At 44.6% G+C, this 144179-nt stretch overlaps 4 protein-coding genes across 4 annotated transcripts in view; 3 read left to right on the plus strand and 1 right to left on the minus strand.

The window, feature by feature from the left end:
• Nucleotides 1–42990: 42990 nt before the first annotated feature.
• On the minus strand, nt 42991–44681 carry fam43a (family with sequence similarity 43 member A). Its single transcript, XM_080544615.1, has one exon. It carries the CDS (start codon nt 44585–44587, stop codon nt 43541–43543), a length of 1047 nt encoding a protein of 348 aa, XP_080400741.1. The 5' UTR covers nt 44588–44681; the 3' UTR covers nt 42991–43540.
• A 970-nt stretch (nt 44682–45651) lies between these two features.
• lsg1 (large 60S subunit nuclear export GTPase 1) lies at nt 45652–51293 on the plus strand. Its single transcript, XM_080533160.1, has 14 exons — nt 45652–45851; nt 46350–46476; nt 46584–46704; nt 46937–47023; nt 47130–47216; nt 47342–47402; nt 47619–47795; nt 48330–48737; nt 48891–48992; nt 49093–49235; nt 49566–49690; nt 49874–49953; nt 50097–50270; nt 50618–51293. Exons 1-14 carry the CDS (start codon nt 45762–45764, stop codon nt 50798–50800), a joined length of 1965 nt encoding a protein of 654 aa, XP_080389286.1. The 5' UTR covers nt 45652–45761; the 3' UTR covers nt 50801–51293.
• An 18480-nt stretch (nt 51294–69773) lies between these two features.
• On the plus strand, nt 69774–102531 carry atp13a3 (ATPase 13A3). The gene is made up of 33 exons (XM_080534203.1): nt 69774–69840; nt 79766–79858; nt 80173–80346; nt 80510–80689; nt 80930–81000; nt 81159–81242; nt 82242–82311; nt 82880–83014; nt 83360–83432; nt 83806–83937; nt 84099–84284; nt 84481–84638; nt 84791–84979; nt 85095–85156; nt 88345–88495; nt 88598–88717; nt 88822–88839; nt 89156–89309; nt 89767–89887; nt 90186–90310; nt 90879–91039; nt 91649–91777; nt 91874–91953; nt 92081–92123; nt 92286–92395; nt 92566–92662; nt 92911–92983; nt 93209–93386; nt 93595–93770; nt 96554–96642; nt 96871–96951; nt 97749–97841; nt 98780–102531. The coding sequence occupies exons 2-33, from the start codon at nt 79805–79807 to the stop codon at nt 98984–98986; spliced, it is 3774 nt and encodes a 1257-aa protein (XP_080390329.1). The 5' UTR covers nt 69774–69840; nt 79766–79804; the 3' UTR covers nt 98987–102531.
• Nucleotides 102532–121681: 19150 nt separating this feature from the next.
• The window catches only part of opa1 (OPA1 mitochondrial dynamin like GTPase), a 42439-nt gene continuing 19941 nt past the window's right edge, over nt 121682–144179 (plus strand). The window contains exons 1-21 of the mRNA XM_080537757.1: nt 121682–121791; nt 122570–122891; nt 123762–123858; nt 124885–124992; nt 125833–125880; nt 127309–127394; nt 129561–129770; nt 132900–132953; nt 133063–133167; nt 133329–133415; nt 133555–133668; nt 134014–134094; nt 134513–134587; nt 134744–134815; nt 135062–135161; nt 135323–135453; nt 137795–137867; nt 137961–138033; nt 138417–138532; nt 140042–140106; nt 140271–140347. Coding sequence (XP_080393883.1) covers nt 121763–121791; nt 122570–122891; nt 123762–123858; nt 124885–124992; nt 125833–125880; nt 127309–127394; nt 129561–129770; nt 132900–132953; nt 133063–133167; nt 133329–133415; nt 133555–133668; nt 134014–134094; nt 134513–134587; nt 134744–134815; nt 135062–135161; nt 135323–135453; nt 137795–137867; nt 137961–138033; nt 138417–138532; nt 140042–140106; nt 140271–140347 — 2123 coding nt within the window. The 5' untranslated portion in view covers nt 121682–121762. The remainder of the gene's footprint in view (nt 121792–122569; nt 122892–123761; nt 123859–124884; nt 124993–125832; nt 125881–127308; nt 127395–129560; nt 129771–132899; nt 132954–133062; nt 133168–133328; nt 133416–133554; nt 133669–134013; nt 134095–134512; nt 134588–134743; nt 134816–135061; nt 135162–135322; nt 135454–137794; nt 137868–137960; nt 138034–138416; nt 138533–140041; nt 140107–140270; nt 140348–144179) is intronic.

Genomic DNA, 144179 nt, shown 5'->3' on the forward strand with positions numbered 1-144179 from the left:
AGATCCGGATATGGCTGGGGCACACACGGGGAGCGACATATTGGGCGGCCGCTCCCGAGGGCGGGTATAGGAGTATTTCCGGACAAGGATCCGTCGCGCAACACCGCCCCCTAGGTGCCGGAATAACGGTGCTGGGCTCGAGGAGCCAGTCAGCTAGTCTGCCTGGCGGCCTCCTCTGGGACTGCCGGCCACGGGGTCGTGCGGCGGATCCTATGCAATAGGCAGGGGATAATTGGATGCTAGGTTGGGTTCAATTGGCTACCAAATTGGGTGAAAAGGGGATAAAATCTGAAAAATAAATTTAAAAGCGACATAACCTATGTTATGAAATGATTATGAAATGATATACATTTGGAGCTACATTCTCAGCTACTTACTGAGAAAACTCATACATTTTCATCATGAGACTTACACTGTCAAGTTTTGCTGTCGATTGGATCGTGTGTGTGTCTGCATGTGTGTGTGCATGCGCTTGTTGCGTGGGCTCCTTCCATCTTTACACTCATCCTACTTGAATGATCTTGCAGTGTGTAGTATGTTGGGGTTTTTCACGGTTGAAGTGTACACTGGACAGCATGCTCCTCTCTGCTTTCTCGCTCAGTGAAAGAGACGGCATGCTCCTCTCTCCCACAACCGTACAATTACTAGCTTCCCCTTTCCTGCAGACAGTTTTAGAATATGAATCATCCCGTTCTCTTTTTTTACTTCCTGTCTCCACTCCTGTACAGTAAAGTCTGTCTGGATTACAATGAAAAGGAACATTTGTGACACGTTACACTTTGTATACAACGGTCAATTGTGACAATAGGGAAGTACACAATTCCAGACCATGCCAGCCCATTACTATCTCCAGTAAGTGAGTGATGTGCAAGCTGTTTTAGCTCAAACTCTTCTCCATGAGGACACCAGTCTGTGGATGTTTTGACCACTGGGAGGTGGTAGTGGGATGTCCTCTACTCTCTGGCTGTGGCACAGATACGGCTATCTGGTATGGAAGACTCTTGGCTACAGTGTCAGACAAACAGAAGGGAACATCCAGGCCGATACAGTACATACAGAGCTGGTACCGTACACATGTTGCTTGTATGTCTTGGATGATTTCCTGGGGTTGACATGAAATGAAAGGATACTGACACTGAGTATGATTGTGGGTGTGAAAGGGAGGTATAGGCATAAACAGTATGGCAGAGGCCCCCTCCCCCCTCACACATGCGCACACACACACACACACACACACCCAAGCACACACGCATACTCACACGCACATTCACTTCTATGGAATCCACAGAACAGAGGTTACAGCATTATTAGCACTATTCCTAATGGAAGCCTGTGTGAATGGATGGAGGGGAATGAGTGCCGTGTGTTTTACTCTCCAGACTAGGTGGGCATTTATTGATAGCAACTACTGGGTGGATTTGATCCAGACTTATGTAAGTCATTCAACAGGCTATGGGTCTCTGAGATGTTTGCTGCCTTTTATGAGGTAACAGATGTTACGCTTTAATAGCTGCCAGTCTCCACAGCCGTTTTTTTATCTTGCCTCTTGGAGGTTGTGTGGGAACGGTAAGGCATGGCTGCCTTTGTCTGGTAACTCTATCACGGTTAATCCCTGGGTCTCTCTGAGCTCCGGCCTAGCTGTGGGCACCACTCCACTTTAGCCCCTCAAAACCCCTCAGAGAGCTCATATCACACCAGAGCAGACTCAGCCAAACCAGGGTCACCCTATCCCCTCCAACCCCCCTCCCTCCCTCTCTCTTTCAGGCACTCACAGATCCCAAAGTCAATGTTCTTTTTGAGGTCAATATGCTATTTCTTCGATAAAGGCTTAAATAAGCTCAAATGAGTCTTTTTGAAGTGGCCGATGAGAGGGGGCCTTCAGGAGAGACCAAAGGAAGAAGCTGAGAGGATGGGTCATAGGGATGAAGTATCTCCGCAGCTCTGTCTCAGGACTGGACTGGTTCCTCTGATAGAGTCAGCCTCTGAACTGACTCACCTCTATGCCTTTGGAGTTGATTTGAGTTCATTAATTAACTAGCGTCTTTGGCTACATTAAATCCCAGACTAGATAATAAATGCATTGGTGCATTGTAGGGTACTTTTGGTTTTATCACCAAGGCAATGGAGGGTTGGGCATGCAACCCTCCTCTCTCCCTCCCTCCCTCCCTCCCTCCCTCCCTCCCTCCCTCCCTCTCAGCCTCCCTCCTCTCATTCATGATATGTTATGCAGGTTGTTGTTCTTCGGCGTATGGGTTGTTGTTTCCTCTCCACTCCACCAGGCTCGGGGCTGAGGGGCTACCCTTTCAGGTTGTTGTGGTCTTGTGTTACTGTTTGACTTGTGTGTGTTATGGAGAACCATGAAGGAATGTTTATGAATTCATTTATGAGTATGAGAGTTTGCTTAATTAATTATGTGTTTGTGTGTACGTACTTGCGTGCATGCATGTGTGTATGTGTGCGTGCGTGCGTATACTGTATGTGTGCATGTGAATTCTGTGTGTGTGTGTGTGGTTGTGAGTGTTTGTGAGTGTTTTGATTAACGGCTTTCCTGGCTGGCAGGTATTCCTATCCTTCAAATATTTATGAGAGGTTGTTCTCTCTTATTTATAGGCAGGAGGCTGAAAGCACTGGAGCCATTCTTCACAGGCTGTTCTGCTGTGGCATAGGGAGAGAGGGAGAGAGAAAGAGAGAGAGAGAGAGAGAGAGCATCCCTGGGCTGTCTTGCATTAAGGCACCTGGCAAAGGTATCACTAGAGATACGTGACAGATACGTGACAGCCCCAAACCAAACCCCTGAGAAGGTCGCCTGATGAAGTTAAACATTCCCAGAGAAAGAAATCCCTGAAGCAGGATTCCTCCGACGGAGCATAAAAAGCATATTGTCCGAATATCGTCTTGTTTTGTTTTGAGTGAAGAGCCCCTAACCGCCAGATGAGGGGGATCTTTGATCCCCTTTCCCCTTTGATGTGTTTTGGGTTTCCCATGGTACACCCCGGTATCTCTGACTTGCTCATGGAACAAGTGCAACATGTTCTCAACCCTGAGTCTCTAGAACAAGGCAGCCTCTTCTAATCTATTACACACTTCTCATAATCTTTGATGGTGTCGATGTCCTTTGTTCAGTTTGCGAAGTAGTCGGTGAGAAAGAGAGACGTTTCAGATGGGTGGTTATCCCAGTGTGTTTGGCAGCTCTGTGTTTCTGAGGAATGCTTGGCTGCAGTTTGGGTTATATCATGTAACAAAGGGGCATTTACATTACATTTTAAATTTACATTTTAGACATTTTAGCAGACACCTTTATCCAAAGCAACTTACAACAAGTACATTTGTCTAAGTAAGTGAATCATTTATGTATCAGTCATCATAAGAATAACTTAATCTATGCTAGGACCAGGGGGCCATTGGCTGTCACAATGTTAGAAGAAGGAAGAATTATTTTTCTTCTTTTTTAATTTATTTTTTTGCTTTTTTAATTTACAGTAGAGTAAACTGTACAGGTGGGTAGTGGGGATGAAGAGGTCTTTAGGAGGGACAGTCAAGATGTAGCCTGAAGAGATGGAGGTCTTCAGTATAGGGTGGAAGATATATAGTGACTCTGCAGTCCTGACAGCAGTGAGAAGCTCGTTCCACCAGCGGAGGTGTGTCACACACACACAATCCAATCTACAGTGAAAAGCTGTGACCGAATAGCGGGACAGCTGCATCCACGTAGAGGTGGAAGACCAGTGCCAGATGGCCAGCCCAGGTGGAAGAGCTCAGTGATCGGGCAGGGGTTGAGGTAGGGGTTGAGGCAGGGGTTGAGGCTGACCATTGCTTGCGAGTAGGGAGGGGCTGTTCCCTTTGCCGCCCAGTAGGCGCACACCACGGTCTTGAATCAGAATCAGAATCAGAATCAGAATCAGAAGACTTTATTGCCATGACATGTAAACATGTTTGGGACAGTGGAGTACGGTTTACAGCAGGACAGGTGCAAGACAGGACAAGACAGTGCAACCAACATCATAGTGCAAGAGTCATAAATAATATAAATATAAGAAGTGCAAAGAGTGTTTTGATTAACGGCTGTTAGAAGAAGAAAGGATTTTTGGATGGGGCCATTGGCTGTCACAATGTTAGAAGAAGGAAGAATTATTTTTCTTTCTTTTTTTTAAAACTTTTTTTATTTACAGTAGAGTAAACTGTACAGGGGGTAGTGGGGATGAAGAGGTCTTTAGGAGGGACAGTCAAGATGTAGCCTGAAGAGATGGGTCTTCAGTATATGGTGGTATATGTTGATGCAAGCTGCTACCAGGAGCCAGTGAAGGCGCCGAAGGAGAGGGCTGACATTGGAGTATTTGGGGGAGATTTAACAACAGACGGGCGGCAGCATTCAGGATGAGCTGCAGTGTGGGAGATTTCACACGTGTTCCCATCATGCATCATCCTCAGAAACAGATGCACCTCATTGTGCTGATGTCTCTCTCACCACAACATCTGCACTCTAATCTGCAAAGCCCTTCTCTCGCCATCAAGGAAATCCCATTAGTATACTCACTGATCACCTTGCCTATGATGACCAAACCCCCCCTACCCAGAACGGAATGTACTTGATGTTGGTAGTGTAATCCTAAATGATAAGGGACGATCCCTTTTCAGAAACGTGTGGACATCTTCCCATTATGTCTAAGGAATTAAGAATTATTGGGTTATTTGTAATACTTTTCCCATTTTTTAATTTACTTTATATACCGAATGACAACTTTCCACTACATGATCTTCTAATCCATAGGAAGAACATCTTTGGTTTCTATTCTATCCTTACCCAGGCACTTGATGACTGCACCGCCCATTGTCTGATTGCTTCTGATTTCAATCTTTGATATTATGAGGGATGAGGGATGACATGAGTGATTACAGTATACAAACAGTCATTTTTCGGGTTAGTTATTTTATTCAATTTCATTCAGTGTAATGGATATTGTTCATTGTATTCATGCTTGCATGCACTTGAAGCAGCTGCAGCAGACCACATGTTTCTATTATTTCTAGGCAGGTTCAAAATCCTCAAAGAACAGCTAACCAAATATCTTAGGCATAAATGCCTACAGGCCTATAGGTAGCTCATTAAGTGCATGCTTGCGGTGATGGTCGTCTTGTTGTTGTGCCGCTGAGCTTAATAACACTCAATCCCCATCATGCTATTGTTGATTCAGCATGTTGATTTTATACCCTTGCTTTAATCTGGCCACCCTTGGCATCGTTCTTGCTAACAGCACCCTGCCAAGGGAACAAATGTAAACACTGACAAGTGTGGCGTGGGCATCCGTCTTCTCCGCTTCATCCACGAGCCGCTGCTGGGGCGTACACAGGAGCCACTTTCGCCCCTCTCTGAGAGAGGACACGAACATGACGAATGGAGGGGAGTGCTGAGAGGCCCCAGATGGCCCTCTGTAATTATGTATATGGGTCAGCCATGCATCAATACCATTGCCATGCTCCATATTTAGCTGGAGCCCCTCTATTGTTCCTGTCAACAAAGAGAACAGCCATCTAAGGGCTTTGCTAGACAGCAGAGCCAACGGTGAGGCTTTGGCAAAGTCCTCTGTTAAGTTAGGAGAAGAGGTGACCATTAGCGGAAATTATGTCATCCTCCATTGTTCACGAAGGTTTTTCCTCTTGCTGTTCGCCATGCGGGAGACCTCAGCAGGGCTTAATTGGGCCGCAGCATCACCTCATTTAGAGAGGATGAATACTGTGTCTAATTATTGTCTCTTTATCCCACGTATTTTCACCCTGATGAATTTGCATAAACATGCAGCTTAATTATGAACACAAGAAATAAAAGGATGCAAAATTACAGTCAGAGGTCAGGGTGACCCAACCCGAGATGGAAAATGGACATCCTCCAGGTTTGTCTATAATTGAACAATGCCTTCCAAATCAGCAATGCCTTCCAAATCAGCAACAGCATAATCAACAGCAACAACAATACCCCCCAAAAAGAACCTATCCAATTGGATAATTGGTGTTGATGTTGTTGTTGATTTGGAAGGCATTGCATGGGTTCCATTATGGACCAACTGGAATGATGTCCATTTTCCATCTCGGGTTGATACCCTAACCACAACCTAATAATGATCATCATGACAGGCTACATAACCGATCATACCCAAAGCTGGCCTCTGCTTTAGGTATGTTCTGTTGTGTAACTTGACAGAGGGGGTCAGTATAGGAGGATGTTGTTGCACACATTATTTGTCAATATGGTTTTGGAAAGAGCTAAAGATAGTATAGCCATACCATCATTATCATCAGAAAGCGAGATAAAAATTAAACAACAGTGTGCTAGCGTTACACAAATTGTTAGCCTGTTAGTATCACACAACACGCACGCCTGGCATTGTTTTCTTTTTTAAAACATCTAAACAGTATTCTTATCTTTAGCCTAGCATGATGACAATGTGCTGTCACTACGCCCTTGTATTATAATAAACAATCATTCCCTAATGGAAGACATTTCAAGGATTTTCCCTCCTTGGCAGAAATATCCCCATTGTCCTCCCACTCATAACATCTGAGCTGTAAAATATTGTTATCAGATAAGTACATACGCTTGTTGAATCCTCTTTTCTTATATGGGGAGTTCTTTTTTTCCTTCCCTAAGTGGTATCAAGCCTCTCCTGGAATCCATGTTAGGTTGTTGGTGTGCTCAGTTCATGGAACAGAACAGCGAGGTGTGTGTGGTTTTGTTAACTGAGTAATATGTGACAGCAGCTGGTGAAACCGGGAACAAGTCGGCAGCCGATCAAAGACTTTTATTCTGGAAAAATGTCAATAAATTAAAGTGTTGTTGAAAATCAATGACACACTTGCTAGTCAACTAACACAGCTGGTTTTGGGAGCCTGCTAACAATGTAGTGTTATAGTTAACTAGGTTAGTAGTGGGGATTACTCACCGAATCCATTGCAATTGCAATATTTTGGCTTGACTAGCGAGGGTGTCATTGATTTTCAACAACGTGGAAATGTATTTAAAATGTTCAGAATAAAAGTCGGAACAATTTGATTGGTTGCTGACTTGTTCCCGGTGTCACCAGCTGCCGTCACATAATGGTAGGAGTAAGTCATCTTATAGTTGTGGTTTGACTACAGAGTCCCTATAGTAGTCCCTATAGTACAGGTAGGTCACCGGCCAATGTCTGTGAATGGCAATGTAACGTTATTAACATCCCTGCATAGGGCCAAGCTGTTGGATGATTGGTACTGTTTGTACTATGTGATGTGATGACATCAACGGGATGATCCCACCTTGTTTTCTTGGTGTGTGCCTCCATAGCCAGTAACATCTCCCTGTTAGCCCTGCATCCGGCCCAATGTTATAAAACAGCTTAATCTGCCACAGGAGGTTAGAGGAGCTAACAATATCGTAAGGCGCTGGCTGTGCTCAATGCGGCTAGGTAGCTCATTAAAAGCATTTCATTGTACTGTTTTACTGCTGTATACTGTGGCATATGATAAATACACTTAGATTTTATTTTATTTTAAATGTTTCTCTGACTGGGGGGTTTTGGTGGCTGACTGCAGGCGGTGGTGAGTTGAAGCTGATGAATACTACACAGCAAATAGTTTCTTGTCTAGATATAGCTCACCTCACACACAGTGAGCAGTCACCATGAGTAGTCGCTTCTATCAGTGCACGGGCGCAACGGCGAGGATTATACCACATTTTCTTCTGTTCCTTCTATGGATTACGGATTTGTACATCAAATCACCACAGAACTTGCATCTTATGGAGAAGGAGTCAAACTTTGTTGGAAAAGGTGAGACACATAGCGACTTTTATCTCCACGCCACGAAGAAATGTTTGGGCTTCGGAGCAACAATCATTCACACGACGCTGACTGCGGACCGGACGAGAAGAAACAAACCCCCGACAGGTAGAATGGACAGAAGAACCGTGATATGGCTCTATCTACTGCTCTCGGGAGACATCCAGCTAAATCCCGGACCAGTCGCAACCAGGCGGGCTTCACGTTTAGCCAGACAACAACTATATCTTTCCCAGGCAAATGCTACGAGCATAAACATTGACGCCATTGTCGACAAACCGGTTAGTTTGCCGGCAACAGCAGACATCCAGGATTCAGACGTGGCTAGCAAAACAATGGGTAGATATGCTAATAACATTACCCCCCCACCTATCTTCCACCAACTAGCCAGGGAACACAGAGGCCTCCCCCACCCGGTGACGAACCCCCCCCCACCACCCGGTGACGAACACAGAGGCCTCACCCACCCGGTGACGAACCCCCCCCTCCCCCCTCCCTCCCCCACCCGACGACGACCCCCCCCTTCTCCACCCGGAGACTCTACGACGAAACCGTTGAACAATGGGCGCCCCCCCCCACCCCCCAATCCTCAACGTGACGATGACCAAAATGGTGGTGACTATTTCCAAGTCAAAGACATAAACTCTCTATTTGGTCACAGCAGTAAGGGCCTGCATATTGTTCACCTTAATGTGAACAGTCTTGTGCCTAAACTGGACCAAATCAGAGAAATGTTCCATGACAGCAAGGTTCATATTTTGAGCTTCTCTGAGACCAAGTTTGATGAATCCATCAAAGACCCAGAGATTGAAATAGTTAACTACACAGTCATCAGAAACGACAGGAACAGGTATGGGGGTGGTGTCTGCATGTACATTCACAACGATATTATCTTTAACACCCGTGATGACCTGAATCATGACAAATTAGAATCTGTTTGGGTTGAAATTATCTTTAACAAAGCAAAACCGGTGCTGGTTGGTTCTATCTACAGACCTCCCGATCAGAGTGATTTCTATGATATTCTTGAGGGGTGCTTGGATGACGTTGACTGTGTGGAAAAGATTCTTATTGGAGATTTGAACACGGACATGCTCAGAAATGAAGCATCCGTTTTCAAATCCTTCACTAGGTTTTCTGAATTACACGGTCTCCGTCAACAAATTACCAAACCCACTAGGGTGTGTATTTCTACTCAAACCACCATAGATCTCATTCTAACATCGGATGAGTCCAAAATCTCCAAGAGTGGGGTTATTGTATGTGGGCTAAGTGATCATTACATGATCTTTTGCACTCGTAAAAAACAAAAACCCAAGGCTGGCGGTCATAAAACTATAACCACTAGATCCCTTAAATCCTATTCTAGTGAGGCCTTAAACCATAAACTGGAGAATCAAGACTGGTTTGATGAACTAAAATGCACACAGGTTGAAGAGGCATGGCTAGGTTTCAAAACCAAATTCCTAAATATTATTGACAGTATAGCCCCCATGAGAACCACCAGGGTTAAAACCCGATCGGAACCATGGATGAATTCGGACATTCTAAATGCTATGAAAGTCAGAGACCTAAAATGCTCTGAAGTTCAAAAATGCAAATCAAAATTAGTGAAACACTTAAACGAAGATCACAAAACCCACTTTGAGAAAATTAAAAAACAATGCAACAAACTATGCAATCAGGTAATTACCATGACCAAATCTGCTAAGAAAGAATACCTCGATAACAAAATCGAAGAAAACTTAAACAAACCACGTGACCTTTGGAAGCTACTTAATAGCCAACTAGGTTGCAGTCAAAAACTCAAAACCAGGTCTACAAACATCAGCATCAAATCTGGTGATTCTCTCCTTACAGACAAGCTGGATGTGGCTAAGTGCTTAAACACTTTCTTTACAACCATAGCCACTAAATTAGTTAACAATCTACCACCCCACTCAGGGCGTTATGGTGTAGAGCACATCCGTGAGTTCTACAATAAACTGGGTGTACGCAATGATGATTTTAAACTCTCCATGGTGTCAAACGATGAGGTGTTTAAAAAGCTAGGCGCTCTACACTCAGAAAAGGCCACGGGCCATGACAATATTCCAGCCAGATTTCTAAAAGACTCAGCTGCCTCCATTACCCCAATCATCACCCACATAATAAACCTCTCCATCAAACAGGGACACGTCCCCCTTGACTTTAAAATAGCAAGGGTAACCCCACTGTATAAAAAAGGAAGCAAATTAGACCCAGGCAACTACCGACCTGTTTCTATTCTTAATTCCATCTCGAAACTTATGGAAAAAATAGTTTATGAACAGGTCGATAGGTACCTTACCGAAAAAAAGCTGATGTATGAATTTCAATCAGGATTCAGAACATCCCATTCCACTGACACATGCCTTCTCTATTTGAACGACCACATCAACCATGAGGTGGACTCGGGCAAGTACTGCGGCATGGTCATGCTGGACCTCCAGAAGGCCTTCGACACAGTAGATCACCACATATTGTTAGATAAACTGAAAGCAATTGGGTTCGATAGAACATCGGTGAGCTGGATGCAATCCTACTTAGAGGGGAGGGAACAGGTGGTTAGTGTGAACGGAACACTGTCCCCCCCCCTCCCAGTGACCTGCGGCGTTCCACAAGGAAGCATTTTGGGACCTTTACTGTTCCTAATATATGTGAATGACATGTCATCAGCATGTGATTGCAATTTGTTCCTGTTCGCGGATGACTCGGCTCTGCTGGTCTCTGACAGGGACATATTGCAGGTGGAAAAAGCGCTAAGCACTGAACTGAGTAGAATCTGCATCTGGCTAGCTGACAATAAACTATCAATACACCTAGGTAAAACTGAAACCATCCTATACGGATCCCCATCTAAACTCAGAAAGGCTGAAAATTTTAAAATAAAAGTGGGTAACATTAATATCACAAGAAAAGAGGATATTACATACCTGGGCTCCATCTTAGAGGCAAATCTTTCCGGAGATAAAATGGCAGCAAAAGTAATCAAAAAAGTGAACCATAGAACTAGATTCTTGTACAGGATATCCTCACTTGTCAGTAAAAACACACTGAGGACCCTAACAGGAGCTCTCATTCAATGTCACTTCGACTATGCCGTAACATCATGGTACTATAGAACCACAAAGGCCCATAAAACAAGACTCCAGACAGCCCAAAATAAACTGGTTAGGCTTCTGCTAGGCCTCAACCCTAGGACACATCTAACCGCTGCTCATTTTTTGAGCCTTGATTGGCTACGAGTAGTTGACAGAGTGCAGCAGCTTGCACTGGGCCTGGTCTTCAAGATACGCTACACCACAAAGACACCCAAGTACCTGTCAACATACTTCCAAAAAGTGAACAACGTCCACACATACAACACCAGAGGAAGCTCCACGAACCACGTTCAACCGCGTTGCACCACAAACAAGGGGTTAAACTCGTTTGCAAACTATGCAGTAAAAATGTGGAACGCCCTTCCTATAATCTTAAAGGAGTGCAAAACACTGCCCACCTTCAAAACCACTCTCAAAAAACATTTACAGGAGGCTGCAATCCGTAACTGGACCCTCTAAATCAAAAATCAGATTAAAAGACCCGAACTACCCACTGTACATACTTTGTGTTTTGTCCCCCGCCCCCACCTGTGGTGTATGTCCCCACCTGTCCTACCCGCTGTACATACCTTATGTTTTGTTGTATTGTTCTTCCCATGATGGATGTGTGTTTATCTTGTAGATAGTAATAGTTATTTGTCTGTATTATCTTGTAGATAGTACTAGCTTTTTTGTCTGTCTTACATGTAACGATGAATTGAGAATCAAGGACCCCAATTGAAATAAGCCAGTGGCTTTCTTGGGTTTTTATCCTGTTAGTTGACCTTGTATGTAATATGTACTTTCATGTACCTACTTCTGCAAATCTTCTAATAAAGTTTTCAATCAATCAATCAAACCTGTAGTGCTCCGGCCTTGAGATTACATTTCCTGAGTGATAGTGTTTACAAAAGTGGGGCAGGTTGAAAATTAGAGAGAGAGAGAGAGAGAGAGAGAGAGAGAGAGAGAGAGAGAGAGAGAGAGAGAGAGAGAGAGAGAGAGAGAGAGAGAGAGAGAGAGAGAGAGAGAGAGAACCTAAACTGAGGAAGTATGGTGAGTTTCAGATTGCTTCTGCTCATGGTTTGATACAGTACATGACTTGTAAACAAACGTACGTTTTAGGACGTGTTCAAAAGCAAGGACTAGTGTGTGATCATCTAATTATGTGTAGTTATGTGTTTTTAGCATGTTGATGTTCTATCAGCATGTTATGGTGTGCTAAACATGCAGTTGGATGTTCAAAGCGATGTTCCTTTAGCACTAGCCTACTAGCAGCTGTTTTGCATGTGTTTTGATGAGAGCGTGTTTCTCCGCTATTTGGTTTGAGGTGGACCAACATTCAAATAAGCATATCTTCTTCAGATCTATTTTCAGATTTCAATGAATGACACAATCATTTGAAAGCTTACAATCTGCACTTTACTCACTCTTTACTCATAAACTGAAAAATGACATTGCCCTACTTGAGGAGTTTTTAACCAGACCCTGTCACATTTATGAATATGTATTAAATAGAAGAGAAATAACACAGTGTTGTCTTATTTACAGTATGTGTTTATGTGGCTCAGCACCTCTGAGACAGAAAATCTGGCTAAAATGAAAGATTGATGTTTTAAATGGTAAATGGACTGACTTATATAGCGCCTTATTCCAAAGCACTTTACAATGGCCTCTCATTCACCCATTCACACACGCATTCACACACTAATGGCGGCAAGGCGCAGTGTCTTGCCCAAGGACACCTCTACATGTGGCCATCCGGGGTTCAAACTGCGGACTGCTCTACCTGCTCTACCTCCTGCGCCACAGCCTCCCCACAATGTTTTATGCATCTATCTACAGTACTGTGCCCCACTTTATGAGGAAGGATCCCTGAATTTTGCAAGATGATGCAACTGTGCATCAACAACTATACTCCCAACACCTCCGCTTACTGTACTCAGAACCTTTGTCTAGGCTGATGGTTTAGTGTGTTCATAGATCAGCCTGTCATCTATTGTAACTAGCCAGATAGAGAAGTACCATTCTGGAATGTTAAGAATAAGAACTTGTGAGCTTAGCTCGTGATAAGGTTCTATCTCTGTTTCGGGTAGTTCAGAGATATTGAGCGTCAAAGTTTTTACATTCCATTACGTTTTGTGAGATGGAACCTTTGTATTTTATTAATTACTAACTCAAAAATGTCAACATTTTAAAAATAACACCACACAGGCATTAATAAACACCTAATGGATCAGATTATGTAAAAAACTCAATTTTGACAAAAATGGAGATAGAACCTTAGAATTCTAACGTCACAAACTTGATATTTGTTTGTTGTTTGTGTCTATCATCTTCTCTGCACTTTTTTGCACATGCAGATGCTGTTTTACTGTTTTACTGTTCAGCAAGCTGGGTTATTTAAAATGCATCGAGAGAGGCCAACATAACACACACTTAAACTAATGAGCTCCCAATAGATAATTATTACTGCTGAAAACTTAACCCTCCCAACTCTGTCTCTGTCTCTGTCTCTCTCTCTCTGTCTCTGTCTCTCTCTCTCTCTCTCTCTCTCTCTCTCTCTCTCTCTCTCTCTCTCTCTCTCTCTCTGTCTCTCTCTCTCTCTCCCGCACACACACACACACACACACACACACACACACACACACACACACACACACACACACACACACACACACAGCTCCGACATGCTCTCACCCAAGCGGCCATATTTAAATAACGGAAAACCCATAATTGTGGAAACCTATAAATGGGTTGGTTTGTTTATTATCCTTTTCACGCCATATGATATGTTATTTGTCTTATGAAAATTAGGTTCATATATTTTGGTTTTAAAGACATGAATGTTAAACTTAACGAAAGACCTGGCTGGGATAGCTGAGTAGACCATCAACATAGCCCAAATGGATGTTCCCTGATGTATTTATACCCCTAAGCACCATTTTCTGTTGACACAAAAGTCACATTAGATCTCAAGCCGGGGCTTATTTCTCACTGTGAGGTAGTCGTGATAACAACCTGAGGTTGTCCTTGCTCTCTGAATGAGTCACTATTAATCAACATCACCACCTGTCCTCATTACCTCTGCAAGAAGGGCAGCAGCACCAGCTCCAGGTTTTCCCACCAACACTTCTGTTGTATTCCTTACCTCCCTCCCTCAGCTTCCATCCAGTTATTGTTGCTGTGTGTTTGTCACCTGCATTTGTGATATGTTTTCCCTGTCTTCTGCTGTATCCTTCCTTAGATATCTCTCTCTCTCTCTCTTTCTCTCTCTCTCTCTCCCGTTCTCCATGTGCACTTTTGTAAAAACGTTATCACGTTTACTTCATGGCCATGTAGCTGCCTGGCTGTTAGTGTACAGGTGATAAACAACCAGTTTCGACTGAACTAAACATAGCAAGTCGTGCTCTCTGAAAGATCAAACTGTAGATTCAAGCAATCTTGGAGCAATGAGCCATATTAAATTGATGGTAATTTCCTCCTCTGTATATATCTTGATATATATATATATATATATATATATATATATATATATATATCTTGAGTGGTATTGTTGCCTCATATGTAACCAGAGTTCTGAAGTTGTAACCATGCATTTATTTGCTTGTTTTTATGTTTATATGTTATATTATATTTATCATTTTCTCTCTCAATGTGGGTCATACACTTCCTCAGAAACATTGGTAATGTCAAAGTTTGATGTGTGTATTTCCATTCTGACACCCAACCCTTTTAAAGTTTGACCTTTCAAAGGTCACCTCGGGTTTGTATTCCGTGTGCAGTCTGTGTCTGATCGAGAGTCATTACTCCTGTTATTAATGTGACACAAATGGTTCATGAATCAATACCTGTGCTCAGAGGGGAAGGGAGGAGGACACTGTAATGGTGTCACCATCAGAGGCGTCATGAAGAGCCCGTTCATCACCGCAGGGAGACGTTCTAGGTCACTTCAGTGTCCGCCAGAAAGGACTGGACGTGGTTGTGAAGATAGGGGCAGAGAGGGGCTGTGAAGATAAGAGGATGAGACACTGAGCATGGGAGCTGAACCCAAGGAAGTGCTCAGATTAACTACAACACCACTAACCCTAACTCTAACCCACATCATTATGAAGCTGTCTTAATAGACACTATTGGTTAGTTTGAAATCTCAGTATCCTGTGTACATACTGTATATGTAAATATCATAATGACTGAAGGATGTTTTGTGACCTGAACTGGATATAAATGAGCTGGTAGATGATGTCACCCTTTTCCTTCCTTTCTGTAGTTATCAGGGAGGTCAAAGCAGAATGTGTATGCCCTACTTGTTCCTGTGTCAGCTGTGTGTTTCTCAAGCCTAGCCCCTGTGTGACCTACTCCGTTCATCCCGGTCGGAGGCTTTAGCGACCTTCCGTCAGTAAAGATTAAAAGTAACATCACACATGTTGATTGGAACTCAGCTTGCCTCAATTTCCCATAATTGAGACCTGTTCTATAGCTCAGAATATGAAACCTACACTACAGTAAGACCAACCATTTCCATTTTCCCCATTCTGAGAATTCTTAGCTTTTAGCAAACTACTGTTCTGCAACACACACTTCTCTGTATTCTAATGGAAAAATTCCCAAATAATTTTCCGTTATCAATCAGGGTACTAAATTGCTCCTCCTTTTCTGCTGAGATTGGGGTGTCTGCCACAGGGCGGGTGAAATCCTCTCCGATCACGTCCCCCTAACCCTCCACCTGAGATACACAGTACTGTATTTCCCAATTCATTAGGTTCATGTGATATGCCACTTAGAGGGCCAGACAGCCTGGGTCCCACTGATAGCACTAAGCTGCACTTACCCTGCAGAGCTCTGCCTCATGTCGACTTCTCTCTCAGTGTCCTGCAGAGTTGGAGAGAATGTGGGGTCCATACAGAGAGGAGATATGCTGCTCTATATAAGGAGCCTTTAGTGGACCTTTGAAATGCCTGATCAAGGTGTGGGCTTGCGATTCAAAGGATGCTTAGTTCATTTTAAAGAGGTGAACCGAGGTTGTTTGAACCTCCCCACTGATCCAAGTGGTCCAGATTTAAAGACCCATGTCTTTAGGTTGCACCTGGGCTCCTCCTGCTCCTCAGATTTCTCCATTACTTTACCTAAGACCCTATTGTACATTACCTGAACCTAAAAATATATAAAAAAACAAACAAACCTAACAACTTCCTTTCTCTACCACTGTGACTGCCAATGGCACTTATCTGCGGTGTTACTTACATTTTACTTACTTTATGTACTTATTGTAAGTCGCTTTGGATAAAAAGCGAAAATAACTTCAATGTGAATGTAAATGTAGATCTAACTTTTCTGTACTCTACAACATGATTATCCTAACTTTGTGTTAAAGCAGTGCGATATACTGTATGTTGTGGGACAACAGATATATGTTTGTATGGCCTAAACACAGTGTGCAGTACAGTATAAATAGATTTCCCCATTCTGCTCTAGTTCAGTCATACCTAGTGTTTTTCTCAACTCTCTTTCCCATGTGATTTTTTTTTATATGCTTAGGCACAGGGCACCTGCCAGATGTTGCTCTGGCTGGCTGTGTTATCCCTCTGCAACCCACTTTCATCACAACTCGCAGTTCGCAAACGTTGTGCTGCAATGCCATTAGTTAACTATCTGACACGTGCAAATGCCATCAGCCATATCGAATATGAATGCTGTCTCACTGCATAAGTCTCTAAAGGTCTTCTGATGGATGCCAGCAGAAATTAAATGCCACCATCCTCATCTACCTTCATAACTATAACCTAATTCACATTCAGCCATGTGAAGAACATACTTCCTTATACTACTGTATTTCAGAGCACTTTTGAATTAATAGCTTGTTAATGGAATGGAATGGAATGGAATGGAATGGACTTTATTTTTCATTGCTACAGTACAGGTACCAAACAACGACATTTAGGAGGGGTGGCTCCCCTGGTGTTAGGAAAGGGGGAAAAAAAAAAAAAAAAAAAAAAATCAATGGGATGTGGGATGTGCTCTTTGTTTTGCAATGCCACAACAATGATTGAGTGACCTTCCACCTTCTTCGTGATAAATGCAATGTCCAGAATGGAGCTCAGTCTAATCTGTGAAGCATAATGGGGCCCCATGCGTTTTACTGTGTTGCAGTTCATTAACAATGAACAATGTTCCTTACAATATCTGGCAACCTTTGGTAAATGCCGGTGAACTGTGTTTTACTATGATGCACACTCTATCTCTTTCACAAGTCGATGTATCCGTCATAGCCGCCTTCACCATGTAAACAACCGTGAGGGGTGGTGGGGGGTGTAGATAAGACTCCTGTTTCTTAACCATCCACATTTTGAATCCTGAGCCGCAGTAGGACTAAATCTGCCAACACACAAGCATAGAGAGGATGGATGTTCCATAGCAGCAGAGTCGAGCTCCGTCAGCCTCCTTTAACTAAAGCAGTATTTCTTTTTTATGTGCTGGGTCACCTTGCCTGTGTGAGATCACAGAGAAGTGGATCACAGATACTGGCTTCAACAAGAACAGTACACCCTAGTCGTTCATCATGAGACAAACTCTTTTTCTATAGAATCCCATTCCTGTACAAGGCGACCTGCGTCTATATTATCCCTGGACAAGAGGGTAGTTAGTTAAGGCCAATGCACACGGTGTGGGATTTTGTCGCACTGCGAAATTAGATTCCATTGTTTTGAATGAGACAATGCACACGGCGTGCGATGCGATATTGTCGCACGACAACATTCGATTCTCAATTCACACCACCGAGGTCAACAACACGGCCCATCTCATATGGGATTACAAGACACCTATATTACATAGTAATAATAACAATCGAGCATGTAGGCACAATATGCCCAGTTGTATCTTGTAGAAATTGTGGAAGCAAGGCAAGCAATATTGGTAGAGCCTATAGTAATCAGCCTGCCTGGTCCGACTTCGGTGGTGTGAATTGAGAATCGAATGTTGTCGTGCGACAAAATCGCACACCGTGTGCATTGGCCTTAAGACACACTCTTTATGAAGAATCTGATAAAATAATCTAGGAATCACACAGCTTTATTTGCTGAAAGGCTTTAGCAGAAAAGGTATACATATTGGTGGCGGTAGTGGTTTATTTGGGTCATATACTGTAGATCATCTGGATTTTCTAGCCTGTAGAATCACACTGACATACAGTACTGTGCACTTGACTGGAACATGTGAGGTAATTAGAGAAGAGTTTGTTCGAAAGAGAGAGATAGACATATGTGACACGGTCTGGTGAAAAGGTCCGCATGTCGGCTATTCTCAAGTCGCGCAAAATGACAAAAAAGCTTCTTTAAAAAAATACGTGATTTCCGTTTTTTGCATATTACGAAAGTGTTGAAGTGCCCACTCGATATAACAAACAACAGTTTTAGGATCACTAAATACTTATAACTTGTGAGATTCACTGTACCGTCTGCTGTAGACTACTGGGTAAGTGATACTTACGTTTTAGGACGTGTTCAAAAACAAGGACTGTGTGACCATCTAGTCTAATTATGTGTAGTTATGTGTTTTTAGCAGGTTGATGTTCTATCAGCATGTTGTGACGTGCTAAACATGCAGTTAGATAGTTCATAGCGATTTTAGCTACTACCTACAGCTATTCTGCGTGTGTTTTGATTCAGAGCGAGTTTCTTCGGTATTTGATTTGAGGTGTACCAACATTCAAATAAGCATACCTTCAACTATTTTCAGATTTCAAACATATAATTGGAAAGCTTACAATGCACTTTCATAATAACGGAAAAATTACCTTGCCCTACTTGAGGACTTTTTCACCAGATCCTGTCACATATACAGTTTAGAGAGAGAGAGAGAGAGAGAGAGAGAGAGAGAGAGAGAGAGAGAGAGAGAGAGAGAGAGAGAGAGAGAGAGAGAGAGGTATCCTGACTGACAGTAGACTGATGAAAGTAAACAAGGAGTTCATGGGTTTCATAGGTTTTCCCACAGCTACAGTTAATGAATGAATGCATGAGTATCTCTGGTGGAATGGAATGTTTACTGGGTCAGGGAGGCTGTGTGGAGGGACACACGAATGGCACTGCCACACTGACATTCATCATTTGATAAATATAATCATAATAATCACATGCTGCGATCAAAGCAAGGCGCTGCTTTCTCTCCAACGAGCTGAAGTAAAAATCTTAATTTATTCCTTAACTCTGGCATCTAGACTCACTCTCTTTCCGACAGATAACATGACAGTTGATAAGAATGAAAGAAAATAAACACACTGAAGATCAGAGTGCTTTTATGGCTCTGACAATGGTTTGTTCTCCTGGAAGTCGAAAAGCCTAACCTTTGCTGCCTACGCAGCTGTCTGTGAATGATACTGTAGGGTATATGGCATTTCTTTAGATGCACACATGATGATCGATCTTCATTCAATAGATAAGGCAGATAAGGTATGTAGGACATGGGGAGGGGTTTCCGGAATTACATGACAAGACTATTTGTAATGGTCAGGTTGCATACCAACCTCCTCATAGGCTTCCTTTTAAAGTCGTCCTTCATTTGGCTATAGTACACTCAAGCTACTGCATAGAGAGCAATGAATACTATTCATCAGCTCAGCAAAGTTAGCCAAGTAATCAAGATCAATGGCCTAGAATGATCAATAAAGAGGCCCTAAGTCAAGTAATCTTGATCTGTCAACGTTAACATCCAAGGGCTTATTCAAGGGCTGGTGAAAATTAATTAGTCAACAATACCAATATATTTTTTGTATAGCAATAGCTTGGGTCATAGCCAGGGTGATGCAGTGGTGATGTTGAGTGTTGCAGTGCAGGCGATGCATTTGTCATTAGAAACAGACCTTGGAATTAGATTAGGACAGGGAAATGCTCATCAGAGGCAAACCCCTTGGTGATTGGCTCCCGTGGTGGTGTAGATTCAATAACATAAGCCCTGTGGGGAACAATTTACGCCATTACTATAATGTCATTGAGGCAAAGGTGTAGAGAGAAAATAGACATCACTGTTAATTGGGGCAACCCTAGTCTGTTTCAACAGGTGCAGACACTGACCGTAGTGTGAACTCTGGGTATTGATGTTTCGCTTCCGGCTAGGAAAGTATAACTAATATACACACGTAGACAAAACTAATATACACACGCAGACATAACTAATATACACACGTAGACAAAACTAATATACACACGCAGACATAACTAACATACACACGCAGACATAACTAATATACACACGTAGACATAACTAATATACACACAGACATAACTAATATACACATGTAGACATAACTAATATACACACGCAGACATAACTAATATACACACGCAGACATAACTAATATACACACATAGACAAAACTAATATACACATGTAGACATAACTAATATACACACGCAGACATAACTAATATACACACATAGACAAAAGTAATATACACACGTAGATAAAAGTAATCTACACACATAGACAAAACTAATATACACACGTAGATAAAAGTAATATACACACATAGACAAAACTAATATATATATGTAGATGAAACTAATATACACATGTAGACAAAACTAAATGCAGAACACCACAAATGTACTATAACACACTGTTACACACAACAATACAGTACATGATAGGATTGTATCATTTGATGAACACACAGTTCACAGTCATATGTGACACGTTCTAATGCTTTCATCCTCATATTGGGATCCGATGTAATGATCAGACTTTTCTTTCGAAAAATGTGAATACATTTCCACGTTGTTGAAAATCAATGACACATCGCTAGTCATCTAAGACAGCTTGTTTTGTGAGCCTGGTAAAAATGTAGTGTTGTAGTTAACTAGGTAGCAGTGGGGATTACTCACCGAATCCATTGCATTGCAGTATTTTGGCTTGACTAGCGAGTTTGTGTTGTGATTCTACAACTACGTTGAAACGTAGTTCTGTGTTTCAAAAGAAAAGTCAGAACATTTTGATTGGTTGCCGATATGAGGACCAAAGCATTAGAACGTGTCACATATGGTGTCCATTAACAGCACAGATTGCAGAGCACATTTTCGACGAAATATTGTAAGATTGTAAATGTCTAATGATACCCTGCGTAGTCAGAGGGTTCAAAAGTACAGACTACAAGCGTTTGCCAGTCTCTGTCTGACAAATTAGCAAGATTTCCTCATGTCAACTAGCATTTACCTTCAGCAAGACACTTCTCAGAACAGTGGGACAGGGAAGATCAAATACATGGATACTGTATCATACATAATTCTTTAGATGTTGAGCCATGGGGCAAAACATCTTCAGGCATGGAGTATGTTCCATGAGAAATAATTCCATATCAGAGAGAGGGACCCATCACTCTGAGAGGGGAACTGGAAAAGACAAATTCGGTGAGTCATTCCCTTTAACAATCTGTGGGCGGAAAGTACAGTATGTGCTGCTGACCCTGTCCCCACAGATGTTTCCTCTGACTGTGGTTGTTGTTCTCTCTCAACACCCTGGGGTCCCTCTACTCCACTTCGGATGGGTGATGTTATGTCGGCCATGTTGTCCTTAGCACAGGAGCACAATGGAAATAAATTGGTCGGACTATTTCGGTTCTATTCTTGGTCGTTTTGTAGCTGTTGGTGGTGTAGCACATATCCATGGGAACACATGTGAATGATACTGTATACAGTATATGTTATGCTATGCTACTGTGTGTGTATGTAAGTAGCAAGATGAACTAAACTAAATAGATTACGAGTGCTCTAATTAAAAACGTCAGGCCTCTGAATCAGAGGGTGGTCTTATGCTAACTCAGCTGGGTGCCCATACCCTCTCCTGCTGGGGCTGATGCTTTTTCAGCACAACAGGGAACCCTGGGAGAGAAGCAGAGATGCAAGCATGGGCTCATATACAGTAGGATGTTCATGAACGCCATTGCAAAGTATACTGGGACACAGAGATGTTAAGACATGAATTTAGCATTGGTCCTTTATTGCTCTCCCTTCCCCTTTATTGGCTCCCCTCCCTCTATATACAGTACTTACCAATCTTTCATCCTCTCCTCTCACCCCTTTCTTCCCTATTGGTTGGCGCCAAGTAGGGCAGGTGTATCAGGGATCTTGTTGTTCGCCTCTCCTGTGTATGAGTGTGTGATTGAGTGTGAGTGGTGATGAGGCGATGGGAGCTCTCTCTCTCTCTCCCGTGCGTCGTCCTCAGACAGCACACATAATATGTCTCCCTACTACAGTAATGAGGATGGATGTCCAAGTACATGCATGAGATGGGAAGCTCCTCCAACATTTACCCCCACCACCACGCACACCTGTCTCCAGTGGTGGTGAAATTAACCAACGGTGGGTATTTATAGAGCTCATGAATTATTTCTCTGCCCTGAAGCACTTTGAGGGGGGAGGCAGCAGGGATGTCTAAACATAGGGCAACCCCCGACTTTTGAGTAATGAGATGGTCTCATTCCAGGCCTGATTAGAAATCGGGGCCACTAGAAGCAGTTTGGCTCATTTGAATATGCCGTGTTGGTAGCGGTTCTGAATATTGATGTCTCCAGGGGTGGAAGAATATTTTCAAAAAGGGACCTCCCTTGGGTTGCTATGTAAATGTCAACTGTGCTGCTGGATTTAAAGTTGTAGATCCGATTCAGTGCGAGCGCTGCGTATGCATGCCTGTCCGTGACAATCAAAGCATTACAGTTTTACAACTCACTGCAATTAATGCAATATTTGGATTTGTTGCTGTTGGATTTGTTTGTTGTTGACTAAATGTCTATTGCAAGATTTGATGGAGTGCTGACAGAGCACAGCAGTTCTCTGAAGGCCATATTGGGGTTCAGCTCTAGACATGCTGAGGGAAGCCAGTGGGTGATAGAGCTGTTCTACTCTCCATACCCTATGATTGCAGGGCTATGACTGCATAGTGAAACGTCGGAGTAGAGTAACTCGCCCCAAGCGGGTCTTGAACAGGTATAATACAGGTACTATTGTATTCATAACACAACGTATGGGCTGGATCCGTATTGACTTGCCGTTCGGTTCGCATGCGGACCGTGGTCCAGACTTTGAGAAGCCCTGACATAGACCATCAACACCAACATACCTACCAGCAGGTAGCTCACCTGCATACCTGTACAAGTGACTATTCACTGATACAAACACTTAGGCAACCATTTATATAGATATTTCAATCAAAAATGAGCAGTTGGTATCGATATGCTTTGTGTGTATAACATCTTTTACCGTACCTCCATATCAAGTTCAAGCCAAATACCTGCAATTGTGTTAAGACGATTGATGGAACTTGAAAAGACGTTTAGATAATTATAGCCCAATGTCTCAGAGCTGTTCCTATTTTAAGGCTGTCTTTATATGCTGTCTGTTTCTTTTCTGTAAGATGAAAGAGGTAGACATTTTTCACTTGTGTTCCTGCATGTTGGGCACAGTTAGGGTTCCAGACCTCCAGTTGTTTCCTGCAGTGTCCTGGCTATTTCTGTTCCTCTCTGTTTCCACCGTTTATCTCTGGGTTTCTTTACACAGCTGTGTGTTTGAATTTAAGGCCACAAAATAAGTGACTGAATTAAGATGTGAGCATCTTCATTATGTTCTGTTTCATGTAAACACTGTCAGGGGATCTTGGTATAGTAAGTCCACAACAGATGTTTTTAGAGTGCTCTGACCTTAACTTAGGTCTTAACCCAATAGCTTTGTAGGCTATAAAACTGGGGCATGAACTTTAAACTGGATCGACAGGACTTTCTTGCTGGGTGGATTGCCATTTTGTGAAACAAAAGTATGGTGAACTGGATGGGTTAAACACGCTCGTAATGCGTTTCCCAAGAGGCCTCTGGATATCGGTTTGGATTTAATAGTGCCCTCTGGAGTGATCCGTGGTTCAGCACAATACAGAACCGTTCAGTGCTTCCCTTCCCTTCTCTTAGCCTCTATCTCAGATGAGCTGAGTTATGTCACGCCCTCTAATTCCGCCTAGTCTGGGCTTTAACCCCGCCTAGGCACTAATGGTTCAGAGGTTCCAGAACAGGAACGGGAATGGGCACGCTTCCTTGGCGGTGTGAAAGCCCTATGTTTGTGTATGTCAAGGCGTGGCCCAGGCTCCAGCAATCCAGTCTCATCATCTCCACCTGCTTGGTCTTCACACCTGTGGTTCATCAGCTCATCTACTCGCAGAAGTAAACTCCGGCTTCCCATCCACTCATTGCCAGATTGTTTGTTGTTCTTCCATGGTCTTGAGTTTACAGTACATCATCTCTACGGAGGAGGTCTGTGTTTGGACTGTGTTTCCTTATGCCAAAAATGTGTTCTCCGGGATAGAACAGGCCATTAGAATTCTGATGCAGTGGCCTAAAACAGGCAGGTTGGATACAGTGTACAGAGAGGGTTCGTCCCTGGCGGCTATGAGCTCAAACAATCGTAAAAACCATCTGCCCCCTCACTATCAGTTTATCACCTGCAGTGACCACCATCACAGACTCTACATGCTGTATTGTTAACTCTGGTCCGTGAGGTGATGAACAATTGTTGATTTGTGACTGTTTGTGTGCGTATGTAAGTGGTTGGTGTGTGTGTGTGTGTGTGTGTGTGTGTGTGTGTGTGTGTGTGTATTAGGTAGAGAGAGAAAAAGAGAGGGGGAGAGAGAGAGAGAAAGAGAGAGAGAGGGAGAAATGTATGGACGTAATCAAACAGAAAAACACATCAGAAAACATGTTAGATGCAGTTACACCAGAAGGATTGCACCTTCTGGTTAGACAGTATGTACTGTACATCTGTCAAGGTGGCAGTCAAAATAAGTGGGAAGGTGTGTCCTCTGCACCCTGTGTCACCTGTATGGCTGCCAAAGACAGATGAATCAGCGAGTCATCCAGGAAGCTGTCAGGTTTGGTGTCACCGTGTCGGTGAGAGTAGATGAGCTACCAGTCAACCACTCTCAGAGACAGTAAAACTGGTTTAGTTAGTATAGGGTCTGCAAGGCCTTCTGGCTGATTGTCAGAAAACTCACACTTTACTAATACTACCCTTATGACTCTTAAAGACAGGATGATCAAATACGCTGCGTTAGAGATTAACTTAAGCATAATACTGTGTCTGCCACAGGCTTACCTGGTGTTTTGATTCAATACTGGGAAAATGGGCTTGTTGTTTAATGGCCTAGTGGACAAAGTGCTCAAATCTAAAGTCGTTCGTTTGAGTGATTCTTGTAATATGACCTTCCCCTCACTCTCTTGATGGTATTATTATTAGATTAGATTTGTCCCACACAATGTTTCTTACAACACCGACAAGAAAGAGTTCGGCCTGCAGGGTGTGTGTGTGTGTGTGTGTGTGTGTGTGTGTGTGTGTGTGTGTGCGTGCGTGCGTGCGTGCGTGCGTGCGTGCGTGCGTGCGTGCGTGCGAGTGTGTGTGTGTGTGTGTGTGTGTGTGTGTGCATGCATGCGTGTGTGCCTATTGTGTCTATGCAGCCTTCCCAGTAATAACACATTTTGTCTGAAATCTAAAATTGACTAAGACCTACAAGAGAATCAGGCAAGAATAACTGAAACACAAATGAGTTAACAGAAAACAAACTGATCATGTTCTACGAAGACGTCAGTGTTTCTGTTTATTGTTGGTGTGGGGGAAATGTATCCCCTTGTGCATTACACACAGTGTTGTTGTTCTATTTCCCCTGCACAGGTAAGTGATACTTGTGAGCCTTGGGGACATTTATTAGTGTAACACACTTCATCTTAAACTTTGGGGCGGCTGTGGCTCAGCTGGTAGTACCGGCGTCTAATGATCAGCTAAAGGTCGGCAGATTGGTGGTTCGAACCCCGGCTGGCCATGTGTCGAAGTGTCCTTGAGCGAGGCACTGAACGCCCAATTGCTCCAGGGTCGCCTTCTATGGCTCTGACCCCTGACCTCTGACCCCTGGCCTGGAGCAGAAAGACATTTCATTGACTCTGTGCAACAATGACAACGGTTGAATGTTCTTCTTCTTAAAATCCCTATTTGTGCTACAAGGTCAAGTTTTAGTATTACGTCACATTATACAAGTATAACATTTACATTTACATTTTGGACATTTAGCAGACGCTTTATTCCAAAGCGATTTACAACCGATGAGGTTGAGGGTCAGAGGGGTAGAACGGTACCCCTAACCCCCCTCAAAACGGTTTCTTTTAGAAAGGTAAAATACCTTTTTCCTCACATGAGCTTTCTTACTGTGTATGAAAGCAGGCCACACGGTTGGATTATTATTTGTTAGAAGACTATTGTATTGTATGTATTGTACAGGCAAGGTTGTAACAACAAGACAGCAACATTTATTTTATGCAGTTCAATGATTGGCCTGTGGGAGATATCAGAACCTGCTTGCTTACACTATGTGGTCTAATCAGTGATACAATGTACTGGAAAACCTTGATGGGAAATTAACTCTGAGTATACATAAGTCTCATCTCAGTGTAAGTGGTTTATGGCAATACTGACAGGCCTCATCTGGGTCTTATGATATAATCCAAGTCTTAATCTCAGTGAGGATGGAGCCTTCAACTGGATCAGGGTAGGGGGGGTAATGGGGGAGGGTAATCTGCAATCCCTGTGAACTATGACCCCCACATTACCTCCCACTCTTTCCACACTGCAATCACTCACACACACACACACACACACACACACACACACACGCTCACACACACACACACACACACACACACACACACACACACACACAAACACACACACATACACACACACACACACACACACACACACACACACACACACACACACACACACGCTCACACACACACACACACACACACACACACACACACACACACACACACACACACACACACACACACACACACGCTCACACACACACACACGCTCACACACACACACACACACACACAGACACACAAGTGGGGGTATGGAGGGGGTCTTTGTGAGATCTCAGGAATGCAGCATTAGCTAGGCAGCTGCAGCGCCTGTGTTGCTAGCGTGTTGCTTAGTTCGGGAAGTAAACATCCGGCTGCCTGAGTGAGGCAGATGGCACCGTAACGTAGTTAACAGTTACTTAACACCCTGTCAAATAGCTCACACTTTTGTGACTGGCCATAATGTAGTGTGTAGCCTATAACACTGACGTTTACAAGTATACAGTAGACAAACATATTTATGCAGTAGATAAAAACTAGCATTTACATTTACATTACATTTTGGGCATTTTAGCAGATGCCTTTATCCAAATCTAATTACAACAACATTTGAGTAAGTGAATCATCTATCCATCAGTCATAGCAAACATGTGTCTATGCTCGGGCCATTGGCCATTGCCAGTCATAATGCTAGGAAGTTTCTTTTTCTTTTTGACATTTACAGTAGAGAAACTGTACAGTTGGGTAGAGGGGATGTAGAGATCTCAGGTGAGGCAGTTAAGGTGTAACCTGAAGAGATGAGTCTTCAGTCTACGGCAGAAGATGGCGAGTGTCTCTACAGTCCTGACAGAAGTGGGAAGCTCGTTCCACCAGCGAGGCGCCAGGACTAGCACAACTGCTGCCTCCATGCTGACGGTGCAATATAAGATGGCAGGACAGGTCAGGGCAGGTTAAATGACTGTTTAACTGACAGACAGTATGCTGCCAATGTGAACACATCCAGCATGGTTGGCATTGATGACACCATCACCTCAGAGTCAGCCAGTGGTCATCCACAGTTACTGCAGTTTGGTTTTCTATTCACTATTCACTATATGTTAGTGTGTGTGTGTATGTGTGTGTGTGTGTGTGTGTGTGTGTGTGTGTGTGCGTAATGTAATGCCTGTACTTAAACACATCCCTCACTAGTAGACAGTAGACCACCCGCCTCACCTCATCCCACTGGCTCCAGACTCTATCGTCGGCCAAGTCGGGTCCCTGAAATAGCCTCCGCCGCCTCTTGGCTTCCAGGAGTGTTAGTTTAGTCCCCAGGAACACTTCCTCAGCCCAATGACCTAATCAACAGAGATAGTGGCGTGTTCAGGACAGGAGCCAGGTCAGGACAGGGTGGGCTGCTGGGGAAGTGTGTGGGTGTGTCTGTGTGGGTGCGTGTGTGGGTGTGGGTGTGTGTGTCTGTGTGTCTGTGGGTAATATGTGTGTGCATGTGTGTGTGTTATGAACTCATTACACAGGGGATAAAAGCATCCCATTTGATATAGCTACTCTTTGGAGGGTGTATAAATCCATATAAATAAAACAGAGGAATGTTTTGTCCCAATGTTCATGCTGCTATCCACCCTGTAATGTTTCTTCAATTGGTGGAGCTCTAACAGTGATAACTCAGGACGTTAAAGCCCTGTCTGTCTGGGACAGGCAGCATGGGATCCTATTGAAGAGGGAAACCAATGCTCAGGCTTTGTATGTATTGATCAACCTACCTGTGTGCTGTGCATACTCATCCTTGAGTTAATTGTGTGAGAGAGGGCGACTGCTTGTCTTTATACAGGTATATTAATTAGCTTTAGATTAGATTATTGTGTAAGCAAATGAATGAACATGCCATTCAAATGGCTCAGGACAGAGAAAGAAGAGAAAGTGCATACTGTAGTTGAAAAGTGTCACGATATCAGTGTCATAGTGTGTAAACCATCATGTCACATGTTTCAGGTTTGAAACGTCTGAGATAGTTCTGAGAATCATTCTTAAGGATACCTGATGAACAATCCCCCCTGTGTTTGAGTGGAGGTCTGTTGCTCTGTCTCATCTGTGGTGTTAAGTAGGGTTGAGGTGGATCAGGGGGGCGTGAGAACCAAGACGAGCTTTCTCTTTCACACCGTTGGACAAGTGTTCAAGCTTTTGAAGTGGGTTAAGAGTTGTGCAATCTCACAGATCTCAACTGACATTGAGTGTTCTGACTCTGCCTTCATGATGATATGATATGATATGATATGATATGAAAGCTTTATTTCGAACATGTGAAAAATGTAAAATAGCAAAGACAAAATCAAAAAGAAAATAGCTATAACAACAACAACAACAAAAACAGGAAAAAAATAAACACTTTTAACTTAACATGTTCGAAAAGGAGTAGGAAGAAGCATAAGTTTATTTAATCCTACTCCTTCTCCAATACTCAGAGATTAATAATTAATAATCTACAGTTAACTTCAATATTAATATAATATTTTTTTAAATTAAATCATATTTACCAACAATAGAAAACAAATAATGTAAATAAACAAATAATCCGTGAAAACACCTGGTGACTGTCAAAGCCCTTCTTCCTCCTCGTACCTGCTGAAAACCATGTTTTTATACCGCTTTTTGAACTGGGTCTTGCTTGGACACCACTTTAGCTCCACACTCAATCCGTTCCACAGCTTCACTCCACATATAGAAATACAAAAACTTAATATAATAATATAATATATTATATATATTATTATATATATTAATATATTAATATAAACAAAAATATGATACATGTCTACTCCTCCTTCTCCTTCAACGTGTCTGGGAGAGTGAATGGGAGAGAGAAGAAGAGAGAGAGAGAGAGAGAGAGAGAGAGAGAGAGAGAGAGAGAGAGAGAGAGAGAGAGAGAGAGAGAGAGAGAGAGAGAGAGAGAGAGACATCGAAAGACAAAAAACGTTGTGGTGGCTGAAGTGATTGATTCATATGTTTACTGTAAGGATTTATGTGGTCAGATATGTAGAGGCCAATTCAATTAATACAATTCAGCTGTATTATTTATAGAAGTTCAGAAAAATAAAATGGCATAAGCCAGTTCTCTATAATATATGGATATGGGTTGATGGAAAATTAAATACATTTTTTAAAATATTCCTTTATGGATGCCTTTCTCTCTTTATTATGACTAAAAAAGGAGGACAACATAAAAAAAAAGTGGACAACAGCTCCTGTCCAATGTCCTCCAATACTGTTGACTCTCTCTTTGTGCCTAGTTCAAAAAAATCACAGAAGCACTTGTTGTAATTTGGTTAATCATTTTGCTGTCCCATTGTTAAATCTGTACTGCAAATATTTTTGTACACAGTGCCCATAAATGAAACACAGTGTGTTTTTCTTTTTAAAAATCAGATTAGCATCATGCCACTTCCCTGCACAACATTTCGAGTGTCGGCTGTGCTCGTCTTGGGCTGCAGGAGGTCCTCATGTCCTCCCCTCGCCCCCCCCCCCCCCCTTCCCATCTCCTCTGAACACCCCCCCACCCCCAACTCTCCTGTTCTGTTTCCTGTTTACAGTGCTGTGGTTTGCCAGTTATTTTAAGCTGACTGAGGTACAAAACAGTTCATCCTAACAATAGAGAAAATCTAGGGTTGAGAAGAGAGATAGAGTATGTGAGCTGAAAATATGGAAACATTCTTACATCAAGAGGCTTGGTTTAAACCACACTTTGTTCTAGTGATGCTTATAACAAGGAACAGCTGTTATATAAAGAATGGTTGTGTTTTCATTTAGTGCCATCAATGTCAAAAACAACTTTCTTTCCCTGTAAATGGTCCTAGGTCAGAGGTGGAGAAGGGGGGGATGGAAAGTGTCGGCCATAAATCAGGCAGCACACTCAGAGGGGTCTGTCCTGGCCCATGTTCCATCCGCCATGACGCCTGTTTATCTTTCACATTTCCTGTGTCTGTACTGTGCTGTGCACGTGCCCGTGTGGACTGAATTTCTCCCCCCATAAATCCATGTCACTCAAAGACACACAGACACAGACATAGACACACACACGCGCACACACACACACACACACACACACACACACACACACACACACACACACAGGGATGGAGGCTGTATGTACTGAAAGAGTTCAGATGCACCACTGGCCTATTTTTAGCACCAACCTACGCCATGTTTATGTTTATGTTTTGGTGGTGTGCCCAGACACGTGTTACTGAGAGGTTATACTCCTATTTGCAAATAAGGGAGTCTGTGGTCTGTGGTTATTACAGACGGGGAACCGTTGCATGAAAGATGATCAGTCTGTATCCTTGTTGAGAGTGCAAATTGTCCCACCCAAATTGCCTCTCCACACATACAAAGGCAACAGGGTCCACGCTAACCTTATTAGAAACAATAACCTCCAGAGACAACAGCAGTCCCAGCGGGCTGCGGCACATTCCCCGTCGAGCTGAATCTTTTATCAGAACGTTGTTGTTGTTTTTAGGTTAATTCAGGTTAATACATATAAAGCACTTGTCCCAGCTCCCGTCCTGACCCATTTTCCCTCTCTCTCTCTCTCTCTCTCTCTCTCTCTCTCTCTCTCTCTCTCTCTCTCTCTCTCTCTCTCTCTCTCTCTCTCTCTCTCTCTTTCTCTCTCTCTCTCTCTCTCTTTCTCTCTCTCTCTGTCTTTTCCTCAGGCACACGCAGGCCCCCTTGGGGAAGGGAAATGAGGGGGGGGGGGAGAGAAGGGGTACAGGGCCTTAGGCAAGCAGGAGAGTACTGCAGGATTTTGTGGTTATTTTTGAAATACTGAGAAAGTATGAGAGAGTGTGGATTAAGGTCAGCCCCTGGAAGCCTGGCCAAAGCCAGCATGAGGTTTTCTTTTTCTATTTATGTAGTTATGATGTACAGGGAACAACCCAATGGCTGGTATTAAGCCTGTCGGAGGTGACTTAAGGAGAGTACTCATGGGCTATCAAGTCAAGTCAAGAGTCAAGAGTCACTTTATTGTCCCATCACTGGGAAATTTGTATTGGGCTTACACCCCACAGCAGCCAACAAAGAGCAACAGACAATACAGGATATTAGCACACAAACAGAAGGCGGACCTGATTAAAACAAGAGTGGAAATAAAATGATAGCAAGATAAGTTACATTCATCTGGTGCAGTTTAAAAGTTTAACAGAAACGGGAATAAAAGAATTTTTAAATCTATTTAATCTAGCGCGAGGGACTCTGAACCTCCTCCCAGAGGGCAGCAGTTCATACTCTGCATGTAGGACATGGGAGGGATTCATGAGAATTCTACTAGCCTGTCTGAGAGTAGCCTGTTCAAAAATAGACTGCAGGGATGAGTGGTCTTTCACCCCTATGATCTTCCATGCAGTCTGTATCAGTCGGACCAGTTTGGACCTTAGTTTTACAGATAGGTTACCAAACCAAGATGTAATGCCGTATCTGATGAGACTCTCTAAGACAGACTGGTAGAAAAGTAGCATAAATTTTGGGTCAACACCATGAACTCTAAGGCGGCGTAGGAAGTGTAGACGTTGTTGTAATCTGCTACACAGGCTGTCTACATGAGTGCTCCAGGTGAGTGAGTTATCAATGAAAACCCCAAGATATTTGTAGGAGGCGACCTGAGAGATGGATTGTTTGTGGATGACCACAGGCCTGTGGTCCCCAACACCTCTGGGGTCGAACACCATCTCCTCAGTTTTCTTAACATTTAAAACCAGGCAGTTGGCATCACACCATTTAACAAACCTCTGGATTTCAGAATAATAGTCATTTAGGTCACTGTCCTTTTTTATTAAAGCAAGGATGGCAGTGTCATCGGAAAATGTTATGATGCGGTTGCTAGGGTAGGTGCTTCTGCACTCGTTTGTGTATAAAGTAAAGAGCACAGGGGAACTGACTATACCCAGAGTTCTGTATGTACTACAGTATATCCATGTGTAAATCACTCCAGGTCATATGTGTATCACTCTCAGTGCATACAATCTTTTTTTTTTTTACGGTAGCAGTGTTACTGAGAAATTGTGATGTGACCACATTTTTGGTCTCCTGTTTATCCTGTTTTTCCATACCTCCTCTCCCTCCCTCTATAACAGAACTCTGCTACTGTGTGACGGCTATCAGTAGCCTGGTTGTCTGTCTATGTTTGTGTCTGTAGTAGTGTCTGTTCTGGTTGTCTGTGTCTGTGTGTGTGTGTGTGTGTGTGTGTGTGTGTGTGTTTGTGTGTGTCTCTTTAAAACATAAATAGGAGATGAGTCCAGTCCAGGGGATCCACCCCCCCCCTTGATAATTGGGAAATCATCCAGCCAATCAACACCAGCCAATCATCAGAACACCAACCAATCATCAGAGGCCACACCATTCAAAAGACCCTGAAAGAAAACCAGCAGCAGCTGTGTGATCCCATCACACAGTTCCCACCATTTTGTATCATGCCATGCTGGTGGTTTAGTTTGTTAGGTGTTTCTTTGTTTAGTGATATTGTTAGTACTTTGTTAGAGATCATTTGATTATAATTTTGTTGATACTTTGAGTTTTGTAATCTAATAGTCACTTTATACTTTAAGGAAATTACACAGTTTGTTTTTGTTTGTTATTTTAAAACCAGCCTCGGGATGTGTTTATTGTTTCTTTTGTTTTGAGGCATTTGTTTGTTTGTCACATTCTGTTTTCATTCATTGCTATAAGACTTTTTAATCTGTCATGGCCAAATAAATATCTTTACTTTACTCATACCAACTGTAATTTGTTACTTCTTCACCCTAGAGAACTAGAACGTAACATACTGACACATACACACACACACACACACACACACACACACAGCACTGTATGATTCGACTGCTGTCTCCATACCAGGAGTTCATATACAGGCAAATGTAGCTTAGCATTCTAGAAATTAGCATGATGCTGGCATTCTGGGGCATCGCCATAGTGATGAGCCATGGTGATAGCATAGTGTGGGAGAAAGAAGTTGAGCTGCCCAGAGCAAGACATCACCTCTCTTTGTCTCTTCAATCTCTTGCTCCCTCTCTCCATCCTCTCTGTCTCTTTCATTCTTTTCACTCCTTCTCTTTCTTTCTCTCTTTCTCCCTTCACACCCTCCTCAGCTATGGTAGGAATGTCAAGGCCAATGGAGGGGCAGCTATCAGAGGAATTCCAAGCGTGTTTAAATCATGTTTAGTCAAAAACATGTGGGCAGGTTACTGATGGGACAACCTTTGGGATTCAACCTTTCACCCTCAGCCTGGCCTCATCTTATTAGATGATTTCACATTCTGCCACATCTCTCTCTCTCTCTCTCTCTCTCTCTCTCTCTCTCTCTCTCTCTCTCTCTCTCTCTCTCTCTCTCTCTCTCTCTCTATCTCAATCTACTGTATTTGGGACTATGCAAATAAAGTTTCTCTTTCTCTCTCTCCCTCTCTCTCTCTCTCTCTCTTTCACTCACACACAGCTCCAAAGTAACCCATTTATTCACAATCAACTGTAAGTGAAGGGTTCCTCAGCCAGTGAATGTAGTACCTGACCTGATAATAAAAGCCTAATTCATATGATGTTTGGACCTATACTGCATACGTTCACGGACAAATATGTTCTTCATAAGTAGAGCAATGTTCTGCTATATAATTCAGCTTGTTTCCCACATGTATCAGGAGCCTGTGTGTGTGTGTGTGTGTGTGTGTGTGTGTGTGTGTGTGCGTGCGTGCGTGCGTGCGTGCGTGCGTGCGTGCGTGCGTGCGTGCGTGCGTGCGCGTGTGCGTGTGTGTGTGTTCCTGAGAGGTGTCTCTTCAGAACATGTTCTACCTGTAATTCAACATTGCAATAATATCATATACTGATTTGATGATCTGCAGACATAGACTCCCATATGCACACACGCACGCACACACACGCACACATACAGAAACACATACACTGAAACACACACACTCTGAAACCAGTTAATTTTGTGCTTAGGAGGCTTCCAGCAGCGGTTCCAGCGTTAAGGAACAGTATGTGTTGCTATGTCTCCCATCTGATGGATGAGCCTGCTCAGATGACAGATGCAGGTCATAGAGCGACTAATAGTACTAAATGTACTTTAGAGTACTGTATACGTGTGTGTGTGTGTGTGTGTGTGTGTGTGTGTGTGTGCGTGCGTGCGTGTGTGTGTGTGCCTATTGTGTCTATGCAGCCTTCCCAATAACAAATAATTTTACCTGAAATCTGAAATGTTGACTAAGACCTACATGAGAATCAGGCAAGAATAATGTTTGCGCGCACGCGTGTGTGTATGTGTGTGTGTGTGTGTGTGTCAAAAGCCATAACAAGAATTTCATTATTATCATGTGTGCAGTCAGACCTTTTGCACACATATCTATTTCATCTCTGAGAGAGAAACAATCTTAAGCATCATTGGTAGATCCATACCATGCTTTCACTCTCAGCTCCTGCTTCATGTTGATTTCATAGAAATGTAATGTCATAATAATTTAATTGGTGTCTACGCAAGCCAATTCTCTGGCTCATTACTCATACCTGTGAGAAAGCAAAACAAGAGGCCAACCAAGTTCTACTTCGGCCATGTATCTGTCATCGTTCTTGATAAGACTCTTCTTGAGAACAAAGGTTGTTTTGTGTGTGTGTGTGTGTGTGTGTGTGTGTGTGTGTGTGTGTGTGTGTGTGTGTGTGTGTGCAGTCTATGTCTGTGTGTAAGCAATCAGAGTACTGTCTGTGTGCTGCACGCTATATTTGAATAACCCGTTCTGGCCGAGTCACACTCCATTGCATATCATGACGTCTGTTATTCTGCAGAAGTACAATGATACACTTTTGGAGATTTGGGCCTACCCAGGGGGGTATTCCATCAACGTTGCTAAAGGAAAATCCAGTCTTATTTTGATAAGTCTTGCAAGAGTTATCAAAATAAGCCACTCTATTGACACTCACTATTGTCACTGGAAATAGTCATTGGAGGAAGGTCCAGCATTGATTATAATGTTTCCTTTCCCTGTGATTTCCATGTGATCACGTTATGTGTTTTGTATATGTATTGTTTGGAAATGTGTCTTCAGCCTATCACACAGGTTTATGTAAATGAGTGATTTTAAAGCAGGGCTGTTGAAGAATTCTGGGAATAGAATATGGTGGCGTAGGTTTGTGTGTCTGATATTCCTGTCCAGGACTGTTTATGCTAGTTTGCAAACTGCATGTGAGTACTACAGTGGAGGCTGGTGGAGGTAGACATTGGAGAATGGGTTCAGTGTAATGCCTGGAATGGAGTAAGGAATGGAGTAAGGAATGGTATCAATGGTATCAAAAACAGAGGCTTGTTACACCTCTATAGATTTGGAAGGGTGTACACAAGAACACAAAGCTAAACAAAAAAATGCCAGAAATACAGAAGCCCCAGAATGTATACTACTTGTTCATTCAAGAAAACGTCCAGTATTCTATCGGCTAGGAGACCTCACACATTAAATCTAGAGGCAGCCTGTAGTGGGGAAGAGATTACAGTAAACAGTCCACCATTAGATAGCATTGTAAGTCAAATAGAACCCAACTCTCCAGGGGCCACTGCCCTCTGTAAAGAGGATTTTAAGAGGCTTTGAGTGGGTAGGCACCATCTGTTTCCACCTCCACCATTGCCTGCTTTGGACAGGCTCCTCTGGGTATGGACTGTAGACTGGTGCACCTACAGGGAGATTAGCCACTATAGAACAAAGGGTTAAACCATGTCGAACCAGTTGCTATTCTATTCTATTCTGTTCTGTTCTGTTTTGAATTATTCTGTACTATTCTACAGATTATGCTTGTCAGTGACTAGATTTATATGAGGGAACACATGGTTTAACCTCACACCAATGAATGTTGTTTATATGATGTACTGTATATCATCCATGATAAGTACTCTCTCTCTCTCTGGTTTGGATAGGATGGGTTAACATTCTTCACATACTGTGGCTACGGTATCTTCTCCTCTCTTGATGACCCTGAGGGACTCAACTGAGTTGATCAAAACATTGTCCTCACCAGTCTCCCGTGTACGTCTCTCAGATGCTGGTGATCTGATACAGCATCCACTGCATTAGGCAACGCAACCTAGAGTTTAGTTTCTCACTGGTCTATTTCTCAGGATTATTATTCTCAGCCTTCATGCCGACCAGACCAGAGGGAATAAACATTGTTGGCATATCTGTGAACAAAAGACCCGGTTTGTTTACATTCCCGTCTCAGACAATGCTCCTGGCTCATGGCTCCTGTGGCAGGCCTGCAGGGATCTGCACAGCACTGACTGTGCACAGTGTTCTAGCCTCTTCATGTGACATCCACACTCTTTAGTCCGAATGCAGCCATGTGTTGTATCCTGGTATTTGCTCTGATTGAGGTAACCGAATGGTGAAAAGGACAAGTAGGCCACGTTCAACGAAACCCACAATGCAGTATAATGAGGTTGTTGCCGCGATGCGTTACAGTGCATTTTTTATAAAGTTGTGTAATTATGTCCACAAAGCTAAAATAAACATCTTCTGAGCACAGAACAGTTGTCATTCTGTCCACTATTAGAGACGTCTTCCCATATACTGTAGGTACGTTGGTGGAGAAACAGCATTCTCTGAGTTTGTTTGCGTCCAGCCACTTCTACCAGAGCAGAGAGAGGAGCTGTCAATAAGGTTCCAGATGGATGCAGATTGATGACACGTTACTAAAAGTGGCACTGATCGAATCTCCTCCCCAGTGCTCTAAAGGCCCCCTCACCCCCCCCGCACAGCACATATCCATCTGTCAATACTGTGCCGCGTGGTGACTGTCAGCATGCCCTCCACGGCAGTGATCTGTATATGCAATAATAGATTATAGCCACAAACAGTTGCACGTGTTTGATACCATTCCTCAATCCATTCCGTGAATTACATTGAGCCCATCCTGGAGTTCTATACCTCCTTTGCTGTGTGCAGGGTGCCACTATTCCATTCCACCATTGCTCTCCTCCATCCTCCTGGTGACAGTTGGGGTTGAGAATTTCGGGGGTTGGCAAAGACAGCCTCACACAGTGTTGGGCAGTCCTCTGTCCACCTAACGATCATCTCACCTTAATCTGGGAGGAGAGAAATGGAGAGAAAAACACATATAAAAGAAGAGAAAAACACATCCAAGAGAGAAACAAAAGAGAAGTGCTGTGTAGCTCTATGCAAGAAAGAGCAGTCTGGATACTACTGCCTACTTTTCTCCATTTATTCCATGTATAATATATATTATATATTGTAGAGTTGTAGAGTTTTGAAAGACCCTAGTTCCTATTTGCATTTCCAAAACAAAAGGAATGTCCGTTTCCTTACATCATAGGTATCTCAAAAAGGTAGGATAGGGAGAATAACTCGTTTTGAGTCTATCAGTAGCAGACCCTGCATCTCCAACTGAGGAAGTGTTTGTATTCGTCCCACGTTGACACTATTTCACTGTCTGCCATCTTGAGACCCCAGTAGCACCACCATGTCTCTCCTCAGATGATGAAGCTAACACTCAGCCCCCCCTGGGAGGACTGAGGAACTGAAGTGTTGATCGCTGCATCTGGTTCCTGTCCTTACCAGGAACATGGGGAAATAGACTGCAGGAATTTCATCTGAGGCAGTATTCGAATCATTTGAACGATATCATCTAGAGTCCTGTAAGTACTGTAATACGATAACATACTGTATGAATTGTACTGTATGACTCTCATTGGGTCCACTATTTACACATGAATGAACAGGTAGAATTTGGGGGAGATTGATATGCCCCTATAGCCCCCACATAATCACACAATATCTGCTGATAAGTATCTTATTACAAAAATGAAAGACCTAGTGGCCGGATTCCATTTTCTTATGGAATCTCCCATGCCATACAGACAGGCCATCTATCAGTCGAGTCTGTCCCGTGATTTTCCCTGTTCTCCCGTTATTATTCCATTTCCTCCTGGCAAAACGGAAGGCCAGAAATAACCTCTGAAATCTATGGCTCTCTAGGGGGAAAACCTTTTGTGTCAGGAACACTGGAAAACAAGAGCATTCTATGGCTCAGGCGCTCTACTGTTTCACAGTGGCCTAGGGAAAACAATGAGAAAGAATTGTGTCTGAGAGCACTGGTGAACAAATAGTATCGAGAGTTAAGTTATGTTTGAGATGTAATATATACTACATCACTAATGGAAGTAAATGTTGATGTTGCTAAAATCACTTACTTCTTGCATCTTTAATTTCATAATTGTATGTTATTTTACTTTCTTTCTTTTTTTTTTACATTCGGCCACGTAGGTTGAAACACTGATGTGTCTGTTCTCTATCTCAACCAAAATAACAAAAACTTGTTTTTTTTTAAGCCTTCAGCACTTGGAGGAGAGATGCAGCGGATAACACATTTCTTTAACTGTGCTGACATCAAAGTGACTGTACGGCGTCACGAATAGTCACACATATACACACACACACACACACACACACACTCCTGGAGGACAGCTGTCAAACCAATGAGTGGCACCAGAGAGCCTCTCTCTCACACACACACGCACACACACACACACACGCACACACACACACACACACACACACACACACACACACACACACACACACACATACACACACACACACACACACAGAGCATATCTCCCAGAGCATATCTTCACTGAAACAGCCTGGGAATGTCACAGGGAGTGTCAGATTAGATTGCCTTTGTCTTGTCTTTGACACCTGCCATGTCACCTGCCATGGGCCCAGATGTTACATGCCAGAGAAAGCTGTCACAGGCATATGGAAAACACTTGAGTCAGTGCAACCCAATCTAACCTCTATTTCAACCGACTGTAGCCTACTGTGCTCTTTTAAATGTGCTAATAGCAGTCTTTGGCTGAGAAACTCCAAGCAGGATAAAATGGTGATTACTGGAATTGAACGTGGATTAATTATACACCTCCACATTCTAAATCAGAGACTATGTTTCTGGGTCATAACTGGAATGTTATTTCTGCCTCTGGCACTGCTTGCTATTGTGGGGTGTTTGAGCATCTACTTGCATTTGTTTTTATGGAGCATGCTAAAACACATTCATTTATGCTACTATTTGTGTGCTTGTGTGTTGTTTTCGCCACCATATTTGTTGTGTGGTTGTTGCTATCAAACAGAGGGTCAATGCCCTCCTAATTGTGACCCAGGCCAGTGTTGTGTCTGGTTGCTGTTGATGTAACCAGACCCTAACCTAAAAGGCTGTACTGTTCCAAGCACCTCCATGCATTATTGAATTCCATGGTTGAAAAACAAGCCTATCTCTACTTCTGGTGCAAATCCAGCACTGTTATGGCCTAGAGCAGTGTTCTGCAAATAGATCATTAGTCTACTCTGGTTATTCCCTAGGTGGTGTTCATCTTTTAAATTACACATTTGTTTTTCAAACACAAACTGCATTCATCATAATGTTTGAAATCCAAATGAGGGAAAACTCACTTTAAACAGAGAGAGGAGCTAAAAGGTGACTTCAACCACTGCAGTTCACTTTGTATGCACAGATAAAGGAATCTTCTAAATGAATCCAAGGTCAATATAAATGGTTTCGGAAGACGGGTGTTAAGAGTAAGATGGTACGATGGTAGATGTATGTTCTACACAAGCCCTTACATGTTCACATGTTTTCTGTTGCAGCATGAGTGCTATTTACCTCCTGTTGAGTCATGCCATACAGTGAGTAGGTTAAGCAAACCTGTTTGTTCACGGAGAAATTGCACATGACATGTTAATGCCAAAAAAGCATTCAGCAGGAGAGACAATACGTTTGACTCTCTCCCCAGGTCATTTGAATTAACACGTGTTTACATGCACAGATGCACTCAGTGTCAACATACAGTGTACTGTATCAAGTGATTTATCACACATCACACACATCACACACACACACACACACACACACACACACACACACACACACACACACACATACACACGTACCAAGATCTTGATAGGTTATTATAGCCTGTAAATACAGATTTCAAATCTCCTGTGTTGGCATTCTGGGAGAATATAGGTCATGGCTGCAAGAGGGTGAAAAGTAAGTGAAAGTTAATCATCTCTAAATAGTAGTCTTCTGGACTGTTTCTATGTCTGTGTATGTGGTTTATAGCTCTAGTTTGCAGTTGTCCACTAATAGCACATCCTGTTGGTTTCTTTGTGGTGGGGGCATGGTTTGACGATGTCATACTGTCTGTGGTATAATTGTACAGGAGGCTGCAGATGGGGCACCACCTTGTGAGGGGGAACTGTGTGGGTTCAGGTTCATGCACACTGGTTCTATTTCCGTCCTACTGTAAGGTTTCCATCCACTGCAACTTGAAAGAAAGCAGAGCAACAGAGCGTCGGTTTGGAGTTTTGTGTTACTGTGTCATTGTGAGCGCCGTGGAAATCAATGCATAATGAAAAGCAGCTTTTTATAGAACCCTGTCTATGCAATCATTGGCCCGAAACCATTGGCTACAGCCACGTTGGAAGTCGTCCATGCTATTGATAGAGACTTGGACATGGTCTGGACAATTTTGATGCTGAGTGTTGCTGCGAAAAGGCTGTGTTTTTTATTAGAAAACACAACGCATGTGTTTTCTAGTCACTAAACAGGGAACAAGCTCACCTTTCTCCCCTCATCTCTAATTCAGTCCCACGCAGCGGCTTTAGCTAGCCTAGCGACCATCCCTGAAGCAGCATCCCTGCATGCAATACGGGGGGCTCTGGGATAACACACTGGCAGACAGACTGAGACCAATGCTGGGCTGTAGCAAATTGCACAACCCCTGACTAGAATACTAATGGCAACATCAATACGGTACTCCCAGACAGCTACGGCAGGAGTAGGGACTCTTTCTCAGCTCCTCATGATGAAATATGATTTAGAAAACACAACATGTCTGGTCGACTGACAGCTCTGAAAGAGCAGTGCTGCTGTGGGCCAGGGTGGCACAGTGTTATTACCATATGACAGGAGCTGTATACAGCATGTGGCATTTGTGTGGGCCTGTTGCTACGCAGGTTTGGGTATGCGTGGGGGAAAGTAGCAGTGACAGTCCTTCTACTTACAGAGAAGCTGTAAAAGTGGCAGTGCAGCGGATGTCTGGCTGTGAAGGTTGATACTGTAGCCGCGTCTGTGATCATTATTCACACATGTCATTTAGCCTTGGTCCTCATTATGTTAAACAACACAAGGCTACTGCAGACTACATATATCAAATCTGACATGCTGGCATTTGAACTATGTGATTAGTCCGATTCAATGAAAGTTTGATTAATGGTGTATACCTTATTACATCCTTATTGAATAATAATCCAAGTTAACAAAGTAACAACTATAAAAAGGCCCTCATGATCTCACTTATTTGATATAACTAGCTAACAAAATCACAAAACGTCATCCCATCCCCTATCCTCCACATGTTGTGGTGCATCCAGATGCCCTTTGGTTGGCTTGGTGCCCTTACGGTTGTGTGACTGGCTGCAACACACATTTCCTACAAAACCCATTTGGATGAATCCTGTGGCTATCATAAACAGCCCAGGAGCTAGAATACAATGGTTTACAGGTGTTGGTTGCAGTGTGATTTGGAAAAAAACGATTCTACCAAATGTGTACGGTAAAGCCCTACCAAAATAGTGTGACCAAAAATAATGAGTAAGCATTATGTTCAGAATGAATGAAAAAGAGTAATGTTCCACTTCTGTGACAGCACATCATATAAAGCCTGTATATCTGAAACCACTGTAGGCTGATACAAACTTGAACTATGCATAGGCCTAATTCATTAGATTCCCATTTCCTGTGCTGAGAAGCTAGTAGGCCTGCTGTATCCTATGTGATCTTAAGATATTTCTCCCTCATGCCAAACGCAAACAGCATGATTTGCCACCCAATGAATTGTATTCTAAGAAGACATTTCATGCCTTGTACATTAGACAACAACACTAGTGCATACACATGTTAACCTAACTTAGAATGTGCTTCGCTCATAGTCTACATGTCTCTTTCCAATTCGCAGTGTGCATAGAAATAATCATCCGTTAGAATCTGACCTGATATTGGAGGAGAATTCTGAGGTTGAAATCAAATTATTTCCTTGGATGCACTGAGTGGAACATATTTTCCGAGGGCTGGACCTCTTCACATGACATGAGTGTATAAACTAGTAACAGTATATCATGCCTGATTATGATTTTTGTTTGTTTTTATTGTCATTTTTCGAGGTTCACAGAAACAAACCACATCTTCTTCTTTAAAAAATAACGAATATTTGTATACACATAATGCATTTACTATGTACATTTTAATACATTAGGGTATTTTTTTCTTTTGCACAGCAAAGATATGACATTTATGTTTATGAGAACATAGAGGAGACGATGTACATAATTCAATGTAATGCTCGACTGAATTCCACAACAGTGCAAAAAAAGAACAGGAAAGCCTCCTGAAAGAAGAGTGAATGACTTCTCATTCAACCCATTGAGCCAATAAGGAAACGTGCATTCAAAATGGAATGTTACATAATTCTGGACAATATTGTTGAAGAAAAGTGGCATTTCCATGAGGAAACAAGTTGGGTAAAAAACAAGCTCTAAAACAAATGTTTTAAATGAAAGAGTTGGGAATCAGAGAGGTATAGCCTGCACCATTGTCCTGATGCGCAGAGCGCGTTAACGGGTCCTGTCGTCTCCAGAACGGACATGCATGATGCCTCTGTGATCACCTCCCCCCAAAATATCTTAAATAAACGGTGTGTCTTTCAAGTTGTGCATGTTTCGTCCAGAATCGTTGTAACATACAGTCTTTACTGTATCCTTTCAAGTTGGTGAGGAGGAGGCACAATACTACAGGCATTACACTCTCCTTAAAATTGACAGCACAACAAAATAAAGTCAGAAATTGTTTTCAATACATGCAGGAAAAATGCATGGACTTATTCAACCGATTTCCTGCATTTTCCCCTCCTCGAATCCGTTAGAAATCGAGACGGGCTCCTGGTTGCTTTCTATGGAGGACTCGCTGCCCGTACTCTCCCCAGAGAGTAGCCGGGTAACTCTAAGGTCCGCTTTTAGTGTTTGCACGTCATTGCCTATGCTCATCTCTCCAAGGTCGTTGATAATCTGCGACAGCTCCTGTTTACTACCGTTGCCCACACCATCCTCCTCCGTGTCCAGGATGTCCTCGCACTCAAAGTGCATCGCCTTCTCCTCCTTCTCCTCCCCGACCAAGTCCTCTGTGATGGAGCCCAGTTTCGGCGCGCTCCTGCTGCGCTCCACCGGGGGCTTGTAATAACACTGTCCGTTCAGAAGCTTCCTCAGAGGGACCAGGGGGATCGTTTGCTCCCCTATGAACTGTTGTTGCTGATGCCTGGCGTCGTCTCTTCGCTTTAGTCTTTTGAACTCAGCCAGAGCCGTCGCCGAAGTCTGGTACAAGAGGAGCGCCATGGCCTTCGCCTTCTCCGGCTTGGACACGAGCACGGCGTGGCACCGCAGCATGACCGCCTTGTGTTTCATCTCGTGTCGGTATATCCAAGCGAACATCTTGGGTAGTCTGGGGTCGGCCACGCAGTAGGTTATCCGGTGCAGTAAGTACAAGTGTCCCGGTCTCCTCGCCTTGTCGTCCACATGCACCATCCGGATGCCCTGGGAGCTGATGGTCAGTTTCATCTTGGTCCCGTTCTTGCCCATTTCGCTCTTGCCCCAGATCTTGCTCACGGCCACGTCCGTGCACCCTTCTCCCTTCGACTGGATGGTGGTGGCGTTGCCCAGATAGAGGACCGTGTACGTCGGGTCCTCGCTGGTGATTTTGACCTTTTTCCTTTTGGACTTGAACATACTGCCCACCCTGTTCAGAGCGCTCTCCGGGCAAGACTTGGCGAAGGAGGTCAGCGCAGAGTAGTTCAAACTCACGGCATAACCCTGCTTCTGTTTCGACTGTTTATCTTCCTCTATCAGGTCGAACTTGTTCTTCTTCCAAGGCAGCATTATATGGTCGTGTCCTGAACGGACCAATACAATTGACAACTGTAATTAGTTTTATTGCTCCTAAGTGTTATCTTCGTATTATCGTTTTTCCATAAATAAGCTAGTCCACAATAACAAATGGCGAGGTGACCGTGTACTTCGTTTGTTCATCCTCTGAAGTGCCGCTCTCCATCTCTCTTATCCTAGCGCACACAGGTGGAGCAGCGATGTGAGTCTGCTGAGAGAAGCGTCGTCTACAGTGGATATATACTGGGTGAAACCATTCCGTTGTGTCTGAGGGGGGACGTCTACAGTGGATATATACTGGGCGAAACCATCTCGTTGTGTCTGAGGGGGACGTAGAGGGAGGGATGGAATAGACCAAAGCCAAATATCTCTCCCTGGAGGACGCAGTTTTTCTCAGTGTGCACTTGACTTGACTAGGTTGAACATAGGAAGTAAAAGAAAGGAATAATATAGAGTAAAAAATAAATTCTCTTTTTCTATGCGATCTATAAATTGAAACTTTAGCATTTGCCTTCAATTCTTCCATTTCTATGGAGGACATACATTTCGTCATATCAATTAAGGAAAGAAAAAACAGAAACACACTGGGAAAACAGAACTGTTACAATGCAAGTAGTATTAAGAATAATGATGCTTTACTGACAGATTTACAATAACAAAGTAAAACTGGTTTGCTGTTGTTCTCCTATATCCTGAACAATTGTTTCATGCTGCCATCTGTCGGCGATAGCAGTGATGCGGCTGCATAACGTGTCCGTACTCCACGAGCATAGGGGAACTCTCTTTGGTGGCTTATATTTCACTGAATGCATATTTCAGTGTTGCACACAGCTTTAGGAACGTACCAAAAACATTACTGGGCACATTTTTATACGCGATTTTAACAGTGATATATAGATATAGATATATACAATTGTTCAATAACAGCCAAAATAAATTGTATAATGATATTCAAATAAAGAATAACTATTCTAAACGACTAAGCTTTTCTCTCTTTTTTTTTTTACAGAAATTCTGGTACGTTCCGCTTCACTTCCGGTTCTCTAGCGACAACAACTTTCACACATGGCGACGGGGCGCCGTAACTGTGCTGTTTAACTTGTTGTCCTTTTAAGTTCACAGCACGTGCAGCTTTGTGGAGTTTGACAACCTTAAACTCACACCAACAATGAGTAAGAAGAAGTCTGGTGGAGTGGGAAGAGCGCTGGTCAAGGACAGACTCAACGCAAGTCGAGGGAAGAAGAGGGGCGATTCTTGGGTATGAATCATCATGGCTATATCCCAAAATCAGAGAAGTGTTTTTAATTTTGTGGTGATTGATTTCTGGCACTCATACAGTGGCGGACTCAGGCTGTTTGAAGGGCAGGGGGGGGCGAAAAGAAAAAAAGGGCACCTACTGCACAACATGGGACCCCATCTGTGCACATGGTCAAGTTTAGACCATTGGAAGGGCAGCCAATACGGCACATCCTCTAATTTTACCACTCAAAAGGGCACTTTAGTGCGACGTTTTTCAACTGTGGGGGCACATGGTCAAGTTTAGACCATTGGAGGGGCACCAATAGGGCACGTCCTCTCATTTTCGCCACTCAAAAGGGCATTTTTGCCACTCAAAAGGGCATTTTTGCCACTCAAAAGGGCACTTAAGAGAGACGTTTTTCAACCGTGGGGGCACCAGGAGAGGCGGTCGCCCCCCTTGAGTCCGCCAGTGCACTCATATATCATATATTGAAGGTTAATTCGATTTAATTTCCAGCTCCACACCAGTGAACTGAACGATGGCTACGATTGGGGTCGCCTCAACCTCTGTTCAGTCACCGAACAGAGCTCCATGGATGACTTCCTTGCCACTGCGGAGATGGCAGGGACAGAGTTTATTGCAGGTAGATAATATTCCTCCGTCATGGTTAGTGATGCGAGATATAAAGACACATCATCTACCAGCATGCCTCGAGTTATGTTGTTAAATTAACATCATATGTTTTCTCAGAGAAGCTCAACATCAAATTCGTGCCAGCGGCAGCTCGTGCAGGCTCACTCTCAACAGAGGAGACCTCAGCGCTGAAGAAGCTCCAAGAGGAGAATATGAAAGCCCTTAGAATTCCACGTCGGTAAGCATAATAGTTTCTTTCAGATAAGCTGTCTTGTCTAACCATCCCTACATGTCTTGTTCTTTGCAGTGAACTAGGCTGATGTTTCCGTATCAATCTTCATAACAGATAAAAACAAATGAGACATTGATTGGCATTAGCTTTTTAATGTGATAGATATTGATGTGATAGATATCGATGTGATAGATATCGATGTGCTATTGCAGTATCTTTTTTTGCCTCCACATTAAAGGCCCCAATGGGATGAGAACACCAGCTCAGAAGCCCTTCAGCAAGCAGAGAGGGATAGCTTCCTAGAATGGAGACGAAGTCTTGCGGTGTATGTAACCCAACCCTTTGATTGAATCTAAATCCTAGTGCACATAGTATTTCTACAGTGTGTGTAATCTGTCACCTAATGTGTGTCTGTTCTTTTGGTCTGAAAGGCTGGAAGAAGAACATAAATTAATTCTCACCCCATTTGAGAGGAATTTGGATTTCTGGAGACAGCTTTGGAGAGTCATTGAGAGGAGGTAGGAAGCAGAGCGTGGTCATATCTGAGTGTCAGTTCTTTTCTCCGTTTGAAAATAAGGATGTTGATTTGTGAATAATTTTCCCTTGTGTGACAGTGGTAACGTTTTGAATTCTTCCTTCTCAGTGACGTTGTTATTCAGATTGTTGATGGCAGGAACCCTTTGCTGTTTCGTTGCCCTGACCTGGTAAGTAAGATGACCTCCACTAAGGTTGTCAACTAAAAATGCTTGAAATATTTCAAACGTCATTGATATTTTCATCATCTGAAGATAACGCAAGTCATTTGTTGTGGATGTGGGGCTACAGTACTAGGGTGGGATTGACAATTTGCCCTACAGAACTGATGGCTGGGGAAACCCTGGTGTAGGCCAATTTCACTAATTTTTTCCTGGTGTTTTTAGGAGTGCTATGTGAAGGAGGTGTCCCAGTACAAGGTGAACATGATACTGGTCAACAAAGCAGACCTGCTGACCCGGGAGCAGCGGCGGGTCTGGGCCAGACACTTTCAGAAAGAGGGTCTGCAGGCTGTGTTCTGGTCTGCTCTAGCAGAGAACGAAAGGTTGGAGGCAGAGGAGAAGGTAAGGAGTCAGTCTGTTTTGGTTAAGGGAAAGCAGTTTGCTTATTGTTTGGATGCACACACACACAGGAGGATGAATTACCAATAAGATGAAAGTCCTCATGTGATGAAACAGTGTTGTTTGTCTCTCAAATAAATAAGAAATAAAAATTAGTGTTGTTCCGATACCGATACTAGTATCGGCATGGCCACCGATACGCACAAAAATGCTGGTATCGGTATCGGCGAGTACTTTACAAAAACTTTACGAGTTTTACAAAGGTTTTGAGCAGTGCCAGACTAAGTGTTAGCAATAATTTTACATCGAGGTGAGTATGCGGCTCAAAAAACATGTTTTTTCAAACGCCGTGGTATCGGATCGGTACTCGGTATCGGCAAGTACTGCACGGTCAGGTATCGGTATCGGTATCGGGATCAAAAAATGGTATCGGAACAACACTAATAAAAATGAAGGTATTTTATTTTCCATGGAATAATGAACTGACTACTCAATTTGCTTTGTGTGATGTCCCCATCCTCAACCCTGATCCTATAGGGAACGGAACTGGAGGACCAGGAGGACGAACAGCAAGACGAACAGAGTGACGAAGGCATGCCAGACAATGCAGAAGACGAGGGCATGCCAGACAATGATGTTTCAATACAAAAAAGAGGAAGAGGGGACGTGGATGATGATGATGATGATGATGAAGAGGGGGAGGAGGAGGAGGAGGACAGGGAGAGCGGCATGGAGGAAGAGCAGCAGAGAGGGAAGCAGTTTAAAGCCTGTGTAGAAGAGGAGGACACAGACAGCAGCTCATCTGATGAAGAGGAGGGTATAGACTCCACTGGTTCTACCTTCCACAACTCGAGTCGTTTGCTGCAGAAAGACGAGCTGCTGTCGGTGTTTAAGTCAGCCCACTCTGGGCCTAAGCTTAAAGAGGGTCAGATCACCGTGGGACTGGTGAGTAAGGCTACACACTGATCCACACACTGGTTATCACTACATCCATGCTGTCAACACCAGCTCATGTTAGAGGAATGATTATCACATTCTTGTTTCATGGGTATTTATTTGGGATATCGCAACCAATTCTTATTGATGTCGTCTCAACAGGTTGGTTATCCTAATGTGGGCAAAAGTTCCACCATCAACACCATTATGAGAAATAAAAAGGTGTCGGTTTCAGTCACACCTGGGCACACCAAGCACTTCCAGGTAAAGGGCACACCCAGCACTTCCTGATCTACCAGGTGAGAAAATTCCTCATTTTGTAATGGTATTAGGAGGGCTAACCTTTGATGCCTGTGTGTTCCAGACGCTGTTTGTGGAGCCAGGCCTTTGTCTGTGTGATTGTCCCGGCCTTGTCATGCCCTCCTTTGTGTCCACTAAAGCTGAGATGATCTGTTGTGGGATCCTGCCCATCGACCAGATGAGAGACTGCGTGCCGGCTATCTCTCTCATATCCTTCACTTTACCACCCCTCTGCACTACTCTGCTGCCTCATCACTTACGCCCAGTTGGTGTTGAACAGTTGAATCAAACGGAGCTTTACAACTTCCTTTGTTATGATTAATACCTTCTAATTGTCATACCTTCATATTGTCTAAGTAGCAACCTTCTTAAATTGATAATTTATTCATTTTCTCTTTTCCTTGCTGTGTAATTGTTATATTTATCTGTAAAAACTGAATGGGAAATGAAGATCACAATAATGTATTGCTCAGGTAAATTAGTTTTCAGATAGTTGATTTGCTGTTCAGTGTGGTTGAGCCCTTAACAGGCTGGTTACGTGTGTCAGACAATCCCTCGTGACGTGTTGGAAGGAACCTATGGTATCAACATCATCCGCCCACGAGAGGACGAGGATCCAGACCGTGTACCCACCTATGAGGAGCTGCTAATGGCCTACGGATGTAAGACCACAGGCTTACAGCACTGTGCAGTGCAGAACAGTAGAATACCAGGGAGACATAGCCCAAAACCTGAGGAAAATTGAGGGTCTCATGTTCAAATCTGACCCATGACACCAGAGGAACTCAACATAGTAATGAAGTTACAGCAAATCACGAACACTGTTATTTTCTCTTCTTTCTCAGACATGAGGGGCTTCATGAACGCACACGGCCAGCCCGACGGGTCACGATCAGCCCGCTACATCCTCAAGGATTACGTCTGTGTAGGTTCACCGTCTACATTTCCTCTGTGTATTTCTGTGCTGTACATATAAGCCTGTGAATCTGAGCAGTGTTGTTATCAAATGTGTTAGGTAGCTTGTCTGTTCAGCCACTCTAACATGTTGTTGTTTCTGACCACCTCCAGGGGAAGCTCCTGTATTGCCACCCTCCTCCCAACTACAACAGTGAAGACTTCCAGCCCCAGCATAGAAAGTTCCAGTACGACGAGACAGACGGTGAGGACCCCAGCAAGACAGCAGGCAAACGCCGGAACATCAGGAGGATCGAGAATATGGTCGACAAGAACTTCTTTCATCAGGTAAAGCATCTCTGAGGAAGTCTAGGATGGCAAGTAAATATTTTTTGATGCTGTTTCAAATGTGGAAAATAGATATTTATTGTCATGGTCATACAAACTGATTGTAGCTCCTTGACTTAAGAGAGGAGCATTCAGGGGGCGCTTAGGTGGCGTAGCGGGTTAAGCGTTGACCATGTAACCGCAGGGTCCCCGGTTCGATTCCGGTCGGGGACATATCCTGCATGTCATCCCTCCTCTCTCACCCATCCTTCCTGTCAAATCTCTACCATCTCTGTCACACCAAAAAAAAAAAAAAAAGAGAGGAGCATTCTGATATTGACCCAGTTGTTATGCCATCTTTGTTGCAGAATAATGTGCGGGCGCTCACCAAAGGGGTCCAGCATTTCATGGGTTACAAGCCAGGGAACGGCCCTGTAGGCAACCCTGAGACCCCTGGCTCCAAGCCCCCTGTAGGCAAGCCCTGGAAGAAACACGGCAACAGGAACAAGAAGGAGAAAGTGCGCAGGCTCACTGGGCACTTAGATGCCTGATGAATCTATGAACTGCTTGAAATCACTGATAATATGGAGTGGAATAGAGTATTAAACACCAAGGGCAATTCTACAGTAATGAGTACTTTTGTGTTTTGTGCCTTGATGGTCTTCATTAACCTCCATTATGCAGTATGGTGAATCTGGAATAGGTTGTCTTTTGATATAAAGACTAAAGTTTTTTTTTACCAAGGTGCTGTGCATTGTCTCAACAGTACCATACAGACGTCATCAAGCAGTGCAGTACATTCCACTATTTTATATTATTATCATGTGGTCGTTTTTGTGTTGTGCAACCAATCTCACAAAACGTATCAAACATGGTGAATTATCCAGATTACATTGATTTGTAAGGAGGTCATTCAAATTTTAATACAGCTTCTGCGTCTCTGTTTTTAAAAAAAAATAAGAAGAAAGGAAACATACAAGACTACTGTGTTTAATAGACGATAATTAGTTGGCATCACTAACTGGACAGTCTTGTAATCTGTTTATATACAGTTGTGGATGAATGTCTTTGAAATAAGGCAACAACACGTAACTTAAATAAATGGTGATATATTTGAGTGTATTTGTGTAAATCGTTATTTGCCATGGTTTATCATTATTTATCTTAATTTGTAATGCTCACCACACCTAGAGGTTATTATATTAGACCTATTACATTAACAGTAGCCAAATATAAAGTTAAATAATAAGAATAACTTATTTGTATAGCGCTTATCCTGCAAACGTTGTAAAAAATATATTATATATACAGGTGCTGGTCATATAATTAGAATATCATCAAAAAGTTGATTTATTTCAGTAATTCCATTCAAAAAGTGAAACTTGTATAATGTATACATTCATTCCACACAGACTGATATATTTCAAGTGTTTATTGCTTTTAATGTTGATGATTATTACTGACTAATGAAAACCCCAAATTCAGTATCTCAGAAAATTTGAATATTACTTAAGACCAATACAAAACAAGTAAAAAAAAAAAAAAATTGTTGGCCAACTGAAAAGTATGAACATGGAAAGTATAAGCATGTACAGCACTCAATACTTAGTTGGGGCTCCTTATGCCTGAATGACTGCAGCAATGCGGCATGGCATGGAGTCCATCAGTCTGTGGCACTGCTCAGGTGTTATGAGAGCCCAGGTTGCTCTGATAGTGGCCTTCAGCTCTTCTGCATTGTTGGGTCTGGCGCATCGCATCTTCCTCTTCACAAAGGTCAGGCGAGTTTGCTGGCCAATTAAGAACAGGGATACCATGGTCCTTAAACCAGGTACTGGTATCTTTGGCACTGTGTGCAGGTGCCAAGTCCTGTTGGAAAATGAAATCTGCATCTCCATAAAGTTGGTCAGCAGCAGGAAGCATGAAGTGCTCTAAAACTTCCTGGTAGACGGCTGCGTTGACCCTGGACCTCAGAAAACACAGTGGACCAACACCAGCAGATGACATGGCACCCCAAACCATCACTGACGTTGGAAACTTTACACTGGACTTCAAGCAACGTGGATTCTGTGCCTCTCCTCTCTTCCTCCAGACTCTGGGACCTTGATTTCCAAAGGAAATGCAAAATGTACTTTCATCAGAGAACATAACTTTGGACCACTCAGCAGCAGTCCAGTCCTTTTTGTCTTTAGCCCAGACGAGACGCTTCTGACGCTGTCTCTTGTTCAAGAGTGGCTTGACAAAAGGAATGCGACAGCTGAAACCCATGTCTTGCATACGTCTGTGTGTGGTGGTTCTTGAAGCACTGACTCCAGCTGCAGTCCACTCTTTGTGAATCTCCCCCACATTTTTGAATCGGCTTTGTTTCACAATCCTCTCCAGGGTGCGGTTATCCCTATTGCTTGTACACTGTTTTCTACAACATCTTTTCCTTCCCTTCGCCTCTCTATTAATTTGCTTGGACACAGAGCTCTGTGAACAGCCAGCCTCTTTAGCAATGACCTTTTGTGTCTTGCCCTCCTTGTGCAAGGTGTCAATGGTCGTCTTTTGGACAACTGTAAGGTCAGCAGTCTTCCCCATGATTGTGTAGCCTACAGAACTGGACTGAGGGACCATTTAAAGGCGTTTGCAGGTGTTTTTAGTTAATTAGCTGATTAGAGTGTGGCACCAGGGGGTCTTCAATATTGAACCTTTTCACAATATTCTAATTTTCTGAGATACTAAATTTGGGGTTTTCATTAGTTGTCAGTAATAATCATCAAAATTAAAAGCAATAAACACTTGAAATATATCAGTCTATGTGGAATGAATGTATACATTATACAAGTTTCACTTTTTGAATGGAATTACTGAAATAAATCAACTTTCTGATGATATTCTAATTATATGACCAGCACCTGTATATTATAATAAAAAAGAATCAACTTATCTTGTAAAATGTGTATAGCTGTAATTCGCTATGCCCTGATCCACGTCGCTCCATGTGTGATTGCAGTGAAGTCGCACCCGAGGGCACAAGGCGCACTTCATACCTGTGCTGAGTGGAGAACACCTGCGCACAGTCGCGCTAGAGGAAGAAGCGCTTGGTTAGCAGAGTATTCCACGTACGGTTCTGCAGCTGATGCGATTTACACATCATTGTAGCGATATGGGAACATACACAGTACCCTTAGAAGAGCAGAACAAACTCCATCTCCTTTTGGACTTGAATTATTGGTGGCGCCATTGCTTCTCAGACAGACAGAAAGTTTACATCCCCATCGGACTAAGTCTGTGTTCTGCGCTACTTTTGTTGGTGTCATCCTTTTCGTAAGTAGGTGGACGATTTCGCATAATGAGTGCATGCAGTTGCAGTTGCAGTTGCTGCATGACGTTGATTTTTTTTAACAATCGTTTGTCCTAACTTGTTTAAGTGTTATAGCCTTTCGGAGGTGCAGAATGCGGGACAGAAATTCAAGCAACGAAGCGGCTGGTTCCTTCTACTGCTTTCTTGGAAATGTGTGCAATGTAGTCGGGGCTATTCTCGCCAACCAGCTGGCTCTTCAGGTGAGAACACATCTGACCTGTAGGGTCTCCACTCTCCAGCTTGTAAAGAAACATGCATAAGGCCTTTTTAAATGATACTGCATACTGTAGTCTACCACCTCCATCTTCCACTTTGATTTGCTTTATAGGTCTTAATGGGTGGTTTTATGGCTGCTGTCGATGCTGTTCATTTCATGTCCATCTTATTCCCAATATGCTTGTGTTGGAACTCCAGAACAGGTAAGAGGAGCTGAGAGCATTTGACCTTTCAAGGATTCCTTGTTATCCCACGCAACACACACACACTTCCCTCAAAGGAGTGCCTACATTATAAATGCCATGGATGTACATCTAGTGGCTTTGAATTCTGTGTGTAGAGACAATTGTTTGTGCTGTAGACCCATGGCTGGACGTTCTCTTTGTTTCCTGTCATTCAAACCTTTAATCATAGGACAGGATACACTATCTATCTCAATATATTTACACAGGCAAAATACAGCTCAGAGCTGTGTGAGATGTCCTATGAAGCCTAACACTATTCAAATAAGTCTGAACAAGAGTTCTCAGATGCCAGTTAGATGCCAATAAAGTGCAAACCTAACCGGCAATGCGCACCAGTTATCACAGTACACTATCACAATAAACCTGTAGCCTACTGACGGAAACAATTCCAATGAAACCCGCAAACCTTGCACACCTTTCCACTTCCCTCAGAGAAGAGACTGTGGATGATGCGGAAACGGAGGAGGCAGAATTTCTTTGCTGTGTCTTTGCTACTGTTGGTTGTGGTGGGAGGAGGGAGTTACCTGAACTCCAGAGCCAGCCTTTTGCCAGCAGACAGGCCCTTCACTGGAAGGATACTCCTCAATTACCTCCTGCAAGTAAGTACAATACATTGTGTGTATGTATGTGTGTGTGTGTGTGTGTGTGTGTGTGTGTGTGTGTGTGTGTGTTGTTTTCACCGGTTAAAAGCGAAATATTCTGTCTCATTGAGCAGGACAACGCTGAAGTCCTGGGCTACGTGCTTGGCCTGCTGTCTTTTGTCATTGCCTGGACCTCCAGGTTCCCTGCACTCTCTAGAGCAGTGAGTGACACCTCACCATATCGTATTGCTCATTCATGCTTGAGTTTCTATGTGTTCCATGTTTTGGCACAAAAGCACCAAAGTGTAGTGGATGTGTCATTTCAAAAAGCACACCCATGCATACAACAATGTGTGAAGCACTTCAATCTCTTGTGTTTTAGCACAGAGGGGAGATGAGTTCAAAGGTTCATGTGTTCTCTGCAACGCTGTGCTCCCTGGCTGGTGTCCTCTACACCTCTGCCATATTGCTCTACGATATCGAGTATGAGTTTGTCCTGAGAGCCATGCCATGGCTACTGACGTCAACGTGCTGTGCAGCTCTGGACCTGGCTGTATCCTTCCTCACCTTTATGAGCGGCACTCCTCAGCATACAGTATGGATAGAATCGTGAGTGTAGAATTATAAGGTTCTATCTCAATTTTTGGTCAACATTTTTGACATAATCTGATCCATTAGGTGTTTATTAATGCCTGTGTCGTGTTATTTTTAAAATGTTGAAATGTTTTAGTTGGTAATTAATAAAATACAAAGGTTCCATCTCACAAAACATAATGGAATGTAAAAACTTTGACGCTCAATGTCTCTGAACTACCCTAAACGGAGATAGAACCTTATACCGGTAATTCTCAGCTCACGGAATATCAGTACATTTCCATGAATGACTAAGGCCAATTTGACTTGATCCTCCCACCATCCTGCTTCCAGTGCAGTTGTGATTGTGCCCACCTTAACCGTAGCCTATCAGATTGTGGTCCTCTCCTGGTGCAGAAGGGGTGCTGTCAGCACTAGGCAGCAGTCTGGAGGGTGTACTCCAGACACAGAGAGCCTCCTGGGGGACTCCTCCTCCTCCTCCTCCCCTTCTCAGAACAGCCCCAGGACAAAGACCCACAAGAAACACACAGTAGGTCTTTGGCGACTACTGTCCTGAAAGTCTATTATGCCTGTGTAGAAAAATGGGCTTAAGAAATATTGTATGCTTTTTTCATACGTCAATTTTTCTTATTCCCATGCTCTTTATTGTTTTGCTCATACTCTTGATTTGCTCATTCTGTCCTATTTTTTGCCTTGGTCTCATGTTTAAAATAAAAATATTAAATATGACTCCCTTTCCCTCATAAGTTGGGCTTGGATGGGGCTCCTCCCCACGCTCCTTCAAACAATAATAGTCTCACTAAGATGACTGACATGGGACACTACATGGAGGTCAACATTCAGCCTGTGAGACAGGTGAGCAAATATAACATATCCACATGTAAAGTATACCAAGTGACACACTGTAAACCGATGTTCCATGGGATTGAAGTCTAATTCAAGTCTTCCGACCACTCCCCCTGAATTAGAAGATGCTCTTCTCTGCTCTTCTCCTTTATTCCCTGCAATTTGATGACATCTTGTCCCAGAGACCATTTGGTTGTGTTTAGCAGGTGTGTCTAAAGGAGGTAACTCTCTCCCGGGAGGGGGCGTCGAAGAGCCAGCCCCTCAAGAGGACAGTGCGGGTGGTGAGAGTGGACGAGACATGCTTCTTGGATTCATCCTCTGACGCGTCCTCGTCCCTCAACTCTGATCTGGAGGTCAGCACTTTTATTAACCAATGTGCCATCTCCTCATCCTTTATCAATATCTTACATTTTATACATGTATTATAGTTAGAACATCACTGTAATGGGATATGGTTGAGGTCCTTTGGAGTGTGTTGGGGGCAACAAACAATGAAGCGGTATGACCTATTAAACCAAATTGTGCCTCTAGGTGGTGCTGGTGTGTAGAGAATGGTGAATGGAGCATGTTGGGTGCTTGACTGTCTGAATATAGGCCAATTCACTGTCAAGAAATTATTGTAAAACCAGGACCTTGATCATTATGCTCTTCTGAAAGCTCCTCATTTCCAGTCTACAAGTTTACTTCTTTATACTCAGAATGCTACTCTGAACTCATTTTTTGCTTTATGGACTTTTTTTCCCCACTATTCTTGTACATTGGCATTTATAGACAACTTGTCTACCTCATGTTTAGGAAAATAGTCTACAAGGAGCGAGGGAGATGTCTTTCAGTGACCTGTAAGCAAAGCATGCAGACTGTGTCCCTCAATCGGTCACAACAATTGAATACTTGTGCTCTCTGTGGCTGTGCAGAAAGCCAAGTCTTGGAGGATGTCATTTAATCTGAAACAAAGGCAAATGGTGTGAGAGAAAACAATTGGAACTTCATACTATTCACAAAACAGGAAAAAGCAAATGATGTGAACCTCCCACAGCTTAGTGTGCTAAAGAGCAGCAGGGTCCCGAAGAGGTGTTCTGAAAGTACCGTAGTTGCCACGGTTGAATTACCGTATGTCACCATCCTTAATGTCAGTATTGACAATCACCATCTTTATGGACTGCAGATTTGTTATGATACAACCAGCCTCACCTGGTGATTCTGTTAGACTTCTAGTCACTGAGTAATATGATTGGGGGGTGGGGGCTGTTGTTCGGTTTACACACATTGTGTAATGTTTAATCTCTACAAACCATGCAATATGAACTGCCTGGAGTTCGTCTGACCCTTTGTCTTTGGGAAGTGCCATTCTTGGTCATCACAAATAACATTATATCATTATATAATACTGCACACTTGGGTTATGAAGGGCCCAGTTGTAAACGTATTGGATGAGACTAATTTGGAGAACAAATGTGCTATAGATATAAAGAAAGATATGTTAGTGGACAACCGAACAATATTGAAAGCATTTGCATAAACCATGAAGTTGAATTAAATAGTTTCAGGCTGCTTTACATATCACCATAATTGCTTTTGCATTGGAATCCCATGAGGAAATTGGAAAGGCCTTTTTCAATTTGCTGCCTGTATAAACTCACCACAGAGCTCTGTGAAATCTGGCACTGTGTCTTGCGACTTTTAAAACAAGCGCAACCACCAGAAGGGCTGGAATTCTGTTCTGCATTGTGTTTCTGGCAAATTTCTGCTGAGTGCTCGTTCTAAGCGGGGTTAGGGTGAGGCGGAGGGGTTGAGTTGTTTGAGATTTGCATTGTGTCCCGATTGTTCAGCAGTTAAAGATCTTTGATTAAAGAGCAGGGCTGGGCCAGTCTACCTCGGAAGCTGGACAAAATGGTTGCCTAGTCTATAGGGGATTGAGCACTGGCCTCTGCTATTTTGGGAGCTGTTTACGGCCTCTGTGTGATGTCTGTCGGACAGGGGCTGGCCTTGACATTTTGGACACTGAGGACAAACGAGGTGATTGGCTGAACAATAACTGTCACTCCAAACAATAACAACACTTGTCAGGTGTGCTATCGGTTGCAGTAAACTAGAGGAGTTACGCTTTGTGCTAATGAGGTTAAAGTATTCAATGTTATGTAGACAATGGTCCTAATGAATAATCTGTGTATTATTGGGGAGATCGGAGATGTGTCAGTTAAGTATACATCCCATCATTACTGTATTAACAGAACCATTGTCTTCTGTTCCAGTGGGATTTCGAGGAAGCACATGCACAGTGGAGCAAAACTCAAAAAGATCAGGAGGGAGTGGTTGAGTTTCCCCTGCAGGAATGGCCAAAGAATCCAAGGCAAGCTCCAGACCCACAGGCCTCTGCAGCTGTGACATCTCTGGAGTAGCAGAGGAGAGAGTTCTGACTGGCGGATTGTGTGACAGTGGCATGCCTGTTCCATGCATGGGTAAATGACCAGGAAATATCTTTCATCTTCATCATAATGTGTCAGATCTACATTTGGTATATATGTATATAAGGTAATAAAAGTACAAGAAAGTATTCCTCATCTCTCTTCTTCTTTAAAAAAAGAATATTATTGTAACATATAATCTAATGCTATTATTGAGTGTAATATAAGTTACTTTTTTGGAACCAACACAGACATTTCATTTGTAGTGAGAGATTGAATGACTGGGTTAAATGACTCTTGGACTGATTCTCTTTGTCAATGTGTTTGACTACAGATGCTATCAAAACTCGGGCGGCATTCACACACACACACACACACACACACACACATACATACATACACCCCCCCCCCCCCCACCTGACCCTACCCCGGCTACCCTTTTTCTTTGTGTCTTGCGCTGAACCATATTCATAGACTATACGTGTACAGCTAAAATAATGGAAAAAACAGTAGACAAAACATGACATGATTGTACAAGTTGCTGAAACTGAAATAAAAACTAAGTTTTTCGCATCGCAGACAGTTTTCCTGTAATGGGTTTGTACCACTGATAGAATGGATGACACCCAAACAGGCTTTTGCATGGACTGCACTAAATAAAGAGACCTATTAGGGATGTCACATGGAGGTCCTCTAATAAAACAATATTGCTCCCTGGCCGCCTTGCAAGGTCAAGGGGTAACTTCCTGTATTTTGGTAGTCAGGCTTGGTTATCAGGGCTGAACTGCAAAAAGACCCAAGTAAACCTGATAAGAACCAGACAAGACGTCAAGGGGCTCCTTTGTCTCCGAGTCCAGTGCCTAGCTCCTGCTCCTCTGCCTCTCTGGTCCCCATGTGTTCAACTCGCAGAACATATGGTGCCAGTCACAGGTTATAACTGATTGGCATTGGGGGGGGACTTCCTTCAGTTCTGATAATAGGACAATACATAGATTAGAGCAAACAGAACATTCTTCTAGAACATTCTTCTCCTGTCCGTTACATTTCCTTTGGTGACATATCTGCTGAAGACAAATTGGGTCTGTCAAGAAATGAGGAGTAACCAAGCAATTGCTGATATAGACTGTAGGCATTCATCATTTATTTTCATATAGCCGATTCAACAAAACATGAATTGTCAAGAATAAAAGTCCACATCTGGTATGCTCTAGACTCCAGCACATAAATAGATGCCTCCAATTAGGCAGAAAGCAGCACATACTTGCGTACTTGCAGATCGTCGAGCCTAGTCACTGCCTTGTTCTCTGATGTGTGTATTCTGATGTCATCTGAATGCTGAGCTGGCGTTACCCAGCCTCAGTGCTCTGAGGGGCCAGGCTCCGAGGTTTATTCTTTTCCCTTCTGAGACTAGAGCAAATCAAAACAAACTGTCTCGTCCATATAAATAGGTGGAATTCTGTTTGCACAACTGACTGGGAGCAAGGATTAGAACATCTGAGGCAGCAGTCGTGAATGGGGTTTCTTGTTTTTTTTTAGGATTGCCACGCACGTCACTGATTACGTGCTTTAAAAGGAATGAAAGATGTTGGATGTATTCCAGTCATTTTAAATGACTAGATGTGCTGCTCAATGTGGACTGTTTTTTGCAATATGCAAAGTGATAAATTACTCAATTGAGCCTATTTCAGTTAACTTTATTTGCTTCAAGGCAAAAGAAACATTCTTTTCTGTATTACTGTATTAGTCCCCTAGGTCCTAGCGGCAATTAGAAGGGCAATGTCAATACAGGCAGCAATAATCCAGACATTACATATACAGTAAGATATAAATAAAATATTTGGACAGTGACACAATTTCCATAATTTTGGGTCTATACGCCACCACAATGGATTTTAAATGAAACACTCGAGGAGCAATTGAAGTGCAGACTTTCCGCTTTAATTTAAGGGGTTGAATAAAAAATATTGTATGAAACGTTTAGGAATTGCTAAAAACTATTTTTAGACACAGTCCCCTATTTTAAGTGGCTCAAATGTAATTGGACAAATTAACATAATCATAAATAAAATGCTCATTTTTAATACTTTGTTGAGAATCCTTTGTAGGCAATGACTGCCTGAGGTCTGGAACCCATGGACATCACCAAATGCTTTTACTGCAGCTATCTTCAGTTGTTGTTTGTTTGTGGACCTTTCTGCCTTTAACTTTGTCTTCAGCAAGTGAAATGCATGCTCGATCAGGTTGAGATCAAGTAATTGACTCGGCCATTGTAGAATATTCCACTTCTTTGCCTTAAAAACCTCCTGGGTTGCTTTCGCAATATGTTTTGGGTCATTGTCCAACTATGCTGAATTTGTCTGAATCTGAGCAGACAGAATATCCCTAAACACTTAAGAATTCATCCGGCTGCTTCTGTCACATCATCAATAAACACTAGTGACCCAGTGCCATTGGAAGCCATGCATGCCCATGCCATCACACTGCCTCCATTGTGTTTTACAGATGATGTGGTATGCTTCAGGTCATGAGCCATTCCAAGCTGTCTTCATACATTTTACTTTCCACCATTCTGGTACAGGTTGATCTTAGTTTCATCTGTCCAAAGAACGCTGTTCCAGAACTGGGCTGACTTTTTTAGATGGTTTTTGGCAAAGTCTAATCTGGCCTTTCTATTCTTGAGGCTTATGAATGGTTTACATCTTGTGGTGAACTCTCTGTATTTGCTTTCGTGAAGTCTTCTCTTTATGGTAGACTTGGATAATGATACGTATGCCTACCTCCTGGAGACTGTTCTTCACTTGGCTGGATGTTGTGAAGGGGTTTTTCTTTACCATGTAAAGGATGCTGCATCATCCACCACTGTTGTCTTCCATGGACGTCCAGGCGTTTTTCTGTTGCTGAGCTCACCATTGCGTTTTTTTTTTTTTTTACCAAACTGTTGATTTGGCACTGTTAATTATCTGATGGATTTTTCTTGTTTGTTTGTTTTTGGCCTGTTTTACTTGCATTGAGAGCTCCTTTGACCACGTTGTGCGTTCACAGTAACAACTTCCAAATGCAAATGCCACACTTGGAATCAACTCTTTTACCAGCTTAATTGATAAAGAAATGATGAAGGAATAGCCCATACCTGTCCACGAAACAGCTTTTGAGTCAATTGTCCAATTACTTTTGGTCCCCTGAAAAAGAGGGTGCTACATATTAAAGACCTGTAATTCCTAAACCCTCCCTCCAATTTGGATGTTAATATCCTCAAATTAAAGCTGAGAGTCTGCACTTTAAACAAGGACGTGTCGTCCATATAAGCAGAGTAAGCAGTGCTTACCCAACGAAAAAATAAAAAAGGACCGTGAAAATATTAAAATAAAAGTGCATGTAACCGTTTGTTTGTTTTCATTAAAAGAGTTGTATTTTAGGTCCCAGGGCAGCAGGAGTCATTCATTTTGACGTTGCATTTTTAGCGCCACCTGCAGGAGTAAGCACTTCCTACTCTGCCTGCATTGCGTTACATTATAAGCACTTCTCTCTCTGCTTTCCCTCGCGTACATTCGAATGCGTGAAAATGGCTTTTTTATTTTTTTCCGATGCCTCAGCCCTCTGTTTAATGTGGCCAGGGTAAGCATGCTTACAGCCAATCAGTAGTTCGTTCATTCCGATAAGAGCTACTGATTGGCTCTTATCACTTTCAAGTTCACTTAACATTTCACCTCTCGCCCGGCAGAATAGCTTATGCTAGCTAGCTCAAACGATCTAAATAATAATAATCAATAAGGATAACTTGCTTGATTTTGTGAATATGGACATTACTGTCAGCGACCTAAAGGAATTTCGTAGACTGGACTGGACTGGAAAAACAGAACTACTGGCTAAATGCCGCCCGAAGCCACCGCTCACCGATCTTCACACCCAGAAAGGGAGAGTCGCTAGGGGCTACAGCAAGCCTGGTATGAGCGGTTTATATGATTTATATGATTCGCGAATCGCGAGGCTGGTGGCGATCTGTGCTTGTTTATATGGTTTGAGTACTGCTGTGCTGCTGGTTATGGCTTCTTATTTAAGACTTCCTCTGCTTATACCTTTGAATGTAGGCCTGTGCCATTGTGTTTGGAGAGAGAGCTGCTTAATCAATCGCTGAGATCGGCCTAATGTCGCTGTCCGTGCCATTGGTTCTGGACCAAAAGTGTTTGAGAGAGATAGAGAGGGAGGGTTTGTGATGTGATGTCAAGTGCCTGTGTGACAAAGTGTGAAAAGAAAGTGCATTGTGAGTTTACTATGGAGGATGGAAACCAGGCGCGGATCTATGGGTGGGCCTGGGTGGGCCTAGGCCCGCCCAGATTGACAGCTGGCCCACCCAGTCAGATTCATAAAAATACATATTTTTTCATAATAAAATATTTTTAAAGTTTAATTTTCACTAACTAACTGTAATGTGAATAGTTTTGTCTTGGAAATGATTAAAAGTATGTATTAATACTAATAATATTCAACTTCCTCTCTTACGAGTTGACCTTGACCAGTTGTTCCGTGTGCGCGCTACGATGGCTAAACAGCTAACATTGTCCCGCTTTCTTAAAAAGCCACGTCTGGAAGTCAGTGAAAATAATGAAAGTTTGGACCAGGCCTTGTCTAGAAATCTTATTTATTCGCAATAACAGATGATGACGCCACACGCCGACGTGCGGAGAGTCCGAGACAGCGCTGTAATAGTTCGGTGAAGTATATTTTTTATGAGACTTTCCAAGATTAAAACGAAGAGGGAAACATTTGTGTGGAACAACATTGTGTATGCCTTCACTGGATATAATAATATAATACAATAGAAGCACACAACTTTACACAACAATATATGTGTATACACCAGTTTACGTAAATCCCCTAATAAGCAGCGTTAGGTTTTGTAATAATGATGGATCACCACAACTGGTCCGAGCCAGGTACATGTATGATTCAACTTGAGCTTTCGGTTTGCACTGGACTGTCAACACCCACAGTTAAAAGCTTGCAAATGATAATACAGGCATTTCTTATTACAATGTCTATACTTGGTCCTCCGTAGTTGATGGTTATTGGTTAATTCATTGACTATTGCGTGCGCTTGAATGCCTTGCGTGTGTGTATTATAATAACTTGTTTGGCTGTCCGTTGCAATCTCTGGGTAGACAGGTACTTTATTTATTTTCCGTTCGTTTCATGGTCTGCATAGTGATCTCCTCCAGTCCCTGCGAATATTTTGCGTGTGTGCGTGCGTGCGTGTGCGTGTGTGTGCATGCGTGTTGGTCGTACCCAAATGTTTCGAGCACCCACGGGCAGAAACATAAATCGGCGCCTATGATCGCGAGCCCGGTTGTGTTCCATCCATCTATCTATCCATACATATAGTGCAGCAGATTAAATCAATATTTCATAAGAATCGTTCACTTGGTGATACAAGCACCAAATTTGGCACAAATGATGTCCAGGATGTACTTTCTAAGAAAAGTACGGTTTCCAGCTGAAAATCCAAGATGGCTGCCACTTTTCAAGATGGCCGCCTCATCAGATGCAAAATAACGCTTTTTGGAGTAGAACTTGAATGAACAGAAATGGGTTAATGGTCCAAACATCAAAATGAATGTATCCTTACTGGAACTCAATTGTGTCAATTAAATTCCAATATGGCCCACCAGTTTTCAAGATGGTGGCTATTACGTAACTCAAAATAAGCGTTTTTGGAAGCTGTCTGATCACAGATATTGCATTAAATTGAAGGGCAGCATTCATCACCATTAATTGAGATGATGTGGTCAACCATCTGTCGACATCACTGCTGTGAAACTCACCATGGGGTTCAGTCCACCATGCAGAGAAGAAGCGAGGTCTTGAATTTGAAGTGGGCATTACCTCACTCTTGCCCCTTCTTCGTGATGAGGCACATTCTGTTGCCACGGTGAGGCATTCCATGAACAAAGTCAGGGATGCTATTGCACACCTCAACCCAAACCAGGTTCCCGTGATAACTGCAGACCAGCCTATTTATGCTCTTGCCAAACAAGTCCAGTGGCACTGGCCTGACCTGTAGCCTATGGCGAGGACAAATTTGTTGTAATGTTTGGTGGACTCCACATAGAGATGGCTGCATTCAGATCACTGGGGACCCTGCTTCAGAGTAGTGGGTGGACAGGTGCTCTTGTGGAGGCTGGGGTAGCTTCTTCTGGAAAAGCTGACTCCTTTCTTTCTGCCTCAAGTGTCACAAGAACACGCCTAATGCACCAAGTTACAGCATGTTGTCTCTACATGCTCCGAAAGGAAGCATATGAGTACCATTGTGCAGAGGAGAATGAAGGAGCCCTGAATTTCAGTGACTGGTGTGATAAACGCAGGGAGGAGAGCCCCCAGTTTCAATTCTGGGAGCTTGTGTTGTCAATGGAATTGGTGGTTTTCTCTTTGGTCAGATCTTTCAGAGAAGTTAACTTCAACTTGTATTGTCAAGCACTGTCTGCTCTAATTCCATTCTTCTTTGCAAACAACAATGTGAACTATGCTCGATGGCTCCCCATCCACCTCAGAGACATGGCGTCTTTGGAGCAAACTCATCCTCAGGTTTTCCATGAATTTCAGCTTGAAAAGTTTGTGGTCCACAAGACTCACAGGGAGTTCTCAGGCTTACCCATTGACCAAGCTCACGAGCAGGCCAATGCAGTTGTTAAAGGTGATGGTGGTGCCATTGGCCTTACAGAGGATCCATCTGCACTGAGGCGGTGGATGGTGTCTGGACCAGAAGTTAGCCAGTTAGTCAACCAGTATGAGTTGGCATCTCAAGTCAAAGAAGCAAACAAAGATGTCAGGCATCATGAGCAGACCAGTCAGTCTCAGAAGTCCTTCACTGACAAGGTCCAAAAGTTGTTTGATGTGATGAAGGATCTGGGCAATCCTTTCCAGGAAGAGTCCAAAGATCTGCTCACATTGGACACAAAAACCATCGCACATCCCAGTGCTGCTGAGCTTGTAAGACCTCACTTTGAGAAAGGTCAAGCTGCCTTCAGAGACTTTTTCAATGGTCTGGGGGATGAGGGTTCCTTCTATAAGCCCATTAAAAAGAACAAAGCCGACTTCTTTCGCCAAGAGGCAGCTGCAGCTTCCAGTGACATGAAGAAGCAGGTACTCAAAGATGACTGTCGTCTGTTCTCGCAGCTTTTTATATCGTGCCAATTACGAGAGTGTGACCTGCTTGAGTTCTTTAAGCATGAGAATCAACCTTTCCCTGCTGCACTGAGTGACACTCCACTCTGGCCATAAGTCTCAGCTTTCAAAAATTCTGGAAGCTACCATTTCTCCTCCTGACAAACAACCAGAATGTGATGCCATTATCATTGATGGTTCCTCTCTTGTGCATTCATTGTCTCCTACGACATCAAAGACCTTTGAGGAATATGCTGTCCAGGATGTAGTTCCAAAAATCCAGACCCACTCATCAAAGTATGAGCGAACAGATATCATTTTTGATGTCTACTGGACTTCAAGCCTGAAGGCTGAAACTAGGTCAAACAGAGGTATGGGAGGTCGACGAAGAGTGACAGACAAAAACAAACTGCCACCCAACTGGAAAAGCTTCCTGCGAGACAGCAACAACAAGACTGAGCTCTTCATGTTCCTAGCCGACAAGATAGTGACCCTGTGTCCCAACAATGTCATAGTTGTGACCAAAGGGGAGCAGGCTCTATCAAACAAGCCCATCAGCCTTGAAGGCTTTAGTCCATGTAACCATGAGGAAGCTGACTCCAGAATCTTCATACATACTCTTCATGCAGCCAAGCAACAGATGAAGTCTGTGTTGATTAAGGCATGCGACACAGATATTCTTGTTGTTGCAGTCAATGTTTTTGCGACTCTTCAGGATGCAGGCTTAGTAAGGCTTTGGGTAGAATTTGGCCAAGGTCAGTCCATTAAGTGGTTGCCTATCCATGACTTGGTGCTTTCTCTTGGCCCAGAGAAATCCAGTGGCATGCTGTTCTTTCACGCCTTCACTGGTTGTGATGTTGTGTCAGCTTTTCGTGGCAAAGGCAAAAAAACGGCATGGCAAGCATGGGAGGTTTGCCCTGAAGTGAGCCCTGTCTTCAAAAAGCTCAGTCAGTACCCACCTATCATAGAAGATGCAGACCTCAACATCCTTGAGAAGTTTGTCATCACCATGTATGACAAGCAGAGCACTACAGGCAAGGTTGATGAGGCCATACTAGAATTATTTGCGCGGAAGCAAAGGTCTTATGATGCCATTCCACCGACAAGCGCATCCCTCGTTCAGCATGTGAAACGGTCTGCCTTCCAAGCTGCCTGCATATGGGGCCAGGCAACAGTGTGCAAAATGCAAATTGAAAGCCCTGCCAACTGGGGCTGGAAAAAAGATGGTGAGGTCTGGCAAGTGGTCTGGACAACCCTTCCACCGATTGTTCAGACGTGTGAGCAGTTGACGAAATGCGGCTGCAAGACTGAATGCAGAGGACGATGCAAATGTTATCGATTCGGCCTGAAGTGTACCCAGTTGTGTGCCTGTGAATGTGAGGACTAAAAGAAGAAACAGCCATGATTGCCAGCCATGTTTTGCTCAGAATTGTACAATGCAGCCTATGCTTGGACATGTTTTCTGTGTTTCCGCTAACTACAGTATAAATAAAAAATACAAAAAATACAAAAAAGAAAGAAAAATAATACAAAATACAACAAAACAAAAAAACATTGGGGGAGACAAAGACAGCCTCTACGTGGCCTTACCTACAAGTAGCTGACAGGTCCAATAGCCAAAAGTGAAACTAATGTCTTTAATGCATCTTTTAGGAAATTGCTCAATCATTCTGGTTATTTTGTGTCCTTTTTTAAATTAGAAAATAAAATAAAATTGTAGCACTGCTTAAATGCAATATGCGTATTTTGCGTATCGGAAACAACACCAAGAGAGTGTTTTTAGTTTAATTCCCATTTTATCACCATAATATTCAATCATTTTGATATTCTAAATGCAGAATTGGATTTCTCACACTCAAAAACATATTGTAACGATCCTGTATGAGGCCCCGTTAACAGCTCCTCCAAGGGAGTTAACTCTCTTGGTCTAATGGTTAGCGCGGCCGTCGGTTATGTGGGAGGTCGGGGTTTGACTCCCGCATGGGGCGAGTTACACTAGAAGATTCCCGTTCGCTACACTGGTGTCAGAAGTGGGATGGAAGGAAGACCATCGGAGAGGCGTGTCCACGTGAGGGACTTGACATAGTGAAGCGTGAGGGCACGCTCTCCCGAACGGTGAGGATAGTGTAACGATCCTGTATGAGGCCCCGTTAACAGCTCCTCCAAGGGAGTTAACTCTCTTGGTCTAATGGTTAGCGCGGCCGTCGGTTATGTGGGAGGTCGGGGTTTGACTCCCGCATGGGGCGAGTTACACTAGAAGATTCCCGTTCGCTACAATATTTCAATGTATAGGCCATCAAAATAGGATTATTCAGTCAAAAACGCTGTATGAATCCATTTTGAATGGCGGCCATCTTGAAAAATGGTGGCCATTTTGTTTTTTCAAGTGGAAACCGTACTTTTCTGAGAGAGTAGGTCCCAAAGCACTTGTGTGCCAAATTTGGTGCTTGTATCACCAAGCGAACGATTATTTCATTAATCTGCTGCACTAATAGGTCTAAAACGTGCGGTGATGAGTTTCACTCAGGCCTACCCAGATTTTTCCAGGCCTACCCATCAGCCACTTTCTGTATCCGCCACTGATGGAAACGGTGTGTGTCTGTGTTGTGCATGTGTGCGTTTGCGATGTTGAAACTGGACTTGTAGATTTCAGCAGGCTGGCTACTTGAAAAGATCTTGGTTCAAAAAAGATTGAACAATGCATTGAAGCACTGTACATACTTTGTGTTTTGTCCCCCGCCCCCACCTGTGGTGTATGTCCCCACCTGTCCTACCCGCTGTACATACCTTATGTTTTGTTGTATTGTTCTTCCCATGTTGGATGTATGTTTATCTTATAGATAGTACTAGTTATTTGTCTGTATTATCTTGTAGATAGTACTAGTTGTTTTTTGTCTGTCTTACATGTAACGATGAATTGAGAATCAAGGACCCCAATTGAAATAAGCCAGTGGCTTTCTTGGGTTTTTATCCTGTTAGTTGACCTTGTATGTAATATGTACTTTCATGTACCTACTTCTGCAAATCTTCTAATAAAGTTTTCAATCAATCAATCAATCAATGAGCACCCCTGATATAGTCGAAACTGGCAACTGTTTTTTTTGTTTTTGGTAATCTGATCACACAGTGACACTACAGTTTATTAGTGGGTTCTAGGGCATCAAAATTGCATTTCCTTGAAAGCGTTCACTGATAGCGTGTAATTATGTGTATTTCTATATCTTATGCTTACCCAATCTAAAAGCTCACGGCACGTGTAATTCCTAAACCCTCCCTCCAATTTGGATGTTAATATCCTCAAATTAAAGCTGAGAGTCTGCACTTAAAGCCCATATTAATTATATAACTGTTACTTGAATATGTTTTTGTAAACAGCTACAATAACAACAATTCTGTCAGATTCCAAATATATATGGACCTAAGTGTACTACAATAGTACACATCAACATGACACAGGCCATAAACTAAAACGGGCGTTTTAGAGTGTATTCTATGTATTGCCATACTATTGCATCCCTCCAGTAGGGCCTACACTGTAGAATAGATCCTTGTTTTGCATGGATATGATTTGACCAATGATGCATGTTGTTATATGTCAATGGATGTGATACATCTCAATGTGACAGTGAGCACACCTATCCAGATAGTTTGTAGTATCTAAATACTTGGAACATACAAAGCAAAGAGTGATCCGTGTACAATAATAACTTTATTGTCGTGTAACAGGTAGCTACTGTAATGTTATTACTACTCCAACGAGGTGAGGTGAATGAATACTGAAGATCTCCTAAAGGCAGAGACAGTTCTTATTAAGGCAAATATGACATGTGCGCCATTTCATCTTGCGAGGGGACATAATGGTAGGACCTAACATAACGAGTAGATCGATCCAAAGATTCCGTCCCCCCCCATTGATCCTAGACCTTGCGTAGGTTTTATGTTGTGATCTCATATCCTCCTTTGCCTCACTTCCTCCTGGTACGTGAGCCAGTTCACCATACTGGACTCATTCGCTGTTCCACTGAGCTGTCAACATTGAATAACTACCTCCTCCTGCCTTGTGTGTTGGCGACCACATTATCACAAATATAGCTAGATCACTGACTCTTCAACGGCGTTTTCCTTTTACAAATACAAACAAACAGCTGGTCTCGTTACATCATGACTCGGAGGTGATCTTCAAAGAGTCCAGGTGGCTCTGGGGTAAGTGTCTTAATGTAATTTGACTGTCCACATCACCCCCATGTGTTAGCCGGCCAGGCAAGATAGCTAGCTTAGCCAGTGTGTCATTGCCTCAGTCGTAAGTGTGCTGGCTAGCTAACCCTCCCTGGTCTTCCTTCGTTCGCATTTAGATCACGAATGATGACTCCTCCTGTCCATGTGTTGATGTTTGATCTGGATCACACTCGTAGATGGGTAGACGTGGGCAGGTTGGGGATCTGACGTTAGCCAGGTTGCTAGCTGTCCCGCTATAACAGCCTGATCTGTCTGCTCCACATCAACTCGATCAAGACAGCAGATCTATGTAGCTGGCTAGCTCATTCGTTTCACTGATCAAGCACACATCTCATGATCGCGGTTGTTGTAGCGGACTAACTAACGGTGATCGTTAGTTAATTTAGTAACGCAACATTGCGATGTGATCGCTGACTACATGGTGACACCGGGTGGCACAGACACAGACAGTGACAGACATACATTCGCCGCTTGGCCGCTAAGCAAGATTCGATTAGTCAGCCAAGCTCCAACTTGTCAAACAGAATCGCTCTAGAATTCGTGAGCTTAGAATGATAAGGTTCTATCTCCGTTTAGGGTAGTTCAGAGATATTGAGCGTCAACGTTTTTACATTCCATTGTAGTGACTACATTATGGGTTCATGTTCTCCTCTTACTGTATGTTTGGTGAGATGGAACCTTTGTATTTTATTAATTACTAACTCAAAAAGGTAAACATTTTTTTAAAATAACACCACACAGGCATTAATAAACACCTAATGGATCGGATTATGTAGAAAACTCAATTTTGACAAAAATGGAGATAGAACCTTATAATTCTAACGTCACGGATTGTGTAGCTAGGCTCTATTTTTCATGTCACCAGTGATCGCTAAGGTGAACGTCTGTTTTGGTCTTGTACGGGTACTGTTTTGATCCTGCTATTTATTGAAACCCCAGCTAACTAACCCATAGAAGGGGAGTAAGGGAAATGTGGAGGCATTATATTATTGTTGAGATGTCCTGGCTGTCTTAGCAGGTTTCTTCTCAGTTGTTATGTTAGATAGGCTACATGCCAATTTCCAAGTCACAACTCGTGACGTTAGAATTATAAGGTTCTATCTCCATTTTTGTCAAAATTGAGTTTTTTACATAATCTGATCCATTAAGTGTTTATTAATGCCTGTGTGGTGTTATTTTTAAAATGTTGACATATTTGAGTTAGTAATTCATAAAATACAAAGGTTCCATCTCACAAAACATAATAATGGAATGTCAAAACGTTGATATCAATATCTCTGAACGACCCTAAACGGAGATAGAACCTTATCATTCTAAACTCACGAACTGCTGACCAAACATCTGCAATGGCAGCTGGAATGATAGCTCAGCTGTTATGATGTATCCTGCAATGGCATAACCAGAAATGGTAGAAATCTTTCATAGTACAGACTGATAAATGAAACTTTTTAAAATTCCATGCTGGTCAAATTTTCAGTTAGAACAATATTTCTCTTTGTATGTTTGTTACTCAGTATCCAGCATTCTCACCCAAATCATCATCATCATCATGACATAGGCTAATATCTAGTGTAAGGTGGCCTTATGTATTTTCCTCTCGTCACAAGGGTTAACTTGTGTTTAACTACATGATACAAACGGGGAATCCTATAGGCTAAGCCTGGTTGGATAAGCCTGGTTGGATAAAATTTCCCAAATTTCGTTGTTTGGTACCTGTACTATATCAATGACAATAAAGACCATTCATTCATTCATTCATTCATAAGCCTGGTTGGATAAGAAATTATGAATTTGCTGTCATTTGTTCATGTATTATATTGAGGTTTGTTGCTTCTTCATCCTGAAGGTGGTTTGGAAGCAATTCAGTGGATGTGAAGAAAAAGTAGTCATGCTAGGCCAGCCAAAGTCACTTCTACAAGTTGTTGTATATCTGAGATTTGTATCTACAGGGATAGAGATGTCACAAGCCTGTAGATGCGACTTCAGCAAGCTTTTTTTTTCTCCATTGTAATGCTCTTCAGGGTTGGAGAATAAACATGTGTGGGTGTTTCTCTGGTAAATAGGATCAGTGTCAAATCAATGAACAGTTGAATAGAACAACCAAAAAGGAAGTGGAGAACTTTATGTTACTGAAAGATATTTTTGTAACTACACTTTTCCTTTTGTTTTATTTGCTTTTCTTTGTATTGCAGTTTTCTCAGTCCATTGATACTGTAGGCTACATGGTCTACCCTTATTTTAAGACAAAAAAAATGCTTAGAGGTAGCATAGAAGGCACACCTGCCCTGACTTGTATAATTTCATTTTCAAAAGTATAGGCTATAGCTTCACCTGCTTCTTTCTCTGTTTTGATGCAGTTTTTTGAGGCGGACAGGATAGGTGGGTGGGTGGGTGATCATCATGAAAGGGAGAATCATCGTTTGATTGCTTTGTTCTGTCATCATGAGTTAATGAAATATAACTGCTTAATAATAAACCTTTTACTGTGTTCTATGAGTCACTGTTTGAATTGAGGAACCCATAGTGGCCTTTTACAGCTCAGTCTTTGACCTAACCAATCATAAGACCTGCCCCTTCAAGTAGGCCTTTTTCCTCTGTGACTCATGTCCCAGTCAGCTAGTCCTCGTGGGTAAATCTGAACATGTGCCTTTATCTAGGAATCCCCAGCAATCAGGGCTTCTCAAGTAGGAAGAGTCTTCCCACATAGACATAGACCCACCCAGGCTACTGTGTAGACTACTCCCAAGGTGTTATGTTTCTCATAGATCCCAATTAAGTACTTTGACAAGATATGGCAACACTTCACATTTAAGTTGCTCCAATGAGATACCTGCTCTAATTAGGCTACTCTAGAAAAACAACATTGTAACACAGGTATCGGGGTAACTTAAAGTGATCAAACAGGATATTTGTCGAATTTCAACCATTAATCTGAGTCAAAAACAGGTTCCTGCATACAGTCTCACACAATTAGCTATCAGTTTGGTATTTATTTTTGCTGGAAGGATGCAAAGCTTTCTAAAAAGTTTCAAATGGGAGTTTTCTACCGCGACTCATTCATCTGAGAAACCAGGAAATTGCTTTAGGAAGTTATGTATTTGAGTTGACGATTTTGTGGCCATATCAAGTGAGTGATCGGGCTATAGCTCAGTTTCGAGCCCAAAACGGGAGGTTTACAAAATACCAATGTAGTCACGAAGATCCTGTAGCATCATGTAAAATGTGATTATTTCTTTTTATATGATTAGGGGCATCTTGAAGTGAAATCTTTGTTAATGAGATTAGCCTGGCTGTGTCAAGCTTTGGTTTAAAACTTGTCTCCTCTCTTAGTCTCAGTCTCCCCATGGATGTAGGACTACTCCCTACATTCTACCCCTTGCAAAGAAAATATTGGTGCAAGGCCTTATTGTGTCATGTTTCCCTTGATTTTAGGCTGATGGCATTGTGGATTCCTTTGAAATTCCTCAGGTGTGAAGTCAAGTGTCTTTTCCTTCTTTGTCGAAAATAGCCTAACATCTCTCTGTTTGTACTCTGAGAGACTTCAAGGTTCAGGATACCTGTTATTGAGTTTGACCGGTTGACCCCTGGACTTCTCACTGGTCCTCTCTTTCTTGAAAGCTGAAGTGCATACAGGGTGTCCTGGCCAAACTGGAGATTTGGAGGTGGTTAGGGGGTGCTTGAGAAGCGCGGCGCCAATCTCCTCCAGGTCTTTGAGCCGATGCCCAGGGACTTTTCACATGTGAGCTCAAAAACAACAGCCTGTGACAGAAGGTCAGCCAATGTTGATCCGTTGAGTTGTGGCGAGAAATATCCTGACATGGTGCAAGTCCCTTCAGCAGCCCGGCACTGTTTGCCCTCCTAGCTCCCGGGCTGCCGCGCAGAGAGACTGGCCTTTATAGTCCAGCCCGCGGTTTACCTCCAACAAGGCCAAGACAAATCAGCACCCCCCCATCACTGGAAGTGTGATGAAGTGCTAGCGATTAAAATAGAAGCAACTGTGAAATCTTGCAGAACAACGCGAACCAGGGAGACAAGTTTTGCTGCCACGGCGAGTCGGAACCAGTGCTCTCAAAGACTGAACACTGAGGTGAGGTGGTATGACATGGTGAGATGATATCCCAAGGCATGCGTGTGCACCATGGCTAGTGTGATTCAGCATTGGTCACCTTTCAGAGTTTTATAGTGCATGTGGACATTGAGCTACTGTACCTGTGCATGCGACTGGTAACGCATCCAGTGCACGCTCAACAGATCGGATCTGTTTATTTTTTCACAGAACTTTCACTGTTGAGAGAGGATATGTTCAGAGCTACAGGACTGTGAACAGTCATAATAGTGGCTGTTTGCTAGCCTTCATCTACACGTAGTACACCTGCAGAAGGCTATTCAGTGCAATTAAGCAGCTCTCTTATATAAAAAATATGGTTTAATCTCACAGAGGGTGTTATCAGCGGTATTTCCCAGGCTGTACGACCATGCCACTGCTAATCCAAGAGCATGTGGCCTGACTTAGGGCTCCACGACTGTTTGATCTCAACTTTTTGTTTTCCCCTCTCTCTTCTCCTCCATTAACTTCTCTTGCTCCTTGGCCCTAGGAGCCAGCCTAGTACACACCTCTGTGCAGGGTGTCATCTCAAAGCCATCTTTCACCTCATACCTCATACCCTGCCCCCTGATCATCTCCTCTTAGATTTTCCTTTTTTCTTTTCTTCCCTCCTGGATGGACGAATGCCATCTTTAACGTCAGCGGATCTCCTAGTTTGTTTCAGTGGAGATATAAAGCGTGTACTGGTGTCACATTTGGACTATTGGAGCTCCTCATCTCGAAACTGCCACCTGGATATAAAAGCCTCTGATAAGATTAAGAGCTAAATGACGAATGCACTGCTGGACTATCGCTAACAGGATTCCTTTGGCCTCTTAAGGTAAGGAGTTTGAAGTCGTGTTTAACCATTAGTTTGAACAGCGTTCATAAAACTGCAAGTCGTGCCGCTGCTCTCTCTCACGTCCATGAAAAGCTCATCCTTTTATTTACCTAGTACTAGCATTCGCATTAGTATAGGTAGGTAGGTTGCAGAACCTGTTTCTATTTTGCCTCTAGACAAACTTGTGCACAATATGTTGTTTGAACTTGCCGGAACTCATATGAATCCTTTCATTTCACTTTGCCATACAGTTTTCAGTTGAAAGAGGGAGACGATATGATTGCCATACCAGGTTTTCTCCAAGCGGTTGCAGGGACTTGCCTTAGATTAAATCTTAATAGGAGGGGGGGTTTGTACAGAACAAGAGCAGGGGCTTTGGGGTCCAGCCAGGGTCCGAGCCAGAACCGACCCGAGTGCAGAGGAAGGGCAGGTGACCATAAATGGAGCCCAAGGCCAGCGGTCGGGGGGTTATATACTGCTGAATATGACTACGGCCGGGAACAAAGCCCCGTAATAACCCAGTATGATTAGGAGGGGAAGTGATAAAGAAAGCATATTGAGTCAAGAGCACGACTGCAACAAAACACTTTCCTCTGAATGCTTCCATGAATTATGACGACCGTCATTAGGTCATGGCCTATTGTTAGCTGTTCTCTGTCGGTGTCCGTGAACATTCTGGGGGGAAAGAGAGGAGGACTGTCTGTCTTGTCTTTTCTTAGCTATCCAAATTGCTGAGTTACTGGTTTTTGAATGCTTGGTTTTGCGTAAATTGTGCCTTCTATTCAGGTTGTTGTGAAATGCATGCAGACTGTTGAGAGTGCGGGGTGGCTGAATTGCCACTGCTGGGCAAAGTGTCAGCTTGACTCCAAAGAGATTGCCCAACCTTTGAGCTGTGTATACAAATCTGCCCTCCATCAGTGTTGTTCATTTCAAGTCTAGACCAAACTGCCTGGGTCACAGGTAGAGAAAGGTATTGTTAAAGAGAAAGTAGTTTACAACTCACTGATGTGCTTAGAACTTTCCAATTAATATCTGTGTCTGTCCTGTGGTCTTTCGACTGTTGTAGGACACGATGATGCACGTTTATGCAATATGGAAACGTCTGCTTAGCTCTAAACCTACCTTCAAGCTTCACCTTGCACATTCGTAAGATATGATTACAAGCTACAGTATACTATGATTCTCTCAAAACCACATTCTGTGGTTTCCCTTCAGCTGCAGGCTCATGCCGGGTGGCCCATTATTTTTTCTCTGCATAACAGGGTTCTAGACACAATGCTAGGCTAATCAAATAAAGCTCAACAATGCGGGTTTAGCCCGGCTGTAGAGAAGTCTATAAATATCCCTGAGGTCATGCTGACTGAGGCCTACCATGGGGTCCTTTACAGTAAACAAGGGTCCCGTCATCCATGTGAAGCCTACAGCCTAGTGACCGACCACCCCGTACCGTTAGATAGATAGATGGGTATAGGACAGGATATTAGATTGTTTCTAATTCTGATTCTATCATTTAACTCTATCCTCTGAGGGTTCCAACTTCAATGTTTTAGCTTGTGTTATTTGTGTAAAAAATATTTTTCAACACACAAGACAGTCATTCTCAACCCATGTAAAAAAAAAATATATATATACAGTTTGACGCCAACTTTTGATTGACTTCTCCAAGTCAAACTTTTCAAACTTTCCCAACAGCTAGGTCTTGCTCGTCTTGTCGCCCTGTTGTCACTGTGGGTCTGTTCAGAGTCAGACCGGGTTCAGCTAATGATGGCTCTCTCTTGGTGTCTCCCAGGGGGTCCAGGTTGGTGTCGTGAGAGAGCGAGCTACCGAGGGAAGGAGGACCGCCTGGGGGCATTGCTGCCCGGGCTCTGAAGGTAAGACCACCTGGACCTGTGTGGTGTAGACCTCTAGTAGAGCTCCTCCTGTAATCTCTGAGTCTCTCAGGCCGTTCAATTGCTGCCCGGGCTCTGAAGGTAAGACCACCTGGACCTGTGTGGTGTAGACCTCTAGTAGAGCTCCTCCTGTAATCTCTGAGTCTCTCAGGCCGTTCAGACACTCTTTGTCCGTCTGTCTTGCCATTCAGGCTTAACTGCAACCACTCCAGGCTGTGTTGGTAGGAGTAGTTCATCCCAAAATGGTTTGGAGTTGTTCATGTTTAGGTTACCATTATTCCATGCCATCTATTGTGTTAAATATCCGGCCTCAATCCTGAATGACAGAGAAAGATTGGAACCATGTCTACTGGAAGAAGATTGGAGATAATCTATCCTAATCTGACAAATTGTTTACGGAGACTTTTCGTGTGCACAGCTGCCCCCTTATTTATTCCAACCTACCCTGAAGTTATACTTTAACTGACTTGCCAAAGGCACATAACTGTCCTGTTCTCTTTCGAGCTGAGTTAAACGGTGAGATATTGATGTTTTAACGACAGGCAGAGAAACGTGTCGGGCTCGCTAGTAGGCAGGCTTTCCGTGTAGCCTGTGGCCTTGTTCTGATGCAACCCAAGAGGCCATATAAGGTACAGACGGTTGGATAATAAAAGATGGAACGGATAGTTCCTGTGTAACAGGCTGATAAAGGTGCAGTGTGTTTTGTGGATAAAACTCATGCTACTACCTCTTCAACCTCTGCCTTCTTGTTTATGTTTGATACGCTGACTGACCACACACCAGAGGGTAGCCTGTCCAGCGCCGGGGCCTCCCGCTGTAAAATAGTAGGAAGGGCTTGGTCCCAAGCAAAATATCCCGCTGTGCGCCAGGGAAAGAAAGAGCCTGAGTGCAGCGGGGCAGATAAGATCAGGGGCCAGTGGCACAGGGCAGGGGAGCGCGGCAGCAGGGCGGCCCAACGCCCTAGCACCGGTCCAGACAACCAGGGTCAGGTTGGTCCCCCCCCGGTCTCACTCTCCATCTCTGTCTCTCTACCCCCTTTGTCCCTCTTGCTTTCCTCGTGTCGCTCCATTGTTGATACGACAGCGTGTCCTGCCAAAAGCCCCTCTGACTCGCCACCGGCCTGCCTCCCTCTTGCATCTATTTTTTAGTTTTTTTCTCTGGTTGGGCCTTGAGAAAAGCCAGTCTCTTGTGTGTCTTGTATGTGTGTGTGTGTGTGTGTGTGTGTGTGTGTGTATGTGACTTTATGTGGACGGCACAGGGTTAGGGATCTTTAGGTTTTAATTCTAAACCTAAGTGTATGTTGTTGAATTTCAACTTTTTATGTTCCGGGTGATAGCAGGTGAAGCTAATAGAGGGCCACAGAGGTATGATTGATGGTTTATAATGTCTAAAAGGCTCTCTTTTATGAACTCCAATGATAAGCCTACTCCTATAAAAGCGTCAGAATGAGAGGTGTGTGCGTGCGCGTGCGCCAGCCCTTCTGGACAGATGTACATTAACTCATCATCGGGACTCTCCAGCATGACATCGGACACCTGCTGAGCTATGGTGAACCCCTGTTGTTTTTGTTGTGTGTGTGTGTGTGTGGTTGGGTGGTCGGTCGGTCTGTCTAGCTAATCGCAGACATGCACAGGCTAGCTGGTTTCCTCCCCCAGCTCGCAGCAGTGTGCCTAGCTAAATCTCCCCCCTCATCTGGAATTTCAGCAACACCCAAACAGCACACAGGCCAATACAAAGAAAGGATAGACCTCCCACTGGGTCAGCACAGACCACTTATTATTATTATTTTCATAACTGCCCCATGGTACAGTGCCACTCACGTAAAGGCTCCCCCTCGTGCTCCATTCACCATGCATGGTGTGGGCATCATGGAATGTGGCCAGATCGTTGCGAAGCCTGGCTGGAGTTGACCAGACCTGCTGGAGGGACTTCCTGGTCCCCAGACTTTTGGGGTCCACTCCCTGACATGACATGTTGTCAGGAAGTGAGATAAAACGTTCCACTGCAAGGGAATATTTGGTTGTATTATTTCCATCTGATATGAAGCTGGTCTCGCAAGGCCCAGGCTCTGTCGACTTGTTTGTGAGGGTTTTAGTCTGGAGGTCGAGACGAATATGGATTCGCATTGCCACTCGATGTTGACTCCGTAGTTTACAGAGTTCATGGGCATGTTGATCATTGATTCCCAGTGTTGGGTTATTCATTTGTAGGAACTTTGAGATTGGCAATGTGGTGGTGTAGGCCTGTGTTAATGTTCACTCAAGTTTGGAGAAGAAAGCCATTCTCCTGAGGATGTTTCTTCTTCTTTTGAAATGCATACATAGAGAGTTGACGGATAGATATGAGTTTGGGAGTTGTTGATTGATGATTCCAAGTATCCGTTAAGTTAACCTTCCACCCTGACCCTCAGTGTTGGCACAGCCTTCCTCAAGATTACTGAGCCTTCATACACACACACACACACACACACACACACACACACACACACACACACACACACACACACACATACCCGTATCTGACTCATCATATGTATGTTATCCAATCCCCCTGTTGTCCTGTCTCTCTTTCCTCCTCAGCTGTCCTTCCAGGCCGCCCAGCTGTTAGGACAGGAGATAGTCTTGTCTCTGTATTTGTGTTTCAAACAGCGACATGAGTCACACAGTGCTCTAGTCTCAGGTGCTCTCAGGTCAACCAGCTGTCTCTGCCCTGCAGGGACTCTCTCATGCGTCTGCTTTGAAAGTGTCCTGTCCTGACCTAGTGAGAGTGATGGTATACACTTAGCTGATACTTTGTTCAAACCTTGTTTGAACTAGCCTATGTTCTTTCTGTTTTTACCAAGACTGCAGTGCTGGTTGTCATCAGTGTTGCTTCTGGTTCCAGTGATCTAGAGTCATGTTCTAGCAGGTTACCAGGGTGTCCTTGTGTCCTGGTGTGTCAATGGCTCAAGTCGTATTGGGCTAAACTTGTCAGTTTATTGGTATGTGGTACTGTGGTATGGAATGTAGTGGACTGTCATACCCTGGGTGGAACTCTGTGGTGTCTTGGTGCCCTGACGTGATTCCTCTCTTGTTTCAGTGAATCAGCGGTGCTGTGTGGGCTGGGTGACTCGTCTACATGATGGAGAAAGAAGAGCTGAAGGTGGTGAACAAGGGGCTGGAGGATGAAATGGTGCGTTCCTTTATGTTGTTACATTGCTAACATTTTAGGCACTTTCACACACACGCACGCACGCACACACACACACACACTCTCTGTGTGTGTGTGTGTGTGTGTGTTTCTCTCTCTCTGAGTAAATATATTCTGTTGGCTTTAGCAAATCAAATCGCATTCAAATAAAAAATGTAATTTTAGGCTGGATTAAAATTGAATCCCATTCAAATTAAAACTTCACCTCTGAAAGCCCAAAGAGATGAAAGAGTACAGTCCTAACTCACCCTCCTCCTCCTCCTCTCACCTCACCCCCTCTTCCCTCCCTCCTGCAGGAGCTCCAGGGGTACAGGCTGTGTCGCTGGCGTATGGGTCTGGTGGGCCTAGGGGTGCTCTGTACGGGGGGATTCCTTCTGCTGCTCCTCTACTGGATGCCAGAGTGGTGTGTGAAGGCCACCTGCACGCGGACCACCGTCAGAGAGGCTGACGTGGTGCTGCTCCAATCCACTGTACGTCCTTCACCGGCCACACTGCAGATTCAAACGCTCACACATACATACATACACACATACATGCAGTTGTGCACATACACACACCTATAATCTATTTAGGTTTTCTTACCGTCATAGGGTTAGGGTATTTCACATCTAGTATCCTCTATTGTCTTATCAGGACGAGTTTAAGCGCTGGTTCCTGGCGAGGGTCCGTGTGATGCTGGCCCCGGGGAGGAACCCCTTCGACAACCTGGAATCTCAGACCACCCCCCCCGTCGCCAACGGACACACCCCTCACCCCTCAGACAGCCCCTCTCAGGAGTTCATCAGGAAATACGCAGAGCACCAGCCTACTCAGGTAATTGGGCGGGACGTGGACACACATGCATCATAAATAATGTGAATATGCACAAACAAACACGCACAATCACATTGACATAGGCCTGGCTGTATATCTCTCTCTCTCTCTAAAACACACACACACACGCACACACACGCACACACACACGCACACAGTCACACATCTTAATCCTCTCTGAAAAATACACACTTCTTTTTGTTTCTAATAACACGGCCTTGCACCTTTCTTCCTTCGCAGATTCGCTATTTTACCCTCCATAGCACAAAGTACTACTGGACCGACGAGGGACAGAACTTTGAAGTATTAACGTAAGCAGTGCACTCTGATTTATTGTTTTTATTATTCTTTTATTTTCTGCATTCACCTGGAAACCTTTGTTCTAAAAGGCATATTTGTTTTATGGATGTATCCTTCCTCTTTGTTTTCCAATGCGCTCTCACACACACACACACACACACACACACAGGGGCCTGGAGGATCTGGAGGTGACCTGCTCCACCGTCCACACAGAGCACAGCGCCGGTCTGACCAGGAACCAGCAGGAGTACAGGTACTTGACGGCTGCACATAGAAAAAAAGATTTCGAAAAAAGAACATAAGGAATGTTTGCAAAAAGTACTTACTTGGTACATTCTTCTATGCTGCACCTGATACATTGGAAAAAGGGCTGCAACTATCAAGTATTTTAGTGATCGAGTATTCTGTCGATTAATCGGATAGAGGCCAATTGCCTACATAAATTCATTCATTCATTCATTCATTCATTCATTCATAAAACATTAGGTATGCTATTAGCCTTGGAACCACTGACGCTGAAGCCTGCACACTGAAATTGAGCTAAGGCTTGGACTCTGACACTTTCTAGAGCGTTTTCGATCTGATAATTTTTCTGTACATAACAGAAAGGGTTTGTTCAGTGGTTTCCTCCTGTACTGTAGTAGGTTGCCTCCGAATCCAGCCCATCCCCTAGACTCCAGAGTGCTCAGCTTGACAGGCCTGAAGCATCTCTTTCACCATAGACCACATGGCGTTCTCAGCTCAGTCACCCCTAACAACACATGTGACCTTCTCATAGCCCAGTGTGTGTTTCACTATGCCTTGAGCTAGCCTACTATTCCCTGTATGTGTCATTCACTCAGCATCTGAGGGTGTGTGTGTGTGTGTGTGTGTGTGTGTGTGTGTGTGTGTGTGTGTGTGTGTGTGTGTGTGTGTGTGTGTGTGTGTGTGTGTGTGTGTGTGTGTGTGTGTGTGTGTGTGTGTGTGTGTGTGTGTGTGTGTGTGTGTGTGTGCGTGCGTGCGTGCGTGCGTGCGTGCGTGCGTGCGTGCGTGCGTGCGTGCGTGCGTGCGTGCGTGCGTGCGTGCGTGCGTGCGTGCGTGCGTGCGACTGACTCCAGCCCTGGCGAGTACTGACCTACTTACAGTAGAATAATACCGTCACACACCTCGTCAAAACGTTTAGTGGTATTAGGTATATATACTTATGTGTGTGTGTGTATGTTTGAGAGAGAGCTTTGTCAATGTTAAACCTTTTGTTGTTGTCCCCACACAGGAGATTGTTTTTCGGAGTGAACGAAATTGCAGTGAAAGTGCCTTCCGTTTTCAAGCTGCTTATCAAAGAGGTGGGTTATTCTTATTGTATTATGATATCAGCCTCTTTGATTTGAATGTACGACCGTCAGAGATAATGACATTCACTTCGAATGAATCCTGTTCCTGTGGTTCTAGTGGGAATGTTCATTTGAGGAGATGTCAAGCCTTCTTCTTTCTGACGGTCTGTTTTAGTTCCAACCGAGTCGACAGGGCCTACAATAGCAACACACACAGTGTTTCCCTCCTCCACAGTTCTCTTCCCCTCTCTTATTTCTTTCTTTCTTTCTTTCTCTCTGTCTCTCTCTCTCTCTCTCTCTCTCTCTCTCTCTCTCTCTCTCTCTCTCTCTCTCTCTCTCTCTCTCTCTCTCTCTCTCTCACTCTCTTCTTTCCCCCATAGCAGCATAGTTTGTTTTTGTTGTTTCTGTAGATATGGGTCAAGGATATTTCTCATTGATTCATTTATCATTGTAGGCCTTACAGTGTGTTCTTTTTGGCACTCACGTCATTGAAATATTGCTTAACTCTCTCTCTCTCTCTCTCTCTCTCTCTCTCTCTCTCTCTCTCTCTCTCTCTCTCTCTCTCTCTCTCTCTCCGCAGGTCCTCAACCCTTTCTACATCTTCCAGCTCTTCAGTGTGATCCTGTGGAGCGCTGACGAGTACTACTACTACGCCGTAGCCATAGTCTTCATGTCGGTCATATCGATAGCTACCTCTCTGTACACCATCAAAAAGGTGCGTATGAGGGCCCGTGCTCAACCAGGTCAAGCAGGGCTAAGCCAGCGTTAGACCATGTAGGCCTATAGCTCCCCCCCCCCCCCCCCCCCCCCCGGTCTAATCCATGCCCACTCAGGCCTACATAACGGGCCATATTTGCATGGTCTACTGCCTCTGGGGCCAAGGGTTCACCCAGCGAGAGGGAGAAAAGCCCCCTTTACAATCACACTGCGTAGGGAGGGAGGGAGGGAGGGTTCTCTTTCTAGGAGTCGCTAGAAGCTTGTATGTGAAGGACATGTTGTGTTTGTTTTATGTTCTGGTATTTCAGCCTCTAGAAGTGTTTGTTTTTTCTTTCTTTTTCAGCAATACGTCATGCTTCATGACATGGTGGCAGCTCACAGTATTGTCCGCGTGTCTGTCTGCAGAGCCAACAACGGTTTGTCACATATCCCTCACTTAGTTGTGCGTCCGTGTGTGTGTCCGTCTGTGTGTGCGCACTGCAGTGGCCTGTGCATATGATGTCTCAGCGTTTTCCCTGCCCAGAGGGGCATGAGTAATGAGAGATGTGCTGAACAAGACTGGAGCTCTGACGCACAGAATACCTCTCCCCCCTCACTCTCTCCCACCACCACCACCTCCTCTGCTCCCACTCCCTGCCCCCCTGCCTTGCCTTCCCTATTTCCTTCTCTCGTTCTCTCTCTCTTTCTCTTTTCTTCCCTCCCTCCCTCCCTCCCTCCCTCCTCACCCTCTCTCTCTCTCTCTCTCTCTCTCTCTCTCTCTCTCTCTCTCTCTCTCGCATGCCCTAACAGAGATCGAGGAGGCCATGTCCACTGACCTGGTGCCCGGTGACGTTATGGTCATCCCTAGCAACGGGACCATCATGCCCTGCGACGCCGTGCTGATCAGCGGAACCTGTATCGTCAACGAGAGCATGCTCACAGGTGAAGCTGCAAGAGTCCATTATATTATCACTTACCCTGGCTTTCAGTGCAAAGTCAAGTCCTCCCACAAAGTCAAGTCCTCCCACAACCTGTATCGCCAAAATCACCCTCACCGTCTTCCCTCCCTCCCCCCTTCCTCTCGTCGTCGTCGTCCCCCGCAGGCGAGAGTGTACCCGTCACCAAGACCAACCTGCCCAACCTGGGCCTGGGGGAGAAGTCGGAGTCGGAGGACGAAGGACCCTACAGCATGGACGAGCATAAGAGACACACACTCTTCTGTGGCACCCACGTCATCCAGACCCGCTTCTACTCTGGGGAGCTGGTCAAGGCTGTGGTGGTCCGCACAGGTAAGGGGTGTGGTCTGTGAGGTGTTTGTGTGTAAGGTGTGTGTGTGTGTGTGTGAGGCATGTGTTTGTGTGTCTGTGTGCGTGCGTTTGTGTGTGTCAAACCTGTTATCTTTGCAGAGCTGTGTCCTTGCAGCGCTGCTATCCTCAGGCTTAACCCTCTTCCTCGTCCTTCTCCGGCTTCCTCTTCCTGCCTCAGGTTTCAGCACAGCTAAAGGCCAGCTGGTGCGCTCCATCCTCTACCCCAAGCCCACGGACTTTAAGCTGTACCGCGACGCCTACCTCTTCCTGCTGTGCCTGGTGGCCATCGCCGGCATCGGCTTTGTCTATTCCATCGTCCTCAGCATCATGAACAAGGTACCGGTACACAGTCACACAGTAGATAAGATACAGCAGATAGATAGATAGATACAGTCGATCCCAGTAGGCCATCTTTTCTTTGTGGGGGACACTGTGTTGGTTGCCTCGTTCTCTTCACGCCTCTCCCTCTGTCTGTCGCTGTGCCCCAGGTGCCAGCTAAGACCATCATCATCGAGTCCCTGGACATCATCACCATCACCGTGCCCCCCGCGCTGCCCGCTGCCATGACGGCGGGCATCGTCTATGCCCAGCGCCGACTCAAGAGCATCGGCATCTTCTGTATCAGCCCCCAGAGGATCAACATCTGCGGGCAGCTCAACCTGGTCTGCTTCGACAAGGTAGGACACTGAGCTCCCCCGCCTAGCGCTCATGGTGCCAGAGAGCTGCTAAAGAGAGGTAAGAATCACCCAGACTCAATTGTGTCTCTCTCTCTCTCTCTCTCTCCCTCCTTAGACGGGCACACTGACGGAGGACGGACTAGACCTGTGGGGAGTCCAGCGAGTGGAGAATGGCAGGTGAGACCATTAACGTCCTAGGAAGTCATCATTCTCATCATCTTCATCCGAAAGAGGTCACTGAAACAGTGTTCATCAATTGAAACAGCCACACCAAAACATCAGCAGTGTTTTAAGCCCCTTTCACACATATTACCCTGTAAATTACATGGAATCCCAGCCCGGGTCCGCCAGTGATTTTTTCGCCGTTCACACATGAGCTAAATGCCGGAAGATTGCCGTCTTGCGCCTTTTCACACATGTCCCGGGTCTGCGCGAGCTACTTGAATCACGCATTCAACTGGATGGAGAACTGGAACGTAGTAGACGTGAATTCGAACGAGACAGATGCGTGAGACTGCCGTATACCATATACCATGGGTCGGCAATAGGCGGCCCGCGGGCCATTGTTGGCCCACCAGCAATAATATTTGGCCCGAAGATTATTTCAAGATTTATTTATTTTTTACAATATCGGACCGACAGTCCCACATATAGGCTATAATGTCCGAATAGAGAATCTACCCCTAACTGAAGAATGCTTATTGTACTTGTATCCATGTTGAGAGTGAATGACACAGGCACAGACAGTCAGGCAGCGGGGTGTATGACGCTGAACCCCTCATAGTGAATCATAAGTAGGTGGACAATTGTATGTTAAATAATTATTCGAATAAGTTAGGCTGCGCTACATCGTCAGTCCACACATTTATTATTCAAAAATATGGAAAAAGGTGAAACTACGTTTCTAGTCAAGCCAAAATACTGCAACGCAATGGATTGGACTGCTATCTAGTTAACTAGAACACTACTTTACATTGTTAGCAGGCTCACAAAACAAGCTGTGTTAGTTGACTAGTGATGTCATTGATTTTCTACAACGCGGAAATGTATTTACATTTTTCGAAAGAAAAGTCAATTACTTAAATTAGCCTTTGATTATGTTCTGGCCCACCATCTAGTGACTCCAAGTCCAAATTTACTTGCCGACCCCTGCCATATATATATATATATATATCTGCCATATATCATACCTCCTTTTTATATGTATTTATCATCATATTTTTCACATTAATTTAACAGCGAGTCAACTCGTATTATGCTTACCATCACCAAGTTTGCTTGCCAACTAAAGCACTTGATTACCGTTGATATAAACAAACTATACTACAGTAGTGTTGATATAAACAGACTATACTAGTGTTGATATAAACAGACTATACTAGTGTTGATATAAACAGACTATACTTGTGTTGATATAAACAGACTATACTAGTGTTGATATAAACAGACTATACTAGTGTTGATATAAACAGACTATACTTGTGTTGATATGAACAGACTATACTAGTGTTGATATAAACAGACTATACTAGTGTTGATATAAACAGACTATACTAGTGTTGATATAAACAGACTATACTAGTGTTGATATAAACAGACTATACCAGTGTTGATATAAACAGACTATGCTGGTCCAAAAGCACAGTATGGGAGAACGTGCTACAGCGCAGCCACACTGTATTGTCGGCCTGAGTAAGCACAGTTGAAGCGAGGGAGGGACTGGAAGTGCCACTGATGCACACTGCGTAAACATATCACACATGTACATTTAATAAGTAATCTAGCTAAGTAAGTAAGATCCTATCTATCTATCCGTACAACTCTGTAACATCAGCGGACCAAACCAAAAGTACAAAGTGAGAAACTCCTCACTGTGATTGGTTAACTTTTCCATGTGAAAACGTCTCGCATCAGACATACGTAACCCTTTGCGTGCCGGGCCAGGGAATGTTCAGGCTTCTGTTCACACCTAAGGCTTCCCTGTAAATTCCATGGGATTATACATGATCCCGATCGGGGAAAAATGCCTGATCGAATTTCCTTGCTCAGTCACGTTCACACATACACCGCAGTGTTTCCTCTATATGCATTTATTGGTGGCGGGCCGCCACGAATGAATTTGCTCCGCCACCAAATGATTCAAACAGTCCACTTTGATTCAGCGAGTTATTATGACCGGAGAACTGAAAAAAAGCATGTGTCCCTGAACGCTCCGCCAATCACTGTGAGTAAACTGACTCTGAGAATGTCCTCACGTCACATTTTACCGTAATACCCTATATGTTGGTTGAAGTGCAACATCTCAGCTTTCAGGGACAGTTGGATTTTTTTCGATAGCACAAACCGTTTAGAAATTACGGTAATTACGGGTGCGGATTTGTGCCGGTGGCGGTACATTCGGCGCAGAAGTGGTATCTATACCAGATAAATAATAACCATTTGCTTACGTAATTTTTCGTTTGTTTACATAGTCTGAAACTACAGATGGTAAGCTTTCAAATGATGCGTCATACATTGAAATCGGAAAAAAAATCAAGACGACACGAGTATTTGAATGTTTGTTTGTATCATGTTTTGCTCAAGAATGGTGACTGCTAAACGCTGCTAGCCTAACGTTTCGTTCTAAAACGAAAGTATTGTAACGTCCCCACTTGGACAGTGGTTGAAATAATGACAGATAGCTTCTCTCATGTAATCTGTGCGTTTAATTGTAAACTATCTCATACACAACTTTCTTAGTTCACCGGAGCTCTCTCTCCCAACGGTCTCAATAACACACACAGCATCACAGGGGTGCATTGGCACACAACACAGTAACAGTGCGAACATGAACATGAACTCAAGCATTAATGAACATTAATGAACAGGGTTGTTCTATCTAATTTATTATGTTTGTGTTATGCTAATAAATGTAGATCCACACAGGTATACAAACTGAGATCCGTTTACTGTCAAGTGCCATTCATTCTGACAACACACACACACAGTCGTAAAGCTCTAACAGAACGTGACGTCGTAAAGTGCAACAAAGTGCTGCAATGACATACTGTCGTACATAACAATATTGGTATTTGATCACCTTCTATATAAAATCACCTGCTCGGCTTTAATGACTTAACCGCTATTTAAGAAATTATATTTGTTTTCGCGTGCACGCGTTTTATCGGGCGCGCGCTGCCCGCGCGAAAGACGACCACCCCGCCACTAATGTGAAAAATCCTGGGGGAAACACTGCACCGTATCAGGTAAAGTCCATGGAATCTACTGGGAAGGCTCCTATGTGTGAAAGGGGTTTTTAGTTTCATACGGCCATATCGTCCCATTTACCCATTTACAAACTTAACCCAGTTTGCCTCTGTTTTCAGTTTCCAGCTGTCAGAGGAGAACGCCTACAAGGAGAGTCTGGTCAAGTCCCAGTTTGTGGCATGCATGGCCACCTGCCACTCCCTCACCAAGATCGAGGGCCAACTGTCAGGAGATCCTCTGGACCTGAAGATGTTTGAAGCCACAGGATGGGTAAATGACCGGTCCCTGAGCAGGTGTCTGTGTGTGTGTGCATGTGCGTGTATGCGTGCGTCATCTCCTGACCCTCTCCTCCTCCCTCCTTCTCCCTCTCAGATCCTGGACGAGGCCACGGAGGAGGAGACCTCCCTCCACAACCGCATCATGCCCACCGTGGTGCGCCCCCCCACCCAGCTGCTGCCCGCCGAGCCTGCACTGACATCTGAGCAGGACATGGTACACCCCCCCATACCTCTTATGTGTTGTTATTATTTACCTCTGGTTGCATTGCATTAACTCATTGTTATATCCTTCCTGTTTCCCTGCCTCTCTCACTAAAGGAGCTGTACGAGTTGTCGGTAAGTAGCCCACTTCTCTTGGTCATGTTCCCTTCGTTTCGGGTGAGAAAGAGAGAGCAGGTCAAATGTTACCCTGTTCGGGGCGCTTAGGTGGCGTAGCGGGTTAAGCGTTGACCATGTAACCGCAGGGTCCCCGGTTCGATTCCAGCCGGGGACATATCCTGCATATCATCCCTCCTCTCTCTCCCTCACCCATCCTTCCTGTCAAAACTCTACTGTATCTGTCAATTAAAAAAATAAAAATAAAAATATGAGTGGGACTGCTCAGAAAAAATTACTTTAAAAAAAAATGTTACCCGGTGTGCTCCCTCCCCAGGCGGCCTATGAGATTGGTATTGTGCGCCAGTTCCCCTTCTCGTCGGCCCTGCAGAGGATGAGCGTGGTGGCTCGTTTGCTGGGGGAGAAGCGCATGGATGCCTACCTCAAGGGGGCGCCAGAGGTGGTGGCCAGCCTCTGCAAACAAGACACAGGTTAGCTGTCTGATTTAACGCAACATCTACCAGACTTTTTTGTCTAGACTCTTTTCCAGAAAGACACATGCTCAGTATAGGTTTTTGGAAGAATTCCTTTAGAATTAGAATGTCTCTTGAAGTGTGTGGTTGTCATAGGAAAGTGCACTGTATCATCCAAATCATATAATAGCAATTGTTTTATTTGCCATGCAATCAACTTGTCAGTCAATTGTTGGAATTTTGGTATTTTTTGCTGCTAGGGATCAGCCTTAGTCGACACCCCTGGAGCAATAAGGGGTTAAGTGCCTTGCTCAAGGGCACATGCAGCTCCCTCCTGAGGCAGGGATCGAACCAGGGACCTTCCGATTGCTAGCCGGTCTCTCTAACCTCAAGCTAGCGCTGCCCCATGAACCCTTTTCCACTGTGTCTGAATCCCCCCGCCCCTCTCTCTCTCTCTCTCTCTCTCTCTTCGCAGTTCCAGAGAACTTTGCAGAGGTTCTGGAGGACTACACCAAGCAGGGTTTCCGGGTCATCGCCCTGGCCCACCGCCGCCTCGAGTCCAAACTCACCTGGCACAAAGTCCAGAACGTCAACAGGTAACAATCTACAGTCTCTGACCTACCTGCATGCTGCCCTAATGACCAGTAGTGTTTTTCTGTCCCCCTAAACGTGTGTAATAGTAAATGGACTGCACTTATATAGCACCTTATTCCAAAGAGCTACCATGCAAGATGCCGGCCCGCTCATTAGGAGCAATTTGGGGCTTCCGTGTCTTGCCCAAGGACACCTCGGCGCATGGCCAGCTGGGGATCGAACTGCCAAACCAAGTCGCGGGTGTTTCATGTGTGTCTCATCCCTGATGAGGTGTGACTCTGGTGTGACTCTGTTCCTCAGGGACCACATCGAGGCCAACATGGACTTCCTAGGCCTCATCGTCATGCAGAACAAGCTGAAAGCCGAGACCCCCGCAGTGCTGGAAGACCTCCGCAAGGCCCTCATACGCACCGTCATGGTCACTGGTGAGACACACACACACACACACACACACACACACACACACACACAAACCAAATGCAGCTTAGGAAAAAAAGGCCATGTTGTGCTTTTTTTACAGAGTGGAATATGAACTGTGGGAAGCTTTGGTTTTTGTTGTGGTGCTGCTCACAGCTGAATCCCTTCTGCATTTATTGAGGTATTCCTGGAATTCGGACTAATAAAGTTTTAGGCCTTACAAGCTTAAAACTGGCAGAGAGATCCAAAGTCCAACCCTCCCTCTCTTTCTCTTCTCCCTCTGTCCTCTCTCTCTCTCTCTCTCTCTCTCTCTCTCTCTCTCTCTCTCTCTCTCTCTCTCTCGTTCTCAGCACTGTAAATGTAATCACGCAATTAGATAGAGTTTCAGCGTCCGCCAGCCCTCTCACTAACCCGTGGCCTGTCATGCGGAGCGTTGGTCAAGCGCCAGTGGGCTCCCCTGTCTGAACCCCTGGTTTAGGGTGTCACGGAAAAGGGGGAGAGCTCCAGGACAATAGCCCCCCTGTGTTAACATTCTCTCTCTCCCCCCCCCCCCTCTCTCCACCTGTCCCCCCCCAGGTGACAACATGCTGACGGCTATCTCTGTTGCGAGGGACTGCGGGATGATCCCCCCTCAGGACCGGGTGATCATCGCAGACGCCCTGCCTCCCAAGGACGGCCAGGCTGCCAAGATCACCTGGCGCTACGCTGACATGCCCACGAAGACCGCCCGCCTGGAGGTGAGGGGGACCCCTGCTGGAGGGAGAGAGGAACTGTAACACACAAACACACGCACAGGCACACGTACACTCGGTACACACACACACACACACACACACACACACACATTCATACACAGGTTAATGAGTGCGCTCTGTTGGACAGTATGAAGTGTATAAGTGAAATGTATTAAGTATGAGTCATGTTAGTTAGTTGCGCTGATCCCTCCTATGTTATGGAGATGGAGAGGCGTAGTGATGTCAGTGGTCTGAAATAACCCAGTGAGCACACGCAGCAGGAATGGGGTGGGGTGTGTTCCATACACACTCCTGCTCATAGAGGTCCTTACTGCCAGCCAGTCATTGTGTTGTAGGGCTCATTGTGTTTGGATGCTATGAGTGATATATTGTTTTGCTTTACAGCAATGTCAATGAGTCTCTAGTCTAGACCAATCCAAGTGTCATATCGTTGTTACTAAAGCAAAGTTTTTCCTATTCCATTCGATGACATACAAGTATCCTGACCACCATGCTCCCGGTCACCTCTTTCATCCTCGCCTCTCACCTTTCGCCTGTCTGCTACTCTTGTCTGCTTATCTCTTTGACCCCTCCCCTTCCTGTCCCTTACAGGAAGTGGAGATCAGCCTGAACGACGTGTGTTCTGTGGAAGAGCCCAAGCGTGTGGAGCAGTACCATTTCGCCATGGGCGGCAAGTCCTTCGCCGTCATCACCGAGCACTTTCAAGACCTACTACAGAAGGTACGGGGGGGGGGGGACCGATATCAACGTAACACCCACAGTGACCGCTTCAAGGATTTAGAAGTCGTATCTGATTCAGTGTCGTTGTGTTGGTAGTTGGTGCTGCACGGAACCGTGTTTGCCCGGATGGCCCCGGACCAGAAGACCCAGCTCATTGAGGCGCTGCAGAGTGTGGAGTGAGTAGAGGATAAAGCTGCTTATTACTAGGCAACACACCTGTGTCCTTCACCATCTTTTTTCATTTGATCTGTTGTTATAGACCTTTTTATATAGTTAATGATCCTCTTCCTTCTCCCTCTTCAGCTACTTTGTGGGAATGTGTGGAGATGGCGCAAATGACTGTGGTGTAAGTACAGCCTCCTCACAAATGTTTTGTTAGAAATGAAGTCAGTCAGTTGGGATTGGACGAATACTTTTGGCTGCCACTACAAAGATCAGCCCAAGTGGTGAAAGTAGGTGTGATCTGAATCAAAGTGTCTGATCGACCGTCCCTCTCCCTCCTCCTCAGGCCCTGAAGAGAGCCCATGGTGGGATCTCTCTCTCTGAGCTTGAGGCCTCTGTAGCCTCTCCCTTCACCTCCAGAACCCCCAACATCTCCTGTGTCCCCAGCCTCATCAGGTACTGTACTGTCTGGAGGCCCCCCCTGCTCTGTTGTTGGACTGAATCTGAAACGTTGGAAGACAGGCTGAAATCAGTGATGAAATCAGTGTCTACTGAAATGAAATGTCTACTGTGGTAATGAATCCTCTGACTTGAACCACCATTTTGTTTTGTTTTTTTCTCCACAGAGAGGGCCGCGCTGCTCTCATCACCTCCTTCTGTGTGTTCAAGTTCATGGCCCTCTACAGCATTATCCAGTATATCAGCGTCACCCTCCTTTACTCTGTAAGTACCTGTGTACCTGTTTGGAGAAGCTAGAAAGAGGACAGCCTACATCAACCAGAAACACCCTGTTTTTACCATGGATGTGGTAGATCGAAAGTTCAAGTACCTAGATTGTAAAGGGATTATTCCTTCTACCCCATCACCAGCCTTCCAGGTTCATTCTGGGCCAATCTCTGCTTCTGTTAGAGACAGCTTGGCTGGCTGGTTGAACTCTGACCTGACTTCTACTCTCTTGTCTCTTGTCCCAGATCCTCAGTAACCTGGGAGATTTCCAGTTCCTCTTCATCGACATCGCCATCATCCTCCTCGTCGTCTTCACCAGTAAGTAGACCTGAGAGCTATTAGACTGACTGACAACCTGCTCATTCGATTCTGAACGTACGCTCGTGTTGTCCTTGACTATCACTGCTGGTTCTAACTCTCTCTTCTCTCTCACCCTCTCTCTCTTCTTTTACCTCTCTACTTCGACCATCTCTCTCCTTTCACGGCTCTCTGACTCATCCATTGTCTTGTCTTCTCTTACCCCCCCCCCCCCCCCCTCTCCAGTGAGTCTGAACCCAGCCTGGAAGGATCTGGTGCCCAGACGGCCCCCCTCAGGTCTGATCTCCGGCCCCCTGCTGTTCTCTGTTCTGACCCAGATCCTCATTTGCCTGGGCTTCCAGACCCTCGCCTTCCTCTGGGTCCGGCACCAGGACTGGTACGAGATCTGGACACCACAGTCCGAGTGAGTAGTACCACCATACTGGACACAATATGAACCATTCATTCAAATCCACCCATATGACTACTCTAAAGATAGGAACATATTTCCCTCAAGTACTACTTTAGTTTTATTGTATGCACACACACTCAAGTGCCACTTTTGACCATACATATTAGTTTAGAAATGTATGACAGGAAGTAGCTAGCTTTGTGTATCACTCTCCCCCCAGTGCCTGCAACACCTCCCACAAAACCTCCCACGACAACAACTCCACGGAGATTGACGACCACAACATCAAGAACTATGAGAACACCAGCCTCTTCTACATCTCCTCCTTCCAGTACCTCATAGTGGCCATCGTCTTCTCCAAGGGGAAACCCTTCCGCCAGCCCAGCTACAAGAACTGTGAGTCTTTCTTAAAGGGATGCTACTACACTAAACTACACTAAACTAGAGTTTCTTAAAGGGATGCTACTACACTAAACTACACTAAACTAGAGTTTCTTAAAGGGATGCTACTACACTAAACTAGTTCTTAAAGGGATGCTACGACACTAAACTAGAGTTTCTTAAAGGGATGCTACTACACTAAACTAGAGTTTCTTAAAGGGATGCTACTACACTAAACTACACTAAACTAGAGTTCTTAAAGGGATGCTACTACACTAAACTAGAGTTTCTTAAAGGGATGCTACTACACTAAACTAGAGTTCTTAAAGGGATGCTACGACACTAAACTAGAGTTTCTTAAAGGGATGCTACTACACTAAACTAGAGTTCTTAAAGGGATGCTACTACACTAAACTAGAGTTTCTTAAAGGGATGCTACGACACTAAACTAGAGTTCTTAAAGGGATGCTGCTACACTAAACTAGAGTTTCTTAAAGGGATGCTACTACACTAAACTAGAGTGCTACTACACCAAACTAGAGTTCTTAAAGGGATGCTACTACACTAAACTATAGTTTCTTAAAGGGATGCTACTACACTAAACTATAGTTTCTTAAAGGGATGCTACTACACTAAACTACACTAAACTATAGTTTCTTAAAGGGATGCTACTACACTAAACTACACTAAACTAGAGTTCTTAAAGGGATGCTACTACACTAAACTACACTAAACTAGAGTTTCTTAAAGGGATGCTACTACACTAAACTAGAGTTCTTAAAGGGATGCTACTACACTAAACTAGAGTTCTTAAAGGGATGCTACTACACTAAACTAGAGTTTCTTAAAGGGATGCTACTACACTAAACTAGAGTTTCTTAAAGGGATGCTACTACACTAAACTACACTAAACTAGAGTTTCTTAAAGGGATGCTACTACACTAAACTAGAGTTTCTTAAAGGGATGCTACTACACTAAACTAGAGTTCTTAAAGGGATGCTACTACACTAAACTAGAGTTCTTAAAGGGATGCTACTACACTAAACTAGAGTTCTTAAAGGGATGCTACTACACTAAACTAGAGTTTCTTAAAGGGATGCTACTACACTAAACTAGAGTTCTTAAAGGGATGCTGCTACACTAAACTAGAGTTCTTAAAGGGATGCTACTACATAGGGGTGTAACGATACATCGATTCACATCGATGCATCGATTCATTGACTAACGATCTGATTACATCGATGCAATGTAAAAACATCGATCTATATCGTCATCTTATGCGCGCAGAGAGAGAGAGAGACTTGAAAAAGATACGAATGTTTTGCATTTTTGATGAGAGACAGTAAGTCTGTCCCTTCTAATATATATTTTGGAACATCTCTCTAAACCAGGGAAGTTCACATACTCGCGTTCGCAATGACTTCGCATTCACCGTGTGTGACTGTCTAGTGTTTCTCAACCCTCTCCTCGGGGCGCCCCAGCCGCTCCACATATTTGATCTGTTCCACCACCAGCACACCTGATTCAACTAATCAAGTCCAAATCATAATTGCTTTGGACTTGATCAGTTGAATCAGGTGTGCTGGTGGTGGAACAGATCAAATATGTGGAGCGGCTGGGGCGCCCCGAGGAGAGGGTTGAGAAACACTCGGCTCCACTTCTCTGCTCCTCCTCCTCTCGCGTTCGGCAATCTCCGGTAATCTTCGGAAATGTTCGGCTTGTGTGAGTGCGTCTAATGAGAGTGCGTCTAACGGGAGTCTAATGGGCGAATACATTGACCGTTTTGGACACCAAAGATATTTTTTAACATCTACTCATCGAGGCGAATCCAGTCAGACCAATATCAGACCTGCTGGACGTGTGTGACACGTGTGTGGACGTGTGTGTGTGTGTCTGGATGTCTCTCTGAACCTGTGTGTGTGTGTGTGTGTATATGTTAATGAGCTGTATGTTAATTACCACTTATTACAATTGATAATTGTGTTAGATTGGCATATGATATCGCGTCATATCGATCATATCGTCATATCGATCTTGAATCGAATCGAATCGAAATCGTATCGTGACTGACATTGTGATATCGTCAAACATTGTATCGTCATACAAACAAATCGATATAATATCGTATCGTGATGAAGCTGGTGATTTACACCCCTACTACTACTACACTAAACTAGAGTTCTTAAAGGGATGCTACGACACTAAACTAGAGTTCTTAAAGGGATGCTACTACACCAAACTAGAGTTTCTTAAAGGGATGCTACTACACTAAACTAGAGTTTCTTAAAGGGATGCTACTACACCAAACTAGAGTTTCTTAAAGGGATGCTACTACACTAAACTAGAGTTTCTTAAAGGGATGCTACAGGATTTTTTTGTCTGTATGGTTCATGATCTAATGTTAATCGATTTCTTATCTCATTACACAACACAATCATGTAAGTTTAAGGTTAGCAAACTTTTGCAAAATAAGATTTTTTCCTCATGGTATTGAGGAGGTGTCTCTGTCCATTCAGGTAATTTCTTGACACATTTATTTATATTTTGGGGACCCCTTTTTGCCTTGCTCATTTCAGAACTAGTGGCTGATAATATTCAAGAATCAAGTCTCCTGTACCATTGCTCTAAGTGTCTTCATCCACAGAAGGGAAATAATTCATGTTGAAAGTATGGAGAGGAGATCTCACAGAATGATTTGAAACAAGATGGTTTCTCTCTATCTCTCTCTCTCTCTCTCTCTCTCTCTCTCTCTCTCTCTCTCTCTCTCTCTCTCTCTCCCCTCTCTCCCCCTTCCCAGGGCCTTTTGTTGTGTCATCTCTGGTCCTGTACATGTTCCTGACCTTCATCATGTTCTACCCCATCACTGCCATTGACGACTTCCTAGAGGTGAGTCGGAACCAACGAGGAAACACACTTTATTTACAACTGAGAGTTAGACTTAAGTTACATTTCTCGGTGGTTGGTTAACAATAATATTGCCACTTTAAAGTTGTATATAGGGCCTTTTATTTGGAGTGAAATCAATTGAAGTATGACTTCGATTGTTGAAGTGCGATATTCTTTGGTCCAATGGTAAACGGGCTCCTGTGAATCTGTCTTATGTTTGCTGTCTAGATTGTGTGTGTACCATATGAATGGAGAGTTACACTGTTCTGCATCATCGTAATCAATGCAGTGGTGTCTGTCGTGGTGGAGGTAAGACACAGATACACACACACACACACTCCCAGATGTCCATCTAGGTCCTTTTCTCATGTACAGTTTTTCTTTTGCCATGCAATGTCCTCGTCAGTCCATCACTAAGGTGGATTCAGGTATCGTGAGTTACTGTATCGTAGGTTTGAGTGTGATGACAACGTGTTAGCACAAGTCTCTTTCAATCTCTCAATCTCTCTTCCAGTCTACAAGTTCAGAGAAATGTCAGTAAAATGATGATCTAGTGCTGTGTCCCCACTCACCGGGCTGCTTCACCAGTGATTGATCAGATGACGCTCCCCGGCTTTCACTGTGCAGTAGAGCGGTAGCAATAGCAGCTCCATATCCTCCTCAAGCTAATGGCCAATGCACAGATTAGCAGCGGCCTCTAGAGGGCACTGTCTTCAAGGCTGCGAAGATCCCTTCACACACTCACACTCACACACACACACACACACACACCAATGAGTCAATGGACAAGTCACCATCTGATCAAAGTCAATAATCATCACTCCAGCCAAATCCTCACTGAGAAGAAGCACCTTCTTGTAGATGGAATGACTGTATAATAACTCTTCTCTTTCTCATTATTTTGTTGTCTTGAGTTAACCTCCTATTGCCTCCTCCCCCTCACAACTAACACACACCCTGAAAATCACCCTAGATGTCCTTATCAACGGTACACAAACCAAAAGGGATGAGGATGACAACAAATCTCTTGAAAAAAAAACAACAACTGTGTGATCAAGTAGTCTACTCTCTTGTAATTCTTTCCCGCCCACTGCGCTATTCCATAGACCCTCGTCCTTGACATCGTCTTATGGAAGCTTGTGTTCAGCCGAGACAAGCAGGGCAGCTATGGTCCCACCCCTGCCGCCCCGACACCACAGGTTGGCAAATCACAAAGACACCTTCTGTTCCTTTATTGCTTTTCACCCCCCCACCCCCCCGGTGCTACCACTCTTATTCCCCTTTCTCCCCCTTTTCCCTCTCTTTCTCAGTACCCGACCCATCACTCTTTCTATATAACCCTCCTCCCCACTTCCCAATACCTTTTTGCATGTGGTCAGAGAACAAACTCCATTGCTCTCTCACCTTCTCTTCATTGTGCCCCCTGCTGGGTATGCTCTATCATTACACTCCACTGGGAGCATGATTGCCCCAGGTTTTTACCCCCCTCCCACCCGCCCTCTCCTCCTCTGATACCTCCCAGCATAGTCGCTCCAGTAAGAACTCCTCTGCATGCATCTCAAAGCTCCCCTGTTAGCCCCCCTATCTAACTGTGTCAGTGGAAACCGCATGGCCTCTATCAGGTATGTGTCCTCCAGGCAACACCAGCCTGCTCAGGTTTTTTTTTAATCCAGACATTGGCGGTCGGTCACTCTACCCTTTAGGTTACAGGTCAATGGGATATCATTTCTGTTAAATGGTCTCAATTGCTGAATTCCTTTTTCTTTTCTTTTGGTTGCATTTGTTAGAGCTTGACTCATTTGTTTAGCTTGTCTTTTTTTTTAGAATATTGTCATGGAGTAAAGAAAAGAAACGAAATGATGATGATCAAATATAAACAAAGTAGATTGCATGCAGCAATACAGAGCTGCAATACATTTGCATGTGCCTGATATGATTTATCATTCTATGGGTTGAAAAGCATGAAAAGTCAAAGGATTATTAATACCTACCAATAATAAATACCAATAAAAAAAACGACATTAGGGAGCTAATGCAACAGAGAAAGAAACTAATTAATTGTGTGTTCTTTCCTCTCTCGCTCCCCCTTCTCCTGTTGTTGTTGTTGTTGTTGTTGTTGTGGTGTTTTGTTGTCCAGGGGAGCATCGACCAGTGGGGTCCCAAATGTCTCTCATGGCTGTGCTGCAGACAGAACACGGTCCCCAAGGCCCGCTACATGCACCTGGCCCAGGAACTGAGCGTCGACCCTGACTGGCCCCCCAAGCCCACCACCACCACGGAGGCCAAGGCCCCTCCCCCTGGCCCAGAGAATGGCTCCTCCTACCAGATCATGGCAGACTCCTAGCACCCCCCCGCCCCCCAACCTCCCGTAAAATTACTCATTCAGACATATTATTGTACGACCAAAGGACAAGTTGACTGGTTTGTCATGGAGAGGAAAGACTGAAAGATGAGGGTCACGGTGAAGTAGAGAGTTGTGCGTCAAGTCAGCTGGAGCGGAGCGTTGTGTGTGTGGATGTGGACAGCCGGGGCTGACTCTGGTGTCTGCTCAGGCCTCGCTGTTTGCTGCTCCGATTCCTCCCACAGGTCAGACTCAGTCTGGACTGCATACCCTCTAGTCCACAATGCAGTACATCATGCCTCCACCAACCCACCCCTCACCTATACCCTCGCTAGTCTACTACGCGCCCCCCCCCCAAGATGATCTAACACACCCACGCAAACACAGCAAGTCCATCGTATCCACAGGCTGGGACCTGTGGCAGGCCCCCCAACACTGTGTGTGGGGGCACGTGTCGTTTTGAGATGAATCATTGCCTCAATGCTTTTTAATACTGGCAAATGATGCAGAGACCTTGCAAAACCAGTGTAGTTTTAACACAGGAATGATCTCTACAATTGTAATTGCTGTCACGCCCAATTCCAAGGACCCTCTGATCTCTCCCATACTGTAGCTTCTGTGTGTCCATCCGTCAGAAGCACCCACTCCCATGGTTATCACATAAGGCACCCGAAGCATGGACGTGCATGAAACCAGCTCCATATAACCATGGTTGTATTGTGGTTAGAATACTACTGCGTCACTGGTATTACGGACATTTGCAATAAACCTTTTTGTATTAAGAATCCATATGTGCACACGATGAGAGGCAGCATGAGAACATGGCTTGGGATCATGGACCATTCATAACCCCCCACCCGCATGTAGGGAAACCATCCAAAGGCTTCTAACAATAACAGCATCATGTCAATCTGGCTCACCCACAAGGGCCAGCTCTGCTCTGCATAGATTTGTCTGTCTTGTCTTTTTTTTTAACTCTAGATCCTATCTGTATTGCATTTCTTCCTATGGAAGACGAGAAGAGAAGGTATGATAGTGAAAGGCCAGGTGTTGTGAAACCTGTTGGATGCATTGTCTTTCCATCCAGCCATGCAATTACACCCCATAATACGACCGCTGCACACTGCTCCAGCCATGGACCTCCATGTATTACCATCGCACACCGCACACTGCACAGTCAACAGAGAAATCAAAGGGCTAAAACAAATGTTCCCTATACTCTTGACACTCACAGGTAAATAGTATTCATACACATGTATTCATACTCAATATTCTCCAAAACTAAACAGGTTCATATGAATATATGATGCATTGTGCATTGTGGTCCTCTCTGATGTTGTCATGACATACAGTATTGTAGATTTCAGATTGTCTGCCGGTCAGTTTAATGTACTCTGTAACCCTGTCTTTCTTGTCATTGTGGTAGATCATCATCATCATCATCATCATCACATATCATCAGAGATATTAGTTTAATTGTCATCTGATGTCTATCAGTTGCTATATTCTAAAATCCAAAATAAAAATGAGGAAGGAGGAACAACACAGTACTGAGAGGCATCACTAGAATGCTTAGTTGTTTATTTCCCACTGATTTCGAGTTTCAGGAACGGCAATAATGTTTATTGCATTTGTCCAAGTTTTTTTATGAATTATATGATTAAAACTAATATATCTTTATGCTGTTCATGATTTGTGGAGTGTTGTTGGGAATATGAGTGAAGTTGGACTGGCTATAAGACACACTGTAGAGAGATATTCTCCAGAAACATTACGCAATATTGGCCATACAGTAGATTGACAATATTATAGGTTTCTAAAGTACACCCTGTTGTGCCAATTCATCTGTCACTCAAAACCAATATTTGACTGAATATCATAATAATTCTGCTTTTTAATAAGTGCAAATCTGTTGGGAAAAAACATTGCTGATGTTACACAAGCCAGAGGTTAATGTGTACTGAATTCTGCTAAGGAATAACACATTTTGAAGTTGGCAGAACAAACAGCAGCAGTTAGAATGTTTGTTTGATAATTAGAAAAGATTGATTCATATGTTGTTTCCCAAAGATTTCACGAACATTTTAATTAATGTTCAAATGGTTATGAACAACTATTTCCAGATCTATCAAATAGCCCAACTCCAAATCAGACTGGAATGTGACGGACCTTTAATGTTGAGAATGAGATTAGAATTTGGAATCTACCTGTATATTTATTTGAGACGTACATTTACATGATTCCCTTGTTAAATGTAGCTTCAGAAACGGTTGTTTAGAGATGTGATTGAAGTCTTGATTTCCATGTCTATCTAAGGGCTGTCGGATCTCCCTCTGCTCCTGTTGGTACTGTTTGTCATGATCAGTTGGATTATACACTTTTTGTTTTTGTAATGTCTGGGTTTTCTTTGTGTTTTGTCATTATTACTGTGACTGAGCTAGTATGTTATGTGTTTGTTAGTATGTCCTCTGGGCGTTTTTCTTTTTTTAATAACAATTTGAACCAATGATGTTGAGGTGTGATTGGTCAGAACACTGACCAAGATTTAGTCATATAATGAACATTGGAGAATCCTTATCTTAAAAAAGTGCTTGAGCATGTGGTCATCTCTGTACTTTTTATCAGTGAAAACATTTACCATGAATCTACCAAATGAAAGAAGGGATTTCATATAGTATATATAGGCACCTCAGCTCTGCAAACACTGATTCTGGGCAGAAATATTCAGACAATCTTTTGTTGAATGTTTTTTTTTTTATATCTTCCCCAATGTTAATCACCCAAAATGTTTAAGCAATGCTTTTCACGTTTGACTTTTCTTTCTTTGCTGTGTCTTTCATGTCAAATCAAGGTATACATGCGGAAGAACGTGCATTGTTGTGGATATCTGTATCTGTTTTCTCTCTGTGTCTCCTCTAGAAGGGATTCTTTTGCTGCTAGGGGAAAAATGATTCAGTCTCAACTGTCTGTCATAATGATGCACCTTAATGCCTTCACCTTTTGAATCAATTATCATGACTCCTAAAACTTCAAATTGTGAATTCATATTACCATACTAACTAATTGCTCCAGTGCAAGGTACACATTATACAGACTGTTGACATCTCTAATCACCTGAATTTTTATTTTTTAAACGTTTGAAACAAAACCATTAAGAGGCATTTAGAACAGATCAGCCACTGACTCTGTATAACTTCCAGTGGAAATTGTTTCCTCAGGGAAATGTGTGTATTTGTAACCAATAGAGAAGTATAATAAAGTTGTTACTTAACTGAATGAAACAAATAATGTTGGTAAACATTTTATTACAGTTCTCTTGTATGTCAATTGTTGTGTGTCAGTTGTTTGTTGCACTACAAAATCCCATCTCCCAACCCTCAATGAGAGGCTTCTTGGAGGAAAAAAAATCATTTTTTAGCAGAGATGTAAATTGCTCGCAAATTTTTGTACTTATAATTTATTTTATATTTATTTTCATTTGTATTTCTTTACTGAGGATTTTATCTCTGATTTTTCTTGATTTCTTTTTCTTTTCAATAAATGTGTTTGACAACAATTGGTTTCAGTTTATTGACTACATTTTGCTATGATATGAAATTGGATCACCTTTACAGTACACTGCAGTTTGCAGTTTAGATGAATGAATCATGATGAAACAGCTTAGGTGCCGGTCTTCAGCCCAGGTCAGCTCAAATGTTGCTGCAGACTCCCTCCCTCAGAAGAGCTGACTTATGGCGCTTTTCCACTACAGGGCCGACCCTGGCCCTGTTCTTTTACCTTTCTCCACTGCCAACCGAGCCGGACCAGGCCACAGAACCCGTGCCATTTTTAGTTCCCGTTCGGGAGGGTTAGCGAAAGTTGGGGAAAGGTACTTTTTTGCCAGGCTGTGTGTGACATGTGATGCTGCACACCATTGATTGGTCAATGGAAATTGTCATCCCATGTTCATAGATTTCTTCGCTAACCGCCATTTTTAAATACCACAACAGATTTCGCTCTCGGAAAATGTCACTTAAGGCACACGGCGTGCGATTTTTATTGCACAACATTCGATTTTGAAGTTTGAATGGAAGTCTATGAGAAAATCTCATCCCAATGCACACGGCCCCGATTTTCATCGCACCGCGAAAATTCGATTCCATTCGTTTTGAATGGGACAAAGCACACGGCGTGCGAGTTTTGTCGCACTGTCAAATTTTGTAAAAGTTTGTGGTGCGACGGATTATTGCATCACAATGGGACAATTGGGAAAACTTCAACTGGTCTATCTAAATTAATTGAGTCACTCATAACGCGGAGAGAGACTGGAGCATACCTTTTTATATAGTTATAGTTTAGCAAAAAAGCTTGCTATCATTACATAAAATGAAAGTCAGCAATGCCAACGGCCTTAGTTTTTAGTGAACATCACAAAAACACACACAAGAAAACCATCCACATATAAAACAATAAATAACAGAAATAGAATTAAAATTAAAATACTCAGCTAGGATCTAATGCATATAATGTGTTGCTTCACTTGTTTCTTTTAAAAACAGATTTTATTCTGGATTTTATAGATATGACCTGGTAGGGAGTTCCATTCAACCATAGCTCTACACAGCACTGTTTCCAATTTGTTTTAGTTTTTGGAATTGTGTAGTTACCACTGGTGGCATGTCTGGTGGGGTATATGTGTGCATCAGAGCTGAGTGTAAGCTGCCTATACAAACAGTCAGGGGTTGTCAGAAGGTTAATATTGATATTATATATTAAATATATTTATATTATATATTAATTTGTATTTTTATTTTATTTATTTTTTTACAAACAAAAGAAGTTATGCTTTTAACCTCATCAACCTAGTCAGAAGAGTCGGTCATGCATGTCGTTATTATTTGCTCTCATTGTGCACTGCAGGGCAAGCTGCTCTCTTCTGAACCCTTTGTAGCTCCCCTAGATGTTTTAGTAGTGCCTGACCAGACCACCGGGCAGTAATCTAATTGTGATAAAAACTAGGGTCTGCAGGATGTTTGGTCAGATTTGGTGTTAATAAAAAGAAAAACATCTCTTGACTACTTGATCCATCTTTTGCACAAGTGAATCTATATGCCTTGACCATGTTAGTTTACAGTCTAAAGTTAGACCGAGAAACATTGTTTCCTGTACCTGCTCAATAGAAACATTGTTCATTACCAGATTCAGCTATGGTTATAGCTTAATGAGTGTTTTGTTCCAAATACAATGCTCTTAGTCTTAGATATGTTCAGGACAAGTTTGTTTGTCTCTGATCCAGTTAAATACTATCTGCAACTCTTTGTTGAGGGCTGAGGTGATTTCCTTTGAGGTGAACTGTTGGTGCAGACATGTAGAATGTTGAATCATCTGCATACATAAACACAGGTGGTGTTAAGCAAGTGGGAGATCATTTGTAAAGAAAAAAATGGAGAAGAGCAGTGGTCCAAGTGAAGGGCCCTGTGGAAGCCCACACTGTATATCTTGCATTTGAGAGGCTTCCTTTAAAGAGAACCTTTATATGACGTATGTAGAGAAAGTGTCTCGTATGTAAATGTAATGTAAAATGCTAATCCAATCTTTTCAAATCTTCAATAATGGGGAGTAATGACTGCACACTTTGGAGAGGAGGATAGAGAATTACAATGTATCCAATGTCTTCTGGTGACCTTCAAGGTTCCTGTAATAGAAAGATTTGCAACAAGACAATCTTTCGAAACATCTGTGTTTATCTTGTATGCCTTGAAACAAATAATGTTTTAGTCATTACCAAATTACAACTACATGTATTATTTTTTTTACTTGACCTTTATTTAACCAGGAGGTCCCTTGAGATTAAATTCTCTTTTTCGAGGGAGACCTGGCCAAGAAAGCACACCAGTACAGATACAAGTTACAACATTGGCAAACATAATAAATAACAGATAAGAGATAACAGATAAACACTATTTACAACATCTTAGGAGTAGCAATTGCACATTTCTGTCACACAATTTCCTGCTTTGAACTCTCTCAGGGAGACAAGGTTATTAAGCTTTAGTGTGTTCTGGAGGTTATTCCATGAAAAAGCTGCTTTGTCAAGTTCCAAGCGAGACCTGTGTACGTGGTAGAGCAACCAGCAAGAGCTGTTGGTGAGTGATATGAGATTGCATAAATATGAGGGGAGTTGGCCCAGTATGGCTTTGTAAATAAAGATGTACCAGTGATGCTGTCTCCTTAGGCTTAATGAAGGCCAGGAGACCAGGTCATAAAGTACAGTGATGTGTATGGGATAATGAATTGTATATCAAATGTAAAGAGTTATGATATACAGAGTCTAGGCATATACAGAGTTAATAGGTTGATGATACACATGTTGGGAATTTGTATTAAAATCACTAGAAGTGATAAATCATGTACTATGTGCTCATTTAAATAATATGTGAATGCGGTCAGTTGAGAACAATAGGAAGGTCACGCAAAGCCAAAAGAGAGGTTCTGTTTTTGAGCGACAAGAAGAAGACAAGCTCCTGACTAAAAGAACGTTTTATGATTCAAACTGCCTGTAAATTACTTTTTTACCTATGTGCTAACAACCATTGTATACCTGCTGTTATGATATTCTATTTTTCTGTACTGATTTTATACTTTCATAACTAATGATTAATGATAAGTCTATTCTTCTATACTATACTTTAACTTGTAAATCGAATCCTAACTCATATTACTGTGCAACTTCAAATGTTTTCACAAGCTACTGATAAGAACTCAACTCACTGCTCTGCTCACAAAGTATGATATCACCATGGGAACGAGACGCTAGCAGGACACTCAAGCTGATAACATACATAGACTCTCAGCACCCACACAAGAGAGGAATTGAAGGCCATGCTAACGAGCAGCTGCAACGGATTTTGTACGGACAAGTGGAAAACTACTAGATAGGGGGGGGGGGGGGCACCACCCAGCCCCAATGTTAAATCAAATGTATAAACACTATGTACCAAGGAAAAAGGGGACTCTGGTCTGGTGGAGCTCTTGCAGTTAACTTGTTGACGGCTAGCTGAGACGGGCCTGCAGAGGTGAAACTAGATGAGACCACTTTTCCATGGAAATGAACTATTATTGCTTGCTGATGTGCTTGAATAAATATTATCTTAATGAACAGTTCAGTAGTGGTGCCTAATATTTGATTGGATCATATCATCTTAAGAAGTGATATCAAGGACGTCTCGTTGAGATTAAACGAACTCGCTTGTAAAGTGACGACTCAATTAAATCGATACTGGAGAAGTTGATCGCCTTACAAAATTGGTGACCCCGACGTGATCTTCAACGGGATGCAAGGAGGAGTGGGCGAGGCTGGATTCGGACTAAGCACTTCCACGGTACCAACACAAAAGAGGTGAGCAGAGCCATTTAATGAAATCTGCTTAGGTAGACAATAGTATTCTAGCTGGAAGTGCTGGGTCCTGGAATCGTCAAACCCATTCTGATCTGTGTCTTTGAAGATCCGTCAAAAGTAAGGATAATCATTAATTAAATTGACATTCTATACATTATTGAACACCACTGTCTGATATTTAAGCACATCTTGTATTAACGTGTAATAAGACCCGCCGAGGTCTAAAGAAGGGACAGTAGCTAAGTCCTGGAAATAAAGAGGGGTAACCAGTCCCCAGGATAGACCCGCCGAGGTCTAAGGTAAGGAAAGACACGACAGTCCTGGATATTAAGAGGTAACCAGCCCCCAGTTTAGACCCGACGAGGTCTAATGAAAGGACGGTGTCCCGAAGGTTAAAATACCTTGCAAACCAAGTGAGAAGTGAGGTCATTGCGAGTAGGGTAGCGTCTACGGCAGGACTGCAGTCCGGTAGAGGTCCTAGTATTAGCGTGCCTCCTCTCACAGCGGGCGCTAAAACAATTGTGACGTTAGGATTATAAGGTTCTATCATCGTTTTAGTCAAAATTGAGTTTTTTGCATAATCTGATCCATTAAGTGGTTTATTAATGTGTGGTGTTATTTTTAAAAATGTTGACATTTTGAGTGGGTAATTCATAAAATACAAGGGTCCCATCTCACGGAACATAATGGAATGTAAAAACGTTGACGCTCAATATCTCTGAACTACCCTAAGCGGAGATATAACCTTATAATTCTAAACTCACGCAATATGTTATGTAATATTGTGTGTAAATAATAGTGTTAGAATTGTTATTATTATTGTAATTATTACTATTAAAAGGGATAGTTGAGTAAAGCGCCCTGGAGCAACTGGTCTAGGCTGAGTGCTCCCTGGCTTGGTATCACTCAAATATCACTTGCAAACTTTATAAAATAATGTTATGCCTCGATTGAGGAGAAAAAGAAAAAGAAAAAAAGTGTTGTGGAGCGAGTGTGTCACACCATTTGAGCGCGGACAAGAGAAGGAGAAGTGGTTCCGCTAGAAGGAGTGTCTCTATTGACGCACGGTGATCGCCGTATGTAATAGTAGTATTTTGGGGGCAATAATAAGATTGGTGGACCCTTATGGTTTGGAGATGGTTAAGAATTTCATCTCAGACTGTGATGTGTGTAACAAACACAACCCGTTAAAACAGTACTTAAATGTACACATATCCGATGCCTCCCTGTCCATTCCAAGTGATTATTGACTTCACGGACATGGGAGTGATTGATAGATTTTCAAGGTGGCCTGAAGCATATCCGTGTAAACGGGAGGATGCCGCATCTGTAATAAAGTGCCTCTTAAAGGAATTCATACCACGGTTTAGTTTCCCTACAATAATACACTTTGATAATGGGTCACATATAAAATAAAATAAAAGTCCATATGGCTGCAATTGAGACAGCAATGGGGATTAAGCATCGATTTGGTTCAGTCTACCACCCCCAGTAGTCACAGGGTTAGGGTTAGGTTGAGAGGGATAACCAATCTATTAAAAGAAAGCTTGCCGACATGATACAGAGACAGAGGGAGGGGGCTTGAACCCCCTCTCCATGAAAATGAATATATGTCAAAACTCTAAACTAATCTCAATCGAGTTTTCTCTTCACAGGAACTGAATGCTGCGGAGAAAGCAGACAACGGCAAAACAGACTCCTATTTTAGACCCAGGCGACGTGGTGGACAAGACCGTGGGAGGTATATTGACCACCTCACACGCTGTCAGAGTCGAAGGTAAACCGGGTACAGGGTGGCCTCTCTTGTCACACTGTACCAAAGCAGACCCACCACATGTATAACATTTTCAATTTCCTGGCGACTCTGTCAGCGTGCACTAAGCCTCAAATAATGTGGAAAGTAACACAACAAGTGGACTATTAATCCATGATATTAGCGATCACCTGCCTGTCTTTTCATTTTATGAATGTAATTATAGAAAGAAGAGGGAGTTAAAGGAAATGACATACAAGACAGTAGAACTGAGGAATCCATATCTGCTTTTAGAAATGAGTTATTAAAATGGAATTAGAAGAGTATATATGAAGAATCAGATGTGGACAAAGCGTATGGGTTATTCCTAGAAACATTTAAAGTTCTATATGACAAAAACTGCCCACTAAAACAATGTAGCAATAAGAATAAATATTCTGAAAATCTGTGGATGTCCAGGGGCATTCAAAATGCATACAAGAAAAAGTATACTCTATAAAGTGTATGTATAAAGCATGAAACAAAGGAGGCAGGGTGTTGTGAATCCCTCATCGGCTCCGCCCCCTCCTGCCTCGTTGGCGCTCGTTGAGCCTCATCAGGCTCAAGTGGAGACAGCTGGGTCCAGCTATCAACTCAGGAGGAGGCAGCCCTATAAGAAGCCCCAGAAACCTTCCTCCGACGCTTGATTATTTTGACCCATGTGGTTAGTTGTTTGGCTCTCCCTGTTGTCTATTCTCGTTCAAGTAGTTTCACTTCAGAGTTTTGTTTGTTTGTTATTTTGCTAACCTTAGTTGTTTTCTTTGTTGATCCTCGCTCCCCAAAGGAACCTGCCTCCCCCTGCCTAGACCCCCTGCCTGCCTATCGACTACGTCTCCTGCCTATGTCCCTGCCTGCCTAACGACCACCCCTCCTGCCTATGCCCCTGCCTGCCTGCCGCCTACTCCTCCTGCCTAACCCCCTGCCTGCCTGCCGCCTACTCCTCCTGCCTAACCCCCCCGTCTGCCTGCCTGCCGACTATTCCCCCTCTCTGCTCTGGACTGGTTAGTACACGTACATATTTCAACACTTCACTCATCTACATATCTACACCACACTAGTTTTGCACGCTAGACACTCACACCCAGACACATAGAGTACAGTCCCACTCACACCTCATTTACATTATCCAGTTCTCGGGCATCCACACATTCCCCCCACTTAGGTCCCGTTAGAGTAGGTTTATTCTTTTGTCCATCATTTTAATAAATCCTTTTATTGTTAGTTTGCCTCTTGTGTCCGTCTGTTCTGGGGTTCTGCCACACTTGACTCTTTTGCTAGTGCTACCATAACAGAATAATCAAGCCATTATGAGTCAAGGCAGCACCTCGGGGCAGACGCCCGCAGTTAAGCCCAACCCAGTTGCCCATTCAGTTGACGAGCTTGTTTCCGCCCACGCGGCCGAGCTCGCGTCCCTCCAGGCGGAGTTGAGTAAGGCTTTCCCCTCCGTTCAGGGTAACATCGCTGAGCTCCAGAAGTCGTCCACCTCCGCCTCAGCTGCTCTCGCCTCCCTTGCTGTTCAGATGGGCACTCTTGCCTCTGCGGTGACTTCCATCCAGCTGAGGCTGAACACGCTCCCTGGAGGAGCTGCAGTCCCTGCTCCCCCTGCCGATTCACCGGGGGTTCCAGCCCCCCCAGGGCGAGCTCCCGCCCAACCCGAGCCCAACCTGGTTACCCCTCGACCCTTTGGAGGGAACTTTGATCTGGGCAGAGGGTTCCTGACCCAGTGTGAACTTTTTTTTGCTTTCCAACCGTCCAAGTATGGGTCAGAAGAGGCTAAAGTAGCCTTCGTTATGTCCCTCCTGGTGGACAAGGCTCTAGACTGGGCCATAGCCGTGGTGGGCAGAGACCCACATCTTGCCCAGGACTACGAGGCGTTCCGCCGGGAGTTTTCCTTTTTGTTTGACCACCCCACTGACGGCGCGGACGCCGCCTCCAGGATGCTGGAACTCCGGCAAGGCTCCAGGACCGTCGCGGACTACACCCTAGAGTTCCGGATCCTCGCCGCCGACAGCGGGTGGGGAGACATAGCGCTCCTTTGCGCCTACCGGCGGGGTCTGAGTGAGGCGGTGAAGGACCTTATCGTCCGGGACCGCCCAGGCTCCCTTCAAGAACTGGTCACCTTGTCCCTACAAATGGATGAGCGCCTGCGGGAGCGCCGCCAGGAGCGCAGCCAACGCGCCGTGGGGCCCCCTCACTCGGTCCCCAGCCGCACGTCCTCTCTCCCCCGTTTTGCGGCCGCCCACTCGGCCCTGCCCCCTCGGGTTCCCATGCTCTCCCCAGCCCCGTCCACCTCTGAGTCAGCGGAGGAGCCCATGCAGGTCGGCCGGTCCCGCCTCTCTCAGGAAGAGAGAGAGCAGAGAATGCGGGGCGGGCTGTGCCTGTATTGCGGAAGACCCGGACACGTCCTCCGAACCTGCCCGGCGCGGCCAAAAGACCCGGCTCGCTAAAGGAGGGGTTTTTGGTGAGCCGTGCCTCGATCCCCCAACCCATCAAGAACCACAACCGGCTGTTCCCAGCCACCCTCTCCTGGGGTGAGGAGTCCATTTCTGCCGGCGCCCTCATTGACTCCGGGGCCGACGAGTGCTTGATGGACATCACCCTCGCTCGTCAGGCCGGCATCCCGCTCGTTCCCCTCGACCATGCCTTGTTCCCCCAAGCCATCGATGGGAGGCCCTTAGGTAGGATCACGCATAGCACTGAATCCCTCACCCTCACCATGTCCGGTAATCACGTCGAGACGGCACGTTTTCTTGTCCTCCACGCCCCCACTGCACCCCTAGTATTAGGTAGGCCGTGGTTGGAGAGACACGATCCCCACATCTCCTGGACCACTGGACGGATTTTGGGCTGGAGCATCCCCTGTCATGCCAACTGCCTACGCTCCGCCCTCTCTCCGTCCAGCGGTCCCAGGCCCTTAGTCTCTCCCCCGGACCTCACTGGTGTCCCCTCTACGTATCTTGACCTGGCCATGGTGTTTAGTAAGGACCGCGCCCTTTCACTTCCTCCTCACCGGCCGTATGATTGTCCCATCAACCTCCTTCCCGGGGCAGCCCTTCCCAAGGGTCGTCTCTACAACCTCTCGGTCCCGGAGAAGGAGGCAATGCGCAATTATATAGCCGAGTCCCTAGCCTCGGGTGTAATTCGACCATCGTCTTCCCCCCTCGCGGCGGGCTTCTTCTTTGTGGCGAAGAAGGATGGTGGCCTGAGGCCCTGTATAGATTTTCGTAGTTTAAACACCATCACTGTTAAGAATAAATACCCACTCCCCCTTATGAGTTCCACTTTCGAGCCCCTCACTCACGCCCGGGTGTTCACTAAACTTGACCTCCGCAACGCCTACCATCTGGTTAGGGTCAAGGAGGGGGACGAGTGGAAGACCGGGTTCAACACCCACCTCGGTCACTTCGAGTACCTGGTCATGCCCTTTGGCCTGTCCAATGCCCCCGGAGTCTTCCAGGAGCTGGTCAATGACGTGCTGAGGGACATGATAAATGTTTTCGTGGTGGTTTACCTGGATGATATCCTGATCTTTTCCCCGACCATGGAGGAACACCACCAACACGTGCGCCTGGTCCTACAACGGCTCCTGGAGAATCGTCTCTTCGTCAAGGCGGAGAAATGCGTCTTCCACTCCTCCTCTGTGACGTACCTGGGTAACGTCGTGGAAGAAGGGCAAATGCGCGCCGACCCGGCTAAGATTAAGGCGGTGGCAGAGTGGCCACGACCCACCGACCGAACACAACTCCGGCGCTTCCTCGGGTTCGCCGGGTTTACCCGGCGGTTCATCAAGGGGTTTAGCCAGGTGGCGGCCCCTCTCACTGCTTGTACCTCCACTGTTCGCCCGTTCTCTTGGACCCCTGAGGCTGAGGCGGCCTTCTCCACCCTGAAGGGCCTCTTTACGACCGCGCCGGTGTTGGCCCACCCGGATCCAGCCAGGCAGTTCATCGTGGAGGTAGACGCTTCAGACACGGGCGTCGGGGCCGTTCTCACCCAGCGGTCGGAGGAGGACCAGAAGGTCCACCCGTGTGCCTACTACTCTCACCGGTTTGACCCTGCCGAGAGGAACTACGATGTGGGCAACAAGGAGTTGCTGGCCATCCACGCTGCCCTCGGAGAGTGGAGGCACTGGCTGGAGGGGGCTAAGCTGCCGTTCCTTGTGTGGTCTGACCACAAGAACTTGACCTATATGAGGACGGCAAAAAGGCTTAACCCTAGACAGGCACGCTGGGCCCTGTTCTTCAGCCGATTCGACTTCACCCTCACCTACCGCCCGGGGTCAAAGAACGTCAGGGCGGACGCCCTCTCCCGGCTGTTCCCGGGGAAGTCCCCGGATATGCCGGTGACCCAAGACACCATCCTCCCCCCTACCCGGGTGGTAGGTGTCGTCACCTGGGCCATCGAGTCGGTGGTCAGACAGGCCCAGCGTGCCGAGCCGGACCCAGGTACCGGACCCCGGCACAGACTTTTTGTTCCCTCCACTGTCCGGCCGCAAGTGCTAGAGTGGGGGCACTCTAGTCACTTTGCCTGCCACCCTGGCTCCCACCGGACAGCGGAGTTTATCAGCCGACGTTTTTGGTGGCCCACACTCCGGGGGGACGTTAAGGAGTTTGTGGGTGCCTGCACCATCTGCTCCCGGAGTAAGGCCTCCCATCGTCCTCCTTCGGGCCTCCTATGTCCCCTCCCTATCCCCGGTCGTCCTTGGTCCCACATCGCTTTAGACTTCGTTACGGGGCTCCCCTTATCCAAGGGTAAGGACACCATCCTAACCATTGTGGACAGGTTTTCCAAGGCTGTCCACTTTGTCGCCCTTCCCAAGCTCCCCTCCGCGGCCGAGACTGCTGACCTCCTCACGCTCCATGTGGTGAGGCTTCACGGCATTCCCCACAACATTGTGTCCGACCGGGGCCCCCAGTTCATCTCCAAGGTGTGGCAGGCCTTCTGTAAGGGAATTGGGGCCTCGGTCAGCCTCACCTCTGGATACCATCCGCAGTCCAACGGACAGGCCGAGCGGACCAACCAGGCCCTGGAGGCAGCCCTGCGTTGTGTCACCACCAGCAACCCCGCCTCCTGGGCCAAGTACCTACCATGGGTGGAGTATGCCATCAACACCATGGAGAGCTCCGCCACGGGTATGTCCCCTTTTGAATGCTCCTTGGGCTATCAACCTCCTCTCTTTCCCCAACAGGAGCTGGAGGTGGCAGTCCCGTCCACCAGGGTCCACCTCCGCCGGTGTCGGCGCATCTGGAGGACCACCCGGACCGCTCTGCTGCGGGCCACTGAGCGGTCCCGTCGCTGTGCCGACCGGCGGAGGGTGCCAGCCCCGGCCTATCGTCCCGGCCAGAAGGTCTGGCTGTTGGCCCGGGACCTGCCCCTCCAGACCGCCCAGACCTCCTCCCGTAAGCTAAATCCCCGTTATGTTGGGCCCTACACTATTGACCGGATTATTAACCCTGCAGCGGTTCGATTAAACCTTCCCCCTGCTCTCAAGGTCCACCCAGTATTTCACGTGTCCCTCCTCAAGCCTGTTTCCACTAGCCCCCTGTCCCCCCCCGTTCCAGCCCCCCCACCTCCCCGGGTCCTGAAGGATGGCGACCAGGTGTGGACGGTTGACCGCCTACTGTCTGTCCGCCGTAGGGGACGGGGGTTCCAGTATCTGGTGGACTGGGTGGGTTACGGCCCCGAAGACCGGAGCTGGGTGCCCCCGTCCTACCTCGCCGACCCCACACTCCTGGAGGATTTCTATCAGGCCCACCCGGACGCTCCAGGACGGTCGTCAGGTGCCTCCCCTAAGGGGGGGGGTACTGTTGTGAATCCCTCATCGGCTCCGCCCCCTCCTGCCTCGTTGGCGCTCGTTGAGCCTCATCAGGCTCAAGTGGAGACAGCTGGGTCCAGCTATCAACTCAGGAGGAGGCAGCCCTATAAGAAGCCCCAGAAACCTTCCTCCGACGCTTGATTATTTTGACCCATGTGGTTAGTTGTTTGGCTCTCCCTGTTGTCTATTCTCGTTCAAGTAGTTTCACTTCAGAGTTTTGTTTGTTTGTTATTTTGCTAACCTTAGTTGTTTTCTTTGTTGATCCTCGCTCCCCAAAGGAACCTGCCTCCCCCTGCCTAGACCCCCTGCCTGCCTATCGACTACGTCTCCTGCCTATGTCCCTGCCTGCCTAACGACCACCCCTCCTGCCTATGCCCCTGCCTGCCTGCCGCCTACTCCTCCTGCCTAACCCCCTGCCTGCCTGCCGCCTACTCCTCCTGCCTAACCCCCCCGTCTGCCTGCCTGCCGACTATTCCCCCTCTCTGCTCTGGACTGGTTAGTACACGTACATATTTCAACACTTCACTCATCTACATATCTACACCACACTAGTTTTGCACGCTAGACACTCACACCCAGACACATAGAGTACAGTCCCACTCACACCACATTTACATTATCCAGTTCTCGGGCATCCACACATTCCCCCCACTTAGGTCCCGTTAGAGTAGGTTTATTCTTTTGTCCATCATTTTAATAAATCCTTTTATTGTTAGTTTGCCTCTTGTGTCCGTCTGTTCTGGGGTTCTGCCACACTTGACTCTTTTGCTAGTGCTACCATAACACAGGGGTTACATATAATAAATACAAAAAACAAACTAATTAGTATTATGAGAATATGTAAGAAGGATTATTATACCAGATTATTAGATGAGAAGAAAAAATAAAGTTAAAGAAACAAAGTAGAACATTTTACAGACAATGACGGGAAAATTAGCCTTATAAATTAGGTGGTGGATGGATTTAAGAAAAACAAAAAAAAAAAAAAAAAACATATATATATATATATACAGTATATATAAGTATATATATGTTGTTGATATGGGGCCAAAACTAGTTAAAGAAATAAACGGCACTGGAAAGAGATTTGCTGAGGAGGACTGTGGAGAGAGAATCACTGACTCAATATCGATGGGAACTATAGGAAAAAATAAAAATATTTTACTGATATACTCATATGGTTAGGCAGGGGATTAGGCACCCCGAACCTAGCCATTAACAGGCGGCGGTGGAATTGCAAAGTTCCGAGGGCACGTTAAAGACAGTATATAGTGCTGGGGAGAGGACTGAAGGCCCCCGTGTCTGATGAAGTATGAATGAACATACTACCGTGGTACCGTCTAGTCGGCGCAGCTGTCGCATCTAGGTGTGTGGGCAGTGCGTGGTACGTGGGCGACAGCCCACACCTAGCGGGATGTGAAGGGAAGTCACACCCGTGAACAGGCAAGGCTGGTGTAAACGGTCAAAGTTTCTAGACCCATAGCGAAGTGGGCTAGGGATCAGACCGTCGGTTCCCAACTGGGCGGCCAATCACCGCTACAGGGTTGGTGTTTAGACACTGACTGGGGATCGCTATCGACTGGGTCACCGGCCGGTTGGGTCGCAAAAGCCTTAAACCATAGGGAAATGGTGGCTGCGCTCAGCTCAATGTACAGTCAGGCCACTGTAAGCTGAAACCGAATGCGTTAGTAAGCGAGCAGTGCTTTCCGTGATCAGAGCTCTGAAAAGGAGATGTCTGGGAAGCGGAAGGGGTGGAGGTGGACTGACTCTGACCCAAGAAGGGGTTGGAGGGCAGTAAACCTCCATCGGAAAGGGTTCCAGCCTGAGACTGCGCCCTGGGAAGAGGGGAGGTCTGAAGGAACAAAGTGAAACAAATGTATGAACAAACCTTCAACAGATAAACACCTCTTCACCAATTACAGACCGGTATCCTTATTATAACAGTTAGAGTTAGGGTTAGGGTTAGAGAAACTATATGATGAAAGACTGGCCAATTTCATTGAAAAACATCAACTACTAATGGATAGTCAGTATGGTTTTAGAACAGCTAGATCTACTGCCATGGCATTAATGGAGCTAGTAGAAGCAAATAACAACTTGTACAGAGAGAAAGAAATATGCATTGGGCATATTCATTGACCTTAAAAAAGCATTCGACACAATAGATCATGAGATTCTACTTTTTAAAAAAAAGGACAGGTATGGTGTCAGAGGGGTCGCACTTGAATGGCTTAAAAGCTATATTAGTAATAGACAGAAATTTGTTCAAATAGGCCAGAACAAATCAAGGTGCTTAAATATTACCTGTGGTGACCCACAGGGGTCGAATTGGTTGTCTTGGCAGATGACAGAAATATGTTATGTTATGGGGAAGATCTGCAGCAGCTTTTAAAGGTGGCAAAGAAGGAATTGTACAAATTAAAATGCTGGGTTGAGACAAACAAGCTATCATTAAATCTGAATAAAACCAAATTCATGCTATTTGGAAATTGCAATGTAAATACAGAACTCCATATGGAAATTGAAAATGTCTAAATCAATAGAATATATGAAATCAAGTTTTTGGGTGTCTTAAATAGACCACAAACTCTGCTGGAAACAAAGTGAAAATATCTGTGCTCTGGGAGTTCTGGGTAAAATTAAATACATCTTAAATCAGAAATCACTATACACTCTTTATTGCACACTCATTGTACCCTATCTGTCATATTGTGTTGAAGTTTGGGGAAATACATATAAAACCAACCTAGAAAAGATATGCACATTGCAAAAAAGAGCTATACGAATTGTACTTCATGCCAATTATAAAATAAAATAGAAAGTCAAACTGAAGTTTGGAGAAGTGTAAATTCAGAGCTGCACGATTCATGTTTAAAGTAACACAAAATAAGGTCCCTGGCAACTTACAAAAAATGTTTTGTTCATGAGCAGAGATGGGGGTTGTAGTCTAGGAGGGAAATTGAATGAAGAACAGCCTGTTGTCCGTGCAGCGCTCAGGGACAGGTGCATCTCAGTTTGTGGGGTGTCCATTTTGAATGGCCTTGATGTAACAATGAAAACAAGTAATACTATTGAGTGGTTTGGAGGGATATAGGTTGGAGGAGTTTGAGAATGACGTGAACTGGTATTTTTGTGGATATTTGGTTCCTGGTTAGCTATAGTGGATAGCCATATTATTATAGATATTGATAGATAATCTATTGCGTAATGGTATGATATTGTGGGGAAGGGGCAGGACCATGGGTTTTGTTTATTTCTGTCTTTTATCGAACAGGGCAATTGCCGACTGTTGCTTCCATGTCGAGGAAGATATATTTTATTTCAATTTATATCTTAATTTATTTGTATTTGTATTTATTTTTGGGGGTTTGTTTTTGTTATTTTTGTTGTTGAAGATTTGTGTGTTTTTGTGGTTGAAATGTTCGAGATAAATGGAGAAGCAAATCAAATCAAATTAAAATGTTTGGTACAACTGGGTTATAGCCACAATTATTTATACAATTTATTAATTAATTATTAAATTAACTGGGTTAACTACACAATATCCACCATTTATAAGGTAACATGTTTAGTCTGCTTGAAACAACCTAGAGAGAGTACGGTACACTGTTCCTCCCCCTACAAGCCTGATAATTGTTCAAATTCTCCAGTAGAGATGGGACGAGGGGGAGAACATGCTGCCCCGGTATGAATAGAACTAAAGGCCCCATGATATATGAGGGACATCACCCTTTACACTTAGAAAAAGCCTACGACTGCCTTAACAGGACGGGAAAGGGGGGCGACGTGGGACGCCTTAATACTACGCACTTCTGCAATATGTTCATGAGTGCATGGTCAAGACAGGGAAACATTTGTGAACAGGACTTTACTTGCGCATGTTGGCGGGGGGGGTTCAAGGATACCAAACAAGGGCTGTGTTTATGCCTCTGTTTTTATACTTGTTAATCATCTTATTTTTTGTGATTTTTTTAGTCCTTTTGGTGTGCTGCACATTTTCATTTCCTTTTCGGCGGTGTTCCATGGGTAGGCTCCTTTAAATGTTATACATCTATGTTTTGCATTTGTTCTAATCTTTGTTTTCATAAATATACATATTCCTCTGAGTTCGTAATTAGTCTGTCTAACTTGGAACAGCCTCTGGATAAAGTCTGGAAGCATCTTATATATATTTTTTTTACTTTGTAGAATTACTTGTGCCATTTTGAAGTCCACCAATTCTTTAAATTTGAGATCATAGGGGTTTATGAATAATTTGTTAGTTGGGTCTTGATAGGCAGCTCTGTTTATTTACGGTAATAGCATTCTACTTACTATTTTACTCCCAATTTCATTGGTAAAAATGTTATCTATTAAAGGAGCACTGTTAATTGTTATTCTAGTCGGTTTTAAGATTGTAGGAAATACACATGTACTGTACATTGTGTCCATGATGTCTGTAACATTTTTTTTTTTTGTGTTCATTTGGGTTCAACAAATCTATATTTAAGTCCCCTCATACAAAGACCGTCTTTCTGTCATTTAGTTTATCATACATATCAACCATCATATCTTTGAATGTGTCAAGACAGGATCCTGGAGTTCTATATACACAGCGTATTATTATGGTCTTAGATTTCTCCATATTTTATTTCTACAGTGACACAATCCATAATGTTTTCTTTTGAATTGTTCCTCTGTGTAGTGTGTCGCAGTTGCAGACGGTTATTATTGCTGTAGAAGTGGTTCGCTGTTATTATTGTTATAGAAGTGGTCGATGTTGTTCTCAATGTCGTACATTTTGTCCTCTGTAAAATCAAAGGTTTTCAAAGTTCAACTCTTCATAGTTTTTAGGTGCAGCTGGATTATAATTCACACAGTCCAGTGATCCCATTTCTCCAAACTCATCATCATTTATATCGTTTAGTGGGAATTAATAATCCTTGTCCATTCCCATTTTGACAGTCATTGTCTGTTCAAGTATTTCCACTCAGATTTGAGTCAATTGTCTGTTCAGGTATTTCACAGTCATTATTTGTTCTCTCACCATAATCCCTTTGGAGGTTTCAGGAGATCCATTGGGCCTAATCATCACTTTACAGTTTCTTGTCTAAATGCCTTGCAATTTGTTTTGCTTCCTTAGAATGCGTGACTGCCAGGCAATTTCAGTAAACCTGTAGCAGACATGTTTGGAAAGGTGGGGGCTCACCCCATAGATATCTGCTTTTAGATTAGAGGCACCGCTGAAGGGACGCTCGAAAGCCGACACAGACGAAGAAAAAGGAAATTATGCTGCAGATGCAGCCGCTAAATCAGGAGGGGGTGGCTGTGATGCAGGAGGTAGTAGAGCCGCCATCTAATGATCGCAAGGTTGGCAGATCGGCGGTTCGAGCCCCGGCAGGCCACATGTCAGAGTGTCCTTGGGCAAGACACTGAACCCCGAATTGCTCCCAGGGCCGGCGCCTTGTATGGCAGCTTGCCACCATTGGTGTGTGAATGTGTGTGTTGGTGAATGAGAAGCCATTGAAGCGCTTTTGGATAAAGGCGGTATGTAAGCGCAGTCCATTGATATGTCCCCAGAGAACATCAGCTGGTCTCAATCCAGCTAGACAAACCTAAATGCTCTGTACAGACTATAGATGACATACAGGGGGCCGCCTCCCCCCAAGAAAGTTCAGTGTGGGTAACAAGGGGGGTGACGCAAAGCTGGTTGTGGAGAGCGCATGACGGAAGAATAGTGGCCCGTGCAGGTCTAATGAATGTTATTGGTGCTGAGGCACATGGTCCCACTCATGGGTCGGTGCGAGACACTTGGGCGCTGATAATGAGAAATTTGGTAGATGGTGATGAGGATGTTTACAAGAGGTGTATGCAAACGCTTGAGTTAACAATGTTATTGGAGAGTGGTTCGAATCTGTTTTTGGTAAATGGAAAAATCTGGCTATGTCTATGCTCTCTGCCCTCCTCATCTCTGCCACAGTGCTGATCCTGTTTGGCTGCTGCATTGTCCCTTGCATTAGAGGCCTGGCACAGCGACTGATTACTACGGCCCTAACCAAGGTTGATGCTGGAACACAGATGCACTTACAAATGCTTATTGCTGAGCAGCAGCAGTCACTGTTGGAGGGTGAGGAGATGGATCATGATACAGGAGTTGAAGATATGTTGTAATTAAGGAGGTTTGTGAAGGAATGGTGTAAATAAAGGCATTTGCGGTCTACGACCCATCTCACCTTTCTGGCTACAAATTCTCTGTAATGGTCATAATTTTGTTTTAATGACCAAAGGGGGGATTTGTTGGGAATTTGTATTAAAATCACTAGAAGTGATAAATCATGTACTATGTGCTCATTTAAATAATATGTGAATGCGGTCAGTTGAGAACAATAGGAAGGTCACGCAAAGCCAAAAGAGAGGTTCTGTTTTTGAGCGACAAGAAGAAGACAAGCTCCTGACTAAAAGAACGTTTTATGATTCAACCTGCCTGTAAATTACTTTTTTACCTATGTGCTAACAACCATTGTATACCTGCTGTTATGATATTCTATTTTTCTGTACTGATTTTATACTTTCATAACTAATGATTAATGATAAGTCTATTCTTCTATACTATACTTTAACTTGTAAATCGAATCCTAACTCATATTACTGTGCAACTTCAAATGTTTTCACAAGCTACTGATAAGAACTCAACTCACTGCTCTGCTCACAAAGTATGATATCACCATGGGAACGAGATGCTAGCAGGACACTCAAGCTGATAACATACATAGACTCTCAGCACCCACACAAGAGAGGAATTGAAGGCCATGCTAACGAGCAGCTGCAACGGATTTTGTACGGACAAGTGGAAAACTACTAGATAGGGGGGGGGGGGGCACCACCCAGCCCCAATGTTAAATCAAATGTATAAACACTATGTACCAAGGAAAAAGGGGACTCTGGTCTGGTGGAGCTCTTGCAGTTAACTTGTTGACGGCTAGCTGAGACGGGCCTGCAGAGGTGAAACTAGATGAGACCACTTTTCCATGGAAATGAACTATTATTGCTTGCTGATGTGCTTGAATAAATATTATCTTAATGAACAGTTCAGTAGTGGTGCCTAATATTTGATTGGATCATATCATCTTAAGAAGTGATATCAAGGACGTCTCGTTGAGATTAAACGAACTCGCTTGTAAAGTGACGACTCAATTAAATCGATACTGGAGAAGTTGATCGCCTTACACACACTTTAAAAGAGGCTGTCACCCACCCAAATACCCAGGTACTTATAGGATCAATTGAGTCTCCTTCTAAGGAGTGAATTTGAACAGAATCTCAAATCTGTGAGCGAGCTCTGGAAAAGATCCTATATTTGGTTTTCTTTGTGTTGAGAACCAACTTTAAACTGTATAGTGAAGCCTGCAGCTGTTTAAAGGCAGTCTGGAGCACATCTCCAGCCTCGCTCGGGGAAGAGGCAACTGAATAAACTACTGTGTTGTCTGCACAAAGATGCACTTTAGCTGTAGGCATGTCCTTCCCAATGTTATTTATGTGCTTACATCGTTTTGCAAAATATGGACTTTTTTTTTTTAATGAATGTGTGTTTGTTGATGAACCACTGGACGGGAACTAGATGGGCCAAAGACTTGTTTTTGTCAGTGCCGGTTTGGAGGTTGCACTTGTTTCCAGGAAGCGAAGCTGTCATTCCGATTTCTTTGCTGTGCCCTTGTTAGCTAGCCAGCTAACCAATGTGTAACATCTGGAAATATGATTTAAATAGTGGCTGGTGAATTTATAACAGTTTTGCGTTTACCCCTAGTTGGTAATAGCACTATGTTGCGAGTCGGAAGCTCAGTTGCCTGGTAAGTTGGGCTAAAGTTGACATTGTCACGCTTGTTATTGCCATCTTATGTGTGACAGCGCTAGCTGGCTGGGTTAGCCTGCTGGAGAATCAGGCATGAGGCAGGGTGGTTGCTGCTAGCTAGCTGCCGCAATCTATCTAAACCAGCAACTATAAGGTCTATATATATTTAAGATATACATGGTCGTAATATACATGGTTTTCTAACATCAACATACAATGACATTAATCCTAAAAGACTCAAATCTGTTAGCTACTGGTCTACACTGGCTAGCTGACAGAAGCTGATGTGTGAGTAGGAGTTGTAGTAGTGATCCAACCAGGTGGTGGATGTCAAAGGCTGTCAACCGTATCAACATTTCGTGACGTTAGAATTATAAGGTTCTATCTCCATTTTTGTCAAAATTGAGTTTTTTTTACATAATCTGATCCATTAGGTGTTTATTAATGCCTGTGTGGTGTTATTTTTTTTAAAATGTTGACATTTTAAAGTTAGTAATTCATAAAATACAAAGGTTCCATCTCACAAAACATAATGGAATGTCAAAACTTTGACGCTCAATATCTCTGAACTACCCGAAACGGAGATAGAACCTTATCATTCTAAGCTCACGATTTGTTGTCGTAGTCTAAAGATTGCAGTTCATCTCAACACTGATATCCCCAGAGTGTAGTTACAGATTGTGCTTGTAGATGTGATACTGTCAGACTTGTGTTTATGTTTTTTTCCATCTTGTCCTATATCCCTTATCCCTTATCTTTGTATTTGGTCCTTTCAGCGTGGCCTGCAGGAACCTGGTCTCCACCAACATGGGGGTGAGGTTCAGAGTGCCCTTGCAGAAACTGCACCCCCTGTCTCGTGCCATACACCACCGGTACTCTGCCCACGCCAACCCCCAGCGCGCCCCACATCGCACCGCGGCCCGCCACTTCACTTCCATGTCCCGGCTGCCAATGCGGCCCCCCAAGCCTCCTCCGGGGGGTGGTCACAACTATCGGCAGCAACGCAACTTCTGGGGTCTCAGTCTGGTTTCGAGGCTGCTGAAGCTCCGATACATTCTGCTGGGTACAGCAGCGGGGGGAGGATACACTGCTAAAAAGGTACATTTTGGGTGGAAGAACGTGGCCAGAGGGACAGGCATAGTTGCATGTCCCACTTATTCGTCAATGATATGGAGAGTTTCCTGCCCTCACAGGTGATGTTTGTTTTAGAGAGAAGCTGTTGCACTTGCACTCGTCTCAGGTGTCAGCTCTGGAAGGCAGTTGGCTCTCTAATTGGGTTGACCTGGTAAGAGTAGTGAGAGTAACAAACAATGTAGTGGGTTACCATGGCTCAGACTGGTCATATGAATGGGTGATGATGACGTTCAGAAGTGCAAGTGCTGCTTTTCTGATGTGTGAGTCAACCAACTTGTAACCACTTGTGGGCAGAAGTGTACTCCCTGTGGGCAGAAGTGTATTGCGGTGATCCAGTAGCGCTACATTAGACTACTGCCCTGTAAGAGTGTTTTTATGCAAATCAGGTGTAAATGGACTGCACTTATATAGCGCCTTTATCCAAAGTGCTTTACAACGGCTCTCATTCACCCATCCACACACACATTCACACACCAATGGCGGCAAGCTACCATGCAAGGCGCCGGCCCGCTCACTGGGAGCAATTTTGGGTTCAGTGTCTTGCCCAAGGACACTTCGACATGTGGCCAGCCGGGGCTCGAACCGCCGATCTGCCAACCTTGCGATCATTAGACGGCAGCTCTACCTCCTGCGCCACAGCCGTGTGTTCAGCTGTTCACATACCATATGAGCCTTCCTTCGTGAGCTGGTGTCATTCAGGGTTTGGCCATGTTGTTAACACCATAGCCCCTGTGTTCATGCAGAATGGGACATTGTTGTTCTTGTGTCCTTTGTCCAATTATTATCAAATTCATACATTTGTATGTCCATATAATTGATGCTCTGTTCTTTCAGACATATGACGAGTGGAAGGAGTTGCTGCCTGATTTTAGTGAATACAATTGGGTCATACCTGATTTTGTATGGGAGCTGAGTGAACAAATTGACCTAGGTAGGTATGGCCCCAGAAATCATGACTTCATATTTCAATTCTGTTTAAAAGCTATTTTGATTTTTGATTAGATTTTTATTAGGAATTTACATAGAATCATTTACACATCATGACACTAGGTAATGTCCAGAGGATAGCACTTCAAAGCATTATTTAAAACACTTATTTCCAAAGTGGTCCTCGATGGAAACATAAAATGAGAATAAAACAAAACATCACACAGCATAAAACAGCATAAAGACAGCATAAGAACACAGCATAAAAAACACACATTAAAGATAGATAGATGTAGATATTAGATTCAGCATTCTTCTGTCTTGTCCTGTTGGTGCGTTCATTATTCATTGTCACTCATTGCAGTGGGTGGGTAGGTAATCATTCAGGCGTCAGATCTGAATTGTACAATCATTTGGGCTGAGACAATATATATATATATATATATCTATATAGCCTAATTTTAAGATATGTTCCAAATATATTCTATAGCACTATTCGCACAGGATTCATATTATGTGGTGACGTCTGTAATTTAGAAATTAATTAATTGCAGGATAAGCAAAGTCTGTATTTTACTGGAATTTACGGACATTCCCCCGGATATGATGTCATGGCTCTGTGTAACATCCGCTTCATGACCAACAAGCGCAACAGGCATTGGTTAGTTCTCATTGGTTAGTTCTCATTGGTTAGTTCTCATTGGTTAGTTCTCATTGGTTAGATCTCATTGGTTAGTTCTTGAACACAGAGAAAAAAAAGGGGCGGAGAAAACAAACTCATCAACATGCCGATTTGCGCCGGTCTACTATTATCCCAGGATGTCCAGAATCAGCGAAATAGGGTAGGTCATTTGAGGTGGAATCTTTACGGACATGGCTGAACTCGCACAGAATTATTACAAATGACTTAATACTAGTCCTGTGCGAATAGGGCTAAAGTTGTTCATTTGACTCACATGTAAATGGACACTGCATTAACTCACCAATAACACAACCATCCCTACCTTGCATTTCTACCCACTGATTACAGACAAAATCACCAAAGCTCTACCAGAGATAGAGGAGATACTCAAGCTCCTACCGGACATGGACAAGATAGGAGAGAACTTCACCTTCCTCAAGAGTATTCTCTCCACTGGTGAGTGCACATTCCTGTCACTAAGAAAGAAATATATCATATTGATGGATGTATGATACTTGTATGTGAAACAGTGAAGCAAGTATGGGCTTAAGTCTCAAGAAGTTTTATTTTTGAGTCAAAAGATGATGATTAACTGAGCTCTACAATCGTCAGTAACTAGGCATAATTCATTGATAGTCTGCAGTGGGGGTTACCTAGATTACATAGCTGTCCAATCTACTCTTTCTCTCAGCGAACAAAGGTTTCCATTTTATCGTGCCATTCCACATCCCTTCATTGTCCTTTCCAAAGCTGCAATATATGATCAGTAGAATAAACATTGGCACTCTGCATGATTGAGTTGACACTTTCTGCACTGCCAATAAATATCACCTTCTCACCATGCCTCCTACATGGGCTTCTGCATAATTGACATCCTTGTAAAGGGTATCTACCATCACGATTGGGCTGCCCTGTGTTGAAACTCTATGGTGACCTTGAATGAGCTGACTGCCCCTTGATGCTGTCCTCACCACACTGCTTGCTGGAAGTCCAGAGGGGTTTAGGACATGTCCTTTATATACATGTAGCCCAGGCCTAGTCTGTAAATGAACAGGTTTATACTATATTCATATGAGAATAGCTAGATTCACATGCATAAGCCAGTAGTAAGTCATAGCCCTACTCTGGACTTGCAGGCACAGCAACGGCAATACGTACATATCAGCAGGGCTTAGACATGTATCCAACAGTGACCCTCTGACCCCTCTGCTTCAGTCTTTTGATTTTTTATTTGTGTTCTCCCCCCCCCCCCCCCCCCCCTCCCCCCTCCCCCCTCCCCCTCCGCATTCTTCACAGGTGTGAGTGTGGGTAGTGAAGGAGCTTCTGGGCTGCGTCTGTTGTTAGGTGTGTAAAACCCCACACTCAGTCCCCCCCCCGCACCCCCTAGTGCTGTTTGAAATGTTCCCCAACATTGGTTCAGACCAGTTAAGATGTTGCCATGGTTTGGAGCCAAGGACGATGTGACGTATTCTTTTCTGTATGTGCAGTTTGGGCACCTCTAAATCCACCTGAGACACCTCCAGTCCTGCAACACGATTCTCTCTGACCAATGCTGTCTGATGTTGTTGGTGAAACCAATGGCAAATTATTTCCCCCGATGACTTGTCTTATGGCTTGTGATAATATCAGAGTGACACAAATGCTTTAATTGAATCAGAGGATACTTATTTTCAACCAGATGGTTGACAAAGGCTACATTTATTTATTTGACAAATTGGAATCAAAAGGTTGCAGTAAACCAACCCCCAAAAATACCTGATTTGTCTCATCCCGCATCCCAATTGAACTCATTTGACGGAAATAGGCTATTTTACATTTGGCTGTGAGGACAAACATAAGTCTTTGTGTGAGGAGTGGAATGTTCCACTGTCTATCCTGCTGGTCTATAATACTCTTAACAACAGATACAGTGTGTGATCATCTACCCTGTAATTCATTAGCTCCTCATCTTCTGTTTTTGGTTTGATAGTCTGGCTTTTTGTCTATCCTGCTTGTGTGTTTTTGCCTCCTTTGACCTCCCTCTGGCTTCCATAGGCTCTTCCCTTTAATACCTAATCTTTGGTTTAGAGGGCTTTCCTTCTGATGCTTCTCAAATGTTTGGAAAAGACATCTATTGTATTTATGATAAATGGAAACACTTGATTGGTTTAGCCTAGTCATCCACATCTCCTTTTTGATCCACAAAGACACACAGTGTCTAGTTGTTATGCTTGCTATTGTCAGGCCTTCCAATCACTTGATCACTTGATGATTACCTACCCATAACAGTCAAGGACAATATATAGGCTATATAAATATGCACCGGCACATCAGGGATACGACTGCTGGTTGTGTAAACGTACCAATAACACCTCATAAAGCCTGCAGTATGGTTCAGTACACCTTGTGTTGGCTAAGGCAAGTGTATCATTGCTGTATACTATAGGCTTTGCTATTCTGTTACTAAACCGGTTACCATTAAGCACATGGATATCAAATCAATCACCCTGAGTCATATAAAACAACGACTTACTGTTAAACATATATCACGTGTTCCCAAAAGGTGCTTTGTTGTGGGACCAGAATTTTCCAAACCTTTGAGTTTCAATCACATGGGTGCTGCATCTGATGGGTGTTGACATCATTTATAAAATCCTTTTATAAATGATGATTTAACCAGTATGCTCAGTCATGGACAGTATGTGTGATATAAACAAGGTATATTGATGATGTGTTAATCATCATTGTTGTAAAATAATCATATCGTATTGTTTTAATTTGTGTCTCTTCCAGTAGAAACTCCTGGGGATCCTCCATTGAAAGCGACAGAGGCGCCTGTCACACCAGAACAGAACAGTGGTGACAAGCAGTTCAAGAAGGCAAGTCTGCATCGCCTGACTGCCTGAGCTCGGCTCTGTGTTCCAAAGCTCAGCCTCAGCCTCATTAAACGTCTGCCTGCCAGTTTGGCAAGTCAAATGGATTGAAATTCAGTCTTGGAAAAACCCTTTGTCATTGATTGAATAGCAGTTAATTTGTACTCCGCTGAATGTGGAATTGACCCCCCACCCATGATGCCAGCATATGGATCAGTGGTTATTATATTTTGTATTATTGTCCATGAAAATAGCTGGACGTTATGCTTGTATACTCAGACTGAAGTTCATCTACCTTCACTGAACCAGTCAGTCATCGTTTTGGCTGTTTTTTGTCTAAGTGTTTTTTTCGTAGAATGTACAGCGTTGGGAAGAGGTTGCCAATTGTATAACTCTGTGATGATCATTCATCTAACAGCATAACTTCAGTCATGGGGATACAATGATGATGTATACAGTAGATATGCTGATATTTGCCATTGCTTTTCCTGCTCTCATGCTTCTCAATGTTTTTTTTTGTGTTTTTTCCAGAAGACCCTTGCTGCATTCAGGAGATAATGCTCTATGTTAGCTTTTGAACTGACCCAGCACTTTTATACCCACCGTTATCCCATTCCCCTTGTCTTCTCATTTCATGTCCATTTTGTGTTGTCCTGTTAAATGGAATAGTTACTCTTTCATTGTTGTTTTGACACGGTTTAAATGAGACAGTCTGTTGAAAACATGGTGATATTACTACCTTCTATACTATCACACCAGACTAATCACTATCGACAGAGACATCCCCTCCTGCCCCGTTTTCAGTCTAAAGGCCAATGCACACAGCGTGCGATTTTGTCGCACGACAACATTCGATTCTCAATTCACACCAATGAATGAATGAGTGAATGTGAATTGAGAATCGAATGTTGTTGTGCGACAATATCGCATCGCACGCCGTGTGCATTGTCTCATTCAAAACAATGGAATCGAATTCGGTGGTGCGACAAAATCGCACGCCGTGTGCATTGGCCTTAAAGCACTGGTCCTCAACATCCCAAAAATAGGCATCATAGACTGACTTCATATTGAGGTTGGGGTAAATTCAAACTGTCTCAGGCAATTGAAAATTGACCATTAGACCTACATCTGATTGACAATTGAAACACACGTTGAACATTTAATTAACCCCAATTTGTTTGGGCTGCCTCTTAATATAACAAGTTTCCTCATATTGTAGACATGAATTGGGGCGAGCAGAAGGCAAAGATCAGAGAAACCAATAAGCTCTCACAATATCACAATACATGATTTGGGTTTATCATATTATTATATTATATTATTATTACTATTTGGGTTTTCTCATATTCTGCCCTGAAGTCAGTTTGTTCCTCATCAGACAGAGAGAGTTGTGGACCATTGGGCTGAGGCTACGCTCCTCTATCCCTGCAGCAAGCTTTCTGCTCCATCCCTGATAGATCACTCATTCCTTGCGCTTGCTTCGCTCATCATCATCAGCACTCTGATTCTGATTCTGACCAAGTACACAAATCATAGTACCCGGCGCTACATGATGATCCTAGAATTCATACTGTTAGGTGTTCAACAGTTATATATGTTGAGCTTTTAGTAGAACATGTAATACTATGGGACTGTAACAGTAGCTTGTAGACAATACAGTACATCACTTTGTTATTGTATTTCTTCAAGACCTCAATGCCAATTTTATTATGATCGAAAATCAGTCTTTATATATTTTATGCCTGGTAGAGCATGATTATTGTGTAAGTTAGAAGATATTGCTTGTCTTTTAGAAGGTGTGACAGTAAGTCATAGTGATGGTCATTACGGATGAGGGCAAAGCAAGTGCCACTAGCTGAGAGACACTGGTTGTGGTATCAGCTGCCTCTTCAGACCTCTGGACTAACAAAGTTTACATTCTCCCTCTGTGGCTGAGACTGACTTTGTTTGGTACTGCTGACTGTGGCAAGATGATTGTAGTTTCGACCTTGATTCTGTTGATCTGGAGCCTTTTAGCATGGTGACTGTGAGGCCGTAGGTGGTCCTCATGGGTGTTGACTAGGCCTGTACAGCAGGGGCAACCCTGGCCCCCGGTCCAGCCCTGGTTGCTTGTAGGTTGTGTTGACGGCTGTGTTGCTCCTGCTTGTCTCTGACTGTGACGTCCCCTCGCAGGGTCTGCTCGGCGAGCTCATTCTCATTCAGCAGCAGATCCAGCAGCACGAGGAGGAGGTCCGACGGGCTGCTGCCAATAACGCGCGAGCCCCAGAGCTCGCCCCCAGCCCACCTCCGTCTCCGAGTCCGCCCCCGCGCCAGAACCCGAGTCCAAGCCCAGCGCCCACAGCCCCGAACCCCAGCCCCAGCCCCCCTCAGCAGAAACGCAAGGTGAAGGTCCTCCCCCCCTCGCCCAACCCTCGAACCCTCCCTCACCCAGGCCTCAGTAGTTATGCCCCGCAGAGCGTTATACCATAGTACCGTCCCCCCTGCCCCCCCCCCCCCCCTAAGAAAGGACAATCCCCTGTTGACTGCCCTTCACATTAACGGAAATTTGCCGGGTTACTTAAATTAGTTGTGTTGATGAGATTTGAGGATGAAATTGGAATTACGGTCTGTTTTCCTTTCTCATGGGATTGAGATTTTGCTTCAGTCAATTATTGGCATTTTTATAGTACTACTAACAACTATTGCCTCTATATGATCATTCAATATAGCCTAGAAAAATGTATGTATTTAAATGTAACATACTTCCCAGATTAATATTATGTGAAATGTTTCTCTCTGGTGGGTTTACTGACAAGTAGTTAGCGCACTGGTTACATTTGATGTTTTTGGTAAAGTTACAGTAGAATACATGACCATCTCATGCTGCTAAGCGCTCCCCCTCAACCTCCCTCAAACACACTACTACTCCACCCCCTCAAAATTCCTGTTAGTCTGAACGTGGCGTTGGACCCCTGGCGTCATCCCCATGGTGTTCCTCAGTCAGTCAGTCAGTCAGTCAGTCAGGCAGGCAGTATCGTGATTGATCTGCCGGGCCGCTGGCAGAATGACATGCTTGTAATGCAGTAACATAGCTCAGGCTGCCTCTCTCCTGCTACACACGATCGCTGGACCACCGCCCACACTTCTACAGTAACTCCACTAACGTCCCAACAACCAAGCCACACTGCATGGAGTGGAGTGGCACCCCGCTTGCATGGTGTTTCTGCACTTATGGAATCTTCTAGTGATAAGGCCTTGAGTGAAGTCTGACTGGGCTATATTGTATATCAGGAGGGAGGAATCAGCCTCATTATAGCAGGCCAAAGGCTACTGTACACTAGCTGGTCTCACTATCATAATCACCCTGTCTTAGATTAGCAGAATTGCTGGCAGCCATCACCTTAGCTACAGTGTACTGTGGTGTGTACTGTGGTGTGTACTGTGGTGTGTACTGTGTGTGTACTGTGTGTGTACTGTGTGTGTACTTTCCCTTGCTGTCCCACTCCTGCTCAACGCTACTCTGTCTCTGCTGTGGGATCTCTCCCACTCCAAAACTTGCAGGTGTGGGAACCGTTAATCCAAAAAGCCAGGTTTTTGCTGAATAATGGAAAAAAAATCACACTGTTAATGATCTTGATAATGATCTCTTAATGATTTCTATTATAATTCAGCCTCTTTTCCAAGGCTTGTTTTGCCTTTCGCCTGTGTGAGTCTTAGCCCATTGATTTCTGTGCAGACAATGACCGAATGAATGAATGAATGAAGGCCTTCAGCCTGGAATCTGAGCCTTGGTTTTCCCCCCTCTGTGCATTAACTTGACTTTCCTCCATGGTTGGTGTCCACTGGTCTCACTAATGTAATGTGCACGTTAGGGCTGCACGATTAATCGATTTTAAATCGAAATCGCGATTTGAAATGATGCGATTAGCTAATCGCAAAGCCTGCGATTTGCCTGCGATTTTTTTTTTTTTTTTTTTTTTTTACTTTTTTTTTTTTTACATTTTTTTTTTTTACCTTTATTTTACCAGGAAGTCACATTGAGATTAAAACCTCTTTTGGAAATTTGATCAGCACTCATGGAATGCCTCTTGTCCAATCAAATTACTTGGTCTCTTTATGACTTTGAACCCGGCGCTCTCAGAGAGAATTTACGAACGCAGGCATAGGTTGTGTCACGACAGTCAGTCCAATTATTATGAGACTTTGGGCTAACGTAACGGAGACAATTAGACACCACATGGCTTACTGGACGTATGATAAACGTTAGTATGTTATAATTGCGACAGGTAAGTGTACAATTTCACTATACTAACTGTACCAGCCAAGTGCATGTCGGTGCTGTTAGTCCAGCCTTAAACTTAGCTTAGCTAACTTGTAGTCTTCGAGACGGTAGCTTAGCTTAGCTACTCATGCTAACCCGGCGTTAAAGTACAGACACAGAGTTGACAGTCTCAGCAACCTGCGGGTTGGTGTTTATATAGTATAGCAGGCTTATGGATACATGGAAGTTAACTGTTCTGTTGTCAAACATGAATGTGTCCTGTATGCATAACCTCATACCATTCGTTCATACCAGCCGGCTTTAAAGACGCAGAGGTTAGCCTAGCCTAGCCTTGGGCTGAAGTATGTCACAGATTCCTAAGTCAAGGTGACGTGTGTCTGTGCTCCATAGTCAGAGACCACCATTCTATCATTCATCAGTTCGACTGTTGACCGAGTCATCTAGATGTGGTCCTTTCAGTTATAGTCACAGTGTATCCCCAAATGATCATTTTAATAGCTGGATCATCTTAGAAAGTAGCCACCTGTCTAGATGAGATGAGGTTATCATATATACAATTCATATCTTTTAAGTTCTCATCCTTGCATTAGAATTAAAGCAGTTAATAGTTTGATGGTATCATGTGGTAATGCTCTCTGAAAATAGGTGATAGACAGATTCATCCAATCACCTGCCAAGTATTTTTTGAAAGTATCTGCCCTTTTCCAAACAGCTTCCAATTAAGCTTTCCTAGATGGTTGTGTGAAACAAACCACCTGAGTCAGGTTAGTAATGCTCCATCACATGTTTTAATCTGAAGCTTGATTTTAAAGCAACCCAACTTTAAAGCAACCCAATGTAAGTTTAGTTCTTTCACTCGTAGCTAGGGCTGTGGGGGCGCTAGAGGAGGGAGCCTCTAAGTCCCCTGAAGACGTACAAACAAACTGCACGTTGATACGACCTTCCTAGCCGGAGATATGGCCACACTTTACAAAAACTCCCCCTTTTTTTTTTTTTTTTTTTTTTTTGCTATTTAAAAAAATAATAATCGCAAATTAATCGCAATCGCGATATCTGTCCAAATAATCGCAATTCGATTTTTTCCCCAAATCGTGCAGCCCTAGTGCACGTACTGACCTGGGTGTGATGCTAGTGGGCTGGAGTGGTTCACAGCCCCGGGGGGTGACGGGGATTGGACTATCCCACAGATCTAGAGAGGGTAGACCTGCTACATGACCGTTGTCTCTCTTTCCGTCTGTCTGTGTCTCCAGAGCTCAGACAAAGAGAAGGTAGACCAGCTTCAAGAGGAACTGCTCAGAACTCAGGTATAGTGGGGGCTGACGGATGTTCACTCACGCATCTCGACTTGACTTTGTTAACGTGAAGTTGCTGTTTGAGGATTGGCAGTCAATGCCGGAGCCCTCTTGTCTTCAGGTGAAGTACCAGCGCATGCTGGAGAGACTGGAGAAGGAGAACAAGGAGCTGAGGAAAGTGGTGCTGCAGAAAGACGACAAGGGCATCCATCAGAGAAATATCAAGGTGAGTGGAACACACGCACGCACACGCACACACACACACACACACACACACACACACACACACACACACACACACACACACACACACACACACACACAAAACACAGTACAAATCTTCAGTTATGCGTTAGTCTGAGATTTCTTTGTCCTTCCCCTCTACAGAAGTCTCTGATTGACCTGTACTCTGAGGTCCTGGACATCCTCTCAGACTACGACTCAAACTACAACACCCAGGACCACCTACCCAGGGTAAAGAAGAATCCAAAGGAGGCTCATGGTGTTCTTGAAATTCAATCCCCAATTCCCTAAAGTCCTTGGTGACAAATTTTTATTATTTCTCTATTCTTGTCACACTCACATACCTGTCTTCCAACTTCTTTGTCTGTAGGTGGTGGTGGTGGGGGACCAGAGTGCAGGGAAGACCAGTGTGTTGGAGATGATCGCCCAGGCCAGGATCTTCCCCCGGGGTTCCGGAGAAATGATGACCCGCTCTCCTGTCAAGGTGAAGCCGGAAACCACCGGACCAGAATTTCATATTCGTTCAGCCATGAACATGTCCTTACTGTGGTAGCTAGACCTTGATGGATTTCCCCCCCAGTATGGTCTAGGTCTGCACTGCTCCCTATTGGATGCTGTTTGTTAGTGGGAGTTGTGAGGGATGGAATGACGTCTGAATGGATGGACGTGAAGTTGGCGATGGGGGAAATGGGCAGTGTGGGAATAAGGGGTTCTCTTGAGGACACATCTTTTTGGTTCTTTTGCTTTGTTATCGACCGATTTGCAGACTTATAGCGAACTGTGTATTCAGGATTATAAGTGTTGAAAGCGTTTTCTCTGGTCCCTGTAGGTGACGCTGAGCGAGGGCCCGCACCATGTGGCCTATTTCAAGGACAGCAGCCGAGAGTTTGACCTGGGCAAAGAGGAGGACGTAAGTCACACACATGGGAGAAGCGGGTTGGATTGAGAGATGAGTGAGAGCAAGATGTCTCTCTCCCTCTCTCTCTCTCTCTCTCTCTCTCTCTCTCTCTCTCTCTCTCTCTCTCTCTCTCTCTCTCTCTCTCTCCCTCTCCCTCTCCCTCTCCCTCTCCCTCTCCCTCTCCCTCTCCCTCTCTCTCTCTCTCTCTCTCTCTCTCTCCCTCTCCCTCTCCCTCTCCCTCTCTCTCTCCCTCTCCCTCTCCCTCTCTCTCTCTCTCTCTCTCTCTCTCCCCCTCTCTCTCTCTCTCTCTCTCTCTCTCTCTCTCTCTCTCTCTCTTCCACTTTAGGAATATTCATTCTCTCACAGTTATTTTTTTTACCTGTTCATTCATCCGTTTGTCCATTCCTTCCTCTTCCTCCTGTCCTTGCAGCTGGCCGCCCTGAGACGAGAGATTGAGCTGAGGATGAAGAAGAGTGTGAAGGAGGGACAGACGGTCAGCCCTGAGGTGAGGACAGACCCCCTCCGTAGCCCCCCTCGGTCTATAGCACGGTGCTTTCTGTCTGTGCACGCTACAGCATCAAAGCTCTGCAGTACCACTCCAGTGCTGGACTGGACCTGGTTTTAATGTTGACTAAATGTTGTTATTGTTCCCACATGACAGACGATCTCTCTGGCTGTCAAAGGCCCAGGTATCCAGAGGATGGTGCTCATCGATCTACCAGGAGTCATCAATGTTAGTGCGCGCACACACACACACACGCGCACACACACGCACACGCACACGCACGCACACACACACACACACGCACACGCACGCACACACACACACACACACACACACACACACACACACACACACACACACACACACACACACACACACACACACACACACATATATGTCATATCCGTTATCTATATATGAAGCAGTGGCCCCACAGTTGTAAGAGCAGTGATGGTAAGATGTGTCCCTCCCCAGACGGTGACGGCCGGCATGGCAGCAGACACTAAGGAGGTCATCTTCGGCATGAGCAAGGCCTACATGCAGAACCCCAACGCCATCATCCTCTGTATCCAGGGTGAGGCAACACTGCAATGACATCATCTTCAAACATGATCATATCATTCTACACCTCAGCTCTCTCTCTCACCTCTAACTTTCTTTCTCTCTTTCAATCTCTTTCTCTCTCTCTCTTTCTCTCTCTCTCTCTCCCTCCCTCTCTCCCTCCCTCTATCTCAGACGGCTCGGTGGATGCGGAGCGCAGCATCGTGACAGACCTGGTCAGTCAGATGGACCCCCAGGGTAAGAGGACCATCTTTGTCCTGACTAAAGTGGACCTGGCTGAGAAGAATCTGGCCAGCCCCAGCAGGGTGAGATACAGTACCAACACTGTAATATCTGTCTTATCCACACGAGGGCGCCCTCCGGTTAATTTCAATAGCTGTAGCTACACTCTAAACCAGGGGTGCCCACACTTTTTGGAACCAAGATCTACTTTTCAAGTAGCCAGTCTGCCAAGATCTACCAGTCTAGTTTCAACATGGCAAACGTACACGCACGTACTACACACACACACACACACACACACACACACACACACACACACACACACACACACACACACACACACACACACACACACACACACACACACACACACACACACACACACACACACACACACACACACACACACACACACACACACACACACACACACACACACACACACACACACACACACACACACACACACACACACACACACACACACACACACACACACACACACACACACACACACACACACACACACACACACACACACACACACACACACACACACACACACACACACACACACACACACACACACACACACACACACACACACACACACACACACACACACACACACACACACACACACACACACACACACACACACACACACACACACACACACACACACACACACACACACACACACACACACACACACACACACACACACACACACACACACACACACACACACACACACACACACACACACACACACACACACACACACACACACACACACACACACACACACACACACACACACACACACACACACACACACACACACACACACACACACACACACACACACACACACACACACACACACACACACACACACACACACACACACACACACACACACACACACACACACACACACACACACACACACACACACACACACACACACACACACACACACACACACACACACACACACACACACACACACACACACACACACACACACACACACACACACACACACACACACACACACACACACACACACACACACACACACACACACACACACACACACACACACACACACACACACACACACACACACACACACACACACACACACACACACACACACACACACACACACACACACACACACACACACACACACACACACACACACACACACACACACACACACACACACACACACACACACACACACACACACACACACACACACACACACACACACACACACACACACACACACACACACACACACACACACACACACACACACACACACACACACACACACACACACACACACACACACACACACACACACACAGTTCCCAGCCTGCATAGTAAACTCACAATACACTTTCTCTCTCTCTGTCACACAGCCACACAGGAGAAGAAGACCATCACAAACCCTCCCACTTTGCTACTCACTCTCACAGACACACACACACACACACACACACACACACACACACAGTTGCCAGTCTGCATAGGGAGCCATAGCACAAACCCTCCCTCTTTCTCTCCCCCCCCCCCCTCTCTCTCTCTCTCTCTCTCACACACACACACACACACACACACACACACACACACACACTCACTTTCTCTCACTCACACACAGACAGCCAGTCTGCAGTGCCATAGCCAACTACTGATCCAACAATCAGAAAAGTAAACTAGATACAAAACAGGTAGTTCCCTAAGTTTGAAAAGAGGAAATAAATGCATTTCTCTACCTTTAGTGGGGGACCTGGCACTGGGAGGAGGCAGCTAGTTTCTCGTAGTCAGGGAGCTGTAGGCAGGCTGCAAGGTGGTCATCAGCCACTGTGGATCTGTCATCGAAAAGGCAATCTGCAGCCTTGAGAAACGCTTTTTTCCCTTCTTTGAAATAGCCATCATAGATTTGCAGATCAGACAGACGCACTTCCAATATCACATTGTGTAAAAAAGTCCTCCTCCCATTCTGGATGGAAGTTGTACGTTATTGGTTTCTTACTTGGTCCAGCTTCCCCACTCATTTGTATGCCCTTTCTTTAGTATTATATAGTAAATAGTAGAAATTGGAAGGCTAACTAGGTAATTAGCTCGCCGGTATTTTGTAGTTGGCGCATTTGACTGCGCATGCATGGTGAACCAGGTGTTAGGTGTTAGGTGAAAAGATGAGATCTCAGACTGGCTTACCTGTATGTCAATCAAGTGGCAAAAGCCATAGTGAGGATGGATGATAGGCAAACTTTTTTTTCTCTCCTTTTGGGTTTTGTTCAATGCCATGCGATCTACCCACACTACCTTTGCGATCGACCGGGCACCCCTGCTCTAAACAGTCATGTCCCCCGTCATCTAATTCTCATCTCTCTTGCCTTACAGATTCAACAGATAGTTGAAGGAAAACTGTTCCCTATGAAGGCCTTGGGTTACTTTGCTGTGGTGACAGGGAAAGGTAAATAAGACGCTGTCTGAGTGAAGTACAGTTGCTTAAATCAGACAGGATGTGGTTGGCTGATGTGTGTATCTATTGTGGATTGTTGTCCAGGCAGCGCTAGTGAGAGCATTGACTCCATCAAAGACTATGAAGAGGACTTCTTCCAGAACTCTCGACTAGTGAGGTGGGTTTCCTTCTCTTCAGAAGGGATGGGGGGTCCTTCGTATGTTCAAGACATTCCCATTCAGAAAAATAAATAAAAAGAATATATGATAATAATGACATTTGGGAAAGTCCATGATTTTACAATGTTTGTCACCTGAAATTAATGGATCTATTCATGGAGCTCCACTATCTGTCTGTCCACCTTTTTGTGCTGTTCCCCCTTCCTGCACATACTTTTGTAGTTGTTTTTTTTACCTGTGTACAATCTTCTTTCTATTCATGAAAATAAACTAACTTGTCTTACCCCTTGTCTGTCTGTCTGCCTGTCTGCCTGTCTGTCTGCCTGTCTGCCTGTCTGCCTGCCTGTCTGTCTGTCTGTCTGCCTGTCTGTCTGGCCCGTAGGGATGGCATGCTGAAGGCCCACCAGGTGACCACTAAGAACCTGAGTCTGGCCGTGTCCGACTGCTTCTGGAAGATGGTGCGGGAGTCTGTGGAGCAGCAGGCAGATGCCTTCAAAGGTAACCAGGGAGGACTGGACCCCAAATACACCTTCATCTTAGGGTTAGGACCCCAAATACACCTTCATCTGAGGGTTAGGACCCCAAATACACCTTCATCTGAGGGTTAGAACCCCAAATACACCTTCATCTGAGGGTTAGGACCCCAAATACTCCTTCATCTGAGGGTTAGGACCCCAAATACACCTTCATCTGAGGGTTAGAATCCCAAATACTCCTTCATCTGAGGGTTAGGACCCCAAATACTCCTTCATCTGAGGGTTAGGACCCCAAATACACCTTCACCTGAGGGTTAGAACCCCAAATACACCTTCATCTGAGGGTTAGGACCCCAAATACTCCTTCATCTGAGGGTTAGGACCCCAAATACACCTTCACCTGAGGGTTAGGACACCAAATACACCTTCACCTGAGGGTTAGGACCCCAAATACACCTTCACCTGAGGGTTAGGACCCCAAATACACCTTCATCTGAGGGTTAGGACCCCAAATACACCTTCATCTGAGGGTTAGAACCCAAATACACCTTCATCTAAGATTTAGGATCCCCAGAAATATGCCTACATAGGAGGCGAAAGAAACTCTCTCATCTCTTCTCATCCCTGGTTGAGTCCATGCCTCGCTCCCCCCCCCCCCCCCCGCTCTCCCAGGCTCAGACGAGTCCACCCTGCCACACTTCTCCCCCTGCACTCAGCTCGGCTTCCCATCGGGCAATTAGTCCAGACAGCCGGTGGCCCTCACTAACAGCAGAGAGATTTATGGCCCCCGTGGCCGCAGCCCGCCCTGCTCCCCAGCCCCTGCCCCATTGTGTGGCGTATTGATCCGCAGCGCGTCAGAAACACAGCCTGGCGCCGAGGTGGCCCCATAACCCCGGCAATTACCGTAATCTCCATTGTGTGAGTGTTTGCGTGCGTGTGCGTGTACGTGTGTGTGTGTGTGTGTACTCGCAAGCAGCAGCAGCAAGGGCTGGAATCGGGGCTGTTGATTAAGAGTGTGGTCTTGCGAGAGTGATCTCAGCCATGGCGCCATCCCTAACTGCCTCTCTGGGCCCAGCTGAGAGAGAAGGTGATGGGGGTGACATCGTCATGGTTATTAAACATTGGCATCACGTTGAGAGGTGAAGGCTCCTCTGTTATGTTAAAGCAGGTAGAAAACAAATATATGTCCCTGTCCATATACATACTGTATTCTGCTACGCAATTACCTGATGCGTCCCTGTGTAAAGACGTCATAAAGATGATGGGGGAGTCTGGGGCAGCCTGACCCTCAGCCCTCTTAATGAACACGGGCCAGGATTCTTTACCACGCAGCCAGGAGCCTGCTATTGATCTGACCACTTATGCAGTTTTATACTCTTATAAGTACTTAATTATGTCACCAACATTCTTTTATATTCAGTAAAGGTTGAGTCCATTCATATATGTGTGTGTGTGTCTGTGTGTGTGTGTGTCTGTGTGTGTGTGTGTGTGTGTGTCTGTGTGTGTCTGTGTGTGTGTGTCCTTCCCTCAGCATCCCGCTTCAACCTGGAGACAGAGTGGAAGAACAACTACCCCCGTTTGAGAGAGCTGGACAGGGTAAGGCCCATGTTGGGTAAGGCCCATGTTGGGTAAGGCCCATGTTGGGTAAGGCCCATGTTGGGTAAGGCCCATGTTGGGTTCCAATTTGCGAAAAGGCGGTCATGATTCTATCTGTGTTTTTTTAATACAATGCTAATTACATTTTCCCCTCTTGTTTCCAGAACGAACTCTTCGAGAAGGCCAAGAACGAAATCCTGGACGAAGTCATCAGCTTGAGTCAAGTGACGCCAAAACACTGGTAATTCAAATTCATGTTTCTGCAAAATGAATGGATGCATTTTACAGCATGTTGTGTACTTACAGTAATTTAGCCTATTTTGAAGGTTTCTAGTAAAAGAATGTGTGTGTGTGGTTATGAACGTCCCCCATAGGGAGCAGGGGGCTAAATGAGATGGATGTGGTGTTGGGGCGGTCCCCACTGTGGCCCATCAGTAGACTGGATCAATAGGCTGATGAATGGGCTGCGGGCGGACAGGGTGGCCCTGTTAGCCAGCGCTATCGAAGATGTGTGTGTATTGATAGGACGGAGCGGAGGCCTAAACAAAGGGGAGCAGATGAAGTGTGTGTGTGTGTGTGTGTGTGTGTGTGTGTGTGTGTGTGTGTGTGTGTGTGTGTGTGATAAATGAGAACCTGTATGGCTCAGAGGGATAGAGAAGGGTTTGTCCCATTGTCAGATACAGGAAGAGCAGGGCTTTAGTTAACAGGCAGGGTCTCCTTGGGACACCACAATCAGGTGCAACACCGCAACGAAGAGTTGGATGCGTCTCAATAGCCAAGAGTGACCTTCTCATATTGTTTCCTTTTTCCTGAAGCTGCACTGATAAGCAAGAAGTGGACAGCTTAAAGCAACATGCCGATATGTCTTTTTTAGAACAAGAAACCGTAAATCAACACTGTTAGTGTAACCAGGGAGTAGCTGAAAAGGACTGTATACTTTAGGAAAGGGCTGGTTATCTAACTAAGGGAGCTAAATAGGCAGTATAGGAGGATACAGGCAGGGGGCGACAGCAAACCGTTAGACTAGCAGTTAAGGTCGTTAGCATTAGCAAGGGAACTAGCATTAGCATTAGCCTTCAAACAACTAGCATTAGCATTGGTGCTACAAACAAATAGCATTAGCATGGGAGCTACAAACAACTAGCACACGGTATTACATATGAACAACACATTTATTACACGACGGTGGTATACATCCCCATATATATATTCCCTCCCGGCCGGCCACACACACACACACTCACTCACTGACAGTCTCTGGCCTGAACAGGCTTATAGTCCAGTGGCGTGGTGCGCGTTGAGGCCTGGTTGACTGGCATGTGCGTCGATGAAGTGGTCCGCGTTGAAGCTCCGCTGGAGTCTGTGTTTGCTCGTGGAGGCGACGATTAATGTCCAGCCGGCGTCCCGCTTGGTCCAACGTTGAACACAACTAAAACGGGCTACCGTGGTACACTCGATAATCGCTTTTCCTGGCGTCTTCAGTTGCTGCACGGGGTGCGCGCTGCTGAATCCGCCATCTTGGATCGGCTTCTCGTTATTCTCTCTCTTTCTGCTTCTCTCTCGTTCTGCTGCTCACCACACTCTGACTGACTCCGCCCTTCCGGCTCTTATATAGGCACCACCGAACGTAACATCCGGGTCACAGACACACCCCGGATATACCACGTCATCAACATATACATAAACAGTACAACAACAATACATACACTTCACAAACGTATATAATTGTATAGAAAACAACAAAGGAAATACTAGGGGCAAAAATAGGGCTGGTTTGGGGAAACTAAACTGGCTCTAAAACTGTGGGCCTTCACAACAGCCGCCCCATGAAACCCTCGGTTTCAGTTAACTAAGAAGGCACACTGGCTAGGCTGCTCCAGCAGCGCGAAGTAGGAGGTGATAGTGTCGACCACTCTGCCTGTCTGCCAGGCGGCGCGTGGAAGGGACTGGTCGTGGTCCAGTACCATGGCACCTTCGGACAAGTTGTTTCTCCCCCTCAGCAGAGTCTTCTGCTTCTCCTCCTTCTCCAGGGCGCGGATGTGCTCCTCGAAGCAGAGCAGAGCGTCTTCCTTATCCATGTTCTCCAGCTCCTCGTACGCAACGAAGTAGGGGTCGTCCAGCAGGTACTGCTGGGCCTCGGACCAGGTGGTGCGGTAGGTGACGTTGGCCATGTTGTCCAGAATGCTCTTCAGCGCCTCCCAGTTCCTCTTCCTGAGCTGCTTGGCTTGTTCCTTCTCCTTCTTAGCCTGGTAGGCCTTAAACGCTTGCTTCTTCTCACTCAGCTTGGGCAGGGCGCTGTAGCGTGGGTCGTTGATGATCATCCTCATGGTTTGCTCCCATGACGCGTCGGATGAACCACCATCCTCCTCCAGAAGCTCTTTGAAGGCCTGCTTGGCCTCCTCTTCTGGGTTCCACTTTACTCTCTTCTTCGCCAACTTCGGCCTTTCCTCCTTGGAGGCGTCTACCATACTGGCTGAGACTTTCATGGCTGACGTGTACTTGACGGAGTTGACGGGTGCGTCAATGCTGACCTCGGCCACGTGAGGGTGCATGGCCACCTGCAGGTGTTCCTCGGCAACAGCTGTTGCCGCCATGGCACGGTAGCGCCACCACCGGGACTCCTTAGTCTGGGAGTTGTAGTAGTAGGTCTTCCCATCCAGAGACTTATGCTCTGTCCACAGAGACTTCTTCTTCGGTTGGTCATCCTGTGGTGAACCATTTGTGGTACTAACTGTTCCAGGTGCACTGGCAGCAATAGATTCCACTCCAGGCGGTCCGGTTGGTTGGTTTGCTTCTTCGGTTCGGACATGGAGGGATGACGTAGCTCTCCCGTCTCTATCTCTCCCCTCGGTAGCGCCTTGTAGGGCCCACCCAAGCGCAGTCTTAACAGCCATCGGGCAGCCTCGTGGTCCTCTCAGCGGAGGACGGAGCGACACGATCAGTTCAGCGTTGTCCGAGCCGATGAGAAGGGTTGGCTCCGCTCCTTCTATCGGATGTAGGTCTACTCCCCGTAGGTGGGGATATCTTGCGCGTAACCTCTCCAGGGGGTAGTCGTAGCGGGAGAGCGCTAGCTGGTCGGCGGTGAAGACATTCTGAAGCCGATGTCTATCCGACGGCCGCCCCGCCGGGGAGATAGAGAAGTTGATTCTCGCCCCGGTGACCTCTTTAAGGTCGCGACGTATCGTGCGCAGAGTCAGCTTCTCCGCAGTCCCTTGGAGCCCCAACTGGCGCGCTGCCCCCTGGAGAAGGATGGTCCGTTCCGACCCGTCGTCTAGAACGGCGTACGTGTCGTACACAGCGTTGTTGTGGTGCAGTCGGACCTTCACCACCTTCAGTAGGACCTTGGAGCCGCTGCTCCGTGGCGAGTCTAGGTAGTAGACAGGGGTTTCCTCTTCCGGTGCGCGACCGGACCTAGGGCTTCTGTTGCCCTCCGTGGACCTGGCGAGGGAGACCTCGTGTAGGATGTGGAGGTGGACCTCCTCACAGCGGTTGCACTTCCTCCTCAAGGTGCAGTTCTTCGCCAGATGGTCGCGCCCACAGTTCCAGCACCTCTTGTTCTCCTCGAGCCACCTCTGCTTGTCCTCGGTACTCAGGTTGTTGAAGTCACTGCACTCATTGAACCAGTGCTCGCTGGGGCAGTACGGACATGGCGGTGGCCCTCTCCGTCCCTTTTGAGAGGGTTGAGAGGAATCCTTTCCCTCAGGTCGGGTGGTCCTCTCTCTCCGAGGCTCCTCCTCCGTGTGCAGCACTCCTACTGGGCGTCCTCTGTTCGAGCTCGGCCCGTCCCAGCGGTCTCCCTTCTCCCTCTCCTTCTTCGGCTCAGCGTAACCCATGGCGTCTACGTTGGTGTCATGCACTTCCTCCAGTAGGAACTCCGCGAAGGCAGCCATGCTCAGACCCAACTTCCCGGGGTGACGAACGCGCTGCTGTCGCCGGAACCTCTCCTGCCGGAAGCGTGGGATCTTGCGGAGCAGCCGCTCTACGTTGGAGGTGCTGTTGATCTCGCTGGCGCCAGCTGGGCCCTGCGTCTTCAGCATCCCAACCAAGGTGTGCACGCGGAGCGCGAAGTCATC

The sequence above is a fragment of the Nansenia antarctica genome (assembly GCF_963989245.1).
Source record: "Nansenia antarctica genome assembly, chromosome: 1".
In the NCBI taxonomy this organism is placed as follows: domain Eukaryota; kingdom Metazoa; phylum Chordata; class Actinopteri; order Argentiniformes; family Microstomatidae; genus Nansenia; species Nansenia antarctica.

Coding starts and splice junctions, on each gene's coding strand:
- fam43a (XM_080544615.1), bottom strand. CDS start 44,587: ATGCTGCCTTGGAAGAAGAACAAGTTCGACCTGATAGAGGAAGATAAA.
- lsg1 (XM_080533160.1), top strand. CDS start 45,762: ATGAGTAAGAAGAAGTCTGGTGGAGTGGGAAGAGCGCTGGTCAAGGAC. Junction 47,796..48,329: donor GGTTGGAGGCAGAGGAGAAG/GTAAGGAGTCAG, acceptor CTGATCCTATAG/GGAACGGAACTGGAGGACCA. Junction 48,738..48,890: donor GTCAGATCACCGTGGGACTG/GTGAGTAAGGCT, acceptor TCGTCTCAACAG/GTTGGTTATCCTAATGTGGG.
- atp13a3 (XM_080534203.1), top strand. CDS start 79,805: ATGATGGAGAAAGAAGAGCTGAAGGTGGTGAACAAGGGGCTGGAGGAT. Junction 88,496..88,597: donor TGTTTGAAGCCACAGGATGG/GTAAATGACCGG, acceptor TCTCCCTCTCAG/ATCCTGGACGAGGCCACGGA. Junction 97,842..98,779: donor CTGCCGCCCCGACACCACAG/GTTGGCAAATCA, acceptor TTTGTTGTCCAG/GGGAGCATCGACCAGTGGGG.